The sequence below is a fragment of the Mesoplodon densirostris genome, chromosome 8 (genome assembly GCF_025265405.1).
Source record: "Mesoplodon densirostris isolate mMesDen1 chromosome 8, mMesDen1 primary haplotype, whole genome shotgun sequence".
NCBI lineage: Eukaryota > Metazoa > Chordata > Mammalia > Artiodactyla > Ziphiidae > Mesoplodon > Mesoplodon densirostris.
This window is the reverse complement of record NC_082668.1, coordinates 59,771,444-59,915,622: the sequence shown is the minus strand read 5'-3', so window position 1 is coordinate 59,915,622 and position 144,179 is coordinate 59,771,444. Positions and strand designations below refer to the sequence as shown.

The 144,179-nt window shown below is 38.2% G+C and overlaps 1 protein-coding gene across 7 annotated transcripts; it reads right to left on the bottom strand.

The window, feature by feature from the left end:
* Nucleotides 1–25,244: 25,244 nt before the first annotated feature.
* Nucleotides 25,245–91,410, bottom strand: SPOPL (speckle type BTB/POZ protein like). 7 transcript variants are annotated; one of them, XM_060107049.1, is made up of 13 exons: nt 91,201–91,410; nt 71,112–71,260; nt 47,192–47,328; nt 46,670–46,791; nt 46,246–46,397; nt 44,206–44,333; nt 42,339–42,434; nt 38,850–39,027; nt 38,714–38,769; nt 37,222–37,344; nt 33,570–33,712; nt 33,427–33,480; nt 25,245–29,673 (listed from the first exon to the last, which is right to left on the bottom strand). In XM_060107049.1, the coding sequence occupies exons 3-13, from the start codon at nt 47,267–47,269 to the stop codon at nt 29,529–29,531; spliced, it is 1,275 nt and encodes a 424-aa protein (XP_059963032.1). In that variant the 5' UTR covers nt 47,270–47,328; nt 71,112–71,260; nt 91,201–91,410; the 3' UTR covers nt 25,245–29,528. The 7 variants fall into 7 exon arrangements, with proteins under 7 accessions (XP_059963032.1, XP_059963035.1, XP_059963031.1 ...); XM_060107052.1 differs by lacking the exon at nt 71,112–71,260 and having other exon boundaries at nt 47,192–47,323; XM_060107048.1 differs by lacking the exon at nt 71,112–71,260 and having other exon boundaries at nt 91,201–91,409.
* Between the last annotated feature and the right edge of the window lie 52,769 nt (nt 91,411–144,179).

Genomic DNA, 144,179 nt, shown 5'->3' with positions numbered 1-144,179 from the left:
TGGAGGTTCCACAAAATATTAAAAATAGAACTAACCTATGATACACCAATCCCACTTCTGGGTATATATCCAAAGGAAATGAAATCAGATCTTGAAGAGATATCTGTACTTCTATCTTCATTGAAGCATTATTCACAATAGGCAAGATATGGAATCAGCCCAAGTGTCCATCAACGGATGAATGGATAAAGAAAATGTGATACACACACACACACACACACACACACACACACAATGGGATATTATTTAACCACCACAAAGAAGGAAATCCTGCCATTTGGGACAACATAGATAAAACTGGGGGACATTATGCTAAGTGAAATTAGCCAGACACAGAAAGACAGATACTGCATCATCTCACTTGTCTGTGTTTTTTTTATCTTCAAACTACTTTCATATATCTCATTTCCTTCATGAAGTCATAGAGTTTTAAACATTAAAATAATCTTATAAAGTTTTATTGGATTTGGCTGTGTATGTAGCTAGAGCTTCCTCTAGGCTGAACTATAACCTCAAGAGTAGGGACGTTAAGCATTTTACTCATCACAGTCTGCCTTTAGTATTAGACATTTAGGAGGCAAATAGATAAAATAAAAGAGCCCAGTTCAAGTTTTTCTTTGTTAGGCTAGGACCTCTGGGGACTAGGAGTCCTGCAGCAAAACTACTGACTAAAATAAAGTGCCAATAATACCCATTAATCCAGAAATTCCACTTTCCATTTTCTACATGGAGAATACACGAAGAGGCAATATGTACATGATATCCATTGTTTATAGCATAGAAAAGTTCAAGAAATCAAATGTATGTTTTATCATTCCTTTACTGACAAGCTGCAGTAGAGCCATATTATAGAATTCATCAAGGCAATTGAAAAAGGATGAAGTAGATATATGTACATTCACAATGAAAGATTTTCAATACATGCATTACATAAAATAAAAAGCAAATTGAAATACAATTGATTTTGATTTCAAAGTTGATGTTTGGGTTATTTTACAATTAAATTTTTTGTCTAGGGTATCTGTACTTCCTGTTCCTCTACCACTTCCTGGACAGTTCAATTCTGAAGTCATTAAGTGGAAGGGAACAAGGTAGGTGCCCACACCAGAGAAAGGGGGAGCTGTAGTGGCCCAGAGTGGGATGTCAGGGTCCAAACCGGGTGGGGAGATGCCCACGTGAACTTGGGGGGTGGAGATAGGAGATCGAGTACACTCAAGAAAACCAATCACATAACTAAGTATATTAAAGATAATGGGAGATAGGTTTATCATTAGCTGGAAAAGGGTCTACAACTATGAAAGGGAGAACATTAAAATGAATCCTACTACTGGATTTAGAAGTATCAATGTGACCTTGTGGTTTTCAAAATACACAGATGGACATATAATAAACATAGGAAAAAGGACATAAATATATATGCATATGATATATGTACACATATACATGTACACATACATGAACATGTACATATACATATATTCCCTTGCTCTAGCCCTTAAAAGGATCTGAGAACAGGGATACTCCAGTAGCAATAATCATGCCAAGTGCTCATATCCTGGCTTCTACATACCATTCTCCACTAAAAGCAACTGGGGTTACTTGAAAAAAATACCTGATTCTAGGGCTGAGGCAGAAGTATATGTCTGAAACATCTTGCTGTTTCAGGAAGCAAGGAAGTGCTTAAAGAATGTCGAGACATGACGAAAGCACACAGAACTCAGCTTGATGAAGCCCTCATTGGCCAAATCAGGGACAATTTGACCATTAAAAGAAATAATGATAGTAAAGGACTGTAACCCATTGAATAAAATAGAAAATCATGTTCATACAGATATAAATAAATACATAACCAAATAAGCAAAAAAGTTTCATGAAGCTTGGGATACTTACATGGTTTCAAAGTAACTCCTCACAAAAGGCTTATTAATTTCAAAAAGATTAAAAAGTTACATTCTAGTGGGAAAGCCCGGCTGACAGAAACTTAATAACCAAGGTGAATATAATGGGACAAATGGGAGTCAAGTGCCACCAGATATGCTACAATGAGAAGAACACAGACTTACTTCTATGATATTTCTCCCAGTGTATTCCTGCAAGTAACCTGAATTTAATCATGAGAAAAAAAAATCCAAACCAACTCAAATTGAGGGACATTATACAAAATAACTGGCCAGGAATCTTCAAAACTGCAAAGGTCATGGAACTCAAGGAAAGACTGAAGGAGACTCAAGAGCCATTATTACAAGTAAATGCAACATGCAAAGCTGTACAGGATCCTTTTGTCATAAAGAACATGATTGCAACAACTGGCAAAATGAGAATGCAGTATCAGTTCAGACGGGTTTAATGTACTGATGTTGATTACCTGATTTCAATGGTTCTATCTGGATAACATCCCTGATGTAGGAAATTCACCCAAAAGTATTGAGGGTTATGGATTATCAGGTCAGTAACTTCCTCAAAATGATTCAGGAGAATAAATTCTTTGTTCTGTACTGACAACTTCTAATTTTGCAATTGTTTCAAAAATATTTTCTTGAAGACAACTATACAGAATAATAGTACATAAAGTCTATTCCAAATATGAAAATAGAAAAAATTATGTATAACTTTACATACAGACCTATGGAAATATACAGAAAGAGCTTTAGATGAACAATGGTTAGATTTGGGAAAGATAGTTGGTGGGGCAAGTTAGGAAGGATTCTTGTTTGTGATTCAAAATATTTCTGTATTGTTTAAATTTTTATTCAGTGATAATATATTCATATATTGCTTGTGTAAAATGAGGAGAAGATAAAACTAGCATTATTTGCAGATGATACGATTATATACTTGCAAAATAAAATTGACTTTGAAAACTACTTCATGCATGCAGTAAGAAAATTCAATAAGGCAGCAGAGTAGAAAATTGATGTACACAAATCACTGGATTTCATATATACCAGAAACCAGTTACAAAATGTAGGAGAAGAAAAAAATCCCATTTCTAATTGCAACCAAGAAAGATATAATTTCTAGGGGGAAAAAATAACAAGATGTCGGTTCTCAACTACATTAATATAGAAATGTAATACAATCTCAAAAGTGCCAACAGTATACTTTAAAGAAAACTTCAAAAGGTGATTCTAAAGTTTATATGGAAAAATAAATAAGAAAATAATGTGTGAAGACAAGATGGGTTTTTCAGTAGGTGATGCTGGAAAAACTAGATAATTGCGTAAAAAAAAGTTCACTTAAATCTTATATTTTATGATAAAGTCCATATGAATCAAATAATTCAATGTTAAAAAAACATATAAAGTTACTAGAGGAAAACTTCAGGAAAATCCTTTGCAAACTTGCAGTGTCCTTTCTACCTGATTCAAAATCTAGAATCTATTAAAGAAAAGATGGATAAATGGGTAATTCATCTCCATAAAAATAAAAACTTCTACTCAGTGAAACACAAAAATACAAGCAATTGGGAGAATGGGATTGACATATATACACTAATATGTATAAAATGGATAACTAATAAGAACCTGCTGTTTAAAAAAATCAATAAAATAAAATTCAAAAATTCAAAAAAATACAAGCAAAGTCAAAATATAAGTGATTAACTGGGAAAAGTATTTATTTACAATTTATATTAGAAGTATAGTGCTAATTTTCCTAATATATAAAGAGCTTCTATACAAATGATGAGATTAAGATCGACAACATTAAAGGGAAAAAGAGATAAATAGGCTAAATGGGCTCTCTATAGGAAAAAATGTTCCTTAAATGAAAAACATTCTCAGATTTATTCATGTATATATAGAAATACAAAATAAGACCATACTAAAATATGACTTTCCTCATGGCAAAAATTCCAACCATTTAACAATGTATCATGTTGGTGAAACTGTAGGCAAATAGCACTTTCATTCATTGGCAGGAGCACAAATTGCCCCTGTGGAGGTAACCTGGCAGTGAACTATCATACGTGCAAATACATTTACCATTTGACTCAGGAACTTCATTTCTGAGAATGTATCTTAACCATATATCTGCACACATAGGACACATGGCAGTGTTATCCATTGTAACATTGTTTATAATAGCAAAAGACTTGCCTGATCATATCAATAGTGATCTTAAAAATATCATCAACCTGAAAAATCCATCAATCGGGGCTGATGAAACAAGTCATGTTACATTCTTACAGTAAGATACTTACATACTTGTTTTAAAAAAGGAGGGGCGAGGGGGATTTGAAGCTACTGACACTTAAAATATATTTTTTAAAAAAGCAAGACCCATAGTGAATATGGTATACTTTTTTTTTGCAAGAATAGAAAAAAATACATATTTTTATTTGCTTATATTGATATAAAGATATTCTTCAATGAGACACAAAAATCATTAAAAGGAGCATTCAGTTTGGATGGAGGTAGAAGTGAGAGCAATTTTTCCCTCTATTACTAATCTTAACCCCACAAGGTATGGGGTTATCTCATAAGAAATTGGTAATATTTAACTATTTTGACCTACAAAAATGGCAATTTCTAATAGTTACTATTACTGTTGCCATGTTACAGATTTTGAATATATGTGAGAGTACAGAAGAACATGGGAGGTGCTAATATTATTGGAAAGTTGTAATCTTATCAATTGCATGAAGAAGTCAAAATTCAGAAAGATGTCATCTGAGGAACGAGTATGTTGTCTTCTATGGGATAATGTTAATTTACCAGCTTTTTCTTTGTGCCTTGACCAACTGGAATCTCAAAAATGTTTTGACATTTAATGGTTGTCATGCTTTCTCTTGCTTTTTTTCTTCTTAATTTTTGTGTATGATTTTGAAAAATGAAGTATTTTTTTTTAAAAGGTACAGTATAAAAATAATTGTAGCTGGTAAAACTGGTGATGTTTCCTGTCTAGGGAAAATGGAAGACCTAAATAGTGGTGGGATATACCCTAATAAGTTAAGCCTTGAGTTCACATAGTCACCTAAGAGGTACTGGAGATCACTGAGTATACTGTAATCAAAGAGTCAATAAACACAACATTTTTGCTGTCATTTGGAGCTCTGAAGATGTTACAGTGGTTGCAGGAAAAACAGGAAGATGTACCAGATAAGCTATTAAGGAGAAACCTGGGTGGGGAATTCCCTCGTGGTCCAGTGGTTAGGACTTGGCACTGCCATGGGCCCTGGTTCAATCCCTGGTCAGGGAACTAAGATTCCACAAGACGCGTAGCATGGCCAGGAAAAAAAAAGTACGGAATGTGAATTAAACCCAAATAAAAATGCAGGTTGGACCTCAGGTTCGGGGGCTGGAGAGACATATGATCTAATCCAGGGTTTTTCAAGGTTTTCTGTACCATGAGTATTTTCTCAAAATGACTTCTTATGCAGGATGGGGGTGCTAGCTCTCCTAGAAGCAGAGAGATAAATCTTCTTTTCACAATTCTGAGAAATATTTCCCTCTCTAAGCTGACCATCACTCACTGTGTATTGGAGTATTGTTCTGATTTCACCACTGGTTACAATTCAGTATAAGATCCAAGCGGTCTCTACGCAGAAGCTGTCTTCTGCCTGATGTCGTTCATAGTCACCTTGTCCAGGTGGACTAAGTCCCTTCAGGTCCCAGCAGAGAGGATGAGAGCCAGTGAGTAATTTCTCGCTTTCCCAGTCTTCCCTGAATGACAATGAAATCAAGGGGAAGGGGCCAGGGAGAAGAAAGGATGGAGGAATGGAGAGAAAAGGAGTAGGAGAGAGTCAGCTAAAAAAATATAGGTCTGAAGACTCTAAGCAGAAGGTCGCCTCACTTGAGACAATTTGGGGAAGAAATTCTCAGCCTCCTTTTCACAAAACAAACTCAAAACCCTAAGAGGTACACACATTGACCAAGAAGATAGGAAATCACTAAACTTAAATGTAGATGAGAGAGATACATTTTATTACACCAAGAGCTACAAAAGGAATAAATATAGCTATCACTTAAAGGTCTTTCCAAAAACCTGAAAATCAAGAAACATTTTGGAGGGCTTCCCTTCTGGTGCAGTGGTTGAGAGTCCATCTGCCGATGCAGGGGACACGGGTTCATGCCCTGGTCTGGGAAGATCCCACATGCTGCGGAGCGGCTAGGCCCGTGAGCCACGGCTGCTGAGCCTGCACGTCTGGAGCCTGTGCTCCGCAACGGGAGAGGCCACAACAATGAGAGGCCCACATATCACACACACAAAAAAGAAACGTTTTGGAGAGAAAGGGAAGGGATGAAATGCTGCCCGACTGGAAAACACAAATAAGCAGATGTCTGATCCAGGAGGAAGGAATACGACCATGGGAGGAACGTTGAATTTACGGATTAACAAAACACTCAGCTTCATCTGTTTGCTCTGCTGGCTTTTCGTTCCTATGGCTTCTAGCTCAGGAAGTTGGTTCAACATGCTTTTTAAGAGTTAAGAAACCAAAGTGTAGGTCTTCTTATTTAAAAGATCCATTGGTTCAGCCTCAATAAAGATAAAAGTCAAGTTTAAAATAAGCAGATCTTGGGCCTCCCTGGTGGCGCAGTGGTTAAGAGTCCGCCTGCCGATGCAGGGGATACGGGTTCGTGCCCCAGTCTGGGAGGATCCCATATGCCGCGGAGCGGCTGGGCCCATGAGCCATGGCCACTGGGCCTGCGCATCCGGAGCCTGTGCTCCGCAACGGGAGAGGCCACAACAGTGAGAGGCCCACATACCGCAAAAAGAAAAAAATAAATAAATAAATAAAAAATAAAATAAAATAAGCAGATCTTGGGACTTCCCTGGTGGTCCAGTGGTTAAGAATCGGTCTTGCAATGCAGCAGACACTGGTCAATCCCTGGTTGGGGAACTAAGATCCCACATGCCGTGGGGCAACTAAGCCTGTGTGCCACAACTACTGAGCCCCTGCGCTCTGGAGCCTGTGAGCCACAACTAGAGAGAAGCCCGTGCACCGCAGCGAAGAGCCCACGCGCCACAAGAAAGATCCTGCATGCCACAAATAAGACCCGACACAGCCAAAATAAATAAATAAAAGAAAATAAAATAAGCAGGTCTTCCTTAAATTGATCTGATCCTCTCCATCTCCTTTTTCTATACTATATAGGGTACTGGAAGTCATTTTTCTCCTAGGGAAATGCCAAGGGATTTGCTCCTAGGACATCAGAGATTATAACTGCAAAACTGTGAACGAAGGAGAAGATTACAGGAAACTACGCAAGGTAGGATGACAACTGTCCCTTAAGTGAGAACTGATCCTACTGTAAATCAGTCTGTTGGGCTGTCTTGCTCTTTACAATTCTATGAGAAAAAAAGATCACAGTGGAAACAGTTTGCTTCCTACTTTCAATTTTCAATGTGTAATTAATGACAAGGTCTATAGAAGTTTACAGAGACATTTGAAGGTTAGTAACACAGAATGAGTTGAACAAATTCTTAATAGCAGTTTACATTTGACTTACATTGTGAATATCCTCCATATCAATATTTCATTTGTAATCACTGCAACAAAGAGCACCTGGTTTTATCTCAGAAACAATTCAAGCCCAATTTTGGGTCTAAAACATAAAGAGGATTTCCTAGGTTTGTACTCCATTGAAAAAAAAAAAGGAAGAGAGAAATTAGGATAAATTCTTTACTTACAGTACTAACAAAGAGAACATCACATTTCTTTTGGTATCTCAAGGTCCTGTGTCCTGGATGGCCCATTTTGCTGGGAGGAAACAAGAAAGATTGAGAGGTCTCATGCTAATTCGAAAGGCAAAGCACAAGGGTACCCGAAGGTTTTGGCCAACATCTGCTCTAGGATGCAGCTGACCCATTATGGAGAATTAAGAGTCCGTAGCAAGGTACTAAAAGAAAAGTCAATTTCTGAGACTAGCCCAGTCTGTGGAATCACTCATTTGAGTTTAGTGATTAACTGGAAACTCTCAGTGGTGTCGAGTGAACTAATGTCCTTTTCTAGAAAGACTGTTCTATTATGTACTATCTAACTTGTCCAGGGTGGTGTCAGGTTTTGTGAGGCTGAAGTTTATACCACTTTGGGGGGGTGCTCTTTAAGAAAAAAAAAACTAAATTATTGCAAAATTTGTTAGAAAAGTGAATATTTTGAATGAGAAAAGAAATCACAATAAATTACACACTTTTAAAAGCTGATACAGAATCACAAAATCAATATAACAATATTTCTATTAATTAATGGTCTGACATACACTATACTTCTCTTTTTCCCTAAAATTTGCATAACCTTTGAACACTTCTTCATATTGACAATTTTGTAATATATTATCTCTAAAGAAGTAACAGAAACATAAATCAGCATGAAACATGGCGGATGAAATCTGTGTTATAATACTGATAGTTTGTGTTTTTTTTTTGCGATACGCGGGCCTCTCACTGTTGTGGCCTCTCCCATTGCAGAGCACAGGCTCCAGACGCGCAGGCTCAGCGGCCACGGCTCACGGGCCCAGCCACTCCGTGGCATGTGGGATCTTCCCGGACCGGGGCACAAACCCGTGTCCCCTGCATCGGCAGGTGGACTCTCAACCACTGCGCCACCAGGGAAGCCCAATACTGATAGCTTTTTAAAAAAGTTCAGTTTCACAACTTGCTGTTGGTAATGAGATGCTGTACGTTGGGATGTATAAAACATGACTTCACACTCAGTCGTACTGCGTCTGTAATACTGCTACCGGTTTTGTGCCCTACACACATAGAAATTTTGATAAATTTTACACAAATTCCATCAAGAAAGAAAAAATGTGCTTTGATAATTATAGATGGTGCATTATAAGGTACTATATTCTCACAGGACACAACTTCCATCTTTCCTAGATATTAATGAGAACTCACCTCTTGCAGATTTGTACATCTGAGGGTTGGAAGACTTTCCCACAGGCCACGTGGCTCCATACATTTCAAATATTGTTTCTCCTTTATTACCCATATACATAATGCCAGGTGCAGTAGGACACGTTTATATCATGATATAACATCTGGCCCTGAACCTTTTTTTACACTGTTTCAGGAAGTTGGCATGATAGGCAGAAGGATTATTCCTGGAAGTCATTCCTTCACCAGAACAGCTAGCAATAATTAACTGTACATGGATGCTTGTGATCCACATCCATAGATCCCACAAAACTCAAACTAAATGTGTTCCCAACTCAATCTTTCCCTGGTCGTAGCCTCAAAATGCCTAGGGCCACTCCAATACAATACCACACCACCCAATACAAGAGGAAGAGTGTCAGAGAGAAAGATGAAGTGAAAACAGGCAACAGTCTTAATCAATTGCAGTCCAAACATCTTATTTTGCAAATTTTATGAAAATGCAAGAATATGCAATCACATTACCAGAATCTGTCCCAGAGCCTTGGAAGGAGCCCATGTGTACAAGTGAGGGGCTTTGAAGCAGAAGCTTTATTCATTTCATGGGAAACTCACATTCACACATTGGCCACATAAGCACAGTTTGGAAATATTGGGTCTTCCCCTACGTTCATGCTCATGGCCATCAACCCCAGTTAAGACCTAGGCATCTTTGTTCTGCAATTGCTCTCATACTCTTCTTTTGGTCTCCAACCCCAATCTTTCACTTTTCCTAACTTTCCAGATTACTCTCATCTTTCTCCATTTTGTTTTCCCACTTCCCACATCAGAATCTTAAACTAATTGCCAACTGCCTCATTGAAACGTGAAAACTCTTGATCCTCTAAAAAGTAAGTTTCCTCAAATTTCGAAGAGTTAGTGTTCTGTTTAGCTACTGATTGATCCTGCAGTGGTGATGAGAGCTACTTTCTCCTGTAGCCAAGTATGTGCCTGTATGTATGTCAGTGTGAGAGTTGCATTCACATCCACTCTTGTCATTCAATCCTCACAACATTCCTATAAGGTAACAAAGCCGTTAACATTTTAAAAAATGGAGCATTAAGCTCAGCGTTTAAGTCATTTGCCCAAGAACATACAGCTGGTAAGCTGTGGAGGATTCCATTGCAGTGATACTGACTCCCAGTGGCTTAATTCAATCTGTGTGTACCGAGGGCAGGAAACCACAGCTGGTTGGTGGACCCAAGTTCTAACCATTCGGCTTAGATTGAGTGTCCCTTCAATGTCTATGAAGCTTTCTCCAGTCACTATTATCAGGTTTACTAAATCCTTCCCCTAGGTCCAAAGCACATCTATCTGGCTCTTTAAGACAGAAAGTTACACACAGGAGACTTTGGGCTATATTCGATTTTCAGCTTCCTTAGCCTCTTGACAATATAATTTCCAAAGCATAGTAGTTAAGAAATTACAGGGATGACATGGACATTTATAATTTTCTTCAGATGCTAACAGCCCTCAAATATTCATAAATAAAGCTTATTTTGCATATTTAAAGAACAGAAAAAGAACATGTCTTCAAAGGACTACAAATGTCTTTCAGGGGAGTAAACCTGAGACCAAGCGGATGAAAAACTATGAAAGGAAATACATATAAAATAAACTAGGAAGTAAAGTATCAGGCTACAAGGATGAACATGACAACAAAAATACACCCCCAAAATTAATGGAAAAATTTTAAATGACTAACAAAATCCCCTCATCTTCATCACTGCTAGGCCTCAGGGAAAAGCAGCTGACACTTCAAAGAAGCTTTTTTTTTTTTTTTTTTTTTTGCGGTATGCGGGCCTCTCACTGTTGTGGCCTCTCCCGTTGAGCAGCACAGGCTCCAGACGTGCAGGCTCAGCGGCCATGGCTCACGGGCCCAGCCGCTCCGCGACATGTGGGATCTTCCCGGACTGGGGCACGAACCCGTGTCCCCTGCATCGGCAGGCGGACTCTCAACCACTGTGCCACCAGGGAAGCCCCCAGGTGACACTTCATACTTCCATTTTACTCTCCTGCCATCTTTTTATAGCAAATAGAACCAGGATGCCCTTCAGCTGGCCAAACACACAGATTTACCATCATCTGCTTTAATCCTATTTCCTCCCCTCTTGTTAACAGACCAGAACAATTGTCTTTTCTTCTGTTTAAGGCCACTTATGTTACTGAACATCATCCCAATGTGTGTATTCAGAAATCTTACATAGTCCATTATTAGCCTGTTTCTTATATACTCATATTTTCCCTCTCGCTGCGATAGTCCCATTAGCTTAACGATTGTTTTTGTTATCAGAGTAGTACAGGTACATAATACAAAAAGACAAACAGTAAAACTAAACCTGTTATGAGAGAGAGCAGCCCCTAGTTTACTGCCACTCCTGCTTTTCCCAGAGGAAAACTCAGCCAACTCTCAACTCTTCCCTCTTTCCAAACTCCAAACTTGCTGTTATGGCTATTTATTGTTTCTTTCTTTTTCTTTTTTCTTTTGGCTATGTCACAGCAAGTGGGATCTTAGTTCCCCAACCAGGGATCGAACCCATGCCCCCTGCAGTGGAAGCGCAGAGCCCTGACCACTGGACTGCCAGGGAATTCCCCTATTATTTCTTATTTATTTATTTAATTTTACTTTGACATTATCTATCGATTTCCCACTAAGATAGATTAAGAGCATAGACTCCCAGTTTGTGGTTACGGCAATACTCAGTGTTTACATTATTGTGCTAGTATAAAAACACTGTTCCCAGTTGAGCCCAATAGTATGATCTGACTGCATTTCCTCTCTGTAGGACTATTTTAGTTCCCTGGAGTTAACAAATGTTTTTGTCTGTATATGTGCTTAGTTTTCTAGTTATCAATCACTAACTTAATTCACAAACTCTCTCCAGAATTCTCTAAATAAGTGCAAAAACAACAGATGAAAATTCAGATCTACAGGAATAAGTAAAGAACACTGAAATACTAAATATGTGGGTAAATAGAAAATATTTTCTTTCTTTTAATTTCTTTATAAGATATTGGCTGTTTAGAGCGATAACTATAACATGATGACTGCATGTAGAAATAAAGCACATGACAAGAGAGGTACAAGAGATGGAGGAGGCAATAAATGAAATTAAATAGTTGTGCTTTTTTATAACTTACATGAAATGATGCAACATTAAGTATAAGTAGACTGTGATAAGTTAAGGATATACATTATAAGTCTAACACTACTAAAAATGCAAAAAGGTATAGCTTAAAAAGTAAACAGAGGAAATGAAATAGGATTAAAAACATTAAAAAACACACAAGAAGAGCAGGAAAGGAGCAACAGAGGAACAACAACAAGAACAAAAAAAAGGAAGAAAAATACGGAAAAGAAATACGAAGATAGTAGATGTAAATTCCAACATTATCAGTAATTACATAATGTAATTTATGTAATTTTTTAAAATTGACAAACACCAATTAAAAGGCAGAACTTATTAGACTAAATTAAAAATAAGATAAAACTATATATTGGCTACAAAAGACTCACTTTAGATATAAAAACACAAATAGGATGACAGTGATGGGGGGAAATATATGTACCATGTTAATATAAGCTTTAAAAAACTGGTGTAGCTATATTAAAATTACTAAAGTAGAGTTCAAGACAAAGTATCATCAGAGATAAAGAGGACTTTTATTATGATAAAAAGATTATCATTAGAAAAACATAAAAATCCTAAGTGTGTGTGTATCTACTAAAAAGAAACTTCAAATACAGTAAGTAAACATCAACGGGACTGAAAGGAGAAATAAACAGATATACAATTATAGTTGGCAAGATTGAGATGAACACCCCTCTCTCAGGATCTTTACCTATTGATAAAAATAGAATACAAAAAACTAGTAAAGTTATAGAAGATTTGAATAGCATTTTCAACCAGTTTGATCTAACAGACATTTATATAGACTGCTACACAACTGAAGAATACATATTCTTTCCCATGCAAGTGAAACATTTACCAAGACAGATTACATGCTGGGTGATAACACAAGTATCAATAAATATCAAAGGCCAGAGCATATCGTCTGGCCACAACAGAATTAAATTAAAATTAAAAAATAAGATATCTAGAAAAATTCCTAACTATTTGGAAATCAAGATAAAACACTTCTAAATAACTCATTGGTCAAAGAAAAAAATCAGAGGGAAATCAGAAAATGGTCAAATGGAACAATAAAGAAACATATGAAAAAGCAATTTTTAAGATCAGTTTCAAGATTTTTTTAGAGGAAAAGTTATGGCTTTAAATGCTTATGATAGGAAAAAATAAAGGTGTAAAATCCATGATCTAAGATTCTACCTTAAAAAACTAGAAAAAGGGAGGGTCAAAATAGGGGCATGGAATTAAGAGACACAAACTACTATGTATAAAATAAATAATTGACAAGGATGTATTTTACAGCAGAGGCAAATATAGCCATTATTTTGTAATAACTTTAAATGGAGTATAATCTATAAAGACATTGAATCACTATGTTGTACATCTGAAACTAATATAATATTGTAAGTCAACTGTACTTTAATAAAAAATACATAAAATAAAAAAATAAAAAACTAGAAAAAGATGAGGAAATGTAACTTAGAGCAACTAAAAAGAAGGAAGGGCTTCCCTAGTGGCGCAATGGTTGAGAGTCCGCCTGCCGATGCAGGGGACATGGGTTCGTGTCCTGGTCTGGGAAGATCCCACATGCTGCGGAGCAGCTGGGCCATGGCTGCTGAGCCTGCGCGTCTGGAGCCTGTGCTCTGCAACGGGAGAGGCAACAACAGCGAGAGGCCCACGTACCGCAAAAAAAAAAAATAAAAAAATAAAATAAAAAGAAGGAAATAATTAGACAAGTTGGAAATCAATAAAATAGAAATAACCAACAATAAAAAAAGAAAATTCGGGGCTTCCCTGGTGGCGCGGTGGTTGAGAGTCTGCCTGCCAATGCAGAGGACACAGTTTGTGCCCCGGTCCGGGAAGATCCCACATGCTGCGGAGCGGCTAGGCCCATGAGCCATGGCCGCTGAGCCTGAGCCTGCATGTCCGGAGCCTATGCTCCATAACAGGAGAGGCCACAACAGTGAGAGGACCATGTACTGCAAAAAAAAAAAAAAAAAAAAGAAAAGAAAGGGAAAAAAATACCAATATTAGGAATGAAAAATAGGTATCACTACAGATCCACAAACATCAAAAGGATAAAAAAGGGAAATAGTATGAGCAAATAATTCATGCCAATTAAGTTTGACAACATATAAAAAATGGTCATAAGTGAAAAACACAACTTACCAAAATGTACATGAGAAGAAGTACAAAATCTAAACAGCTTTACATTATTAAATAAATTGCAAAAAAAAATCCCTATAGAGAACATTTCTGGTCTAGATAACTTCACTGGTGAATTATTTCGAACATTTAAGAAGGCAATAATGCCGTATTATACAATCTCTTTCAGAAAATAGAGGACAAAGGAACATTACACAACCCATTTTAGAATAAGTTAGCAAGAATAATTGTAACACCAAAACCTAATACAGCTACTACAAGAAAAAACGAAAGCACACACACACACACACACAGAGAGACCAAAATCCTTCACAAACATATACACAAAAATTCCTTAAACATATATTAGCAAATTTAATCAGTAATATAGAAAAAGAGTACCTCACAGCCAATTTGGGCTTATTCCAGAAATTCAAGATTGTTTTAAAATTTTTTAATCACTCAATGTAATTTCACCACATTAAAATAAAAGAGAAAAATAAGTAATCATCTCCATAGATTAAAAAAAGTGTATTTGACTAAATTTAACACCTATTCATGAGAAAACTTGCAAAGCTGGGATAGAAGGAAGCTTTCTCAGTCTGTTAAAGGCATCTGTGATAAACTGCAGGTAACACCATATTTAATGGAAAAGTACTAAACTTTTCCTCCTTACTTCAGCAACCTGGGAATGATGCTCATTCTCATCACTTCTATTCAACATTGCACTGGAGGTCCTAGATAATGAAATAAGCCCCCTCCTCAAAACAAAAGAGAAAGTATAAAGAATAAGTAAAACTTTCTTTTGTTGCAGAGGATAAAAATTTATGTAGAAAATCAGAAGGAATATATAAAAAAACAAAACAATAACATACAAAAACCCCTAGTAGAGTTAATAAGTGAATGTAGAAGGCCATACAAGATAATATAAAAATTGCATATTTATACCTTAGAAACAAACAATGGAAAATAAAATTTAAAAAATACCAGTATTTCTACTTCCAGTTAGTATTTAGATGGTTGCAAGAGGTTATCACTTTCACCCTAACAACAAAAATAAACCAGACAAGGCTTAATTTTTCTAAACCCATCAGAGAACTGAGGATGCAAAAAACAAACAAACAAAACAAAACAAAAAACCAAAAACCTTAAGAGAACTCCAGAAAGTGACTAGTTCTTTATAAGGTGGAAGAAATCCATGGCTATCCTCATCTCTGGTGAAACAGCAGGGTAAAGCAAATCCTACCCCAGATGTAAGGTGAAACTAATCAAAAAAAATTTAAACCACTTAATGGCTGTCTGTGGACTGGCATGACAAATTATAATTCTGAAATTCTGAAAAGCCACAGTCACAGAGGAAGTCAGGCACCAACCTGCCAAATCTTTCCTATGGGACTTTAGAGTGCTTTACAGAGTACGAGGCACAGTACACCACAACTGAGGGCAGAGTAGGGCAGGAAAGACACTCCTGTGCCAGAGGAGCCTCTCCCAAATATAAGGCAACCATCCACTGACTTGGATGGGCAAAGGGAATGAGGGAAATCAATTTAAGGTACTCAGGACTTTTACCAGTGAAATACTGAGGGCCAAGCTAAAACGTAGAGAGCCCTTCTCCCCTTTCCCCATACTAGGCATTGTAGGCTCTCAGCTTCTAAGGTATGGGGGTGAAGTTGGAGATACCTCTCCAAGGCAGAAAGAGATCTCCCAGGGAACTGAAAGCCTGGAACCAGACTGAAGAGCAAATGACATTTCTCAGCTGGCAGCTTGGCTATTAAACACAAAATACATCTGGAATATTGCCAGTGCTCAGAAGGAAAAATCTTCATTTTGTTTCAAAGTATTTGAAGCCAGTGGTAAAATGAATTAATACAAAGTCGTGACAAAACCCAGAACAGAATCACTACAGATATTGATTCAGCCTCACTTTAGTGGTGTGACTCAAAAAATAGCATGCACTTTTTGGGAAGTACATATTATTTACTTTAGTTTTTATTGTTTTTTTTCATGTGTGGCATAAAATCAAACATTACCAGCAAAATTAAGAAGAAAATGTGATTCATCGTCAAGAAAAGAAATAGTCAATAAAAGCAGATCCAGCTATAGCCCGGAAGTTGGAATTAACAGAGAGGGACTTGAAACTATACTAAAAATGCTAAAGGAAATGGAAAGCTAAACAACATACATGAAAAGAATAAGAAACTTCAGAAGAGACACTAAAACATTGAAAGAATCAAATGGAAAGTCTCTAAGTGAAAATTACATCATTAGGTGAGATTAATATCAGAGTGGATTCCATTTAAGAAAGAATCTGTGCACTTGAAAATGGGTCAATAGATAGTACCCAAACTCAAAAACAAGTAGGATACAGAATGAATAAAAAAGAAAAAAAGAAAACCAAAACAGAGCATCTGAACTATGTGAGGCAATATAAAATGATCTAACATACTCAATTGGAGTCACAGAAAGAGCAGAGAGAGAATGGGAAAGGAAAAATATCTAAAGAAATAATGACTGAGAATTTTTCAAAATTGATGAACTCCACCAACCTATATATCAAAAAGCTCAAGAAACCCCAAAGAGGAGCAATTCAGAGAAAAACATACCTAGACATTTTACAGCAAACTGCTGGAAACCGAAGACAAAGAATGAATTTTAAAAGCAACCAGAGGGAAAAAAGATATATTATATTTAACAATACAAATCACCAAAAACAAGAGAGGCCAGAACATATTGCAATAACATCTTTCAAGTGTTGAAAGAAAACAGCTGACTTAGCATTCTATATCCAGTGAAATCATAATTTAGAAACAAAGGAGAAATAGATACCAGTTTCAGGCAGACAAAAGTTGAAAGAATTAGTCTTCATCATAACTATACTAGAAGAAATGCTAATAGAAGCTCTTCAGAATAAATAGAAATGATGAAAATAGAGATATGAAGGAAGGGGAAAAAGAGTACTAAAAAAGGATAAATACCTGGGTAAATGATAATAACTTTTTGTAAATAATATCCATATACACAGATATGTAATATTTTAAATGTATTTAAAAAACTATTACTGCCTTTTTAAAATAAAAAATAACAATGGATTCCGGATTGGTAGCATGTGTAGACATAAAATATAAGCAGAGAAAAGCACAAAAAGTGGAACTGAACTGTACTTCTGTATGTGAAGTATTATAATACTAGTTGAAGGCAGACTGTGATAAAGATGCATATTGTCATCTCCAGAGCAATCACTCGAAAACAGATTGAAGGAACTGCAAGAATTTCAATATAGAAGGTAAAATAAAATATTAAACAAAAACATGTGATTCCTTCACCAGAAAGCAGGAAAGGAGGAAGAGAGAAACAAATGGACAAGATAAATACCAGATATCAAGATGGGAGAGTTAAATCCAAACACATCAATTATCACATTAATTGGAAATGGACTAAACACTGAAAGTAAATTGCAGAGATTTTCACACTGGAACAAAAGCAAGATCCAACTATACCCTATTTATAAGAAACACACTTTAAATATAAAGACAGAGGCAGTCTGAAAGTAAAAAAATGGGAAAAGATATATCTTGAAAACAGTGTAAGAAAGCTGATGTGATGATATTAATCATCAAAGGGACCTCAAAAGGAAGCGTATCACTAGAGGTAAAGATCTTTTATGAAGATAAAAGGATCAACTTATCAAGAACATGTAACTCTAAATATATGTGCCCTTAAAAACAAAGTTTCAAAATATACAAAAAATTAACAGATAAGGGAGCAGACCAATTCACTGATAAAGTTGAAGATTTTAATACTCATTGTTCAGTAATTACTAAAAAAAAAGTAGACAAATATTAGTGAACATATAGATGTGAACAGCACTATAAATCAGCCTGAACTTACTGTCATATATAGCATACAGTACTCAACAATTGCAGAAAATACATTCTTTTCAAGTGCATACAGAACCTTCAAAATAGATCATATTCTGTGCCATGAAACAAGTATCAATAAATTTCAACTTATTGACAATATATGGGGTCTATTCTCTGACCACCATAGATTTAAATGAGAAATCAGTAAAAATATAATACCTAGAAAAATCCTCCCAAATATAGGAAGTAAGCCCATGGACCAAAGAATAAATCACAAGGGATATTAGAAAATATTTTGAACTGGTGATAACGAACATACAACATACAAAAAATTGTAAGATGTAATTAAGGCAGTGCTTAGAGAAAAATCAATAGCTTTACATGATTAGAAAAGAATATGTAAAAATTAACAATCTGAGCTTTCCATCTTAAGAAACCAAGAAACTATGAAGAAGTAATAAAGTGGGGACATCAATGAAGTAGGAAATGGACTAACAACAGAGAAAATTAAGTCAAAAGTTTGTTTTTTATATTCATGAAGCAAAACCGATCATTAATTTTTTATGGATATTTAAACAACTTTTATTTTAAACTAATTTTAAACTTACAGATTTATAGATTGTTTTTAAAGGCCTGCTCTTAAATGGTCCTTCTATGATGCTGAGCATGGTGAAGTGGTAATATAAATGTGTGGTAGAAACACGAGGACTGAGCTCCCTGTTTGCTTCTTGCTTACCTTGTAAAACAACTTGCCCACATATATTTATATAGGCTTTACATATTTTAATTTAGAAAATTGCCACCATTTACTGATATACAGTGTACACTTTTTTTGTATGCTTCAAAATATGATGCCAGTCAGCTTAGTTGGTGGAGGGACCATGCCATATTCACAGTATTTAAATTAAGCCCTAAAACTATACAATTTTAGAACACACTCTGAATATTTACTGATAAATTTTCCATTAAAACAACTGTTTATAAGGACGGATCATTATTGATCCATGACTGTTCCTCTACTAATCTGTGAGAAGGTGCATGAGAGTAAGGGGTCTGTCTTTGAATTTGTTTTGTTTTGCTTTACCATCACTGCATCTTGTATAGAATAAGGGCTCAACTGTATAATTGAGGAAATACTCCTCCATTCAGCCCCAAACCTGAAAGGCCCAAGATGAATGCATCAGATCAAGACTCCAATGGGCTAGATTCTCCTAAGTTTGAGTGTTACCAGTTCTCATTAAAATAAACAAAAACCAAACAGCATTTAATTATCATTTATTTTATGGAAAAAAAACCCCAATCCTCATTTCATGGAAAATGTTATGTTTTGAAAATAAGAATTTACATTATTCTAGCAATTGCATGCCACTTTATTTCCATATGATTACCTAATGATGGTCTGCCTAAGAGTTAAGTACAAACTAGCAAATCAGCTTACATGACCATGATTATCTTCCCCAAGCAGAAGCTATATCACTAACTTCTGTTCTCAGTGTTACCAAATTTACCATTCTGGATAGCTTTAAAAAAAAAATCAATTTATTGATTTTCCCAGAATGTACATTTTTAAATGTTTAATCTTTTTTCTCATTAGTAATATAAACATGTATTTGTTTTATGGAAATTTTGGAAAATGCAGTTCATTGGAACAAATGATTCCCAGTACATAATTCAAAGACAAATGCTCTTATTCTTATATTTCCCTCAAGTGTATTTTTATTAAATATTGGTATATAATAGTATGGTTTATCTAAACAAGATAAAAAAACCAACAGGTTTTTTTTTCTTTTTTCCTACTTCACAATTTATTTCTTTCCCTTTCTCAGTATAATAGGATAGGTTCATTTTCCCCATTGTAGTGCTTTTACATCTCAACCTAAGGTCGTTCCTAGGCCTTTTCCATTTTATTTGCTGCTACTGTAATTGGGATCTTATTTCTCATAAATGGTTTCTGCCAGGATATATTATCTTGCAGATTATCTCTAGATTTTCCTAGCCAGTTTACTATGAATTTGGGTCTTCTAGGAAAACAACTGTATATAACTTTCAAATACAGGCTTCCTTTCCCATACTTATATTGCTTATTTATTTCATACATATTTCACTAAAATTTCTAGAATTTTAAATAATAAACATATTATCAAACTACCTGTGTTTTGGTTGACTCTAATGGGTCATCATTATGATGTTTTTGGCTAATGGTGTGAGGGTGGTAGTCTCAATGGTGCTGAAGAATTATCTCCCATACTAGGTTGGTAAGGATATCCTGTGAAAAAAATAAATGTGCAATTTTGCTGAATTCCACTAGATGATCATGGCTTTTACTTTATCTTTTGATGTGGTACAAAACTGATACCCTAATACCGAACCATCTTCAGAGTCCTAGGTCAACCTTAGATGACTTGGTTTTTCTTTTTATTACTAAATTCTAGCTATTAGGACTATCACTCATATTTATAATAGAGATGGGTCTATAAGCCTCCCTTTTTGGGTATTCTCTTAGGAAAATGGGGAAAGGGATTAGGAACCAGCATTTACTAGGCTACTGCTACCTCTAGGACAATGTATTAATGTCTTACATATATTTCATTTTTTTTTGCAATTTTCTAAGGTTATCTTGTTTCACACTAGTTTGATTAAAAGTATTGCTTAAATTCATTTTTTGGTATTTTCTTCAATGCACATATTGTGGGAATTATCAGTTCCTAGAATGTTTGAAGAAAGTCAACCTAGTTCCAAGCCTTTTCTGGTTGGTAATTATTTTATAATTGTTTCCATTTTTTCCTTGATTGTGAATTTGGGCAATTAAGAGCTTAAAAGGCCTTTCCTGACTTAGTCCTATGTACTCACATATTCAGAGTTCTCTCACTTGGACTCATTCTTACTCCCATCAAAAAAAAAAAAAAAAAAAAAAGACCTGCACACACAGAGGCACTACACATCAACAAAAAGCACTACTTTTCAGCTCTACTGAATTTCAGTAAAATCACCAACTCCTCTGACCCCTGAGCCTCCATACTTATTCCCTTATATAAACACTCTCCTCTATGCCTGGCTAGCAGTAATTTACTCTTGAGATGTGCTACACAATACCCTCTATTCCCCTTTCACAGGCTTATATTTTATTGTTACTGATTTTATTAAATTCCATCAGAACAGGGCATGTCTATTACATACCCACAAAAGAGATCATTACTGAAAAGGTTTTTCTGATAGTACACGTTTAACCTATTCTGCTTGTCATACTAGTTCTGCTATATCTCTGTAATGTTATCTTTGCCTTCTCCCTTTTTGTATCCTAGAATGATTCTTTCCCCTGACTTTGCCACACACACAGTATTTTCTGCTTTGGAGGATATATAGTCTATTTTAAACTCTACCAGTGGATAGTTAGAGCCTCTTAATTATTTTAAAAAAATGCTTATAATTCAAAGTTTAAAATCAGTGAGAAAAGATTTTAAATTCTCATTTTATGGAAGAGGAAGAATTTTGCACTTTTATTTTCCAGTGCCAGTTCCCCCCTTTCTCTTGTCTAATTTCCTTTTTACTTACAATAGATGATCACTTTCACATTTTACATTTTACAGTTGTGAACCAGCCAGGGTTCATCAGTGAGGGAAGGGAAGGAGGACTTTCTTCCAGGAGGATGACAGCTCTCTCTGAGTGTAATCCTGAGGTGGGAGGAGGGGCAGGCAGGTGGGAGTGTGGAAGGTTGGGGAGAGGGGTTGCATTCAAGTTTACAACGTTACAATTAGTCAGTCTTCCCTCTAACAGTTTAATACTTATTGCCAGTCCTTTTAAGCCTCAGCTTCCTATGCTTGGATTACTTTTGATCAATGTTCCCTATGCTTTGGGTACTATGTTAATATACTGCCTCTATAAAATTTGTGTTAACTTTAGAAATGAATCGCTAAACAGCTAAGAGTTTTTGGGTCAAATTTTTTTTCACTTAAAAGTATTGCCAGAGAAACAAGACTTAAAAATTTTTTTTTATTGCTTGGATTCTCACACTACTTATCTTTCCAATTTACAAGTCACCCAGTATGTCTAGGTTTGGACTTCTGTTCATGAATTCCACCTGGAGCACTATGAATTTTCTTATTTCTAAAACTCTTAATTCTTTTTAAGAAAAAAGATTACTATCTTTAATCACTGCTTCTATTCCAATTATTATTATTATTATTTGCACCAATTATGCAAACACTGAGTCTCCTTACCTCATCCTCTGTAAAGTCATGGCCTCCAATTGCAACTGGGCCATCATGTTTTTTCTTCACATCTGCTATTCCAAAACTCCTCTGCTCTTCTCAAATCTCTGAAATCAGCAAACTATGGCACCAAAGTTAAATCCAGCCCACTGCCAGCTTTTGTGAATAGTTCTAATGGAAACAGCCACCTCGTGAGCTTACATATTGTCTATGGATGCTTTCACATTACAATGGCATAGCCGAGTGGGTAAAATGGTTACTACCTAGTCCTTTACAAAGTACGTTTGCTGACCCCTGATCTAAACCCATCATCCACCCCCTTTACTCTGAATAGATGACTTCACAAGGAATAAAAGACATAAAACGAGTATACCAACTTTCAGGCAAAAAAAAAAAAAGTATTAAATCTGACTCTGCATCCTATGCATGTCCCCTTCACATGCGTTAGGGGCAGTCCCTGTCTGGCATCTGATTCCACTCCTCTTCTCTTCAGACTAGGACATCAGTAATCCCTTTTGTATTCTATTTTTCTGACTCCTTCTTATGACATCCTAATATACTGACATTTCTCCCACCATAAAGGAAAACAAATCAAAGTAAGAAACTGAACCTAAACCCCATCTTACAGCTACGGTTTCTGCCTTGCCATCTTCGCTGGACACCCCACGGTCTATACTCAGAGCATATATTTCCTTACTCTAATCCTACTGCTTTCCCCACTCCAAGACTCCTTTCATTTGCTCCCTCACAAATTGAATTTATATTTTAGCTGCCTATTTGACTGCTCAGTAGCACTTGACACTGTCAACCACCCCTTTTCTTGAAGCATTCTCTTCTCCAACTGCTAGGATGGACAGTCTTCTGGTTCTGACCTTGTGATCACTCATCTTCTTTTGCAAGTTGCTCTTTCACTGTTCGTCCCGGTCTCTGCCCTGTGCTGCCTTCTCACCTCAGCCTGCATACACTGGTTACCATCTGTAGAATACTAAGGATTCCTGACTTGATAACTGAGATCACTCTCATGTTTAAGATTCACATATCCAACCAGAATGCCCCATAAGGACCTTAATATCAACAGGCTCCAAATCAAAATAACCTTTTTTTGTTTTTCTCCACAAACTGCTGCTACTCTTGTGATTACTGTATCAGTGAATGTATCAGTACCACCCTCCACCCAGTTGCTCAAATACCAAACCTGGGAGTCACTCATGACTCCTCCATCTTCCTTCTACCATATGAATTTCCAAGCCCTCTCAGAATTTCCCCTCAAATTTCTCCATCCCAGGTCTCCTAGCCTAGCACAAAGCACTAGTATTGCTCACCTCTTAAGAGGGTCTCCTTACCCTCTCTCCTTTAGCCCCCTCCAACCCATCTGAAGATTGACAGATTGTTGATGACATACTCAACACTCATAGGTTAAGTTCAACTCTTCTAAAAAGATCTTTAAACAATCGTGATCTTCGCTAACTGGTTTACAACATGAGATTTCTCTTCTCTTTATACAATGGGATATAGCCACACCCGTTTTTACTCCCATAAATGTTCCATATGAACCTTGCCAACACGCAATCGGTTGGATGATACCACCACTGAACTGCCTAACTCCCACTCAATTTAAGATGAGCATCACCTCCTCAGGAAGGTTTATCAAGTTTAATGCATCTAATTTCACTACTCTTTTTCAACTGCATGCCACTTTCACTTTTCCTCATTTTTGCCCAATTTTCATAATGACCTGCACATTTTGGGGGCATTTATAAAGTATACATTCTAAAAACCTTCTGCTGTGGCAGTTATATCAGAGTCCTCAGGACACTGGTTGCCTTTGTGTGTGTGCGTGCTGCAACTGTCATTCCTAAATCTCACAATTTTTCTTTGCACTTATCCTGGTTTGAATTTGGACGAAAGGCCTGGTTTGAATTTGGACAAAGGGGTAGGATTAGATACCATAGGAATTGTTTGGCTCTGATGTCACAGACTGAAGTAGGACTACACTTGAATCCTTTACAAAGGAATTTAGGGTGGAGGGCAAGAGATGAGGGAGAGGTGGAAAGGAAGCACTCCTAACAGGAATGACAAATTTTTTTGCCACTAATCACTGCACACATCTGCATGCAAACCTCCCTGGTACAAAAAATAAGAAGGTAGCAACAATGTAAACATCTCTATCAATGTCTTCTATTTAAAAACAGTGATCAAAAAGCAAATGCCAGTCTTGGCCTTCTCTTAGAAACAAATGATTCTGAGGTGATAGAATGGAGGAAACACAACATTCCAATTTTCTAAAATAAAGTATGAAGGGTGCTGGCTTCTGCAGAGTAAGGGAAAAGGTTATTTAAAGGTTATTTAAAGTTTAGAATATGACCACTTGTCCTATCTTACTATAGTTGTATAGGTAATATTTTTAAAGTGTTTCAACCCTTCTTTTATTCTTTTAAGGGTAATTCAGTGTGTGTGGACATGTGTATGTGTGTGTTGAGTATATGGAAGGTTTTTCACTGTGCATTTCTGTGACTTTGGCCGTAATTTTTAAGCACTAATTATGTTGCTAAGCTGGTGTAGGAATACAATGCCCCAAATTTGCTCTTTTTGAGAGCAGCAAATAATTAGCTGAAATTAAGAAGGGGTAGGAGGACCAGGAAAAGGTGATTTAAATTATATAACATTAGCATAAGTCATGCAATATTGATGGTATGCATATGTTAAAGTACATATATATGTAACATCTCAGAGTCAAGGAATAAGTCTTTAGTAGGTTCCAAAAAAACACTAGCTTTCCTATGTAGAAAAGACAATTACTAAGCATAATTCTAAAAGTTACCATATCAAATACATGGCTCTTTTTTGTAAAGCATCACAGTAATCTGAAAAAGAATTATTCATATTTTTCAAATAAACACAAAATAAACCAATTAATTCTGAATAAGTAGTAACAACTTTATTTTAACTCAATGTGCTGAAATGCAAAAAATATTTTCAGCAACAAGATACAAAAAGTATGTATCTCATCATTGACATCAGCTGATTAAAAATGAGGCTGAAAAGTTCAAAATGTCTTTATACATTTGAATCTTGAAAATCAATTTGCCCCAGAACTGATTTTTAAATAATTTCAGCAGAATTTTATTTTCAAAAATGGGACTCACTTAAGTTATATCTTCATTCTAAAAAACTGAATGCAAAAATTAACTGGGTTACAGTATACAAGGATAAACCCTTAACAACAGAAAAAGATTTAAATATAAGAATTCTTTTTCAAATGTAAAGTCCACATACTGCAAACAGAAGACACAGTGTGGTGATTTCATTCCTAGTGAAGAAGTCTCGCATGGTAGGCACTCAATATTTGTTCAACTGGACCTAAAATTTACATCATTCCATTTAACACTTAAATAAACCAGAGCTCATAATCTGTATAAAAGAGGTTTGCAAAATACTCTTATGTGTGTTGAAAGTGCTGTCTTTATAATCTGAAAAACACTAAAACCCAACCACCCACGTTGTTTTGCAAGAATACATTGAATATTTTCATTTTATCCATCAAAGAGCATGAACATCCAACTCAGAACAATTCACCTCTTCAAGTAGACTTGGTTTTGAGAAAAGCTTGAGCTGGATTTTAACAAAACAACTTACCAAAGTCCCTAGTGTTCTATTTTAGTAACACTGGGTAGCATCTATGATCCACAATTTTATAAACAGTTCTGCTTAGGTTTTAAATTTATGCACAAAACAAATGGGTAAATAAATTAATAACTATACTTTTGGCAATTTAAGCTCTAACTTAGGTCTCGTTTAAAAATAAACCAATAATGTTCATGACAACTTTTTAAGAGATTTTTGTTAATATTTTAAAACTTAATTTTAAAATTGATGTCCTTAAAAGGCACTGTTTTCACATTTCATCATGCAGTAAATTGGTCACATTTTTGAATTATAATTTCCTCTCAATTGTCCCCTCAAATAAAGCACATTTAAATGGAATACATTTCAACTAACCTAAACTTTCAACATTTAACTGAGTCCTATTTTCAGAAATTCACTCTTTTGAACATACCACACACAAGTCCAAGCAAATACAAGTACATGTACACACACACGCGCGCACGCACGCACACACACATGCCCAAATGACCACGGAATACATGCAAGAATCTCCAATTACTATTTCAAGACAATGACACATGAGTATTCAAGGAGGTAACAATGGCAGGCCATAATGTTATGGCACCTTCATATTTGTGCTCCAAATACCGATACACATTAATATTAAAAAATGAAAAAGGCACAAATACAGTGTTTCTGTATCTCAATCTAAACAACAGTTCTCCAATGGTTACTTTTATAATATGGAACATTTAAGACCAGTTACTACTTTTCTAAGAAAAAGCTCTGTTTAGGTGACCAAAGGGAAACAGGAGCAGGCTTTAGTTCAAAAGGCAACACTGCTCAGGACAAAATCTGTGCCTACCGAAAACAATGTCTGTAGTTTAAAAATTAAAAAAAAAAAAAGCTATTAGAGCACTCACGTTAGAATACATTAACAGTTTTGTATCATTGTCTCAAGAACCCACAATACCAAAAATATACATAATAAATAAAAAAAAATAAATCAACTACCATATGATCCTGTTAGTATAATGGTAGGAATATACTATCTGAAAAGTGGACATTTCTTCAAATGTGGATATTCTTACAGCACAGTGTTGGACGTTTTTGGTACAAAATGTGCTACCAAACTAAAAAAAAAAAATTTTATAATAAAACCCTTCAGATCTGCAACAAACACTAAAGTAAGTATGTAAGTAAGGGTAAGCTGAAATGTTCATTATAATAGGTGTTATCACTGAAGTCACTATGGTTAGAAATGTAGATCCAAGCAGTGAATTAATTCAGAATGCACCTGTGTGCATCTGACATAAATGAATACACCAGTATTTTTTTAATATAAGACAACAAAATTCTAGGGCCTGAGGGATAAATTTTTGTTTTCTTCTAAGACCCTGGCAAAATCTCAAATTCTTTAAGTGTATATGTATGTGTGTGTGGTTTCTTTTTTAAATTGCACATTTTAAATTTAAAGGGCTCAATCTTATGGTGAAGTTAAGGAAGTGAATTTCTGCTCCCTATAATACTCTTACATAGGATGGAATCCATTCATATGTAAGAATCTTTCTTCTATCCGAAGGCAGTCTTCCAATTTCAACTTTAGGTTAACACAACAAAGACTCAAGCTACACAGGAAGAAATGAAGATATCTGAAAATATGATCTTTTTGAAACCCAGTTTGATGTGGATAACAAATGATTATTTGACAGTGTTTGTTCAATGTAAATATGAATCACCCTTGGTATATTAGGATTGCTTCGGTAAATACCTAACAGACAGATAACAAAAATAAAATATATTTTAAAACTTCATGCTTCATCTTTTTCCTTTTGTCCTAAATTCAAAAATGAAATAAACGAATTATACAAATTTTAATCTGGAGAATAAAGTTATATATGTAAATATATAGGTATATGCATTTTTTTTCCAGTGAAAAAAAATTTTCCCTTGTGGTCAAATGTAAATCTTGCCTAAGAAGCATACTGCCACTGTCACAGGAAATCAGATGCAGTGACTTGACACTGATTGCTCCTGCTTCACCAGGACAATGCACCAGAACAGACTTCTGTTGTAAACAGAGCTATCAAAAACTGAAGATGTGTATGTGTTTAAAGCTAAAATTCATTTATAATAAAGAACTGGCCCGTGAAAAGCAGTTTATAAATAGTTTATCCTGTTCACATTATGCAGAATTTCACTATCATCCACAATGTTGGTACAGTAACTGAGACAGAAAGGAGAAAGCTAGGGAGGAAAAAAGGTTTCAGAGTGTAGCCTGACATATTTCTAAGGGTTCTCTCCTTTAGTCTGCAAATAATAGCAGTTCATTGCTTTTAGAAGGAGAGTAGGCTGTCCAGGATTCATTTACTGTCAGGTGCCTTCTCCAAAGCATGATAAACAGGCGTGAATTCAATAATGAATATGTGGAAGTCAAATTAACTATAATCGAGAATATCTTCCTTATCTATTATCACAAACATCCCAGTTGCCTCCATCTGTCTTAAAAATTCTTTCAAAAGCTAAGACAATTAATTATACCTTATCAACTCTCTCAAAAGCAAAAAAAAAAAGTACCATTCAGTATAAAAAAGTTACACATTAAAAGTGCATATATATCTTCTTAATTGGCCCACTCATTAAATTTACATTTGGTCATCCTTACTTTTTTTTTTTTTTTTTTTCTTTTTGTGGTATGCGGGCCTCTCACTGTTGTGGCCTCTCCCGTTGCGGAGCACAGGCTCCGGATGCGCAGGCCCAGCGGCCATGGCTCACGGGCCCAGCCGCTCCGCGGCATATGGGATCCTCCCAGACCGGGGCACGAACCCGTATCCCCTGCATCGGCAGGCGGACTCTTAACCACTGCGCCACCAGGGAGGCCCCATCCTTACTTTTAACATGTACAGAATTCTTCATATAAATGTAGGTCACTATAAATTAAAAAAAAAATTAATTCAGCACAAAACATGCTTTCTTCTTATCGAAATCTTAACCTCAATGAGTTCTCAATCATTATAAACTTGGATAAACTCACAAAGAAACACAAGCAAAGGTTTGTTATGCTTCTCTTAGTTTGTTGGACAGATAACATACAAACACTACAAATTTCACTAAAAATTTGGGCCAACTCATTGCATATTTGCCCCCTGAAATAAAAAATAAATTAGAATTGAAGCAGTGTATTGCCATAACTTACCTTGAAGGTAAGCAGGTTCTCCTGTATTTATAGAACTTAGACTGGAGACATTACCAGTAATCTCCAATACAAGTGCTTTTTTAAGGAAAACCTAGTTTTAAACTTTGATAGCATAGGACAAACCCTATAATATCCATTTGCCTTTCTCAAACTAATGGAAGATCCTTTTGAAACTTATTATCTTCAGTTATCAATATTACTGCATTATGGAGCTAGTGCAATCCTGCATAGCCTTGGTCACAATGACAAGGCACAATAAAAAAATTAAAGTATATATATGAACAAGAGAAGTCACTGAAGATAATTTAAGGCCTTGAAGTGAATTAGAGTATAATCAGTCTAATTTAAAGCTGAAGAATAAACCATAAACTATCCACCTGAAATTCAAGCAGTATGCTTTCTCAGCTTCTGTTCTGTGGACAAGACAACAGAAACAACTCTTGCTTATGGTTTGTGTATTAGAATCCTTCTGGACCTGGAGGAGTAAAAGTCAATTCCATTTTTCTATAGTTCATGGAAGATTTCAAGACTGTTTTAGCCGTTTTCGTGGAATACCAAACTGTGGACACTGTGCAGATGCTAGTGCTCGGAAGGCTTCTGCTACCAAATGTGGGTGAGACTGAATCATGGACTTCCACCCAGATGTTTCCATTATGTCTGCTGCTTGGCTGAAAAATAAAATTAAGAGATGTTTACTAAAGAGTACTTTTCAAAATGCACTGATGCACTGTCAATTTTTTTTTTTTAATTTACAGATTTCAAAATGTTCTGGAACATTTTGTTTGCCTCTCTATGTATTCAAACCATTTGAATTCATTAAAATATCATCTTTACCTTACTGGTATTTTCTTTTATAAATGAAACTATTCAATTTTTCTGGAAATTCTACTCTTGGAAGTGTGTGACACTTGTCTGCACAGTTCTACTCCCACTGTTACCATTCCTATGCCCGCTCTTTCAAGAGCTCTTTTCCCTGGCTCTTACATGCAGGTTTTCTCTAGAGTTCCAAGTTGTGCCCTCGACTCTTCTCCCTTAACATTCTTTATCTTATCTCATCCACTATTCACAATTTTAACTATCATATTCAGTGATGATAAATGATGATTTGCTAAGTCCTAGGCCTCCCCACAAAGGTGGGTCCCAACCACTTGTTCTCTTTACTTGGATGTGCCTGCAGACCCGTAAATTTGGGACTGTCGGAAGGGAACTCGACACGTTTCTCCCAAGGCCCAAATTCTTCCTCTCTCATTTCCAATCAGCTAATGCTTCCACCATCACCCAGTGATTCAAGTCAGAAACCTGGAAGTCACCCTAGACGCCATCCTTTCCAATCAGTCATCAAAGCCCTATTTTAATTCCCAAAGGTATCCTGAATCCCTAGTTAAGGCCCACATCACCTCACATTTGAATTATTACGGGAGTCTCCTAATTTGTCTTCTACTCTCCTACCTTGCTCCTCTCAAACCAGCTTCCATGCTGCCTTAGTAACATAAACACTAACATGAACACATCGTCTTCTACTCTTCTCCATTGCCAGTACACAAGTTCTTTAGAAAGAGAAATAAAGTCTCCTAGTTCTTCCCCCTAGTTTTCTACCTCCCACTTCCATGCTCTGGCACTTTGAATAATAATACTGAACTGTTTATTGTACCTGATGTACAACATGCTCTGAGTAAATACAATTACCCAAGCAAAAAAATCTAGTTATCCTTCCTTGTCTCCTGTCTTCTCTCCTTTGTACCTACCCTCCATCCAAATAATATCCAAGTATTATAGATTGTCCATTCAAAATATTATATCCTTTTATTTCCCTCGGGCTGCACTGTCGCCAGTCAAGTCTAATTTTGCTCTCATCTTTTGCCTGAAACACTCCAATAACTTTCCAACTGGCCTACCTATATATAACCTTGCTCCTCAACTACCACCACAAACTCAACCTCCCCACAACCATGCATGTGGAGGAGACATTGCTAAAAACACACACCTGATCACATCCTACTCTAGGTTAAAACCTTTTACTGTATGCCCATTCCTGTTCGAATAATGTCTAAAAGGCCTTCCATGATCTGATCTTTGCCTTCTTCCTCCAGCTTCTCATGCCCCACCCTCCATACTGTTCTTTCTTATCACCAAAACTTTGCACACTGGAATGTCTTTTTCGGGATATACTTTCCCACCTCTTTGCTCTTCTTCATGAGGTCTTTATTTATACAACAATTCTTCAAAAGGGCTTTCTCTGACCCCTAGATTAAGTTTGGTCCCTTTGCTATATGCTCAGATGGGTATGCTCTACATTACCTATTATTACACTTAACTTCAACTACTTGTTTAATTCTTATACATCTCCTGCTAAAACATGAACTCCATGAAGGCAGGGAAAATATCTGTCATGTTCGCCATTATATTCTTTGTACTAAGTAAGCATAGTGCCCTGAGAATTTACTGGATAATAAACATAAATATCTATCAAACGATTGATCAACTATTGCTTCATGCGTCTATACTTTGATTCAAGCTATGCTGTCTGCAATGCTTGTTATTTCCTTCTTAGTCTGCTAATTCCTATTCCTGTTTTAAGACAAGCCTCAGTCATCTTCATCCCTAAACCTCCAGCCTTAGTCAAGTGTCCTGCACATAACCTTCTTTATCACATTACTTACCATATTATAATAAAATGATATATTCATGGATGTGTTCCTGTCATTAGATCAATTTCTCAAGGACAGGATTTTTCCACATAATTGTTTTTATATGCAGGACCCCAGCATGGTGCTTGAGACATGATAGATGCTACACAAATGTTTGCTTCACTAAATAGCAGCTAATAACAATTAAAAAAATTTGCCTAATATCCAATTACCAGTGTGTCGTCATGTTTATAATTTCAACTTGTTTAGAATCACACAGATACTTCTTAATTTACCTGACATTTTCATTTATTTAATTCAACAAATAGCTATTGAAGGCCTCTATGTACAATACAGCTTCTACACGAGATATAAAATAAGCTTATATTTTTTGACATTGAAAAAGCTATACAAGGCAAAATATTTTCTTAACAGAATAAAACTAGAGCTTGAAAGTGGCAAAGTACAAAGAATCACAAAACAGTCATTTGATTTTTTCTAGGATCACATACCATGATAATGTATTATCACACACTGACCAATATATAGAATAATCAATATCTTAAAAATAGCCACTAATTTTTACTTTCATAAAACAGAATTCAAAAACTGTTAAGAATTCAGTTAACCAACTTCAAATCTATCAAAACAGATGAAAGCAAGGGGCCATAAATCAAACATTCATTTTCTTGTCTCTAATGCTGTCTTTTTTTACTTTCTTGTATCAACTTTTGATAAATTGCAAAAATGGAGTTTAAGGGTTTACAGGCAAAAACTAATCAAAAGCAGATGCAAATTCTTCAACCTCCTGACTCCTGATACTGAATAATTGCAAAGAGTAAAAATGTCACTCTACAAATGAGTGAAGGGCTTCCCTGGTGGCACAGTGGTTAAGAATTCGCCTGCCAATGCAGGAGACACGGGTTCGAGCCCTTGTCCGGGAAGATCCCACATGCCGCGGAGCAACTAAGCCCGTGTGCCACAACTACTGAGCCTGTGCTCTAGGGACCACGAGCCACAACTACTGAAGCCCGCGCACCTAGAGCCCGTGCTCCTCAACAAGAGAGGCCACTGCAATGAGAAGCCCGTGCACTGCAACGAAGAGTAGCCCCCGCTCGCCGCAACTAGAGAAAGCCCGCGCACAGCAGCAGCAACAAAGACCCAACTCAGCCATAAATAAATAAATAAAATGAGTGAAGAAGAAAAAAGAAGGGAATAATAAATTCTAATAGTTACATCACATTCCGAAGATCCAGGCTTAGAAAGATGTCACAACTACCCTGCTCATTATAATCTACCAGGGAAAGGAAAGATCAAATTGCTACTATTTCTGGAATGGTAGGCAGTTAGCCTAATATAGCATGTGATGCAAGTTATCTGGCTACCTTAAGAAGCAGTGGGTTAGCATTCAAATGTCAAGTTTCTAGGCAAATATGGAGGGTACATTTCCTCATAGGATAAAATAAATATTTCCCACATTTTTAGAAATGCTTTCTGAAGGGGCAAGGGCAGGATCTCCAGCCACTGAAATACCTGGACTCAGCTATATACTACATGAACATACGTGCTTAAGACATTAGAGTGTCCATCCCAATTCACATTAGAAGCTGATCTACAACAGAGCATAGCCTCAAGAACCCACTAAGTAGTCAAATTATTATTTTTTAAACTGGCAGTTTGCTTCATATAACTAATATCTGGATTCATACTTATTGTAGATGAACAAAAGGCTATGCAAACACTTAATTTCATGTATGCAGATCAACTTTAAGTCAGAAACTGATGTCATCTTACTTGCTGTTCCAGTTTTTCCCATCTTTACACCCAAGCTGTCGAAGTACACTGCACCTGCATTGAAGATTTAAACACACTTAAGAAAAAGGCCAGTGAAGAACTGTTGAAGGTGTCATGTCCACTGAAATACAAGCATAGCTTACCTATTAATAAAGTCTATGGCTTGTGCTTTCAACTGTTCCGCACTGTGCAAATCTGCAAGGACAAGGGTATCAGCAACATTTTCTACTGAGAGGTTACTACACAAAGCTTCTTCACACATGACCTTCAGCCGTTCCAGTGCATACTATCCAAAAGGAAAACATAACATTAAACATTTACTCAAACTAGCAAGTTTTTAAATACACGATATTTGTACTTAGAAAATGAAGTTTAAGCCCATTACACATTGAACTGAGGGTACTTTAAAAGTCTTTAAATTACTTTAAATATAAAGAAAGTATGAATTAATGCATTCAAGAGAAAGACTAATGTTTCTTAAGAAATTTCTATTTGCATAAGTGCAAGGATATTTTAAAAATAGGGTTTTATTCTTTAAAAACCCCTTATTACTCAATACTCTTAATGAGTATATTTCTCTTTTCTACTATTTTAAACACCAGTCAGTACACTGCATGTTGTCACTACTTAATTCTGAAAAATAAATTATAAAGCTAAACAAATCATATTCATAACCATTAAAAACTTAGTATATGTTATCAGAACATCCTTGGCAATTTATTGAGGTAAAATTGACATACAATAAATAGCAGATATTTAAAGTATATACTTTGATAAGTTTATACAGCCATATAACCATCATTAAATCAAGAGAGTGGACATATTCATTACTCCCCAAAGTTTCCTTCTATCTATCTGTAACCCTTCTTCCTCACCCCACCCCAGGCAATACCTCTGATGTGTTTTCTACTGCTACAGTCTGCATTTTCTGAAATCTTCTATAAATGGAATCATACAAGTTGCATTTGTTTTTGTCTGGCTTCCATGCATTATAATTATTTTGAGATTCATGCATGCTGTTGTCTATGTATCAATAGTTCTATGCTTTTTATTGCTCAATAGTATTCCACTGATCTATCGACAAACATTTGGGTCTTTCCAGTTTTTAGCCATTACAAATAAAGCTGCTATAAACATTCATATACAAGTCACTGTATGGGCATATGCTTTCATATGCTTTCTTTTCTCTTGAGCAGAAACCTGTAAGTAAACTTGCTGAAGAGTATGGTAAGTGTAAAACTTTAAAAAAATTGCCAAATGGTCTTTCAAAGTGGTTGTATCATTTTACATTCCCATTAGCAGTATATGAGAGTCCTAATTTTTCCATATCCTTGACCATACTTTGTATGGTCTTTGTAATTTTAGTTATTATAATATAGTTACAGAAGTATCTCACAGTGGTTTTAATTTATACTATGCTAATGTGGTTGAGCATCTTTTGATATACTTGACTGACACTATTTTAGGAAGTGTCTGTTCAAATATTTTTATTTTTAGAAATAACTTTGTTTACTTATAATTGAGTTCTGAGAGGTCTTTATACAGTCTGAATACAAAAGTCCTTAATCATTTATATTCTGGACAAAAGTTGTTCATCATCAAAACAAAAAACAGGGGCTTCCCTGGTGGCACAGTCGTTGAGAATCTGCCTGCCAATGAAGGGGACACGGGTTCGAGCCCTGGTCTGGGAAGGTCCCACATGCCGTGGAGCAACTAGGCCCGTGAGCCACACTACTGAGCCTGCGCGTCTGGAGCTTGTGCTCCGCAACAAGAGAGGCCGCGACAGTGAGAGGCCCGTGCACCGCGATGAAGAGTGGCCCCCACTCACTGCAACTAGAGAAAGCCCTCACATAGAAACGAAGACCCAACGCAGCCAAAAATAAATAAATAAATAAATGAATAAATAAATAATACAATTTGCTAAAAAACAAAACAAAACAAAACAAAAAACAGAAACAAACCCCAAAGTTGTTCATCAGATATATGCTTTGCAAATATGTTCTCCCAGTCTGCGGCTAGTCTTTATTTTCCTATGTCTTTTGAAGAAAAGAAGTTTTAAATTTCATTGAAGTCCAATTTATCATTTTTCCTTTTATGTATTATGTTTTTGGTGTCATAGCTAAGAAGTCTTTGCCTAATGTAAGATCATGAAGACTTTCTCCTATGTTTTCTTTTAGAAGTTTAAGATTTTTAGGTTTATAATCTATTTTGCGTTACTTTTTGTATATGACGTGAAGTTCGCGTACAAAGTTTTTTCAAATGAGTTCAACCACAGTTCATCTGTTTGGACATAGGCTATCCAACTCCTATAGCACCATTTATTGAAAAGACTATCCTTTCTCCACTGAACTATCTTTGCACTTTTATCAAAAATTAAGTAGTCACGGGCTTCCCTGGTGGCGCAGTGGTTGAGAGTCCGCCTGCCGATGTAGGGGACACAGGTTCGTGCCCCGGTCCGGGAAGATCCCACATGCCGCAGAGAGCTAGGCCCGTGAGGCATGGCCGCTGAGCCTGCGCGTCCAGAGCCTGTGCTCCGCAACGGGAGAGGCCACAACAGTGATAGGCCCGCGTACCGCAAAAAAAAAAAAAAAAAATTAAGTAGTCATACATGTGAGTCTATTTCTGTACTCTATATTCTGCTTCAATGAGTTATTTGTCTATCTTGTCACCAATACAATGCTGTCCTAAATACTGAACCGTTATGACTCCTCCACTTTGATCTTCTTTTTCAAAGTTATCTGACTATTCTAGGTCCTTGCACTTGCATATAAATTTTTAAATCAGCATGTCAATTTTTCCCCTGCAAAAGCATGCTAGGATTTTGATAGTGACATGTTGGCTCTACTAATCAAAGGAGAATTGACATTTTAACAATGTTAAGATTTCTAGTCCATGAACAAGATTTTTCTCTCCATTGACTGAGGTCTACCTTAATTTCAATTAGCAGTATATTACAATTTTCAGCATACAGGTCTTGAACATATTTTGTCAGATTTATGTCTACGTATTTCATATTTTTGACTCTATTATAATGGCATTTTTACATTTAAATTTTTATTGAGATAGTAATATACACTTGGCCCAGTTTCTCCCAATGGTAACATTTTTCAAAATGAGTATAATTATCACTATATATACATATACATACATACATACACACACACACTTACATACACACACAGACAGACAGAAGTGGCATGGACATTAATACTTTTGGAGAAAGCTCCCAAGGTGCTTTAGTGCTTTGAGGATTGAGAACTACTGGCTTTGAGATTTCCTGAAATTTTTGTAGTTTCCCTACCTTCAGGATATCACCATTATAAAAGAACATTATAAAATTAACATTTTTTTTCTCTATACTCATATTAAAAAAGAAATCTATGAATATAAGATTAAATTAGAAAAAATACCCAATATTTTTTTCCTTTTTTTAGACAAAGGTCATGCACTGTAGCTTAACACTAAGAATATCTTAAAACTGCCATAGATTATATATGCTATTGTGTGTGTGTTCTCATAAAACAGGGTAATGATACACTCAAAACTATTGAGTCTACAGTTAATCTGCCATTTCTGTAAATTGGCTCAAGATATTTTTATGTCTTATTGATTTAAAAAAATTTCATTTCTATATTATCCCATTGTGTGTTATTTCACAATACTCTCAAGAGCCACCCACAAACAGTATAAATTAGTTCAATATTTCAAGTTATTGGGGGTTCTCATTTGATGATAGTTTTCTAGATACATCAACCTTGAGGACATTTTTCAGCCCTTTAAGACCGAATTACTTACTTTGTCTGCAGCTGCCAACAAGTTGTCAGCCATTTTGTCAAGATTTGGCGCTTTCCCTGTGTAAATGAATCTCATCATTTCTTTAAAAACCTCAGGGTCTACATCATTTATTTCCACTCGATTCTGGTATTGAAAACAACAAAAAAAAGTTATATTTCAAGAACACACACATACACAAATGAACCAAAGCAAAACTGACAGCAACTTAAAAGCCCCAAAGTATAGTTTAAAATTGAGGTAAGTAAATCTTCAGTAAGCTAAGTAAGCAGGCAAAGTGAAGCAGGCAGGTCTAAGAGAAGTACACCAAGTCAAGCACTACGATGTAGGAATATAAACCCCAATTTCTCAGTTAAAAAGAGTTCAAACAAAACCAAAAAAATCTGTAAGGCCAAACTAAATACATCTGAATTCAGTTTCTGACCTCTATCTTAGAAGAAGATGGTTATTAACTTTTTTTGTTGTTGAAAAGAATTAGGTGGTAATACAATGCCTAAGACCCAATAACCACTGGTTCTAGTCCCAGCTTTAAGCAAAGGTAAGGTCAGGTATTAGAGAACATACCAGAGCCCACTACCTCAGAACTCTCCTACAAAAATGGCACGTAATATTATCTACGGGCACCTCACCTCTTTACTTGAGACATACTCAGGTCCAAAGAGGACTAGTTGCTTTTTTACTCCTGTATCTTTGTACTTGGTTTCTCTCCTGAGATCAATGAAGCTAAATACTTAACACTAAACAATACCAAACTTTTCTGACCCTTTGATGACAATAATATTTCACATCATTGATCAGAAGGCTGATCATACTACCTGCCCAGACCAATAATCAAAAGAAAAAAAGAAGCTACTTTGTTGCAGCTTCTAGTTCTGCAGGGAGAATAAAGCTGAGCCATATAAATAAACTCAGGAGTTGCCTAGTTGGAGCAAAAAGGCTCACATGTAATGCAACCTGCAAAAATCAACCTCTGGTCTTTAATCTGACTACATTTCAAGATGACAGGTGAAAGAGAAATATCTGAGAAAACCAAATAAGTAATATCTTGATTACAATTCATGCATACTAATAATGACATAATTTATGTTCTTTATTAAATCCAATAAATATCCTCTTATTATAGTGGTAAAAAGAATGTAGGAATTGTCTTTGTTCTAGAAAACAAGTTCCAAAGTCAACTCAAAGTCTAGAAAGAAGGAATATACATCTTAACTGGAGAACTCTCAAATAGTTATGGACCAGTACAGTCCTTTTGGACAGCTATCCTTTTGGATAACAACTACCCACTTATTTTGCTCCCAGAAGGGTGCTGAAATAGCTGTTATGTGGAATATTCACCCACATTAAGCTACATCTATTTTTCTATGATAGAACATATTAACCCCCATCCTTCTATTTCTTTCTAAAATCAATAAGAAAATGCACCTTTACTTTTAAAATATACATTCCACTATTCTACATTTGTACAAATATTAGCCCTTTAAACCATGTTTACCTTTTTGCTTTCTTCCATTTCATGTTCAAACATTGCATTAAAAACTGGGGATCGAGCTGTAACAAGATTAAGCATCATTATTTAATGCACAAATTTATGAAAGAAAGGTACTATATTACCCAAAAGTAGAAAGTACCTGCAAGTACAGATTTATGAGCTTTAAATTCTTGTCCTCTCACGAAAAAACTGCAATCTGTAAATCTTGTGTTTTCCCAGAGATTACCTAAATCATCTGCTAGTCGACATTCAGGCACCTTTAAAGTATTTGTATTAGTATGTCCTGATATATTTACTGAATCTTGGACCACACTCACCTAATAAAAAAGGGACAGCAAGAAAAAACACTTTTATAAATTAATATCAATAATAAGCTACTAACTCTAAACTTAAACTTCTTATCATTAAAATCATGTAGAAAATTCAATGTACTCCTGATCAAAAATGGTAATACTTGGGAACTGAATTTAAGGACGCAATTTAAAGGAGAGAAATAATATAGAAAAAACATTGAAATGAACTAGATCATTTTAAAGTGACATTTTATGTAAATAAATGGCTTAATGATTCCTTGGAATGCTTGGCTATTAATCACAAAAAGTATTTCTCAACAAGAAAAAGGTCGTAATATGATTCCAAATTCAAACAAGGAGAAGGTATTTTTGTGAGGAGAAAGAAATTTCTTTAATTTTTATTTCCTCACACTACAGACCTATCAACATTTAAAGTTTGTTATACATTCAATAAACACAGCATCACATTTATGACTTTTTAGAGTATTTTAAAATGTTTTTTAAAACTACAGACTACAATATGCAATTTGGGAAGTATTTTAAGTGTTGTCCCTATATGTTTCAACTCTAAACAAATTGATTTAAATATCTAGTAATATTGATTTAAATTTTAAAGTATAAGAATTCTCACAAAACCAATGTAGTTATTAATGTTCATGGAAATCTTTTATTTAAAAAAATCAACAGTAAGAACACTATAAATATAATTTAATTTGATTTGCAGACCTTTTATTTACCTGTGAAATAATCAATAAATAAAACTTGGTATGACTGTAATATTGCTCTTATATGGAGTCCAATATATATGGATTAAATTATCTCTCAGATGACTACATACTGAATAAAGTCTTAAAACACTACTAAGCTTGGCACACTAATTTTTTAAGAAAAGGAATATACTATTACTAGGAATTTCATATTACATTTAATAAATTGAATAAAATACTATCTCAACTAGTAAATCAAATGTGTCAAGAGTAAATGAACCATCTTTCACAAAAAGTGCTATATTAGTTATCTACTGTTTCAAGCTACTAAGTTTTATGGTTGTTTGTTATGCAGCAATAGATGACTGTGTTCATTTAAGAACATATCTCATAAGGCTTTTGTTAATTAAAAGTAGGTATAAGTAAGGACAAATACAGTAAACTATGTAAAAATTGTAAATTGGAAATGGATAAATTGGATCAAACTACTAACATGATAAGAAAGTATAATGGTCCAATATAAAATGTATGGAGAACATCACCCAGATGTAATAACATCTATCTCATATGAATGAATAGACACCTTCTAAAGAAAATTATTTTCTGAGGATATTTTTATTAACCATTTTGTGTGTCTGCTCTTATTAACCTTTTGGAATCACATATCATAGAAATCATCTAATCCAATCACCTCATTTTTAAAAAAAAATTTGAAAAAGTGAGATCCAGAGAAGGTAACTAAAGTGTCCTAAATCCACTGCTAGTCAGTATCAGAGGAAGGATAGACCTACATCCCTTTTTATAGCATTCTCTGTACTAGACAGTATTTCTTTGGATTTTAAAAAAAATTAGTAGTACGTTAATGCAATTATGGTTCTGAAGGGATTTATCACAACAATCTTCTGAGATATTCTTCTAAATATAGGAGCCAAGACATTGTGCACATAAATAAGTTCATGAATAAAGATTCTTCTATTAAGTTTTTAATTATTCAAATTGTTTCTAAAATTTTACAAAAAAAAGCTTCACTAATCCTTACCTTATTGCTCTGTTACACCATACATTATAACTTAATGATACATAAATCAAAAGTGTTGGTATTAATATTCAGGGTTTAGTTAGGATCACAAAGACAGTGTTCACTTGTTCATATCTGCACTGCTCTTGAAATTTCTAGAGAGCAGAAACTGGATTAAACTGAACAGTTCAATTACTTGCATAAAGTATGCAGTGGAGTCATGAAAATGTGACCATATTTAAATTTAGGAAAGGATTTCTTAAATTCTACTTATTGTCTAATTATCTTAACTCAAAACAATATATTTAATGGAAAAAGTTTACAAAAATCAGGTGATAGAAGGAAAAAGGGATAAAAAAAAGCCATTATTATCGGGCATAGATACTGATGATGATATATTTGTACTCTATATATAATCACAATTCAGAAGAATTTATATTATTGGCATACATATGTACATACTATTATCACAGCAACCACAAATTTTAAGACATAATTAACATTTCATATTCTGAAGAGTATTCAAGGGACTATTTATAGAGCAGAAATTAATGATCTAATTAAAACTGATATGCAATGAATTCTGATGATTATTTTCTTTGATACCTATAATTAAGAAATTGGTAAAATTTTCATTTTTTCTAGTACATATTCAAATATAGGTAATGAACATTCTTACTGAATGGAACCTAGAGTAAAAAATTCAGAAGAAAGGCTGAGATTCTTTCCTGAGGTTAAACTGTTGTTCTTTCAAAATAAAACAGCAAATGCACAATACTCAAAACTGACAATGTAAAACCTCGAACTCATTTGACAGCTCTTTTTAAAATTTGCTTTTGGATCAACTCTGAGAATATAATTTAGACTAAAGATGAACATGTGCAGGCTCTAATCAGCTGTGACTTCCCTGGAAATCTGGGACTACTGGTTCCCATTTTTAAAACTCTCAATTCTCTCAACTAATTCTGAAGGCTAGCTAGGAATATCCAAAGGTGCATAGTACTACAAATTTTGCCACTCTAATCAACTACCTAACCATCCCTTACACTGGCTCCAAAGTGAGAAACTTCTAGTAGTCCACTTTCATATCATCTTCTAGAATACTAGGTCTTAGACTTTCTGGCTTTCATAGACAGGTATCCTTTTTTAGAATGCAGATGACAGAAATCGGGTTGTCAATTTTCCATTTTGTCATTTTTAGAGAATAAAACCCAACTTCCATCCACTATCAAAAGTATTTTAAAATAGAAAGATTAACTTAGCAACAGAAAAACAGGAGGGGAAAAAAAGTCCTTCTAAATGAATTAATTTAATTTTATGAACAATTCATTACGTATATTCTACCTGTGTATATAGTCTTCTGTATACCATAGAATAGCATGGGTCTTTGGACCATGAGATTATTTAAAATCTGCTGGATTCCAAAAGATAAAGCAATTTAACCAATTTTCTATTTTTCCTCAATTCCTGTTTTCTGCATCACTTTGGGACAGAAGGGGCAGAACTGTTTACATTGCCAGAAATTTCTACCTCTGACTATTTGACTCATAGTATGGAACTTGCAAGTTTATTTATGTCTTGCACCAAAGGGTAGCACCAGACTGCCTTACCTGTCTACAGCACCACTTGCAGGGGAGGGGAGGAGGCAGTTCTTTAGGCAGGCCAGTGCAATGCTTCCTCCTCTTCTGCAAGCAGTGCTGGAGATGCTGTAGAAGGAAGGGCATCAGTGAGAGGTACGGAAGAAAGAGGGAAAGGGCACAAGGAATGTTTGTTCAAAGCACTTTTTGCCCACCTATGTTAAATACAGTGCCCAGGGTATAAAGGTCTACATCAGTAAAGGTATGTATTACAGTATCCAAAACTGAATTTGATGTCAACTTAAAATATATGTCATGGTGGGTTCGATTTTTAGGAGGTCACTAGCTTGTATAATTTAGCATGTGAGTAAAAAGTATACTTCAAAAACATGTATCAGAAAAAGATCTTAATTTCAGCCTTCATTCTGAACTTTTTGGTTGTCTAGGTTCCAATAAAATATACTTAGGGAAATATACTTAGTAAACAATATTTCAATTCTAAAAAAAGAAATATTTTCTTAAAATGTTTATTCACAAAAAGACTTTTAGCTGCAGTAGCTTTTTTTCTTAACTGGATTACACAGCCTTTAAGATCCTTTAAATTCTAAGATTATGTGATTAAAAAAAACTAACATGCTGAAATTTAAGATAACTGCTAAAATTCTGAAAAGATTCTACGTTAAGAATGCGTAAATAACATAACCTATAATTATTTAGAATACTACTTAGAGCATCTTATCTATTGGCAACAAATGCTTTAGTATATATTTTTATCAAATTATTTAATGATAAGCTCTGCTCAAAACACTTGTGGTATGCGTTTTATCAACCAAATAATTGTATTCATAACAAATTCATCATACAGTTCATTTAACTTGTCTAAGTGAAAATAAGATGCACTATATTTGCACTATGTAGTCTCTGGGGCCATATTTCAATTATTCTTCTGACACAGCATAATATATAATTAGTTTGTAAATCTTGCCAAGAAATTTTACATATTTTCTATAAACAGAGTAAAGCTACCTTAGTAGCAGTTAAGGAAGTTATTGTGCTTCCATGACACTCATCTGTCTACAATAACCTACTGAAATATATTTAATATTTATTTAATTTATTTATTTAATATTTATTTATTTATAAATATATTTATATATTTAATAAATATATTAAATATATAAATATATTTAATGCTGAGGTTACCTGATCTCAACAATTCATATAGATAAAGCTACGTAATAACAGTGACAGAACCAAGTTTAAGCCTCAAATTAAGACAAATCGTAAGTGTAAATTATTAGAAGGGGCAATGCTGGTAACTTTCAAAAGATGACATTTCATGTATATGATTATATCTTATAAGTCTGTCAACAGACATAGGTATATCTTAAAATTTTTCAGATGCTTTTGGTTATAATGCTAACATCTATTTGAATAAATGAACCCAACTGCTTGAATGAACAAAAAGCTTCCCAGCCTTTTTTCAGGCACTTTCACTACCGTTCAAGTACGGATTCAAACTGATAAACTAGTAATAATGTTTAATATCATCAATCTGAATATGACAGAAAATACTGACCATCTATTTAGAATTATTCAGAATGAAGAAGATATTCAGAAATCTTGATATGAAGCTATACACATCCATAGTCTTCCTATGAGGAAGAAGTATTTAGTATGTGGTAGTATAACTGTATATACAATTTATAGCTTAAAGATATGACAGAATTTTTTCAGACTGGGCTACTACATTGATTTCTAAGAAAATCCAGTCAGCTTTTATGTGGTTAAATATTTACATATAAAATATTACCAATTATACCAGTTACTTAGTGTATATTTTTGTTTTATCACTAAATATAGCCAAACACTGAGTTCCTTGAATAAAAAATGTACCCACCTCACAAAATAATGTAAGCTTGTCATCTGGTAAAAGACCATTAGCTTCATCAAGCAAAAAATCCCTTCGAATGAATTTTTTAAAACCCCAGTCTTTCCCTTGTACAAATCGATATGCTCTTTGGCTTTCTGGTAGAAAACAGAATAAAAGTTTAAATAAACAAGTAGCCAAGAAACATTCTGTTAATGATAACACAGTTAAATGAATGTGCAAAAATAGGACTGGGCCAATACATCCATCATAAAAATTACAGATATGTGTGTTCATAGGTAAAATGTCAAAAAAGTTACATTAGGTAGAACCAGATCATTTCACAGCCTACCAAAGATTCTGGCCATTATCAATGAGCTCACTTTCAGATTCCTAGATACCTAAGTAGAAGAAAAGCCAGATCAAATCTCAAGGAGAAGGAAGAGATCTTTCAAACAATCTAAGCCCTTTAACAATGAAGTAGGATTAAAATACATTGGCACAGGCACACTATTCATCATCTAATATCAGAACCAACTTAGAAACATACCTCTCATTTCTTGTTTCTCCCTTTAAAAATGGATGCTCTATATCACCAGGGCATCCTGTAAGCTTTCCTGGGATAACCATCCCACTGATTTAAGTTGCACTGAACTAGAGAAAAATCCATTAACTGGTAAAAAAGCTAAATAAAGTCCCCTATCATTTCTAAGTCTTCAGACATAGTCCCATTACCTCTAAAAACAATTTTCATAAAAGTCCAGGAGACGGTCTTAGTATGATTAGTAAAAGATTTAATAAATGTCTGAAGTAAATGTTTCAAATGCCTAACATACTGATTAACAATTGTATACTATGAAATAAACAAGGTCCTTTACAGAAAGTATTCATTATCTGTTATACAAGCTGGAGGTAGAAAACCAGTATTAAATCTAACTGAGATACTCCATGTTAAGGACTGAACGTTTGTATCCCCTCAAAAGTTTCATGTTGAAACCCTATCCCCAAAGTGATGGTATTAAGAGGCCTGTGAGTGGGATTAGATGAGGTCATGAGGGTAGATACCCTCATGAATGTAAGGATTAGTGCTTCCTAGCCCTTTCCATCATGTGAAGACACAGTGAAACACTGGCAGTCTATAAGTAGAACAGTCAGATTAGAATCTGACTATGCTGGCACCCTGATCTTGGATTCCCAACCTCCAGATTTGTGAGAAATAAATGTCCGTTGTTTATAGGCCACCCAGTCTATGTTACTTTGTTATAGCAGCCTGAACTAGAGCACTCGCCTGTCTTAAATGTCAGACAATGTGAAAACACATGTGAAACTATGTATTACCTTAGCAACAAAATATATTATTAAAGTGTGTATTTGGAGGGTTTTTTGTAGTGAGGTTAGTACTTGATTTTTGTTATTCACTTCCAGAAATCACTTCAAATTTAATGCAGCAGTTCATGATATATTTTCTTACTATGCACACTGTACATTTCCTACAATGATCTTCTGTTATGAAGTGCCAGGCTACATGGTTTCAGCTGGCTATAATTCAGAAGCTTGAACTGAATTTAACAGGTCCTGAGACTAAGAAAAATTGATTTCCTTTCAGTCAGTGTTCAGCCCACTGCTCAAAAAAATTCTAGTGACAAAATATCAGGACATTCAAACTCCTTTCACATTGTTCTTCAGATTTTATTACCTGGCAAAAATGGCAAAGAAGAAAAAGAAATGTTTCCTGAACACTTATTATATATGCCAGGCATTGAACCAGGCATCTTGCCCTGACAGTAGCTGTTTCTACAAGTGAAAAGTGAATGTCATTTTAGGGCATAAAAAATTTAAATTTTAATATGATTTAAAAATAATTTTACATGTCTTAGGAAGTCTAAGACTTAGTAAAACAACTGTAACTCTACACTGGCCTTTAAAATTAATAGCCAAAATGAACTGTTTTGGGTTAAGTAGATTTTAGATTTTAGGGAAAAAAATCCTAAGTTTTTCTAAGTAAAAGTGCAGAAGTCACAGTACATAGTTACACAGAGACTTCTTCAAGTCAGTTTGAAAATCACTTACCCATTGCTTTTGTTTCTTCCCTTTTAGCGTTCAGAAGGGAAAATTTGAATTTTGCTCGAACTTCACTTTTTGGACAGCTGACTAAAAGCAAATATAAGGACAAGTAGTCTTTACTTTCATCATCTAATCCCTTTGGATTTACCCTCAGGCACCTAAAATAAAACAATAGGCTCACAAGGAGGAAAATAATACTTTAAACATTCAAGAGAGAGGCAATACTGAAATCATTTGTTAAATCTTAATAATAGAACAGCACTCCTGTCAATATCCTCACAGTTCTTTACAATTCTCTATACTATTAGGAACTTATTATAAATCTAATATAAAATTAGACAAATATCCATTCAGAAACAGTAACAACAAAATTTTAAAGTAGCTGATGATCATATCAAAAACAAATACCCAAAACAAACAAACATCTTACCATTTCATTTTGTCACTGGGGCTAGATGAGAATGTTGAACTTTTTAACACTTCACCCATTTCCTCTCGACAAAAACTGAAGTTATTAATGGTCCACATGTAGGAAAATTTTACAACTTTAACCTAAAACATTCAGAAAAGCACTTTTACAATGATGACTTTTACACTCTTGACCTGTCACATGTTAAACATTCTTTGACCCACTCTTCTAACACTTCTAGTAACAGTGCCAAAGTGCTTCACAATATTCTCAAAATACTACACAACTTGTAAGTGACATAAAGGAAGGCTTTTTTTTTTTTTTGCGGTATGTGGGCCTCTCACTGTTGTGGCCTCTCCCGTTGCGGAGCACAGGCTCCGGACGTGCAGGCTCAATGGCCACGGCTCACGGGCCCAGCCGCTCCACGGCATGTGGGATCTTCCCAGACCGGGGCACGAACCCGTGTCCCCTGCATCGGCAGGCGGACTCTCAACCGCTGCGCCACCAGGGAAGCCCAAGGAAGGCATTTTTAACAGCATGTACCTGTGTGTAACACCAGCTTTCTGCTATAGGACCAGCAGACATATCTCCAGAGAGAGGTGGGGTGGGTTCCCGAGACATTGCCACTTTATTGCAGTCTTCTAAGATTTATGCAATATCCCACACAGTTGAGTGCTTTACTACAAAGAAAAGAAGTTTCATTTACTAATCAAAAAGTTTAACTGAATCAAGAGGGAAGAAGTATTTAAACAGTCATAAGACAATTACTTTCTCAAATTACATTATGAGGAAACGTGAGGATTTCATTTAAATTAATGAAAATTATTTTTTTAAGAAATAAAACCATAAAACTTTATGCCATATAACACTAGAAACCTGAATGAAGTTAATACTTACAGATTTTATTATACAAAGGTATACTTTCCAAAACTGTCACAAATCAAAAAATAACATATAGCTTAATAGTAAGATCGAAAACATAGTATCACAAAATAACGTGGAAACTTATAATAATTAATATCTGATTCACCTTCCTTCACCTTTCCATTGACATATTTATGAAAATCCAAAGGGCTACAAAGTTAGAACAGCCCTGGAAACTACGAATATTACTCATCTCTCAGACCCCCAAGTTCTGACCAACTAAAAACACAGAATGAGACTTAACAGGCAATGCTGAAGAATTATATTCCACAGAAATCTACCTCTATCTCAGACACACAGGTTCTCAGATAAGACTTTGTCCCTATCAGAGTGTTCCCTACCAGATAATATGTACCGTCTCATAAAGTTTCCTCCCAATTGGCTGTTCTTGAACTACATCTATTTGGACACATAATGAATCATCATAACCTGGCCAGGACATTAGTGACTAGATGGTGCTTTGCAACTTGGAAAAGTCTATAAAAGAAAAGAGGCAAAATCCAGAAGAGCTACGTAAGTATTGCACTTTGCAGGGGTATGGGTGGCGGTGTTGAGATTACATTCCAGTACAAGGAATCAAGTCTGGAGAACACTGTTTTCATTTAAGAATAATTAATGAGTGAAGAAAAGCACAAGAGTCCTATAAAAAGAAACTACTAAGGGAAAAAAAGGAAGGACTTCATTCAAAATGCAGAAGAAAATATCTGCTCTGTGTCTACAACCAATGAAACAATAGTATGAAATAAGAAAACAAAGACTGAAGAAAGCTACCTGAAAGATACATAAAAACAAAAAGAGGGCTTCCCTGGTGGCGCAGTGGTTGAGAGTCCACCTGCTGATGCAGGGGACACGGGTTCGTGCCCCGGTCCGGGAAGATCCCACATGCCACGGAGCGGCTGGGCCCGTGAGCCATGGTTGCTGAGCCTGCGCGTCCGGAGCCTGTGCTCCGCAACGGGAGAGGCCACAACAGTGAGAGGCCCGCATACCGCAAAAAAAAAAAAAAAAAAAAAAAAAGAATCCATACCATTTTTCACCTATAGTATTTATTTTCAAAGATTATTTTAAAGTGTTGTCAATTCCTATAGCCAGGAAAACTGCAGAGAAGCAGATATTACTTTACTGGCAAATCTTTTCTGTAGGACAATCTTACAATTAGTATCAAAAGAAATTTTTTTCTCAGATTCATCCTAGAAATTCATCTTGGGACAAATATCACAACTGTGGGAAAAGATAAATAAGTATAAGCGTAGTATGTTTTTGTGATATATTTATATGCACAGAACTATGCAACCATTAAGAATGTACTTAATTTTCTTTTTTTTTTTTTTTTTTTTTTTTTTGCAGTATGTGGGCCTCTCACTGTTGTGGCCTCTCCCGTTGCGGAGGACAGGCTCCGGACGCGCAGGCTCAACGGCCATGGCTCACGGGCCCAACCGCTCTACGGCATGTGGGATCTTCCCAGACCGGGGCACGAACCCATGTCCCCTGTATCGGCAGGCAGACTCTCAACCACTGCGCCACCAGGGAAGCCCTTAATTTTCTTAATGACAGGTAAAGTATTCAAAATATGTTTAAAGTAAAACATTAAACAGAGTATGCCTTAAAGGACCTCACTTTAAATAGCACATACAGGCATAGCTCAAGATACTGAGGGTTCGGTTCCAGACCACCACAGTAAAGCGACTATCACAAAGTGAGTCACGTGAAATTTTTGGTTTCCCAATGCATATAAAAGTTATGTTGACACCATGCTGTAGTCTACTAAGTGTTTAATAGCATTACGCCTAAAAAATGTACAGACCTTAATTAAAAGATACTTTATTGCTTAAAAATGTAACCATCACCTGAGCTTACAGAGAATCATAATCTTTTTGCAATAGTAACATCAAATATCACTGATCAGATCACCATAACAAATGAAAAAGTTGGAAATATTTTAAGAATTACCAAAATGTGACACAGAGACATGACATTAGTAAATGCTGTTGAAAAAATGGCACTAATAGACTTGTTTGATGCAGGGTTGCCATAAACCCTCAATTTGTACAAAGTGCAGTATCTGTGAAGCGCAAAAAAGTGAAGCACAATAAAACGAAGTATGCTTGTAGAATTATTACAAGTATGGGTGCATAAAGAAAAACAGACAGGCACATAGACACACTGAGTTGAACTTTGGCACTGATAATGCTTCTAAGATATATATCTAAGTATTAACAGAGGCTACCTCTGGGTGGTGAGATTTTTGCTTATTTTTACTTGTTTGTATTTTCTAAGTATGTTATTATGTTTTAATTAACAGAGATACAAGTCATTATTTTTAAAAGAAGTAGAAAATCAGTTATTTGCATGCTTAATTAGCCCACAGAAAATGTGTGTGTGTGTGTGTGTGTGTGTGTGTGTGTGTGTGTGAGAGAGAGAGAGAGAGAGAGAGAGAGAGAGAGAGAGAGAGAGAGAGACTTTCCAAGTAGTAGACATTGAGAGACATTAGGTCAAAGAAGATGGTAAGTCAAAGAAAATTTTAATCATAATCCTTAATACTTAACTTTCTATAAGAAGATGCTAATTTAATACTAATAAAGTAAATAAAACATAAGTTTAAAGAATCTAGAGTAAAAAACAAAAGTTCTTTAATGCCTCTACAAAAGTTTTTACCTTGCTCAAGTGTAACTCACAACATAATCCATATATATATATATATGTATATATATATATATATATATATATATATATAAGAACCAAGTAAAAGGTTACGAAGATTTTTGTCTTTTTTCCAACTACTTCAAATGATGTAGTTATGTGATGGGGGTATGAAGAATGCTGGTGAGCAGACTGCATTTGTGCATACTTACAAGACATTATGTACCTTGTTTATTCCTCCACAACTCTATGAGATGGATGTTAATAACCCCACCTTAACCATGAGAAAATGACTAGACAAGTTAGAAAGCTTACTTTAGACTTTATTAACCAGAAAGTGGCTGAACACAAATTTGCCTGGCTCCAAAGTCTATACTCTTTCCATAGAATAATGCTGCTGCTCCTGATATAACAGAGCTGAAACAGCCCTTAACCTGTCTGGTCCAACTCTTATTTTACAGTTGAGGACCAAGATGAGAGAAATGGACTAGACTAGAAAAATAAACTGCCCACGTTTACATTGCAGGATAAATATCAGAAGAAGGACAAAGACAAAGATCTCCTAATGTCCATTTCAGTGCTATTGCCAGTATTCTATTTTCTTTTTCTTCGCTTCAAACGTTTTAAAAAAAAAAAAAAGATAGTAGACCATCAACTACATTCAAGACCTTCAGGACTTCCTATTCTTGTTCTTGCAGAAAGAGCATAACTAATATAAAATCTAGAGAATAACTGTAGACAATCTACATAAATTAACAAATAAAGGTTTCATCCATATTCTAAATATGTTTCTTTTAAAAATTTTAAGTTTGATGTTTTATAGCTTTATTTTAAAAAGCAAGACTTATTAGAATAAACACATATGTAATTTTCTACTTAAAAAAATGTTTGAGTGCCAGACTTAACGTTCTATTATAGTGGTCCCCAAGCTTTTTGGCACCAGGGACTGCTTTCATGGAAGACAATTTTCCCACGGACGGGGGTGGGGGGTGGTGATATGGCTCAGGCGTTAATGCGAGTGATGGGGAACGGCAGATGAAGCTTCGCTTGCTTGCCTGCTGCTCACCTCCTGCTGTGTGGCCCAGTTCCTAACAGGCCATGGACCGGTACTGGTCCACAGCTCCGGGGTTGAGGACCCCTGTTCTATTAGGCATACGTAACAGACACACACTCAGCTACATAAATTCACCATAAAGAATGTCAAATATCCAGAATATATATAAAGAACCGTATGTCAAACAACCATCTTCCTACCACCAAACCTCTTCTTCCTACCAGAAGTTATCTGCATCTTAAAGTTCTAGCATAGCAAAGAATTTCTTCACATTCTTGTGTATCTGTGAATCCCTAAACTATATAGATAGAAATTTACAGATGTAGTAAAGTATATGCATATAGACCTCACTGAAAATGGCAAAGCGGGGTGTGCTTTGTACAGGCTGGTAACCTTCCTGAAGGATCAGCTTAAGGGCTTGCCTTTGTCTCACGTGCCTTGGAGCTTCTGCAGGGTAGAAGCAGCATTCTGGGTGGCAGCATTTTTCAAAACCATTTAAAAGCAAATGTATTACTGTACCTGTCTGGAACAGGATAAGTGTTGGGGCCATCATCAGCCAGATAGGAAAGCCTGGGGAGAAAGAAACTGAGAAAGATACTTGGGAGAAAAGGGCTTTTAAAAGCTCTCACACATACAGGGGAAGTTAGAAGGTCATGTGCGTAACTGAGTCCAAACACATCCTTGGAAAAAATGTGAGACGACCCTAAGCTATCAACTCTGGCTGACCTTTAGGTATCACGCAAGCAGAAAGTGAAGACTAAGGCAGAGCTGTAAATGGTGAAGCGTTGAAGAAGTGCTCAAAAGAAAAAGCCAATTTCTACAAAACTAGAAAAGTATGTTTTTGGCTCCGTGTATTTATGGAAATCAAAAATAAGTTGTAAGTAAAAAGATGAAAAAAGATATTCCATGTGAAGAACCAAAAGAGAGCTGGGTAGCTATAGTAATAAGACAAATGGACTTTAGTCAAAAGTTATCACAGGAGACAAAGTAGCATAGAACATATTGATAAAAAGGTGAAACATGAAGAAGACATATAACAACTATAAACATATATGCAAACAGAGCTCCAAACTATATCAAGCAAGAACTAATGAAACTGGAAACAGACAATTCCTCAGTAATAGTTGGAAATATCAATACGTGACTTTCAATAATATATAGAACACCCAGGAAGATGATCAATAAAGAAACTGAGGACTTGAACAACATCATAAAACAACTAAACCTAACAGACATTCACATGTCGACAACAGAATACAAATACACATTATTTTCAAATGCACATGGAATATTCTCCACTTAGACTGTATGCTATGCCACAAAACAAGTCTCTGACAAATTTTAAAATACTGAAAAAGTATCTTCTCTGATTGCGCTCCCTCTTCCCCCTTGGGGCTCAGGTATCCATCTTACTGGGAAGAGCAGGATGTCGACACTTCCCATTCTATTGCTGAAGCTAAGGTCCCAAGTGAATGTGGCCAAGAGATGGTGGGGGTGGGGGGGGCGGGGGTGGGATGTAGGATCTACCTTGGGTGTGGTGCTGCTGTAGCACTGACTGCTACTGTTGCAGCCTGTAAGGTGGGAGTCCCATACTGGGAGGACCAAGCCAGGAAGACCTGAGGGTGCCATTTCCCTCCTCTACCCCCATTCCACCAAGTGCTTAGCTCCTAGAGCAGAGATATCACTGGGAGAGAAATACATCACTGTACTCACTCCAGACTCCAGAGACCTGACCTGGAGATACTGCCTGTGGGGCACGGAGGCCATAAAACTGATAGTTTCAAATCTTTCCCTAGAGAAATAGCAATTCATTTGCAAAGGAATGAGTAAGGGTGCTCTGAAAAACAGTAGAGGTCCTGGTGAAAGGCAATTGAGAGGAGATTAGAGGAATCCTGGGACGTAGGTCGGTTTGTTTGCCAGAGAGCAATGGAAACAACTAGGAGGAGCCTTCCTGGGGTCAGAAGATATCTCAAGCACTGATTTAGGAAACCTTTCCTCCAAAGGAACTTAAATTTGATTAGTACGTGCAGCAATTAATGTCTCAGGCCATTGCTAAAATTATAGCGCAATTAGCCTTAGATTAGTGGACCGTAACAGTTCTAAGTTGTCAGGGAAAGAGACAGTTAAGAACCCTGCCAATACCATTGTCATCCCAGCATTAACTGTTGGAAACGTAGGGCTATAACCCTAGAGAAGTAACATCAGAGGCTGTGTGTGTGCATGCACATGTGTGCGTGTGTGTATGTACGTGTCAGGGGGTGTGGTGGGGGAGTGGGGTGGATGGAAGGAGAGGAAAACAAATTCCACTAAAATAACCCTGCAAGTCACTGAACAAATAAACAAGCAAGTAACAATAATATGCACTGGAAGGGAGAAACCAGCTCCAAGAATTTCTAACATTATATAAAATGTCCAGTTTCCAACATAAAATTATGCAGATTTTCTTTGCAAAAAACATGCAAAGAAACAAGAAAGCATGACTCATATAATGGGGAAAAAGTAGGTAATAGAAACTGTCTATGTAGGAGATGTTGTATACACATGTGAAGAACTAAAGGAAACCGTGATTAAATAAGTATGTTGACAATGTCACAAAAAATAGAGCATATCAATGTAGAGGTAAAAATTATGAGTTTTTTAAAGGAAACTCTGGACTTGAAAAGTACAATAACTGAAATGGAAGAATGACATAAGGGGCCATGTTCATATACAGCAGATATGAACTGGTAGAAGAATTACTGAACCTGCTGAGAGATCAATAGAGATTATGCAATCCATAGATGAAAGAATAAAGAAAAATAAACAGAGCCTAAGAGAAGTGTGGGACCCTATTAAGTACACTGACATACATATAATGGGGAAAAAAAGACAAAATGGAGCAGAAGAAAAAATATTCTAAGAAATGCTGAAAACTTCCCAAATTTATTGAAAAACAACAATATATACACATTTAGGGAGCTCAACTAACTCCATGTAGGATACACACAAAGAGATCCATAGACACATCACAGTAAAAATGATGAAAGCCAAAGAGAAGGAAAAAATAGTCACTAGGATGGTTACACTACAATTAAAAAATGGAAAATTACCAGCATTGGTGAGAATGTGGAGGAATTAGAAACCTTGCATATTGCTGGTGGAAACAAAATGGTTCATTTCAGCTGCTGTGGTATATTTGGCAGTTCCTCAAAAAGTAATTCCATTCCTAATTATACATCCAAAATAACTGAAGACAGGTGTTCGAACAAAAACTTGTACATCGATGTTCACAGCAGCACTATTCAAAATAGCCAAAAGTTTATTGGCTAATAATCCAAATCATCAACTGATGAACTGATAAAACAAAATGTATATCCATGCAATGGAATATCATATAGCCAGAAAAAGTAATGAAGTATGTGCTATAACATGGATGAACCTCAAAATATCATGCTAAATGAAAAAAGCCAAACACAAAAGGCCACACACTGTATGATTTCGTTTACATGAAATATCCAGAATATGATATGACATATGGACAGAAAGCAGATTAGTGGTTGCCAGGGGCTAGAGGGAGGGTGAGACATGGAGAGTGACTGCTCAGTGGGTATGGGGTTTCCTTTTGGAGTAATAAAAATGTTCTGGAACTAGATAGTGGTGCTGGTTACACAATACTGTGAATGTACTATAACCACCAATGAACTGTATACTTTAAAACTGTTAAGGGACTTCCCTGGTGTGGACCTGGGAAGAATCCACACTCCCAAAGCAGGGGACCCGAGTTCAGTCCCTGGTCGGGGAACTAGATCCCACATGCATGCCACAACTAAGAAGTCTGCATGCTGCGACTAAGAGCCCACATGCTGTAATGAAGATCCTGCGTGCCACAAATAAGATCCGGCACAGCCATACATACATACATACATAAATACACACATAAATAAATAAATAAATAAATAAATAAATATTTTGGGACTTCCCTGGGGGCACAGCGGATAAGACTCCACGCTCCCAATGCAGGGGACCCAGGTTCGATCTCTGGTCAGGGAACTAGATCCCACATGCAGGCTGCAACTAAGAGTTCACATGCTGCAAGTAAAGAGCCTGTGTGCTGCAACTAAGGAGCTGGCGAGCCACACCTAAGGAGCCCACTTGCCGCAACTAAGGACACTGCAAGCCACAACTAAGACCTGGTGCAACCAAATAAATAAATATTAAAAAAACACAACTGAGTTTTATGTTATATGAATTTTACCTCATTTAAAAAATATATGCACATACATGTCCATATCTACATATACACACATATTTCTTTTGTCATTAAAAATAATGGAATTATAAAGTCTCTTCTGTAACTGTTGAGACTAAATTAGCTACTATTAGCAAATAAAGTACTAAAGAGATTATTTTTAATAACTCTGAAGAGAGACATTTTCAACAGCTGTGTAGTATTCCTAGTCTGTTAGCTATCAAGCTTCCAGACTAATGGAATATATGAATTATCCAGCAAAGTTCAGGTTTTTTTTTTTTTTAAAGCCATACTGTCTGAAGAATATTATCGAAATTTTATCCAGTTATAAAATGTGACTAGCGGGGCTTCCCTGGTGGCACAGTGGTTGAGAATCTGCCTGCTAATGCAGGAGACACGGGTTCGAGCCCTGGTCTGGGAGGATCCCACATGCCATGGAGCAACTAGGCCCATGAGCCACAACTACTGAGCCTGCGCGTCTGGAGCCTGTGCTCCGCAACAAGAGAGGCCGTGATAGTGAGAGGCCCGCGCACCGCGATGAAGAGTGGCCCCCGCTTGCCACAACTAGAGAAAGCCCTCACACAGAAACGAAGACCCAACACAGCAAAAATAAATTAATTAATTAATAAACTCCTACCCCCAACATCTAAAAAAAAAAAAAAAAAATGTGACTAGCGTATTTACGAGGTACCTCTTTTGTACTGTCATCTGTAATCAGCGCAAGTCTTCTAGGAGCTTTCTTAACCAAATGTGATGTTAATCATAACATTTTTGTGTATTAATTCTTCAACTAACAAAATGTAAATCACGCTGCAACTGTGAAATACTACCATATTTATCCTAAAAGTTATAGAACTGCTTCATGAAGTTATAACTGAAAATACTGTCTGAGGTCAAGGCAATTTTATATATATCAACTATAATTACATAATGAAATAAGTTAGTATGAAACTTAGTATATAATAATATATAATGCTCAACAGTTTTGTTAAGACTTAACAGGAAGAATAAAGATAATAAAATAATACCAATACATGTATCATAAGCTTCTTAAATCTCTTTAAATTAAGCATATGGGGACTTCCCTGGTTGCACAGTGGTAAAGAATCCATCTGCCAACGCAGGGGACATGGGTTCGAGCCCTGGTCTGGGAAGATCCCACATGCTGCAGAGCAACTAAGCCCATGCGCTACAACTACTAAGCCAGTGCATATACAAGTTATGTTTACACTATACTATAGTTTACTAAGTGTGCAGTAGCATTATGTCTAAAAAAAAGTACATATATTAATTAAAAAATATCTTCTTGCTAAAAATGCTGACCATCGTCTGACAACACAGCGTTGCCACAAACCTTCAATTTGTAAAGACACATTATCTGTGAAGCACAATAAAGCAAAATGCAATAAAAGTTGTACCTGTATAAGGGTAAAGAAAGGTTTAGGTTAAAAATAATGAGAATAAATATATAACTAACAAATCCTATCCAAAACAAAGCAGGTACAGCTACATTAGCTAAATTTAAAATTTAAAAGAAATTTTAAAGCAAGAAGCATTCAGAGACATAAAAAGGAAAATAATAAAATGAGAAAAAAGGTCAATCATAAAAACATAATACTAAACGTGTCTGTATGCAATAGGATGATTCCAAAAATCACAGTGGGAGACTTTAATTCACTTCTCTCAGTAAGTGAAAGAACAATCTTAATGACATATATAGGTAAATATACATACACATATTCATATATATATATGAGGGGCCAGAGGGAGGGAGAGAGGCAGGAGTTGAGGGGAGAGATATGGCACCCAACAACAAAAGAATGCAAATTATTTTCAATGGCACAGGAATCATTTGCCAAAACTAACCATATTACTGCAAGATAAAGAAAGCCTTACAAACAGATACTGGTCACTGAAATCATTCAAAGTATAAACCTTAATCACAGTGGGATTAAGTTAAAAATCAATAAGCAAAAAGATAACTAGAAAATACCTAATCTCCAAAAATTAAATAATAGCTTTCTAAATCTATGGGTGAAAAAAGAAATCACAATGAGAATTAGAAAACATTTTGAATTGAATATTAAAGATAAGAAATTTCCAAACTTGTAAGATGTAGTTATATCACTGCTTAGGAAATTTATACCTTTCATGCATATATCAGATAAGGAAGGCTGAAAATCAATGACAAGCTTCTATCTAAGGAAGCTAGAAAAGAGTATGTCAAACCCAAAGAAAGTAGAAGAAATAATAAAAGTATGAGCAGAAAGCAATGACTAGGGAAAAAGATGTACAACAGACAACAGAAAAAAATGCAAAGCCAAATGCTTTGTATTATTTTTGAAAAAAATAATAAAATCGATAACTTTAAACTAATCAAGGGAAACGAGAGAGGACACAAATTTACAACACGTAAAATGATGCTCTGAAGGACAATGAGGCTATCATGAAAATGTCACACCAACTCAATTGATAATTTAAGTAAAATGAGAAAATTACCTGAAAAAATCACTTTCCAAAACTGACATACAATATGAAAGAGAAAATTATAAAGTCCTATTTTTATTAAACTTTAATTATTAAAAACCCTCTCACAAGGAAAACTTATAGGAATGGCTTCACTGCACAAGCTCTTCCACAAAATGGAAAACAAAAACAAACTGTGCAGCTTGTCTGATGAAACCAGTGTAACTTTTATACCAAAACCTGTCCAGCACATTACAAGAAGGAAAAATATAGGAAAGTCTGTCTCGTGAACATACATATAAAAATCCGAAGCAAACTAATAGCAAGTCAAACCTAGGATTGCATAAAAAGTATATTTCATGACTAATGAAGTTTTATTTGAGTAATGCAAGGGTGATTAACATCAGAATCTATTAGTTTTTTCTATTAACCAAAAAAGGAGGAAAACAGATCACCCTGACAGATGCAGAAAAAGCATTTGATAAAATTTAATACCCATTTGGGATAAAAACTCTTTACAGAACTGCGAATAAAAGATAACTTCCAAAAAAAAAAGAACTTCTTTAATTTTACAAAAAGTGTCTTAAAACACATACCCACACCCCTATAGTAAGAGTTCCAGGTGAGATGAGACAAGAAAGACCACTATCAGCACTTTCACTCAACACTGCACTTGAAGTCCCAGGCAGTACCTTAAAGCAGGAAAAAAATAAAGGCATAAGAATTGGAAAAGAAAAAAGAAAATCATCATCATTCCCAGATAACACACATGATTGTGTACAAACTAACAGAATTAACAAGGAATTTTGTACAAGTTGCTGTGTAACATATAAAAATCTATTGTATATCTATGTTAGCAACAATTAAAAAACAGAAAATTTAAAAGATACCATTTATAATATAATTTAAAAATCCACTTTTCCTAGAAGTAAATCTAATGAAAGATGCTCACAAACTCTATACTGAAAACTACAAAATGGTACTGAGAGAAAAGTAAAAAGAAATATGCCATGGTTCATGAAATGTAAAATAAATTTTATAAAGAATTCTCCCCAGATTGACATACAAATTCAGTGCAATCACTATCAAAATCCCAATTTTGCTTCTTGTGGAAACTGACAGATGAATTCTAAAATTTATATGAATATGCAAAAGCATTCTTGAAGAACAACAAAGATAAAGGACTATAAGTACGTCAAGTGTATGACATCAAGACTTAAGTATAAAAAATAAGTATAAAATTTCAAGACTTAAAATATAGCTATTGAAATTAAGACAGAGTGGTACTGGTGAAAAGAATTAGAGAAACTGATCAATGGAAGAAAACAGAATCCGGAAACAGATGTACACATATTTAGCATATTTATGACAAATAATGAAATGCAGTACAGAAATGATGGTCTTTATGGTCCTGGGTCAAATGGACGGTCATATAGAAAAATAAAATCTTGACTCCTACTTCATGTCATATACAATGATCAATTCCAGATTTAGGTCAGATATAAATATGAAAGTAAAGCAATAAAACTTGGAGGGGGCGGGGAATGGGAGAATATCTTTACAACTCTGGGGTAGGCAAATATTTCTTAAGCAGGACACAGGGTAGAAAAAGATATTTGCAATACAGGGATCTGATACAGGGCTTATATCCAGAGTATACAGAGAATTCCTACAAATTATTATAAAAAGTGCAGGGAATTGAACAGAAAAATTGGACAAAGACTTAAATACTTCATAAAAAGTAAAAAAAAAAAAAAAAGATATCCAAAAGGTCAGTCAACATATGAAAAGGTGTTCAACTTCATTAGTCATCAGACAAATATATTACGACAACAGTGTGATAACCACTACTCACACAACAGGATGGCTAAAATTAAAATTTAAAAAGATAATACATGTTGCCAGAGAGGGAGAAATGAATCTCTAAAATTACACTGATGGTGAAAGTATAAATTAGTCTAGCCACTTTGGAAAATTGTTTGCAATATCTATTAAAGCCAAACAATTGAATACCTTGAAACCCATCAATTCCACTCCTGGGTATACAGCCAGAAGCATACATTCATATGTTCTTCAAAATATGTGTACAAGATTGCTCATTGATGGGTTCTACATATAAATATAAAAACAAAGCAGTAAAGCTCTTGTGATTGTCAAAAACTGAAAACTACCCAATTATTCCTAAGTAATAGAATGGTTAAACTATGGTACATTCATATTGTGAAATATTATACAACAATGAGAATGAAGTCAGAAGAGCAGAGGTATAAGTGACAAGGTTTTGAGGAATTATGGATATCAAGGTTTGTAGTTTAGAAAACAGACAAGTCAATGATAAAGGTGATTCATGTAAGAGACAATAAGGAGCTGCGTTTTTGGACAATTTAAGAGTTTGGGGGTAGAAGAGGAAGTGGAATTATCATCACATTCAAGAAGACCATAAAATATACATATTTATTATAACTTTACAGAAGTACACACACAGAAAAATGATACAATGAGATGAGTGTTATTTATTAGCTTCTTGTGAGTCCAATCATGCAAAGAACCCTATTACTATTCCAGCAGGTACTTACTAAAAGTGAACAAAAATCTCTAGCAGTTACTGCAAGTATGTTTGCTACTGAGTCCAGCAAGTCACCAACAGACTTCTTCATCCAAGGTTTTCAACTCATGGAATTGAGGAAGTTTTCTCTGCAAATGCATCTTCAGTATTATACGAACAATCATTGTGAAAATTTATTTTATAATAATCAACTTCATAGCCAACCTTAGAGAAATTATCTGTTCTATAAGGAAAGAGTTATCTAAAATATGTAACTTTTTCCTGAATAGAAGCAATCTAACAATATCAAGAATAAATATTTTGTAAAGGCTTTCTATATGCCAGGCCTAAGTATTTGTCTAATTTGATTACCAAAATAACTCTACGAGGAGAGTAATCAAGCTTCTGCCAATGTTATAGGGGAGTAAACTAGAGTGCAAAAAGGCTACATAATCTACCCAGGATTATAATGCTAAAATTTGGCAATGTCTGCCTGCCTGCCTGGATTCAGCCTAAACTTATAATTCTTAAAGACGACCTTTCTAGCATGTTAGTAACAGAAAAAAACAACAAAAACCAAAACAAACAAACAAAGGGGTTTCATACTCTCTTCCAAACTCATGTGACAGATTATATGGCCTTCCATCAACTTTCTAATTTCTAGATGTCTGGTTCAGATATAGTACCCAAGATGGAACTTTGAAAGCAGTACATAGTTCAAGGCAGTCAAGTGAGCACATTTATCTGTCTTTTTTATTTCTCAACATACCAATGAGATGAAAACAAATTTTTGCAAAAGAATGAAGTCATAACTGGGCTGGAAAATACAAAAGGATGATATTGGTGGATCAGATATTTTAAGAAATTTAAGGCAGATAAATGGGAACAAATTAGCAGAGAAATCAATTAGATAGGAACAAGTTAGCAGAGAAACTTAAAGGAGAAAATCACAACAGACAATTGGGAAAAGGTCCAAAACTGTAAAATAAAACAAAATAACCCTGGTAGAAATGGAGACAATTTAGGGGACAGAATGGTACACTTAAATAAAACAGGAATAAGCTGCTTTGAACAAGTGGTCAGAAAACAAGAATTCTTGTTAATTAAAAATATAAATGGGGGACTTCCCTGGTGGTCCAGTGGTTAAGAATCCACCTTCCAACGCAGGGGATGCTGGTTCAATCCCTGGTCAGGGAACTAAGATCCCACATGCTGGGGGGCAACTAAGCCCACGTGTCACAACTAGAGAGCCCAAGCGTCGCAACTACTGAGCCCACACACTGTGGAGCCCGCGTGCCACAACTAGAGAGAAGCCTGCACTCCACAACTAGAGAAAAGCCTGCACACTGCAACGAAGAGCCCGTGTGCCGCAACTAAGACCTGACGCAGCCAAAAATAATATTATAAAAAATATATATATTTAAATGATAATTCCAATGGGTAAGATAAACAATAAAATGTTTATAATTAACAGAGAATAAAAGATAAAGACTACTTTTGAAGACACAAACTAAATACACAAAGAATATAGTAAATAAGAGAAGTTAGGAACACAGAGGTCAGACAGAAGAGATCCAGTATTCCAACAGGAGGGCCATTAAATGCTCCTGAAGGGGATTAAGACAGAAATAACAGAGATATATCAAGAGAAAAAACCAGAAGACTATTTCCACGATCTGAAGGAAGACACAAGTTCCCAGTCAGGCCTCACCAACTACCAAGAATGCTTACTGAAAAAAGATCTATACCTAGACACATCCTGGCAAAATTTCAAAGTTCCACCGAAAAAGAGAAAATCCTAAAACTTCTCATGTTATCTACAAAGGAACCAGTCACACTGAAATCTAAATGCTGTTAAGATATAAGGAGAAAAAAAAAAGATATAAGGAGAAATGCTTTTAAGGTTTTTAAGAAAAATTTTGAATTTAGAATTTCATACTCAAAATTCTTCAGGAATGCAAGCTGAAGAAAGGACATTTTCAGATAGCAAATACTTGAAAAGTTTGTCATTCTATATTGAAAATTACTCAATGAACCCAATGAACTCCAAACTTTTTTGTATGACATGCCTTTATGAGTAAAAAACAATTTGCTCTCAGCATGCATGTCTATTTATAAATTAACATATTATTATACTAATATATTTATGCATATTATAAAACATATCAAAATTAAAATTTAAAATAATCAGATAAAAATTAAATAATTTAATTTTTAATATATTCTGACACCCCCCAAATTACCTTGTGTAACCCGTTTATGTGGATGCTTTGTTTTGAAGACCACAGTTCTAACCAAATGAAAACGAACCCTAAAGAAAGAAACCATGGGCTTGAAAAAACAACAGAATTGAACAGGTCTCAGTAGAGAAGGAAACTAAAAAAGAACTAGGAGAATTCACTACGATTTGACACTTAGAAAATTTTCCACTCGTAAAGTTTTTATGTACATAGGATTACATTTCATTATCTGTGAGGCCACCCTACTTTATTCTATAGTAAGTATTTATATAATCACATTATAAATATTTCCAGGTTTAAAATTTTTAGAATTTGTCTGCAAATAAAGCAAAAAAGAAATTAAAATGCAAGCACATTGATGATGTAGCCTTTAACAACGAATAATAATTGGGAGATTGACGGAGTGAGGAGAGAAACAAGACTATCATTCACAGAGGTAGGCAATACTGTCTAGAGCTAAAAGCAGGCACAATTTACAGTGGGAAGTGGAACTGGGGGTGGGAAGGTGACTTCCTATTCTTTTCACTCTTATGTAATATGAATCGCAATATAATTACGACTTCTATTTTTTTTTTATTAGTTTCTGCTTTATAACAAAGTGAATCAGTCATACATATACATCTGTTCCCACATCCCCTCCCTCATGCATCTCCCTCCCTCCCACCCTCCCCATCCCTCCCCTCCAGGCAGTCACAAAGCACCGAGCTGATCTCCCTGTGCTCTGCGGCTGCTTCCCACTATCTATCTACCCTACGTTTGGTAGTGTATATATGTCCATGCCTCTCTTTCGCTTTGTCACAGCTTACCCTTCCCCCTCCCCATATCCTCAAGTCCATTCTCAAGTAGGTCTGTGTCTTTATTCCCGTTTTACCCCTAGGTTCTTCATGACATTTTTTTTTTCTTATATTCCATATATATGTGTTAGCATACGGTATTTGTCTTTCTCTTTCTGACTTACTTCACTATGTATGACAGACTCTAGGTCTATCCACCTCCTTACAAATAGCTCAGTTTCGTTTCTTTTTATGGCTGAGTAATATTCCATTGTATATATGTGCCACATCTTCTTTATCCATTCATCCGATGATGGACACTTAGGTTGTTTCCAGCTCCGGGCTATTGTGAATAGAGCTGCAATGAACATTTTGGTACATGTCTCTTTTTGAATTATGGTTTTCTCAGGGTATATGCCTAGTAGTGGGATTGCTGGATCATATGGTAGTTCTATTTTTAGTTTTTTAAGGAACCTCCATACTGTTCTCCATAGTGGCTGTACCAATTCACATTCCCACCAGCAGTGCAAGAGTGTTCCCTTTTCTACACACCCTCTCCAGCATTTATTGTTTCTAGATTTCTTGATGGTGGCCATTCTAACTGGTGTGAGATGATATCTCATTGTAGTTTTGATTTGCATTTCTCTAATGATTAATGATGTTGAGCATTCTTTCATGTGTTTGTTGGCAGTCTGTATATCTTCTTTGGAGAAATGCCTATTTAAGTCTTCTGCCCATTTTTGGATTGGGTTGTTTGTTTTTTTGCTATTGAGCTGCATGAGCTGTTTATAAATTTTGGAGATTAATCCTTTGTCAGTTGCTTCATTTGCAAATATTTTCTCCCATTCTGAGGGTTGTCTTTTGGTCTTGTTTATGGTTTCCTTTGCTGTGCAAAAGCTTTGAAGTTTCATTAGGTCCCATGTGTTTATCTTTGTTTTTATTTCCATTTCTCTAGGAGGTGGGTCCAAAAGGATCTTGCTGTGATTTATGTCATAGAGTGTTCTACCTATGTTTTCCTCTAAGAGTTTGATAGTTTCTGGCCTTACATTTAAGTCTTTAATCCATTTTGAGCTTATTTTTGTGTATGGTGTTAGGGAATGATCTAATCTCATACTTTTACATGTCCCTGTCCAGTTTTCCCAGCACCACTTATTGAAGAGGCTGTCCTTTCTCCACTGTACATTCCTGCCTCCTTTATCAAAGATAAGTTGGCCATATGTGCGTGGGTTTATCTCTGGGCTTTCTATCCTGATCCACTGATCTATCATTCTGTTTTTATGCCAGTACCACACTGTCTTAATTACTGTAGCTTTGTAGTATAGTCTGAAGTCAGGGAGCCTGATTCCTCCAGCTCCTTTTTTCGTTCTCAAGATTGCTTTGGCTATTCGGGGTCTTTTGTTTTTCCATACAAATTGTGAAATTTTTGGTTCTAGTTCTGTGAAAAATGCCAGTGGTAGTTTGATAGGGATTGCATTGAATCTGTAGATTGCTTTGGGTAGTAGAGTCATTTTCACAATATTGATTCTTCCAATCCAGGAGCATGGTATATCTCTCCATCTGTTTGTATCATCTTTAATTTCTTTCATCAGTGTCTTATAATTTTCTCCATACAGGTCTTTTGTCTCCTTAGGTAGGTTTATTCCTAGATATTTTATTCTTTTTGTTGCAATGGTAAATGGGAGTGTTTCCTTGATTTCATTTTCAGATTTTTCATCATTAGTGTACAGGAATGCCAGAGATTTCTGTACATTAATTTTGTAACCTGCTACTTTACCAAATTCATTGATTAGCTCTAGTAGTTTTTCAGTAGCATCTTTAGGATTCTCTATGTATAGTATCATGTCATCTGCAAACAATGACAGCTTTACTTCTTCTTTTCCGATTTGGATTCCTTTTATTTCCTTTTCTTCTCTGATTGCTGTGGCTAAAACTTCCAAAACTAGGTTGAATAAGAGTGGTGAGAGTGGGCAGCCTTGTCTTGTTCCTGATCTTAGTGGAAATGGTTTCAGTTTCTCACCATTGAGGACAATGTTGGCTGTGGGTTTGTCATATATGGCCCTTATTATGTTGAGGAAAGATCCCTCTATGCCTACTTTCTGCAGGGTTTTTATCATAAATGGGTGTTGAATTTTGTCGAAAGCTTTCTCTGCATCTATTGAGATGATCATATGGTTTTTCTCCTTCAACTTGTTAATATGGTGTATCACATTGATTGATTTGCGTATATTGAAGAATCCTTGCATTCCTGGAATAAACCCCACTTGATCATGGTGTATGATCCTTTTAATGTGCTGTTGGATTCTGTTTGCTAGTATTTTGTTGAGGATTTTTGCATCTATGTTCATCAGTGATATTGGCCTGTAGTTTTCTTTCTTTGTGACATCCTTGCCTGGTTTTGGTATCAAGGTGATGGTGGCCTCGTAGAATGAGTTTGGGAGTGTTCCTTCCTCTGAAATTGTTTGGAAGAGTTTGAGAAGGATAGGTGTTAGCTCTTCTCTAAATGTTTGATAGAATTCGCCTGTGAAGCCATCTGGTCCTGGGCTTTTGTTTGATGGAAGATTTTTAATCACAGTTTCAATTTCAGTGCTTGTGATTGGACTATTCATATTTTCTATTTCTTCCTGAGTCAGTCTTGGCAGGTTGTGCATTTCTAAGAATTTGTCCATTTCTTCCAGGTTTTCCATTTTATTGGCACAGAGTTGCTTGTAGTAATCTCTCATGATCTTTTGTATTTCTGCAGTGTCAGTTGTTACTTCTCCTTTTTCATTTCTAATTCTATTGATTTGAGTCTTCTCCCTTCTTTTCTTGATGAGTTTGGCTAATGGTTTGTCAATTTTGTTTATCTTCTCAAAGAACCAGCTTTTAGTTTGGTTGATCTTTGCTATCGTTTCCTTCATTTCTTTTTCATTTATTTCTGATCTGATCTTTATGATTTCTTTCCTTCTGCTAGCTTTGGGGGTTTTTTGTTCTTCTTTCTCTAATTGCTTTAGGTGCAGGGTCAGGTTGTTTACTCGAAATGTTTCCTGTTTCTTAAGGTGGGATTGTATTGCTATAAACTTCCCTCTTAGAACTGCTTTTGCTGCATCCCATAGGTTTTGGGTTGTCGTGTCTCCATTTTCATTTGTTTCTAGGTATTTTTTAATTTCCTCTCTGATTTCTTCAGTGATCACTTCGTTATTGAGTAGTGTATTGTTTAGCCTCCATGTGTTTGTATTTTTTACAGATCTTTTCCTGTAATTGATGTCTAGTCTCATAGCATTGTGGTCAGAAAAGATACTTGATACAATTTCAATTTTCTTAAATTTACCAAGGCTTGATTTGTGACCCAAGATATGATCTATCCTGGAGAATGTTCCATGAGCACTTGAGAAAAATGTGTATTCTGTTGTTTTTGGATGGAATGTCCTATAAATATCAACTAAGTCCATCTTGTTTAATGTATCATTTAAAGCTTGTGTTTCCTTATTTATTTTCATTTTGGACGATCTGTACATTGGTGAAAGTGGGGTGTTAAAGTCCCCTACTATGATTGTGTTACTGTCGATTTCCCCTTTTATGGCTGTTAGTATTTGCCTTATGTATTGAGGTGCTCCTATGTTGGGTGCATAAATATTTACAATTGTTTTATCTTCTTCTTGGATCGATCCCTTGATCATTATGTAGTGTCCTTCTTTGTCTCTTCTAATAGTCTTTATTTTAAAGTCTATTTTGTCTGATATAAGAATTGCTACTCCAGCTTTCTTTTGATTTCCATTTGCATGGAATATCTTTTTCCATCCCCTTACTTTCAATCTGTATGTGTCTTTAGGTCTGAAGTGGGTCTCTTGTAGACAGCATATATATGGGTCTTGTTTTTGTATCCATTCAGCCACTCTGTGTCTTTTGGTGGGAGCATTTAGTCCATTTACATTTAAGGTAATTATTATTATTATTATTATTATTTTTGCTGTACGCGGGCCTCTCACTGCTGTGGCCTCTCCCGTTGCGGAGCACAGGCTCCGGACACACAGGCTCCGCGGCCATGGCTCGCGGGCCCAGCCGCTCCGCGGCATGTGGGATCTTCCGGGATCGGGGCACGAACCCGTGTCCCCTGCATCGGCAGGCGGACTCTCAACCACTGCGCCACCAGGGAAGCCCTAAGGTAATTATTGATATGTATGTTCCTATTCCCATTTCCTTAATTGCTTTGGGTTCGTTATTGTAGGTATATTCCTTCTGTTGTGTTTCTTGCCTAGAGAAGTTCCTTTAGCATTTGTTGTAAAGCTGGTTTGGTGGTGCTGAACTCTCTCAGCTTTTGCTTGTCTGTAAAGGTTTTAATTTCTCCATCAAATCTGAATGAGATCCTTGCTGGGTAGAGTAATCTTGGCTGCAGGTTTCTCTCCTTCATCACTTTAATTTTGTCCTGCCACTCCCTTCTGGCTTGTAGAGTTTCTGCTGAGAGATCAGCTGTTAACCTGATGGGGATTCCCTTGTGTGTTATTTGTTGTTTTTCCCTTGCTGCTTTTAATATGATTTCTTTGTGCTTCATTTTTGACAGTTTGATTAATATGTGTCTTGGTGTATTTCTCCTTGGATTTATTCTGTATGGGACTCTCTGTGCCTCCTGGACTTGATTAACTATTTCCTTTCCCATATTGGGGAAGTTTTCAACTATAATCTCTTCAAATATTTTCTCAGTCCCTTTCTTTTTCTCTTCTTCTTCTGGAACCCCTATAATTCGAATGTTGGTGCGTTTAATGTCCCAGAGGTCTCTGAGACTGTCCTCTGTTCTTTTCATTCTTTTTTCTTTATTTTGCTCTGCATCAGTTATTTCCACTATTTTATCTTCCACCTCACTTATCCGTTCTTCTGCCTCAGTTATTCTGCTATTGATCCCATCTAGAGTATTTTTTATTTCATGTATTGTGTTTTTAATCGATGCTTGATTCATCTTTAGTTCTTCTAGGTCCTTGTTAACTGTTTCTTGCATTTTGTCTATTCTATTTCCAAGATTTTGGATCTGGGAAATAGAATCGTGGATCATCTTTACCATCATTATTCTGAATTCTTTTTCAGGTAGACTGCCTATTACCTCTTCATTTGTTAGGTCTGGTGGGTTTTTATCTTGCTCCTTCTCCTGCTGTGTGTTTTTCTTTCTTCTCATTTTGCTTATGTTACTGTGTTTGGGGTCTCCTTTTTGCAGGCTGCAGATTCGTAGTTCCCGTTGTTTTTCGTGTCTGACCCCAGTGGCTAAGGTTGTTTCAGTAGGTTGTATAGGCTTCCTAGTTGGGGGGACTAATGCCTGTGTTCTGGTGGTTGAGGCTCGATCTTGTCTTTCTGGTGGACAGGTCCACGTCTGGTGGTGTGTTTTGGGGTGCCTATGGCCTTATTATGTTTTTAGGTAGCTTCTCTGCTAATGGGTGGGGTTGTGTTCCTGCCTTGCTAGTTGCTTGGCATAGGGTGACCAGCACTGTAGCTTGCTGGTCATTGACTGAAGCTGGGTGCTGGTGTTGGGATGGAGATCTCTGGGAGATTTTCGCTGCTTGATATTATGTGGAGCTGGGAGGTCTCTTGTGGACCCGTGTCCTGAAGTTGGCTCTCCCACTTCAGAGGCACAGCACTGGCTCCTGGCTGCAGCACCAAGAGCCTTTCATCCACCCAGCTCAGAATAACAGGGAGAAAAAGCAGAAAGAAAGAATTAGTAGAAGAAAGAAAGAGAGAGGGAAAGAAAGGAAGAAGGGAAGAAAGGAAGGAAGGAAGGAAGAAAGAAAGAAAGGAGGGAGGGAGTGAGGAAGGATGGAAAGAAAGAAGGAAAGAAAGGAGGGAGGGAGGGAGCAATGAAAGCAAAAGGAAGAGTGAATGGAAGAAGGGAGGGAGGGAGGGAGGAAGGAAAGAAAGAAAGAAAGACAGGAGGGAGGGAGGGAGGAAGGAAAGAAAAAGAAAGTGGAAAGAAGAAGGGTGGGAGGGAGGGAGGAAAGAAAAAGAAGGAAAGGAAGAGCGGAGGGAGGGAGGGAGGAAGGGAAGGTAGGAAAAAAAGAAAGAGCAGGTAAAGTAAAATAGAATAAAGTATGAAATATAGTAGCGTTATTAAAATTTGAAAGTAATTATTAAAACAAACAAACAAACAAACAAAAAAACAAAACAAAACAAAAAAAAACGGACCGATAGAACCCTGGGACATATGGTGGAAGCAAAGCTATACAGAGAGAATCTTACACAGAAGATTACACATACACATTCACAAAAAGAGAGCAGGGGGAAAAATCAAAAATCTTGGTCTCCAAGCCCACCTCCTCAATTTGGGATAATTCGTTGTAAAAAGAGGAAAAGGGCAAGAAGTCTGAAATCTTGCTCTCTAAGTCCACCTCCTTACTTTGGGATAATTCATTGTAAAAAGAGGAAAAGGGGGGAAAGTCTTAAATCTTGTCCTCAAAGTCCACTTCCTCAATTTGGGATGATTCGCTGTCCATTCATGCACTCCACAGACGCAGGGCACATCAAATGGACCGTGGAGCTTTAATCCGCTGCCTCCGAGGCTGCACAGAGAGATTTCCCTGACTCTGCTCTCACAGCTCCCGGGTCTCAGCCTTGGACCTGGCCCCGCCTCTGTGCGTAGGTCGCCGGAGGGCGTCCGTTCTTCTATCAGACAGGACGGGTTTAAAGGAGCCGCTGATTCGGGGGCTCTGGCTCACTCATGCAGAGGGGAGGGAGGGGCGCGCAGTGTGGGGCGGGCCTGCGGCGGCAGAGGCCGGCGTGACGTTGCAGCAGCCTGTGGCGCTCCGTGCGCTTTCCCGGGAAAGCCGTCCCCGGGTCTCGGGACCCCGGCAGTGGCGGGGTGCACAGGTCCCCCGGAAGGCGGGGCGGACAGTGACCCGCGCTCGCACACAGGCCCCGCGGCTGCGGTGGCGGCGGGCGGCGGCAGGCGGCGGCGGTGGCGGGCCGCGGCGGCGGTGGCGGCGGGCGGCGGCAGGCGGCGGCGGCGGCGGGCCGCGGGGGCGGCGTCGGGCGGTGGGCGGCGGCGGCGGCGGCGGCGGCCCACGCCCGTCTCCGAGGTCCACGCCTTACCCGCGGCTCGCGCCTGTCTCCGGCGCTTCCCTAAGCAGCCCTTTTAATGCCCTCTCTTCGCACACCAGGAAACGAAAGTGAAAGTGAAAAAAGACTCTTGCCTCTTCAGCAACTCCAGACCCTTTCCCCGGACTCCCTCCGGGCTAGCCGTGGTGCACTAACCCCTTCAGGCTCTCTTCCTGCCGCCAGCCCCAGTCCTCTCCCTGCGCTCCGACTGAAAGCCGATACCCAAGCCTCAGCTCCCAGCCCCGCCCGCCACGGCGGCCGAGCAGACAAGCCTCTCGGGCTGGTGTGTGCCTGAGGGCACCGATCCTCTGTGCCGGAATCTCTCCGCTTTGCCTTCCACACCCCTGTTGCTGTGCTCTCCTCCGCTACTCCGAAGCTTTCCCCCTCCGCCACCTGCAGTCTCCGCCCGCGAAGGGGCTTGCAGTGTGTAGAAACCTTCCCTCCTTCACGGCTCCCTCCCACTGGTGCAGGTCCCGTCCCTATCCTATTGTCTCTGTTTATTCTTTTTTTCTTTTGCCCTACCCAGGTATGTGGGGAGTTTCTTGCCTTTTAGGGGGTCTGAGGTCTTCTGTCAGCGTTCAGTAGGTGTTCTGTAGGAGTTGTTCCACGTGTAGATGAATTTCTGATGTACCTGTGGGGAGGAAGGTGATCTCCGCGTCTTACTCTTCCGCCATCTTCCTCCGGGCTCACGTCTTCTATTTTTAAGAAGCATTATAAGCAGGAGGGAAAGCAGTACATAACACAGTATGCCCATTTAGAAAACTGAAATTGGTTACTGATTGCCATAGTCAGCTCCCATTAAATACACCTACCACCTCCATCACCCTCCGTTCATTTACTGCCTTTTACTACTGAGTTTTACGTGCACAGAACAGCTGTGTTTTTACCTAAACTATGATCTTCTTGAAGGTTTTTCTGTTTTATTCATTTCTGCAATGCAAAGCCTAGCACAATGCTCAGTGTTTATTTTTTAAAAAGAGGGAGGGGACTAATTAAATGGTCTGAGGAAAAGAATGGAGAAAAGCCATCTTGTAGTTCCAATCACTTAAAACCAGTTTATCTCAAGTTTACTAAAGTTCACTAAAATGCATATAAACACGGAGAGAAAGTCTCCTCTTTGAAAAAGAAACAGCTGTGACTCTCAGGAGAGTGATTCAACTCAGTGGCAGCACATCTAGGTCCTAGTAAAAATCTTAGGGGGCAGGAACAGGGGCTGATGAAGGATGTAACAACGGAAACATTCTGAACCCTCAGGAAAAAAAATGGCTGGGGGTGGGAAGACCATTCCTGCTTCCTGACTATATATACTCCTATAGAAGAGGAAAGCTAATAGAGCTGGGGGGGAGTGGATGGCACACAGGAGTCACGGCTTATGATGAAATTACCCAGGGCATGCGCGTGAGCACCTGCACACACACACACACACACACACACACACACACGTTGCGCAAATACTTCCATTTACGTTATAGTCTCTTACTGGGGCCCTTAATTTTTTCCTACTTTGGTTATTGAGAGGCCTAAGTGAAATAGCAGTTTTACAGTTTGAACTCTCTGCCCAAAATAAAAGGTGACTTTTCCTTAAAACTTGGTAATTTGAAATTTTGGTAAATCAAAAGCAGGAGACTATGGGTAATTTGATATGGTCCAACCAAGTAGTGCCAGCCTCTAAGTGATTACAAATGGTAGACTCACAAGTTTATATTTTTCTAGGGCAGTGATTCTCAAATTTAACTGTGCATTAGAATCACCTGGAAGCCTTGTGAAACCAGAACACTGAACCCCAACCCTAGGATTAATGATTCAGTGGGTCTGGGTCAGGCCCCAGAATTTGCATTTCTAACAAGCCTCAGATGGTGCTGATGCTGCTCGTCTAGGGATCTCACACTGAGAATCACATTTCTAGTGTGAGGATTAGATCAGAAAGCTATTATTACCAATAATACAAAAATCTCATCATCCCTGCTGCAGCTATCCATCTGTCCTCTACTTATGACTAAGTCTTCCATTTTACCTGAGTATTATCCTGAGAGGTAGACCTCTTGGGCTAGTTTTCAACTTCTTTGTTTCAGGGTCTTATTCCAGTGTTATGGAGCCTGTTTTGAAATCTACAACATCCTCTAACACCGACAGTAAGGAGGTAGTTCTAATAACATATATATGGAAACTTTATTAGTACAGGCAAAATACAGACATTTTAAGATGAACTTTCTCTATTTGATAAATCCTAAAAGCCATTAATACATGTTGGTGAAGGTTTGTACACAAGCAGGGATTTAAAGCCTCTGCTTACTGTTGCCTTGTCATTCAATGCCAAGGTTCTCCCTTAAAAAAAAGAACAAAAAACTAAAAGTCAACTCCCGTGTACACACACTGTAACCCCCAAAAATCACTCCATTTCTGTCGCTTTAATGTATTTTTTTAAAAAAAGATTAAAACTAAAAGTTATCCATTTCTTGACATGGATGCAATGTCATTTTCCTTAACAAAGGTAAAAATGGAAAAAAGCCCTGGGGTCCATATGTTGAGAGACCTGGATTCTATCCCTGGCCGTTTTTGGTTTCAGAACACATGCCCTTTTGCACATCACTGAGCTGTTGGCTAAACAAAGCACTCAGGGCAAGAATCACTAAATCCTATCCAGTTCTAACACAAGCTTATACAGTAAGACTCATACACTGTAGACTAAGATGTACTCGATATCACTACATGATTTCCTCACAGTGCCATGAACTTCCTGGGGGAAAAAAAAATCGACTACAGATCACTTCAGAACCTGATTGCGTTTCCTGTAGCATTACATATTAAGGACAGTCTGGCTCTTTGGCAACCATTTAAAAAAAATCATCATTTAAAAACAACTAAATTTATATGTCATGCTAGTAGCTACAAGTTCAATTGTTTTTATATTACTTGTGCAATAACATATACAAGGCACAATAAGAAAATTATAAGCCTATCTGCATCTATATTAATAGTCATATCCCCTTAAAATGTATGAAGCAAATATTTCACTTTTTAAAAGGAGGCTATTTCCAGAGGAGGGTGAAGGAAAAAATATAAGTAAAAGGAGGCTATTTCCAGAAATCTTATAAAGACAGTATTGGGATTTAAAAAAATCAGCCTTATTTAAATACTTAGCATGGCAGTTTATGACTATGGTCATTAAACTTCATGAGGTAAGATTCTAAATTATAGTGATATATAAACTGTGGTGAACCAAAACAGGGCAAGACTAGCAGTCAGGAGATTACTCACTATGGCCAAGCTGCAAGACCCCACCCCACCCCCATTCCTTTGGGTTTTTTTTACTCATTCATTTGTTCCTTTATAGTCTCTCTCTCTCTTATTCACTGACCTGTTTGAGTATCTTGGGAGGTTCTAGGCTGAGCTAAGCCCCATGGAGACAAGGAAGGATGGCATTATTTGAACTAGATCACAGGGGTCCCTTCAGGTAGAATCTTTATTCAAGATCTAATTTATAAATTATAGCAACACACTCTTTATCAAACACAAGGGGAGTAAGTTATCTCAATCAACAAACAATAGATAACCTCATTCCTTCTTTAAGCACCAACAGTGGTTTTTTTTGTTTGTTTGTTTGTTTTTTGCAGTGGGCCTCTCACTGTTGTGGCTTCTCCCGCTGCAGAGCACAGGCTCCGGATGCGCAGGCTCAGTGGCCATGGCTCACGGGCCCAGCTGCTCCGCGGCATGTGGGATCTTCCCGGACCGGGGCACAAACCCGTGTCCCCTACATCGGCAGGCAGACTCTCAACCACTGCGCCACCAGGGAAGCCCCACCAACAGTGTTTTAATCTGTTGAACTTGATTGCTACTTCTTCTGTAAAATGTTTACTAACCAACCGTTTGTTTACTCCCATACCATTTTCTTCAGTAAAATGAATTACTCCTTAGCTACCCAAGCACTTTCATAACCAATGCCTCTCATATAGAATTAATCAAATTTATTGTAATTATTAGTACAATAATCTGTAAGATTTTACTTCACACTTTAGAATTTTACTCCTATACATATTATCTCATTTGATCCTCTAAACAACCCTGTGAAGTAGTTCTATTTTACAGACAGGGAAACTGAAACAGAAGCAATATGATCTAAGGTCATAGTTTAAAAAAAAAACAAAAAGACAAAAAAAAATTCGGAAATCGAATCCAGGATTTTTTTTTTTTTTTTTCACTTTTTGGCCATGCCCCACAGCGTGTGGGATCTTAATGCCCTGACCAGGGATTGAACCTGCGCCCCCTACATTGGAAGCACGGAGTCTTAACCATGGGACCACCAGGGAAGTCCCTGAATCCAGGATTTTTAACTGAAAATACTATGGTTTTTTTCAATTCATCAAATATGCTGAACTCCTTGAGATTATATTTTCACCTTTATGTAACAACTGCCTAGTGTATACGATGGCAGATACTAAGCAAATACATATTGACTAGATTTGAAGTCAACTACTGGAAAGGTATTACATATTTACTAGACAGTACATAACTTATTGCCTCCTAAAAAAACAAAGTACCAGATATAATTTAGTATTACAGAATTATCCATGGAACACCATCAGGGTTGAGAATTTGGTTTCTGAATTTAGAGTTAGGTGCAGATCCTGAAGCTGTGTAAGCTCTCTGGGCCTCAATTTTGCTTGTAAAATGGGAATAATAAATGGTAATTATCTCAAATGACTGGTGTACTGAATGGGAATTTATAGAAGACACCTAGTATAGTGTCTGGTACATAGTAAGCACTCAATAAATTAGTTTAATGTGTATGAGTATTAATATGAAACTAAAAAGTAGAACTAATTTACAAAACAGTAATAATCTCATGAACTATGAAGAACAGAGTTAAATTTGCCTACGTATATTTTTGAGGTTTTGTTTTTACTTTTTCAACCTTTATCACTTGGCTCTCCATGAGCTATTTACATGAGCTATGAACACTGCTCTCACGCTGCTGCTCTCATACTGCTTATCTCTAACAACTTCCATCTCCCTTTTTTTTTTTTTTGCGGTACGAGGGCCTCCCACTGCCGTGGCCTCTCCCGTTGCGGAGCACAGGCTCCGGACGCGCAGGCCCAGAGGCCATGGCCCACGGGCCCAGCCGCTCCGCGGCATGTGGTATACTCCCGGACCGGGGCACGAACCCGTGTCCCCTGCATTGGCAGGCGGACTCTCAACCACTGCACCACCAGGGAAGCCCCCATCTCCCTTTTAATGCAAGTAATGTGGAGGTGTAGTTGGAAAAAGATAGACTAACATCCAAAGTGTCTCTCAGGAATTGTGTAACCTTCTAGAGAACTTCCTGGAGTAATGGAAATGATCTGTCTCTTGACTGGGCTGTTGTTACACAGGTGAACGTATCTGTCAAAACTCACTGAAATGTACACATAAGAAAAGATGTGTATATGAAACAATTTAAGTTAAAAAAAAGTTTTTTTAGGTTTTATAACCCTTGAACAAGTTACTTTCCCTTTTTGGCCCTTAGCTTTCTCATCTTCAGAAAGGGAATAATTTCTCATACAGAAAGAATATAGTGAGTGTTAAAGGAGATCAGGTCTATAAAGTACTTAGTTTCTTCACAGTTAGTTGCCTATTCTGCCTATTCCACTTAACATTAACCCTAGGCATTTTTCAGATTTGAGTCCTAAAACATTCCTCCAAAATAAAACCTAACCTATATTCTCTCCCTCTCCCTTCTCCTACTCTTCCCCTCATCTCTTTTATTTTAAAAAATATGAGTAAACATTTGATTAAAGCTTTTGCCTCCATAGTTTTTTTTTTTAACAAATCATAATACAGTCTTTTGCCTTCATATTTCTCTTCCTTCTCATTTAATTATAGTCAAAAAAGTGAGAATTCCCTGGGGGTCTAGTGATTAAGACTCCATGCTTTCACTGCCGAGGGCCTGGGGTCAGATCCCTGGTCAGGGAACTAAGATCCCGCAAACGACCCGGTGTTGCCAAAAACAAAACAAAGTAACAATTCCTGTTATTAGTTTTCAAATCACTTTTTAAAAGTGTCTCAGCAATGGAACAATTTCACATTCATCTAGCATTTACTGAGCAAACATTTATTAAGAACCTAAATCGGTCAGGCACTGGAGAAGCAAAGATAAGGTCAGAGAGGCAAATACCTAACTAAAGCAGATCAAATAGAACTGCTAAAATCATATCCTTTTCTTACACCTGTGAAGGATCTATTGGGTTGGCCAAAAAGTTCCTTTGGTTTTTAAGTAAAAATAAAAGACACATTTTTCATTTTCACTAAGAACTTTACTGAACTTAACGTATTCACCATTTTGTTCCACTACTTTCTGCCATTTTTCAGGCAACTTCATAATTCCATCTTCGCAAAACTTTTTATCTTTTTGAGCAAAGAACTGTTCCAGGTGCCTTTTGCAGTCTTCAGGGAATTGAAATTTTTTCCATTAAGAGGATTTTGTAAAGACCAAAATAAATGGAAATCCGAAGGTGTAATGTCTGGTGAATACAGAGGATGATCAGAACTTCCCAGTGAAGCTGAAACAGTTTTTGCCTGGTCATCAAAGAAACATGCGGTCTTGCATTACCCTGACGGAAGATTATGTGTTTTCTGTTGACCAATTCTGGAAACTTTTCGTTGAGTGATGCTTTCAGTTGGTCTAATTGGGGTTCAGTGGAACTTACTACCTAGGATAGCTTGACCAACTATGAAAATAAACTTGAATGTATTATTTTAATAACAGAACTTGTTGGAATTAATCATTTAGTTTTCTGGAAGGAGCTCATAATAGAGGACTCCCTTCCAATCCCACCATATACACAACATCATCTTCTTTGGATAAAGACCGGCCTTTGGTGTGGTTGGTGATGGTTCATTTCACTTGCCCCATGACCGTTCCACATTATTGTACAGTATCCACTTTTCATTGCCTGTCACAATTTGTTTTAAAAACAGAACATTTTTGTTATGTTTAAATAAAGAACTGAATGCGGAAATATGGTCAAGAAGGTTTTTTTTCACTTATGTGGAACCCAAACGTTAAAGCAATTCACATATCCAAGTTGGTGCCAATTAAGTTTCAATGCTTGATTTGGTTATTTTGAGTATGTCAGCTATCTCCCGTGGTATAATGTTGACTGTTCTCAATTAATGTCTCAATTTGATTGTTATCAACTTCAACTGGTCTACCCAACCACGGAGCATCATCCACAAGAAATCTTCAGCATGAAACTTCGCAAACCACTTTTGACACGTTTGATCAGTCTTGGCACCTTTTCCATACACTGCACAAATCTTTTTTTGCCTTTCAGTTGTGTTTTTACCTTTCTTGAAATAATAAAGCATACTATGCTGAATATGTTGTTTTTCTTCCATCTTCAATATTAAAATGGATACACAAAAATTCACCAATTTGATAAATTTTTTTTAATGCGTGCTGATATGACAGCTGTCACAATACAATCTAACAAAATTGTTTCGAATGAAGTTAAAGACAACTAAGCACCACTAGAGTCATCTTATGGAAAAAACCAAATGAACTTTTTGGCAAACCCCATAGTAAAAGGAGTTGGAAGTAGTTAAAGAGTTCTGCTGACTCACCACTGTTGCTTCCAGACTACTTTTCCAACCTAACAAAACTGTATGGCAACTGCATGAGTCCATTCTTACAAAATTCTCTTACATTCTTCTCTCTTGCAATCACCTACTCACCTCTCTGAGTTAGACTCCTTTATGGAGGACTTCAACCACTGTATCCATTGTCTTCTTCACTATTCCTGCCACCATCCTGGATGACTGCACTCCAGTGGACTTCTTCTCTACCAGCATCAAAGTTCTTTTACCTTACTGAATGATCTCACCCACTTAAAATTTTAGCAATCTTTTTCAGAGATTCTGACTTGGAACTTACTACCTAGGATAGCTTGACCAACCATGGAAATAAACTTGAATATATCATTTTAATAACAGAACTTATTCCTATTCTGTCATCAATTTAATCCACCAACAGCTCTTATTACCAACACTTCACTGAGTCCATACCATTCTTCTTAAGTCATTACCCACTTATGGCTTCCCTTCCTTCCTTATCAAACTCAAAACCCACAGTGCATCACTTCAAAAACTCTCTAGTAAGCATGCTTAACATTTCACTCCTCTGTTCTTTTATCACAACAATTCTGTAAACCCTCCATTCTGTATCAGTCTAACCACCCACTGTACGCTGTTATTTGGGTTGCTGAGCAATGGTGTAGAAAATCTTTAAAAAAAGCAGAATAACAGCTTCTGAAGTGTACGCTTTCATTAAATATGTACTTCTGTTTTTAACTAATTGATTTCAAGAGGATTTGTTGCCAAATAAAAGTCTTACCAAATGATGAAATAATTAAACTAGAAATTCAGCTCCTTAGTTGTACTAGACTCATTTTCAGTGCTCAACATACACAGTGGCGAATGGCTACCATAATGGAAAGTGGGAATCACAGAACATTTCTATCATCACACAAAGCTTTACTAAACAGTGCTGCTTACTCATTCTATGGCAGAACTGCTCAACTACTATTTCAGCTTACAATAACCTACAATTTCTCACTGACACCACTTATTGCTATCCTTGTGACTTCATGAATCTTGCAAGCTGCATGAACATGGAACAGGCTGGTACCCAAAGCAGTCAATGAAGGCGGAGGCATCAAATCTCTTACCATCACCTGAGACCAAGAGGAGTTAGTTACCCCTAATCATTTATGTCCCAGCCCACTTCTAATCATGGAGATCCCCACCTTGATACTGTCACTGGTTACACTGTATCTGAGATGGGTTAGGGAAAGAGAGGTGTACTTAAGATTCCTTTCAGATTTTACCACCTGTTAAAGGCAGAACTCATTATTACACATGTCTCTAACCTATCACTAGACTAGACCACGGCAGCAGCTGGAAATAAAAATTCTACCAAACCCACTAAGGCTTATTTAAATGCAACTATTAATAATAGTATTTCATTAAAAATTAAAGTCATTACAAATGTTAAATTGGACAAGATGCTGGGACAAAAGACATAAACTAGTACTATCCTAGACAAAAGCAGGAAAAACCACCATCCTTGAAAAAGATAAGAGGAACTACCACTTTGGGGAACTCTAAATTATAAAATCTAGGGGAAAGAAATGGGCAAAACAGCATGCCTTAGGATACAGGGTTGTAGGGATCTATATGTCTCTATCATTACACTCTGCATGTCTATAACCATTAAAATGGCTTAATCCTCCTTAAGGAATCACACTTCCTTAAAGAAAAACATTTCATATAGTTGCTTAGTTTACAGGGGAAGAAAAGAGGAAAAAAAAGGAAAGAAAGAGAGAGAAGTTGAAAGAGAAAGAAATGAAGCAAAATGATCCATGAAGAGCAATGTGTTAGGAGACCCTGGATTTTAATCCAGTCTTTTCTGAAATAATGTAACACATGGTCAAGCTAGACTAAATAAAAGGAGGCTATTGCCATCCACCTACCAGCCCTGCCTCTCAAGGAATGCTTTGCAAAAAAAATAAACTGAGTTGTTCTTATACCTCAAGAAAACACTTTTAAGTACATGAATGCCATCTCAGCTCTTCTGATGATAAGCTAATAATTCCAAGATTCTTATGACTAGCAATAATCAGTAACTACTTATGAATATGTAGAGCACAAGTATTTATCAAACAGCTGTGCTACCCACGAACAGTACTTTGCAGCAGTAAGAAATAAAGTCAGATATTAAAATATTAGCTCTAAAAAGGCATAAGACAACATTAAAAGGGAACTATGAACTTATCTGCAGTTATGAGTCTGTATGTGTGACTTAACAGAAGAAATCAACAACTAATTATGATTCACAAAAGGTACAGGAATGGTGCATCCCTACATATGATTCTAACATGATCTACATTGACTGGGGAATGAGAAGAGACTAACCACAATCCTAACCCTGAAAAAGATACACAGGCAAAAGTATTTTTCACATCCTTGGTATGCACTACACAATTCTATAATTTAAAAAAAAATTAGTAGCAACACTGTCTTCTGTGACACAAGAAAAACTCCATAAATAACAAGAAATTAAGTCTAAAACAATATGTAGCATGCTGTGGGCATTTGGTAAAATTTGCTCAACTTTCAAATTCTGAAAATTGAGTCAACTCTGCTGGGTAGACAGCACTTCCCTTATTTAAGGGGTAGCAAAACCTCACAAAATAATGAGTGAACATAACCTACAATCTGGGTAGATAATCAAGTAAGAGCAAGTGCATTCCAGTATTGTGTAATTAGAGCTTTGGGGAAATGTTGCAAACTCACTCAATAAGAGGGCCTACAAAACTCTTCACCAGCTTGCAAAATCTTAAAACCTGTCCCATGTTTAGCAATAGTTAGGCAGAAATGCACCATTTGTAAGAAAGTCAGTAAACTATACAGTGAAGTTGTAATTTTCATGACAGTCTCATTTTCTTTAAATTATACTTACATTTGTTTTATATTCTGCATCTTATCAACTGACAAGGCAACCAGAATCATTTGATGGGTTTTATGAAAATATACATGTCTCTATTCCACTTGCCCTTGGTGTGCACATGGGAGGGGTACGTGGGTATGAGTGAAGAAAGGAATCGTGTATATTTTGAAAAACTAGCCATACCACTTTACACCCACCAGAATAGCTAAATAAATGAAACAATATCAAGCAAACGTTGCAGAGTATGTGGGACAAATAAAACTCTCATTCACCACTGAAAAGACACTTTGGAAAACACTGGGTAACGTATACTAAAACTGAACAAAAGCACACATGGTCCAAAAAATTCTACTACAGCAATATGTGCAGATGTGCAGCAAAAGATATGTATTGATAAATGACTATTCTATAAGGGGCACTATTTATTGTGACTCAAAACTGGAAACAACCTATATGTTCATCAACAATAAAATGGATAAATTACAGTACATATACATAGTCATACAATGGGATGGAATACAATAGAATGAGAATGAAGGAGCTACCCTACACACTACATGGATGGATCACATAAAAACTGATGTAAGAAGCCATACACAAGGGTGTTGATGCTGTATGATGTTACATGCTTGTCTCTGAATGTATGTTATACTCCATAAAAGTTTATGTAAAATAAAAAGCAAATAAATATTCAATAAATAAGCAACCTTGATGCCTAAATGTTTATAATACAATTCTATTCCCAGCGCCATGTTCCCTCCACCCCAAAATTGGGAGAGAACACTTTAAAAAATCTTGCCTCATGCTAATCTAATACATTTTTATATTAAAACAAAGAAGGCTATATTAGGGTACCCTATATTAGGGTAACAGAATTCAAGAGTCATATCCTTTTTAGGAGAGAAAACACTAATATGAAAAAAATTTTAACACCAAAGCTCTCCCTCTCCACATTACCTTGACCACACTCAGATCTTCACCACCCTTCCATCTACCAAGAGTTCACTCTTCTCTGCCATTTATTTAGTGGAAATATTTTTAAAGTAATGAACTACCCTAGAAAGGTAGTTATGAGGATTGAAACAAAAAGAGCAGATATATGAAGTCTTCAGCACTGTGCCTACGCACTCAGTGACTAAACAGTATTAAAAAATCCCAAATAGTGAGTCTTATAGGCCAAAGGCTATTTCCAATTCATCACTGTAAACACACAACCCAGCATTTAACACTTGGTCAATTTATGGAGTAAATGAATGATATGAGCTCTATACAAAAAGAATAAAATAGAAACAAGGCAAAAGTGTGAAAAAGGGAAATATCAAGAAGTTCAAAGGAAGGCCTTATTTTTATATCAGGGTAAATGACAAGATTTTAAATCTCAAATGAAGCAACAGAATCAGGTACATATTAAAACTATTAAAATAAATAAAAACTGCCTCAGTATTACTTTTCCTCCATATACTTCAAAATGAAGAAGTCAGATGTCTTAACTAAAATTTAAACATGGTTCTTTAATATTGAAATCCTTTAAAAATATTTCTGAATGAATTTCCTATGAGTTTGACAGGAATCATAAGTATATAACAGGTTATTTTTAAGACATCTATCATAGCACGTCAATATTCTGACTAAATATGTCGTAACAGAAATGAAAGGAAAGCGGATCTCAGTTGAACATTTATACAGTGGTATTACTTTTATGAATTTAGATATCAAAATCATCAAGACTACAATCTTATATTAGACTTAAAAGAAATTAGTAAGATACTTTAATCTCCATCGTGTGCACAAAACACCAATGAACCATTAGATACGGTTCTAATGGTTCCCTTTTTCCCTTCCTTTTAAGCACATTGTCTACTTATATATCTTAGATCAGAAACAGCATCACCGTTTTAATTAACCGACATTTACACAAAGCAACTTATGTGGAAAGCACTATTCTAAATGTAAATATAACTCATTTGGTTCTTGTAACAACTCTTACAAGGGAGGTAGTTATCCTTTCCATTTTACAGATGAGAACACTGAGGCAGAGATGCTAAGTAATTTACCTAAAGTCACAAAGCTACTAAAAAGCAGACTGGATGCACTCTATTAACCTCTATGCTATACTGCCCAGAGATCTCTGAAGTTAAGCAAAACTAAATTTATCCTGACTGCACTTGATGTTGGGAGGTTAGTTATTTTGAAGACCTTGGGTGATAACCATAAAATGAAGCAGCACAAATGGCACAGTTAATAAATTCTAAGAAACCCATTTTTTTCATACCTAAAATTGATGGCATTTTACAATTTTAACTGACAGTGCTGTCTCTCTGTGGAGTACATAAAGCAGTGGTGCATCTGGTAATTGCAGGCAAGTACGATTCAAAAACTTATGGTATGACCCTCATGGGTTAGTGATAAGTAAATGAGATAAAATATCTAAAGTACTTGACAACTCTGGTACAAATGCTTTAAAAAAGGGCATTTTTTCCCTTTAAACCAAAATGATCTATGAGGATATTCCATTTACACTGTAGTAAGTTGTCAGCTTCTCAGGCCCATGTTCAACTAAACCTGGTTATATTCTACTAGGGAAAAATAACTGGTTTCATTATACAATTTGATGAACAAATAAAGGACTTTGGCTGCGAAGAAGGCAGGCAGACAAAACAACAGTGAAAATGAGACACCTGAGAAAACAGAAATTATCAACAGTAAAGCATAACTCAAGATACCTCCCAAGTACCGCTTGATTGAAGCCAGTTCTCAAATGCCACTGATAAAATGCTGACATGAAAAAGTATCTTCACTTTTTAAAAAATACACTTCGAATGCAAATAACTAAATATGCTTGGTGTGTGCCCATGCCCTACTTGAGCTTTTCTAACAAAACTGGACATATTGAACTTAACCACCATGTTAAATAACTGGTTAACAAAGGTTTAAACTGATCCTAAGAGTGGCCACCAAAAAAATTTAATTAAATAAAATTCAATTCATTTAAATATTCCTGTGTCAATACTTGCCTTGGTAATTTCAGGATGACTTAATTAATATTCAAAAAAAATTTTTTTTTGGTTTGCCTTTGTCTTACTGGATGAAAACTACCTTTCAGGGTAATTTCCCACTAAAACACCAAAAATTGCATCCAAATTACAACAACAAAAAAACCACCTTGAGCACGCTTTACCTTAAAAATCACTTAATTTTGATGGGGCAGAAGGGAGGGGACTAAAATGCATTTTCACAAGGAAAAACTGAAATTTGCTTCAGAAAACATACCCAAACAGGAAACAACAGTATCTTCTTTTAACATATCTTAAATAATATTTTAAAAGCCTCATACTACTTTTCAGTTACACTACAACCTTTGAGACCTTGCATTACCTAATATCAGAGTGAAACCTCTTTCTTTTGTATTTGTTACTCCTAATTATTTTTATTACTATATTACTTTCCCTTCAAGTGTATAAACAATGTACCGCAACCAAAGTCTGAGGTAATGCAATTTTATATTTGTAGGTCAAATTTTTTAAAAACTGCTACTTTTTATGTATGTAAAGTTCTGTTTCACAGAGTTATATAATTCAGAATTTAATGCTAATAATTATTCTGTCCTTTAGAACATGTAGGCAAGTCTGAAGAATATCAGAAGAATTCTACTTATGCATATAAACAAAAGGCCTGCGAAAGTATACCTATAAGAACCATAATATATGAAAAATATATACTTGTCATACAAGAATTTATTAAGATTTAAAAAAAAAACCAGGGAGAAGACAAGAGCAAAAGCCAGTAGGAACTAATAAAAACAAAAATTTTAAGTTACAACTTTCTTAATATAAAATATAAGGAAGACTGCCTTAGCAGATCAGAATAGTACAACGATGTTTCTACAAAAACTCAAGAAGGTATTTCAGAAGCAAAAATTTTGATTGACCCTATCTTCCTGTTATTTTAAAGCAGATGTCTTCTAGAACCTTTATTTGTTTTTAAAATCCATTTTAACATCATTTACCCTTCTAATACACTATTTTCTTGTCAATTAAGGTTTTGCCAACTACAGTATTCTTCATAAAGTAATTCCTGAAGATGAACTGTGTTCTACTATGATGTAAGACTTAAGTCTAGGGACATTTAGACAACTATCTAAAATAGCATTTAAGGTATCAGGGGAGTGTTATTATACCACTGAGCCCAAAAGCACCATCATTGACCATATTACTGATGTTTAGCAGTAAACTCTTAGCAATCCTTACCAAGGCTTTCATTTTAATTCTCTAAATCTGAGAAAAAGTTGTATGTATAAAATTTCTCCTATTCAGAAAAAAAAATCATTAAAGCATAACCAAAATATTTACATTCTAGGGCTTCCCTGGTGGCGCAGTGGTTGAGAGTCCGCCTGCCGATGCAGGGGACACGGGTTCGTGCCCCGATCCCGGAAGATCCCACATGCCGCGGAGCGGCTGGGCCCGCGAGCCATGGCCGCGGAGCCTGTGTGTCCGGAGCCTGTGCTCCGCAACGGGAGAGGCCACAGCAGTGAGAGGCCCGCGTACAGCAAAAAAAAAAAAAAAAAAAAAAAAAAAAAAAAAAAAAAAAAAAATTTACATTCTACTATTACTTAATGATTCCGTAAGTATAGACATAATAAATAAAATATAAAGCTAACCAGCAAAAACAAAACACCACCTTGGACAATAACAAAGAAAATCTTTAAATCTTGAAGACAGTCTGAAGATATCTCCATGTTTGGTGACTAAATGGGTAGTGATGACATTAATCAAAACAGCAAACTTGCATGCTTTCAAATTAAACTCCTCTACCATTGCATTGCCCTTTCCATCTCTCCACTTGTCCTTCGGAAACACTCTGCCCAACACTCTTCTTTCCTTAGAAAGCCTTCCTTAAGGCTCCTTTTCTGTGCTTACAAGGCAACCTGAATAAACTGCTATGACAGCTGTAATCACATTGAACGATATTTAATTGTCCATTGCCCCTAGACTCTGAGGTCTAATTGCATTCCTAAAAGTCTAATAGTTACTGCCTGATAAACAGTACCTAAAAAACATATTCTAGGGCTTCCCTGGTGGCGCAGTGGTTGAGAGTCCGCCTGCCGATGCAGGGGACACAGGTTCGTGCCCCGGTCCGGGAAGATCCCACATGCTGCGGAGCGGCTGGGCCTGTGAGCCATGGCCGCTGAGCCTGCGCGTCCGGAGCCTGTGCTCCGCAACGGGAGAGGCCACAACAGAGGCCCGCATACCGCAAAAAAACAAAAAAAACAAAAAAAAACATATTCTATTTGAGTATGTTCTGAATGAACCAGTTGTAGAGTCTGAGATGCTTATAGAACACCCAGATGGTGATAAATAGAAACATGGGTCTGAGCTCAGGAAGGAAGACATGGTTCATGTTACAGATAAAATTCTACCCTAAATTTAGAATTGTTGCTTTGGCAGATTAAAACAAAAATTATCAAATAGTTTATGGATGGACTGACGACTGAGACATAAAATTTTCTCCGTGTCACTAAATGCAATGTGTACTCTTTAGTTCCCAACTTAATTGATTTCTCAGCTTCAATCAACATAGCAGATTAGCCACGCCCTCCTTTTTCAGTCTATTGCCTTGACTTCAGTGATGCTAAGGAAATTTTCCTCCAACCTCTGGCTATATCTTCTCAGTCTCCTTTGCTCCATTTCTTTTCCTCAGTGTTAAATGTTGAAGGATCAGAGGGGACCACGTCCCTTTATCTTCTCTCTCTATACTCTCTCCTTAGGCAATCTCATCCCCCACCTTCCATACTAAAACATCCATTATCAGCTATGTACTGATTATTCCCAACTGAATTATGATCAATACTCCCCCCATTTCCATAAACTAACAAAAAACTGCTCCTCCCCCAATATTCCCCTAGATTAAGCACAAGAACCACTAACCCTGGAAATCGGCCTTCTCCTCTCCCTAGACCCTCAAATCAAATCCATCACCAAATCCTAAACTTTACTTCCCAAATATTTGTCAAATCCAGCTGCTTTATCTCTATCACCACCAGTCTGGACCGAGATTCTATCATCTCTTGCCTAAATGACTACAATAGGTGAATTCAATTCTACTCAAAGTGTGACCTGTGGACCAATACTGACCCATGAACTACTGTTATTGGCGTGAGACAAGGTAAATACAGAAACTGAGAGGCAGCATTTAGAAATTTTTATAGCAATTTGACAGACACTGCCACAACATCCATTTTACTGTGTATTACTAAAGTACCAGTACAAACTGGAAAGTAAAACAAAGCAAAACATGTCCTTCGCCACAGGTAAGTTTGAGGAGCCCTGGCCTAACTCGTCTCCCTGCTTTTACACTTGCCTCTCCAATCTGTCCTCCACAGAGCAGCCAAGTGATGCTTTTAAAACAAAAATTTAAGTAACTTACTCAGCTGTTTCATGTTCTCCAGTGGCTTCCCACTGCTCTTAGGATTAAGTACAAAGAGCTTAGCAATAACTGACCACTGTGATCTGCTCCTGTCTCATTTCATATCACCCGGCCTCATGTGCTAAGGTCCAGTCTCCACAGGACTTTTCAGTCCTAGAAAGCTGAAATCGCCAGCATCGCTTGGGTAACTCCAGTTCATCCTTCAGACTTCGGCCTGAAAGTCATTTTTTCAGACAAACATTCTCTGATACATTAGTGAGCTTTTGTTGTTTACAATAATTTTCCTTTGTGGCAGTTATCGTAACTGTAATTATTATTTTTGTAATAATTTGCTTAGTTTCTCTATTCCCCAACAGAGTTTTGCCATAATGAATACAGGTACACTCTTTCCATAACGTGTGTCGCCACAGCCTATCAAGTGCCTGGCACAGATCAGATGTTCAATAAACTTTTGCTAAGTGAATAAATCTAAGTCAGGAAACAAAATGGTGACCAGGACCACCGAAATGCAAATGCCTGCGGTATCTAGTCATATATAAGACTTGGGATACATCTGTATACCAGGTGCTTTACAAAGTTAAATCTTCTTTACTCCCCTAAACAACCTAAAAGACAGGGAAATCTCACTGTTGAGATTTAAAAAAAAAGATTTTTCAGAAAGGTGAAGAATCTTGTCTAAAGTAACCAACAAAAAATTGGAAGGTTGGAAGGTCTGAGAGGCAAAAAAGGGTAACAGTCTCTACAACCATATTGTCTGGCTCCATTGCTTACTTAGCTGTGTGATTTTGTGGAAGTTAAGCAATCTGATTCTCAGGTTCCTCATTTGTGAAATGGAGATATAATAAAGTCTTCTTCAGTGGATTGTTGAGAGGTTTAAACAAGTTAATATATATAAATCATTTGAAAGAGTGGCTGGCATAGTGCCTTATAAGTATTAGTGATTATCATTGTTTTTAACATTATCAGTGCTCTTATAAGATAATTTTATCTTCTTACTTGCTTATTGTCTGCCAGTGCTACACTGATATAAATTACAAAAAAAGCAGATTCTGTGCTATTATTCTCTGGTGGAGCTTTTCTCAAAGACTTAAACCCTACAGAAACTGAGTTAAGTAACTATTTCCTCAGTTCTCTCTCTCAAGGATGGGACATACGACCATTTTAGGTGCACAGGAGAGTAGTTATTACATATCTTGGATACTTTAGAACATTAGGGCTTGATATTCACTGGAACCCCAGTTGGGAAGGGCTGCTCTTGTGTATCCCCAATGCCTGGCATGAAGTAGGTGCTCATTAAATATTTTTGAAAGAATGAATATTTACAAAACCAAAGGAATAGTGCTCAGCACAGAGCAGATACTAATTATCAATTTTATTACACCCCTTCAAAGTTTCTACAAACTTTAAAAGTATGATTCTATGGGAGTCATTTTTCTTGAACTGGGGCAGTCTGCATTATTCAAAGTCAAATGCAGAATACAGACAGTAGGAAAGCCAAGGAATAGAAACCAATGTTGGCAAGAACTATGAAAATAGTAAGAGGTGAAAGATAAGTAGAATTTGGATATGCAGGGGAAAGAGCAAAGGTTATTCTAGGCCAGGGAATAGCATAAGCAAAGGCAATGTTACCCAAAGTTTAATGAACATTCCATTGGTGACACACAAAAAAAGATTTTAAGCTATACACAGGCAAACAACTTTATTTTTATAGTTCCATATGCACACATTTTTATGTGTAATTGGGACAGCAAATTGTGATTTCAAACTTTTACTACTTATAACAACATTGAGTTAACAGTACCTATTTGGATTTTTTTTTGTGAGTTGTTTAAAAAATGTATCAAGAAAATAATAATGCACAGGAGGTAAGCAAATATGACAGAAATTGTCAAGGTTTTAAAGAGTAAACTTTTGGACACATCAAGGCATGGTCATGTGAATAAAACATAACATGTTAGTAAGAGAAAAGCCACCAGTCTTTGGAATGAAGCCAAAGCTCTATCCTGAGTAGCAATTCAACATAAAGGACAGGTAGGTGTGAAGTATCCAACCAGGTTTGAGTATTTAATTGTAGTACTAAAATTCTCATCGGTAAAATCTTCATTTTTCCCTATGATAAATCTGCTACATAATTCAACTTCAATTATTCCCAAAACAAATACAAAAATTTAAAATTTCCAAACAGGTACCTGAAAATGGGACTGCATGTAGCCTGGTAACTTACTTGAAAATAGGGAGCTAAAACTGTACTTTTCACACCAGAAGAAACTAATTTATAGAGTAACAAAATATGAATCATAGCTACCTCAAAAAAGGTGTTAAATAAGAAAGAGCAAAAAGACAGTTTTCCATTCCCCCCTTCCTCTCTCAAAATTATCCTACCAATAGCCAAACCAAGTCAAGCTAAGAGATGATGATAAAGAACATTTACTGAACTCTTACCAGGCACTGTTGTATTTTACCTGCATTAAGTTATGCAATTATCACCACCATCTTATGAAGTACATCACTAACCCCATTCTACAGCTGTAAGAATACTGAGGCACAGGGAGATTAAATAACTTGCCCAAGGCCAGACCTGGTAGACAGAAAGGCAGGGATTTAGATCCTGGCAGTTCAGCTACAGAGTCTGAGCTCTTAACCACTAGGCACCATTTCTCTCAAGAATAATAGAATGATAATTTGAAATATTCCACCTTTCCCATTATGGCAGGAGAGATGTAATTTTCCAAGGTATGAACCTTTTATTACTTAAGTTTCCAGTCTAAGAAACAGGAGGTTCAGCTATATGGAAAAACTGGGAAGATGAGTACTATAATAAAACAATCTAGGCCCAGGAGTATTCAAATACAGACAAATCATCAGAAGCCTCAAAAGTATGGCTGAATGGCACTGTTCACCGAGAAAGATGCCAAAAGTTGGGCTAAGCAGAAGGTGAATCCTATTTCTACTGGATCTACTGCTTTGAGAGAGAAAATCCCACCCATCTCCTCCCCTTTCTGTGATTCAGTACACAAATGCATCAATTCAAGAACTGTAAGGGGAAAGGACAACAGAAGGGAGCAGAAAGGGGTAAGTCAGGACTTGGACCCTGAACTGCAGAGTGAGCTTGATGTACCTGGGGAGAGAGAACGGATGAGAGGGCAATGTGTGCCTGGAGGTAGGCAGGTTGAGGGCATGACCACTGGGGTGGAGGCACCGAGTGGCCTGGCTGGAGAGCTGAGAATTCACCCTAAAATGGGCTAATGGGGACAGTTTCGGGCGTATACGTTTGGGATATGGAGGGATGGACGTGAACGCGGGGGTGGCGTGCAGTTTCTCGCTTTGGGCAGTACTCAAGGTGGGAAGAAGGGACAAGGTATCAAGGTGCGGGCGAGGAGGTCTACAGGTACAAAGGGGGGAGAATGGAAAAGAAAAAAGGCGCAAGCCTTGTGGAGGAAAGTCGGGGGGATCCTGGTAGACGGAAGCTGGGAGATCAATGGGGGAGGGGTAATTCCCAGGGGAAGTAGAGACGCGCGAGGTTAGGGAGGTCCGGGGGGCGGAGGTGGGGCTGAAGGGCGGGGGCGGAAGGCACGCCTCAGGAGCGGGGGTCCCGGACCGAGAGCAATGGGGGCGCCGAAATGGCGGAGGAGGAGGTCGCTGGGTTTCAGTGCAGGTGAGTCCCGGGAAAGAGGGGGCAGCCAGCGGCCAAGGCTGCGGCCGGGACCCCGGAGGAGGAGGGGCACCTACCCGGACGTGCGGGGCTGCGGCGGGCAGCCCCGGCGGCGGCTCCTCTCCGGCTGAGGCGGCTGAGGTGATGGCGGCGAGTCCCTGTGGCGGCCGCCTCCGCCGAACCGCATCCCTCCTCCCCGGCCCGCCCTCCTTCCCTATCTCCGGCTCCTAAACTTCTTCCCCGGGATAAACAAACCCGCCGCCAGGGGCGGCCGTCTCCGCCGCTCCCGCCCCCGCGCAGGTTCTCCGCCCCCCCGCCCCGGGCCCGTCTGGGCTCCGGCTTCCGAGTTGCGACTCCAGCCCCCAGCCCGCGAGGGCGCGTGCGCGCGGCGGCGTCTGCTCGCAAGGCCCTTCCTCCCTCCGGCGCCGGGCACTTCCGGGCCGGGCCGGATCAGCGGCTGGGGGTTGAATGTAGCCGCGGCCGTTTGCGCCGGGCCCTGAGCTAGCAGCCCGGCGGGCTCCGCATCCCGGGCCGAACCTCGTCTGGGGGGGGACTACCCCCCCCGCCTCCTCGGCCCAGCGTCAAACTTTCCTTAACTAAAAAGCCCGCTGAATAGCTCCTCCTAACTGGGCTGACTGATCACGTCGGGTGAGAGGCGACTGCCGTTTCTGTGCACGGTTTCTTTAGGGCTGTACCAGGCTAGAAAGCCAAGGTACAACTTGTACCGAGCTCCTGTTGCGAGCCAAGAGCCATATGAACTGCCCAAACAAAACAGCAGTATACAGTCTCCAAAGAGGGATAAAGATAAAGACAGCAGTGTGGTAGACAAAATGAAGTGCCACGGTGGAGCGGTTTTCGGTTGGAGATGAACCTGAAATCTCAGGCTTAGGAGGGGAGGGGTCTGCCGAGGGGCTGCTGAGGATGCTTGTGAAGCACAGAATAGCAGGCTCCCGAGACTGGACGTTGGTGGTAAATAGGGCTATGTCTAAGCAGATGTCTTAAGAGATGAGGGGACTGCCTCACGGAGTTCAGAGAAAGGTGACCACGATACTACATTGGCAATCTTATTCACGTGTTTTAACACAGAAAAACGTGCGTGGAATATAAGCAGCTCCAGCCGGATTTTCAGGAAGGAGATAGGATCCGCATAATCAAAGTTGCCTTAGGCCAAGAATTAAAAAAACAGAAGTGGAAGTGAGCATTGATGTGTTGGGGCCTGTGGGGAGAGGAAATTATTAGTGCAGAATTTCTCGTTCTCCAAACATGAACAAAAACCAGTTAATATTAGTTGCTGTACTCATTGTGGGCCTGTGTTAACTTTATGATATGTGACAGAGAGTGAAAATTACATGTAATTTTTGCCCAGGCCTTTTAGCTATGTCAACCCCTTAGCACTCAGGCCCTTTCTTTTGCTAATCAACCATTATTAGGCACTAATGAATGTAATAGGCTCAAGGAATCAAACTGCAATAAATCCTTCAAGTAGATTTCCAATTGGGAGTTAAGAAATGAGTGGTACTTGGTGACTCTTGATACTTGACTGAGTTCTAGTTGGGGAGTGGTTCAATAAACTTCCACCACAAGGATGTCAGACTGCTCGTCAAGGTATTATCAGAGTCTTTCCCCTAGGCTTGATCTCTTTGCAGTATTAGGATATATCATTCTTTTCCTTGAAGTATTTGGTGACTTTATCCACTGATAAAATAATAGTAAATAGTAAGAGTAAATATGGCTTGTAAATAATGCTAACAAAAATGTGATCGTTTGGCAAAGTAAAAGATGGCTCTATGGTCAATAAACCTGGATTAAAGCTTGGTGCTATATTGTCAATCCCCTAAAGAACTCCCTTTCTTGATTTGATTTCCTACTTGCTGGATACCTGTTGGAAAACTAGATTATTAAAATAGGTTTTAGTTGGGAATTCCCTGGCAGTCCAGTGATTAGGACACTGCAGGGGGCGCAGGTTTGATCCCTGTTCAGGGAACTAAGATCCCACGTGCCATGTGGCCAAAAAAAAAAAAAAGAAAGAAAAAGAAAAAATAGGTTTTAGTTTATTGCAGCCATAAGTGACTTTTATAAATAGAGAAATAAGTAACAGCTTTATCAATGATGTAGAGCATAGTGTGCTTCCACTCATATTTGCATTGCTAAGGCATTAGCCATTATGACCATGCAACTCCTTAGATGCCAAGAAACTTCATGATACTCATTTTGGTGCTCATTGTCAGTTTTCTATAGGAAACCATTCAGATTCCTCAATGGATGTGGCTGACTTGGAAGTTCTACTTATTGTAGATAATAGGTCAGCAGCTAGTAAAGATCAGAAGAGCCATTTATTCTCTGACCTTAATGCATGCAGATGAGGACCAGATTTTGAATCTTCTTGACTCAGCCCTATGAGGCTCTGTCTGAGGAGCTATCCAAGCACTCCACTTTGATATTTTAGTGACCGCAGCATCTTTTTTTTTTTTTGCGGTACGCGGGCCTCTCACTGTTGTGGCCTCTCCCGTTGCGGGGCACAGGCTCTGGACGCGCAGGCTCAGCGGCCATGGCTCACGGGCCCAGCCGCTCCGCGGCATGTGGGATCCTCCCGGACCGGGGCACGAACCCACGTCCCCTGCATCGGCAGGCGGACTCTCAACCACTGCGCCACCAGGGAAGCCCGACCGCAGCATCTTATTCCTCTTTTCTCAATTAAGCATCACAGTTCCTTCCATTTCATGGCACAACGGACTTGCCACTGCCTTGCATGCCACTACCCTGTTTTGTATGATCATTTTCCAATTCTAACTGTCAAAACCTAAAACATACAGTGGCAAACAATGAACAAATCCATTATTATCTTCTGTTTAGAGAGCAAAAAAAGGTAATAATGTGCTTGTTAGCAAACATTGTACTCTTCATGAATCCTAAGTGGTGTGCTCTCTGAGCTTCCCTGAACATTTTGCTCATACCCCTACCCTTGTTAATGTGGCCCACCAAGCTCTTCTCTCATAGTGAGCTGGCTTCCCCATATTTTTCTAACCATTATCCCTTCCTGTGTTAAATTTTCTTCAAGGGAACCAAACTCAGGTCTTACTTCCCACAAGCTAACACTTGTGATCAGACACTTAACATTTAGTTTTTGGAATTTAGGTGGAAAGAAGAGAACAACTCATTTGTTAATTTTTCATTGTTATAAATATTAGGCCTTTTATTTGGAAGAAAACACTAAAACCCTTGTTGAATAACCTGTAAGTTACATGTAATTTCATTTTCTGTTCCCTTGTCTCCATTTCTTCTATCTCTGGCTTTTCATCTTGCGTATGAATTTCCTACTTTTGTAGTACTTTTGCATTATATAATATTCACTTTTTAAGGATCTAAAAACTTCAGAACACTAGCATTATACCTACAACTCTTGTGTAGTGATGCCTATAGCAAAAAAAAGGGCCAGTAAACTTGATGTACTTATCACTCAAAAACCATTCTCAGAAAACTGAGAATAGGACCTTCCCAGAACTCTGAGAACAGGATCTTATGTCTTTTAAGTCTTTTAAGTCTTAACCCTTATTTTCATGTCCTCGGCCACATTATGTCAAATATTTCGAGTTGCTCCCTTGTTTCAAACACATTCATATCTTTAATGCTTTGGTCCTTTGCATAATCCATCGGGTCTGCTATAGGAGGGAGGACTTTTGTTGTTCTTCTATCACCACGTGAAGAGTAAGGGTTGAGTTGCAGCAGTTCACTAGTTGGCATACTGTTACATTTTCTAGACATTTAATTAAATACTAAATTTAACCAAGTCTGAAACACTTTGAGGCCCTTAAACCATCAGCAATCCTAGATTCTGGATCAATAATGCCCAGTTAATGAGAAATAATGATACCTCTACCTACACAATATATCGTCTTGGAAAAATCTTGGTCACCCAACTTGCAAGTCCTCTATTCACAGTGTAATAGGAGAAAAACATCAAAAATGTTCTCTTCTACAAGATTACCCAAATCCCTTACAGCATCGCTCCAGATATGCCCTGAGAACTCTCATCCAAGGTCACTTACGGTTGCTGGAAATATTTTTACTGTGCCAGGATCCAGGCGGTCGCTGCTGCCATGATCTAGCAGTCCCTGATGACCTCTCCCTTCTTCAGCTTGGCCAGCTAAGTTCTCTCTCCTCTGCTAGTGCACCGGCCTTGCCCCTTCTCTGCTTCTCAGGTAACCCAAGAAGTTGCGGTTGATTCCGGACCCTGGAGACAGTCCCAGGGGAAGGCTGGAGCTCTCCACTGTGCTCTCCAGCCAGGGTCACCAGCCTCTGCAGCAGCCCCAAATGGCTCTAGAGGTGCAGCAGCTCTGTCTCCTCCTCTTTTACCTCTGCTCAGTCATCACAATGTCTCCGGGTCAGGGTCTTCAGTCCCCTCCCAGAGAGACCCACCCTAATGCCTATCAGGGCACTTTCTGGCTAGAGGAGTTTATTTAAACATCTGTCCCTGTAACGCCCATGCATCCCTGCCTCTCTGGCCTTCTTCTCCCCGAAAATTGGGGTCACTTCACTCCACTTGCTTCTGACCCTGACTCAAGAAATGGCAGCTGCATGGCGTTTTCTCTGGACCTATTAAGGGGCCCTGCCTCCAGTGGAATCTCGGAAGGGCTTCTGTTTCCCTCAGACTAAGCACTCCTCCTCCAAGGGGAAGCATGTAGAATTGGGCCCTGCTCCCAGACCAGCAATCTAGAAGCCCTATAGGGCCCATTGGGTGAGCCGCAGCGGTGTTCCTGGGACTGTCCTGCGGCCAGTCAGACGCTAGGTGAACCCGAGAGCCTTGGAACCTCAGTGCCTCAGTGTTCCTTGACTTGCTGCTTTTCCCCTGCTCTGCAGCCTCAGAAGGACTGAGTTCTTCCACTCTCTTCCCTCCCCTTCTGCCGTCTCCCTGCTTTAGAAACTAAGCCCTGCTGTCTAGCTGTTGCCAAATCTGCATCATACCCCTACACAACACTGAATGGCCACCTGCCTCCAGATGGTTCTCTCTGCTATTCAGAGCCCTTCGCTGCCAGCCTGGCTGCCAAATTGGAAATCCTGGTATGGCCGTTTCCAAAATTAGAAACCAGACCGCGCCATCTCCGGGGACACTGCGCCTTCACCTCCCAGCATCCAGTCAAGCCCAACCTCTGCAGGGGTGCCAAACACCCTCCCCCAGAGCCTTCCTCCCCGCCCCCCTGCATTTCTAGCCTAGGTGGTTTGGTTTTTTGCCTTCCCCTCCCTGCCTGTCCGACCTTCCCGAAGTTTTAGCACCCTTGACCTTCTCTGCCTGAACTATGCCAGGCTGGAGAAGGGCCAACTCAAGGGCTATATAACCCCTGGATTATATAGGCCTCTTAGAGGCCTCATCCCACATCTTGTCAAACACGGAAAAAAATGCAGCCATGTCTCACATGAAAAATACAATGTTTTGTTATGCAAAATGAAAGAGATTCTAATTTTCCTTTTGAAATATTTAATAATTTCATTTTGCAGTTTTCTTTGTATTTTAGAGCCAAAAACCGTTTCTTTTCCAGCTCTCAAACCATTTGATAAAACCTGGAAAAGCTTATGGGCCCTGGGCACTTGCCTGTAGTGAGAACCTGAGCCTTAAAAGGATTTAAAAAAATGGCTCTGGGAGGGAGGGAGGGAGGTAAGCCCTTCCACACTTGACTCCGTCTCAAGGCTTCTCCCCCCAACCTCATCATCACTGAAATCTTTCTCTTCTCCAGTTTTTAATAACTGGGCTTCTCTGTTTGATCCCTGCCTTGGTCACTCACCTTTTACCCATGCTGCTCACATGTGACATTCCCCTTATTCCCAATGCTGGCTGGCCAGTCTGGATTTCACAGCATCACCAGCCCCTAGATTCCCTTTCACAGCGCTCCTTCCACCACTGAGGGCCCTGGGTATTGTCTTGAAGCCCCTTCGCCCTCTGAGGCTGCAGCTTTCAAATATGGCGTTTGTTCACTTGACCCTGTAGATACAACGATGTTCTCAGACTGGACCTCTGTAAGTCTACAGCTCCATCCAGCTCTCTGGCGCTCCACCCGCCACCCCCTGCTGTATGAGACAGTTCCCGCCCACCCGTACTGCATTTTGGATGCTTCAGTCTTACCCTGTCTGCTAGGACTGACCAACAAAGCCCACTTGTGTCTGAAGCAGAATAGCTATCAGAAACCACACTTTCTACTTAAGTACCTGCTCACATTTCTCTCTGTTTTGAGTGTCTCCTTCCCTGAAGCACTATGTACGCCTCTGTTACATATGGCATCACTGCTACACTTTTCTGGAAGTTTTCCTGGTTACTCATTCTTGCAGATTGAGCTTATATATAAGAAACCAAGGGACTTCCCTAGTGGCGCAGTGGATAGGACTCTGTGCTCCCAATGCAGGGGGCACGGGTTCGATCCCTGGTCAGGGAACTAGACCCCACATGCATGCCACAACTAAGGAGCCCGCCTGCCACGACTAAGACCCGGTGCAACCAAATAAGCAAATAAATAAATATTAAAAAAAGAAAAAAAAAAAAGAAAAAGAAACCAAAATGTCCCCAGCAATTACCCCAGATTACATCTCTTCTAAGTATTAACTGTTAATAAGCTGAAATAGCCATTAGTAGTTTGGCTTTTACTTTCTAGGATTTCTGGATTTTATACTAGTGATTCTATAATTTCAATATACTTCTTAAAATTGAATTATGCATATTCAGTGCATAGAGTGAACCAGTTAAGAGAGAGAGCCTGCAGCAATATATTATTGCCTCTTTAGTCGTCTTTTCTTAATGTTTTTTTCCCCAGAAAGAAAATTAAGCTAGCCTTTTAAAAATTGTGTTCTGCTATAGTCTACAATTTTGAGAGGAAAAGTGATGAATGTTTTTATTTTCATGTCAAGAGCTCAGCAAGAATTTGCTTCTATTTTGAATGTGGAGCCTACTGTGTGCAAAACAGGTGTGACAAAAGCCCAGCTTCCTTTCTGAACACCTGTTAGAGCTGTTTTCTTTCTTTTGTTCTGTTTTTTATTTTTCTCAGTTGTAATCACTTAACCATAAAAAGTCTGGATATTTATACAGACTATTGTGCTTCATTTGTCACGTTCCTTTTCTGAGTTTGATTTTTATTTTACTTGTTTGGTCCAGGATAGATTCAAGATATGTTTTCCTTGACTTGAAGGAAAACATGATTTAGCTCCTGGAATATTCACCTGATGCCTTGCGCTAATTAGTCGTGGTGTCCTTATTTTGGCATAAAGCCTGCAGGACATGCTATGGTTCTGAACCGCTTTGCCATCCCAGCCATCCCTTGCCCTTTCCCTTCTCTGCTCCACATCTCAGCCAGCTCCTGCAGGCTGTTTCCCAGGCTCCTGTGTCAGCTGTCTTCCTGCCGGCTTCGGCCCATAGGAGGCACTGTTGGGATCCTGGAGGGAGGGAGGGATGGAGAAGCCAGTGTATTCCCCCTCTTTTTCTGCCTTAGGCACCCTCCCCGGCAGCAACTGTGTTTTCTCCCAGGCTCCAACTCCTGCTGCACAAGCCTACCACCAAATCAGCCCTGGCAATACCGCCTCCTCCCTCAGGCCTGTTTAAAAGTGTAATGGCTTCCTGTGGTTGTTAATCCCTGAATTCTTCTCAGTTTTTCCGTCCTCTGTACAATGGATGTATCAAATCCTCTGTTGGAAGTAATGAGTGTGGTTTCCTTTTTTCTGGTTGGACTCAGCACATTTGTCCATTTTATGTTTTCATAAGGGTCTTATCCTATTTCTAGGGGAAGGAATGATTTTTACAGAGAAGTAGTCATTTTCTTTTCTTTTCTGCAATGCTGTGTGCCTTGTGAGATCTTTGTTCCCTGGCCAGAGATCAAACCCGTGCCCCCTGCAGTGGAAGCACAGAGTCTTACCTCCAGGGAAGTCCCAAGAAGTCGCCTTTTTAAACTTAGGGATCTATCTGTTCTCCTCCATGTGGCTTGGCTAATGTCATCATTCTTTTAGCTCCTTACCTTCCATACTTGCTTCCCACCTCTGATAATACCCAACCGAGGCCCAGTCCTTCTCCCATTCTCCATCCTTAAAGCATATGACATCTGTCTTCTGTCTTCTGTGCACATATATGCACAACAATTTGCCTTTAAATTATTATTATTATTATTATTATTATTTTTGCGGTATGCGGGCCTCTCACTGTTGTGGCCTCTCCCGTTGCGGAGCACAGGCTCCGGACGCGCAGGCTCAGCGGCCATGGCTCACGGGCCCAGCCGCTCCGCGGCATGTGGGATCTTCCCGGACCGGGGCACGAACCTGTGTCCCCTGCATCGGCAGGCAGACTCTCAACCACTGCGCCACCAGGGAAGCCCTGCTTTTAAATTTTTTAAATCCTTTTTTATATAGTGTTCTTAACAAGAGTGTCACGGCTATAGGATAGCAAAAAGGGCACTAGATTACCCACCCAGAATTTGAGTCTTGTGATCTTGCTTGAATCCCTCAGCCTCTTCCTGCACAACAGTGCCCTCAGTAGTAAAACAGGGGAAAAGATGACTTCTTCATCAGAGCTATGAAGAGCAAATGAGATTAATGAAAGGATTTTGTAAATGATAAAATGTAAGAAGTTATTATTTAAAAACAGTGAATAATAAGACTATCTTTTCTTGAAACAGGTGTAATTTTATTTTATTTTTCAATATTTATTTATTTGGCTGTGTTGGGTCTTTGAGGCACGAGGGATCTTCGTTGCCGTGTGCGAGATCTTCACTGTGGCATGTGGGACCTTTAGTTGATCCATGCGGAATCTTTAGTTGTATCATGTGGACTCTTAGTTGTGGTGTGTGGGATCTAGTTCCCTGGCCTGGGATCAAACACATGCCCCTTGCATTGGGAGTGCGGAGTCTTAGCCACTGGACCATGAAGGAAGTCTGTGAAACAAACGTAATTTTAAAAGTTAGCACAAAGGTGTTTCTCAATTCGAATTTATAGTGAAGTTTAATAGCATCACACAGCCTTCATCTAACATGGGGTTTCTCAGTCATGGTTCTATTGACGTTTGGGACTGGATAATTCTTTGTTGTAGGAACTTGCTCTGTACATTGTAAAATGTTTAGTGGAATCCCTGCCTCTAGCTGCTAGATGCCAGTAACACCTTCCTCCTCATTTTTGACAATCAAAACATTTCTAAACATTGCCAGATTTCCCTAGGAGAAAGGGTGGAGCAAAAAAACCAAAAACCAAACAAACAAACAAAAAACCCAGGTTGAGAACCACTGATCTAACCAAACCTACTTGGGAAATGTGTCACCTCCTTTTAATTTAAGCTGTTAAAAAAAAAAAGAGTTTGACTTTCAAAGAAGATTTTGGAAAAGAACTTTTAAAAATGCAGTTCAGGGACTTCCTTGGAGGTGCAGTGGTTAGGAATCCACCTGCCAGTGCAGGGGACATAGGTTCGAGCCCTGGGAAGATGCTACATGCCGAGGAGCAACTAAGCCCATGCACCACAACTACTGAGCCTGCCCTCTAGAGCCCGTGTGCCACAACTACTGAAGCCCACGTGCCTGGAGCCCGTGCTCTGCAACAAGAGAAGCCACTGCAATGAGAAGCCTGCTCCCCGCAGCTAGAGAAAAACCCATGCCCAGCAACGAAGACCCAACACAGCCAAAAATAAATAAATAAAATAAAAGTTAAAATGCAGTTCGGTCATGAAACATACCCTGTTTTAGAGATGCATAAGCCCTGCAGTGAAGGTCAGTGATCACTATCATAGCAGTCATGTGTCTTACTAAAGTATTTATGTTGGAGAGACTCATCTTCCTGCTGAATATGTGATTGGACTGCCTAATTAAGTGGGTTTCTTCATACAATTAATACCTTTTGTTATTTTTACTAGGTATTAAAAAACCACACTAATACTTTATATCTGACTATCATATGTTGATATCTTTTGATGTCCTTTAAGGCAAGGGAACTCGAATATTAGTAGGAACGTATATTTCAGTCATAATATGACTCAGATATTCTGGATCTGTACTTATACAGGCTACCTTGAGTAGCAGCAGGAGTTAGAATTTTATGAGAATCACTGCTAGGTCATAATCAGTACAACTTTTCATATTCTTGATTCCTAATGAGAAACTCTCTTTGTTATTGGATTTCTAGGACGCTGGAAACCCACCTGTAGCTATTTAAAATCCAGAAATTATTGGGAGTTCCCTGGTGGTCCAGCGGTTAGGACCTGGTACTTTCACTGCCGTGGCCGCGGGTTCAATCCCTGGTTGGGAAACTAAGATCCCACGAGCCTCCCACAAGCTGTACAGTGTGGAAAAAAAAAAAAAAGTCCAGAATTTATTATTTTAAAAATATTGGTATCAGGTCTCTAAAACTGTCTCTTCTAGCTTATATTGTCAACAGGTTTCTAAAACCAGTTTCCCATCTCAGCTGTGTCAGTTAGCTTTCTTACTAGCTTAAGAAAATATTGACCAAAGTAGATTGTAAAACAGGAGAAACAGGTTGTAGCAATAGGGCTACTTTTGCTGGGAAGACAGAAAAGCTATATTATCCTTAACATGAATATACTGCTAAGCTTTGTGGACACACAATATTTCCAAGATAGGTAAAAAAGAATACTGCATCAGGAGAATTAAATTCATTTCCTCATCTATGATTTTTTTTTTGCATTCTCCTGGTTAATCTTCTTTGGGGGACTATGGACCCTCTTTGAAGGACTTATCAGCATCAACAATAATATCAGTAAAATGATTAATACTGTAATAGGAGTGGAGCGGGCACGCGGCCGTTAGCGCCTGATTGTTATCGCGAGACCTGGAGCTCGGTGGTTAGTGGTCCGGCTCAGGAACAGTGAGCCTCGTGGTGTTGCTTTCGGCAGCGAGTGCGGTGAGAGGCGGATCGTGGCTTTCTCCCTGGAGGCCCTCCAGGCCCTGTGGCCTCGTGCTGGCGGGTGAGCCGGGGGGCCTGGGGACAAGCTGAGAGCTGTGTTCCGCAGAGCTCCAGAGCCCTCGCCACGGCGGCCCACTGGCGGCGCCCAGGCCTTGAGGCAGCAGTGAACCTCTCCCCAGTCCCTACTTCCTCGACCTAATGGCGGCGGCAGTCTCTGTGGGTCGCGGTCCATGGAGACCTCAGCAACTGGAGTATATGGACACTGCCATTAAGGTAACAGTTTCAACCAAACTTCAGTCTCTCCAAGTTTTAAAAATTGGTCCCCCTTAGATCTGTTGTCTACCGCTAGGAGGTGGCCAGAGGCCAGGGTTAAGTTGCAAGGAGATTGCGCAGCATTGCTTCAGGTCCACCTGTGTGATTGGGGCTGTTCTCAGAGAAGGGCAGTTGTTGTGAGCTGGGAATTCACCTGATTGGTGTTTGCTACAACATGTATTTGATCCTCTATAAATGATTCTCTCCAGTTTAAATGAAAAGCCTAAGGGCTGGTTGGGTCCTGGGCGCGTCGCTTGCTCAGCCATGACGGCTGAGCAGGGTCTGCGGACCTGGCCCTCAGGGCGCCGCCAGCTGAGATCTAACTCTTCAGCCGGGCCTGGGCTAAAGTTGAGCCTTGGGACCTTGCCCTTTCTTGTCAGAACAAAGATTAACATTTGTTTTGGTGGAGGTTTATAGTAACATTGTGACCTGACCATGACCTAACCTCAAGAACAAAGGATCTGACACCAAGAAGTTTGTAACAACTACCTACGTCCCTCCCTCACCTTTTCTATAAAAGGGCTTTGCTAAAAGCTTTTGGGGAGTTTGGGGTTTTTAAGGCATGAGCCACCTGTCTCCTTGTATGACCCTGCAATAAACCTTTCTCCTCTCCATACTGCTACGTTTTGGTATTGTTTGGCCTCACTGTGCCTCGGGCACACAGACTTGTGTTTGCTATCAGTATTATATATTGCTCTTAAAGGTTTTTTTCATAAAGTACTTTTAAAAAAACAATCTTATGATTGAGGTAGGTGGTAGGAGTTTAGGATGTAGACAGTGCTATTAAGTTGGTTCAGAAGGTTAGGGTCCTCTTATTTGCTATCCTACTATTGAATTTAGATGACTTTGGACCAGGCCTACCTCTACATTCACTGCCATTTTCCCAGTTTATCACATATTACTTCTGGCCTGCAACTTCTCATCTATCAGACCGCTGTGGACATGTTTGGATCTGCAAACTCTGCCAGAACAAAGCTTTGGCTAGCATCCCACACTATAAATCAGTATTCCCCAGTGGAAGTCTCTTGTTTCTGGAGAAGGAATCCATTTGAAGTATCAGTGTTTGCCTCATCTGTTTTTTGAGATCTGAGAAATGAAAAACTGTAAATATGTATAGAAATGATCTGAGCCAAATTTCCCATTCTCATCATAAACAAGGAACGAAAGATGTTAATGGTGGGCCATTTCAGATTCCTCCCTGCTATCTCTGATTAAGAAAAGCTATATGGCCAAGGTGGAATTAAATTACAGGGATTAGATTTACCTTCCCACTTGTAACAACCAAAACAAAACTCAAAACAAAAAGAAAACAAAACAAAAACAGAATACATGAAACAGTGGTTTTCAAGATACTGGCTATTAGGCAGTGAATGACAGTTATTCTTGAAAGAAAGGAAACATGAGAGATGAGACCAACTATTGCCCAGGTGTATTCACTTAAGAGACTTTTCAGGCCATGACATATGGAACAGGAACCGAGGTGAAGCCCAGTTAGGACCATGAATTGAAGAGACAGAAGTGAGAGTCCAGGGAGATCAAGACAGAGTTGATAGGATGAGTGATAAAGAGGACAGAGCTGCACAGAGAGAACATTGGCAGTCTGCAGAGGGACCCCTGTCAAATATTCAGCAGAGTCCTGATCAACATGTACCAATGAGGAAACTACATGAAGCCCAGGAAAGAATCATCTGGAAGCAATAGAGAGAACCCATGCCGTTGCCAGTTCTCACCAGCCAGGCTGGAAAAACTCATAATTCATAAGGTACTGGGTAGATTATTCAAGAAGGTCCTGCTTCATTAGTGGAGAATAATTAGCCTTAGACTGAGAACTGCTCCCAAGCTGTCAAACCATAAAAGCAAAAACTGAAGGGATCAAACTGTTTCCAAGTGACTTACCATCATTCCTGAGCGAAGCACAAGAAAATGTATGAGAATTCAAAAGTATCCAGCACCCAACAAAATAAAATCCACAAAGTATGCATGCAACCAAAGACTACCAGGCATGCGAAGAGATAGGAAAATGCAACCATAATGAGGAGAATAACCAATAAGTCAAAGTTGACACAAATTGACACAGTTGATATCATTAGCAGAAAAGAACATTAAAACAATTAGTGTAACTATACTATACATACTCAGAAAGTTAAGCAGAGATTTTAAAAGCAGATCCCAATCATATATCTAGAGATGAAAAGTACAATGTCCAAGATGAGAAATACACTGGATGGGATTAACAGCAAATTACATATAGCAGGAGATAAAGATTCGTGAATTTGAAGGCATAGCAATGGAAACCATACAAAATGAAACACAGAGAGAAAAAAAGAATCCAAAAAAATTAAAGAGCATCAGTGAGTTGTGGGGCAACTTTAAGCAACCTAAGGTATGAGTAGTTAGAGTCTCCACAGAAGAAAAGAAGGTAGGGAAAAAAAATATCTGGGAAAATATGTCCCCAAATTTTCCAAATGATAAAAACTATAAGCCCATAAATCCAAGAGGCTCAATGAAACCCCATCACAAGAAACATGAAGAAAATTACATCTAGGTCTCTTATCACAAAATTGTCAAAAAAATGGCAATAAGGAAGAAGAACCTAAAAGTATCCAGGATAAAAGACATGTTACATACAGAGCAATAAAAGTAAGAGTGACATGAGATTTTTCTTTTATTGGAAACAATCCAAGTGAAAACACAGTGGAGCAACATCTTTAAAGTAAAGAAATGAAAAAACTTGTCAGCCTAGAATTGTATGTCCCTCTAAAACATCTTTCAAAAACAATGGTGAGGTAAAGATATTTTCAGACATACAAAACCTGAAAGAATTCATTAGCAGCAGATCCTACAAGACAAGTTACAAGCCATTCCTCAGGCAGAAGGAAATTAAGAATGAAATTAATAAAAGAATTGTGTGCATAACAGTATCAAAATAATAGTCACATAACATATACAAAAATTAGCTCAAAATAGATCAAAGACAAAACGTAAGAGCTATAAAACTGTTGAAAGAAAACATGATTGTAAATCTTCATTACCTCTGATTAGGCAACAATTTTTTAGATATGACACCAAAAGCACAAAACAACCAAAGAAAATCTAGATACATTTGACTTCAAAGTTAAAAACTCATGTATTAAAGGACACTATCAAGAAAGTGAAAAGACAACCAAAATAATGGGAGAAAACATTTGCAAATTATATATCAGATAAGGAACTTGTATACAGAATATATAAAGAAGTTTTACAACTCAAAAATAAGATGAATAATTCAATTTAAAGTTTATGGTTAATTATATCACAATAAATATGTTTCAAGAATGATTATAATCAGAAGGGAACCAACTTACCTTCCCACTCTCAAATTAGTTATATAAACTCTCCTCCATTTAACTCCTCTCATTCTCTCCTTAATCCATCCCACAACTCCACTGACACAATCTTCCCAAGGTCATCAATGACCTGCATTTGTCTAATTCATTGTCAACATCTGTCCTAGTTATATTCACTCTTAGCAACATCAAAAATAGTTTACCACTGCATCCTTTTCAAAATAGCATTTTACTTTGTATTGTTCCATGAAATCACACCTAGTTTTCCTTTATCAAATTTGTATAACCAGCTGCATATGCATAATCTTCACTTAGATGTCTAATAGGTCGCTAAAACCCAAAATGTACATGACAATTCTTATCTATTCATTGTAACCCCATCCCATATGCACATATCAGACCCATTCTACTACTCTTCCCTTGTCTTTCTTATGAGAGTTAACACACAGTCATTTACCCAGATGCTCAGGCCCCAAACTAAGGAGTCATTTGCCATGTTTGATTGCTCTCTTTCCCTAATCTTACCACATCTAACCCATTGGCAGGTCTTAATAGTTCTAACCCCAAAATATATGCTGAATCTGCCCCACTCTGCAGTTGTGGGCCATTGTAAGGACTTTCACCTTTACTCCAAATGAAATGCAGGAGTTTGAGCAAAGTACTCACATGATCTAACAAGTCTTTAAAGGTCACACTGATTTTTGTGTTGAAATTGGCCTGGGGAGGGTGGCATAAATGAGCATAGGAAACTCAGAAAGCTATTACAATTTTTAAAAAGTGATAGTTTGGACTAGTGCATTGGTAATGGAGATGTAAGTGGTGGTTGAATTCTATTCTAATAAAGTAGATGTAGATCATGAGAGAAAAAGAAAAATTGAGTGATACCAGGAGTATGGCCTGAGCAACTGGAAGGATGGGTATGCCATTCCCCAAGTTGGAGAAGACCGTTGAAGGAGCATGTTTGGGTAGGAAGAGATAAGAAGTTTGACTTGAACATTTCCATTTAAAACCATTTATCAGGTATCTAGATAGAGATATCAAGTAGAGTTGTGTATATGAGTTTGGAATTCAGAGGAGAGGGCTGGAGAAGTAAATCCTGGAGTTGTTCATGTGTATATGGAATTTAAAGCCATGAAACTGGATAAAATCTCTAATGTAGGCAGCATGGATAGAGAAGAGACCATGAACTTAACCTTGGGGCCCTTCCATCGTTAGAAGTCAGGAGAATAAGGCAGAACCAGCAAGGAAGGCTATGACGAAGCAGCCAGTAAAGTAGGACAAAAACCAGGTGAGTGTATTAATATTTTAAGATGGGCAGAATTACAGTGTACTTGAATGCTGAAAGTAGTAACCCAGTGGAAAGGGAAAAATTGGTGATGCAGATGGAGAGATGTGATTTCCTGGAATCATGTCCTTGAGTAGGCAAGAAAGTACGCGGTTAGGATACTAAAGAACATGTTGGTCCAGATAGGGGAAGGGACAGGTCATTTGTAGTAACAGAAAGGAAGGCTGTATGTGGTATAGATGCAGAGAAGTAGATAGATGTCGTAGTGGGAAGTTCTGGAGGTTCTCTTTTGAAGGACAGATACAGTCACTGGAAAAGATAAGAGAGAAGGTCAAGGAACTGAGAGGCCATGGTAAATATTACAGTCACCAAGAATTATTGTAGGAGTAGTGTTGGATAAAATGACAATGAACTAGGGGCTAAAATCTTCAAGGAGTAAGGAGGAGTCTTCAGGGGGTACCCCTGTGATGAGGGATAACAGTACATATTATGGTGGGAAGGAATGGGATTCAAAGCCGGAGTTGGAGGGGAAGAGTAAGAGAAAATGATCTGGAAGCAGTAAAAAACAGTAAGGAGGATGCCTAGCCCACCACCAGGCCCAGTGGTAACAGGAACATGAGGGAAGACATTGGTACTGCTTGTGAAGGCTGTGGAGAAGCTTTGTTCCCAGGGAAGAGACAGGGGCATGTGGAAATGTAGAAATTCATGGATTAAGTTTTTCATTAAGTAGCTGGAGTGCTATCGAAGTTTAGTGTCCGGGGAAGAGGGATACTAAAAGTCCTCAAAGGTAGGGGCAGGCCTGCACAACATAGACTTACCCTGCCCACATGCCAGGAGCACCTCCACTGGGAATCTAACCAGAGAAGAGGTTGAGGATTCTCTTATTTGGGTTCCTCCAGAAAGCAACATTGATTATAAGTAGTTTGTTTAGAGGTGCTAGGAAGACTAGTAAAGGAAGGGAAAGTGATCCAGGGAAAAGGAGGCAACCAGTGGTGCACGGTTAAGCCAGGTACCTCAGTGGCTAACTGGAGCTTAACCTCACAGGAAGTTAAAAATGGGGAAATCCAAGAAAGGAGCAAAAGACGTCCCTTCCAAGTACTCAGTCTCTAGAGTGAGAGAGAGGAGGTAAATACACACCAACATCTGAGAGTCATTGACTGAGGGCGCAGATCTGAGGGATATGGGCAGAGCACTGACAACATCTGTTACAAGGATGTAGAATAAAGGTTTATATGAGGATAAATTACAATAAGCAGAATTGTAGGGTCAAAGGACAAGTATGTTTGTAATTTTAATAGACATCTCCAAATTGTCTGTTACACAGAGTATGCTAATTTACATTCATACCAGAAATGTATGAGAGTGTCTATTTCTTCATACCCTTCCTAAATCTGTGTTCTTTTTTTTTTTTTAATATCTTTATTGGAGCATAATTCCTTTACAATGGTGTGTTAGTTTCTGCTTTATAACAAAGTGAATCAGTTATACATATACATATGTTCAAATATCTCTTCCCTCTTGCGTCAGCCTCCCTCCCACCCTCCCTATCCCACCCCTCTAGGTGGTCACAAAGCACCGAGCTGATCTCCCTATGCTATGCGGCTGCTTCCCACTAGCTATCTATTTTACATTTGGTACTGTATATATGTCCATGCCACTCTCTCACTTTGTCACAGCTTACCCTTCCCACTCCCCATATCCTAAAGTCCATGCTCTAGTAGGTCTGTGTCTTTATTCCCATCTTACCCCTAGGTTCTTCATGACCTTTTTTTTTTTTTTCTTGGATTCCATATATATCTGTTAGCATACGGTATTTGTTTTTCTGACTTACTTCACTCTGTATGACAGACTCTAGGTCCATCCACCTCACTACAAATATCTCAATTTCGTTTCTTTTTCTGGCTGAGTAATATTCCATTGTATATATGTGCCACATCTTCTTTATCCATTCATCTGTTGATGGACACTTAGGTTGCTTCCATGTCCTGGCTATTGTAAATAGAACTGCAATGAACATTTTGGTACATGACTCTTTTTGAATTATGGTTTTCTCAGGGTATATGCCCAGTAGTGGGATTGCTGGGTCTTATGGTAGTTCTATTTTTAGTTTTTTAAGGAACCTCCATACTGTTCTCCGTAGTGGCTGAATCAGTTTACATTCCCACCAACACTGCAAGAGGGTTCCCTTTTCTCCACACCCTCTCCAACATTTATTGTTTGTAGATATTTTGATAATGGCCATTCTGACTGATGTGAGGTGATACCTCACTGTAGTTTTGATTTGCATTTCTCTAATGATTAATGATGTTGAGCATTCTTTCATATGTTTGTTGGCAATCTATATATCTTCCTTGGAGAAATGTCTATTTAGGTCTTCTGCCCATTTTTGGATTGAGTTCTTTGTTTTTTTTGTTATTGAGCTGCATGAGCTGCTTGTAAATTTTGGAGATTAATCCTTTGTCAGTTGCTTCATTTGCAAATATTTTCTCCCATTCTGAGGGTTGTCTTTTCGTCTTGTTTATGGTTTCCTTTGCTGTGCAAAAGCTTTGAAGTTTCATTAGGTCCCATTTGTTTATTTTTGTTTTTATTTCCATTACTCTAGGAGGTGGGTCAAAAAGGATATTGCTGTGATTTATGTCATAGAGGGTTCTGCCTATGTTTTCCTCTAAGAGTTCGATAGTTTCTGGCCTTACATTTAGGTCTTTAATCCATTTTGAGTTTATTTTTCTGTATGGTGTTAGGGAGTGTTCTAATTTCATACTTTTACATGTAGCTGTCCAGTTTTCCCAGCACCACTTATTGAAGAGGCTGTCTTTTCTCCACTGTATACTCTTGCCTCCTTTATCAAAGATAAGGTGACCATATTTGTGTGGGTTTATCTCTGGGCTTTCTATCCTGTTCCATTGATCTATATTTCTGTTTGTGTGCCAGTACCATACTGTCTTGATTACTGTAGCTTTGTAGTATAGTCTGAAGTCAGGGAACCTGATTCCTCCAGCTCCATTTTTCGTTCTCAAGATTGCTTTGGCTATTCGGGGTCTTTTGTGTTGCCATACATATTGTGAATTTTTTTGTTCTAGTTCTGTGAAAAATGCCAGTGATAGTTTGATAGGGATTGCATTGAATCTGTAGATTGCTTTGGGTAGTAGAGTCATTTTCACAATGTTTATTCTTCCAATCCAAGAACATGGTATATCTCTCCATCTATTTGTGTCATCTTTAATTTCTTTCATCAGTGTCTTATAAATTTCTGCATACAGGTCTTTTGTCTCCTTAGGTAGGTTTATTGCTAGATATTTTATTCTTTTTGTTGCAATGGTAAATGGGAGTATTTTCTTAATTTCACTTTCAGATTTCTCATCACTAGTGTATAAGAATGCCAGAGATATCTGTGCATTAATTTTGTATCCTGCAATTTTACCAAATTCATTGATTAGCTCTAGTAGTTTTCTGGTAGCATCTTTAGGATTCTCTACGTATAGTATCATGTCATCTGCAAACAGTGACAGCTTTACTTCTTCTGTTCTGATTTGGATTCCTTTTATTTCCTTTTCTTCTCTTATTGCTGTGGCTAAAACTTCCACAACTATGTTGAATAAGAGTGCTGAGAGTGGGAAACCTTGTCTTGTTCCTGATCTTAGTGGAAAGGGTTTCAGTTTTTCACCATTGAGGATGATGTTGGCTGTGGGTTTGTCATATATGGCCTTTATTATGTTGAGGAAAGTTCCCTCTATGCATACTGTCTGCAGGGCTTTTATCATAAATGGGTGTTGAATTTTGTCGAAAGCGTTCTCTGCATCTATTGAGATGATCATATGGTTTTTCTCCTTCAATTTGTTAATATGGTGTACCACATTGATTGATTTGTGTATATTGAAGAATCCTTGCATTCCTGGAATAAACCCCACTTGATCATGGTGTATGATCCTTTTAATGTGCTGTTGGATTCTGTTTGCTAGTATTTTGTTGCGGATTTTTGCATCTATGTTCATCAGTGATATTGACCTGTAGTTTTCTTTCTTTGTGACATCTTTGTCTGGTTTTGGTATCAGGGTGATGATGGCCTCATAGAATGAGTTTGGGAGTGTTCCTCCCTCTGCTATATTTTGGAAAAGTTTGAGACGGATAGGTGTTAGCTCTTTTCTAAATGTTTAATAGAATTTGTCTGTGAAGGCATCTGGTCCTGGGCTTTTGTTTGTTGGAAGATTTTTAATCGCAGTTTCAATTTCAGTGCTTGTGATTGGACTGTTCATATTTTCTATTTCTTCCTTGTTCAGTCTCAACAGGTTGTGCATTTCTAAGAATTTGTCCATTTATTCCAGGTTGTGCAGTTTATTGGCATAGAGTTGCTTGTAGTAATCTCTCAGGATCCTTTTTATTTCTGCAGTGTCAGTTGTTACTTCTTCTTTTTCATTTTGAATTCTGTTGATTTGCGACTTCTCCCTTTTTTTCTTGATGAGTCTGGCTAATGGTTTATCAATTTTGTTTATCTTCTCAAAGAACCAGCTTTTAGTTTTATTGATCTTTGCTATCGTTTCCTTCATTTCTTTTTCATTTACTGATCTGATCTTTATGATTTCTTTCCTTCTGCTAACTTTGGGGTTTTTTTTTTGGTTCTTCTTTCTCTAATTGCTTTAGGTGCAAGGTTAGGTTGTTTATTTGAAATATTTCCTGTTTCTTAAGGTAGGATTGAATTGCTATAAACTTCCCTCTTAGAACTGCTTTTGCTGCATCCCATAGGTTTTGGGTCGTCGTGTCTCCATTGTCATTTGTTTCTAGGTATTTTTCGATTTTCTCTTTGATTTCTTCAGTGGTCTCTTGGTTATTAAGTAGTGTATTGTTTAGCCTCCATGTGTTTGTATTTTTTACAGATCATTTCCTGTAATTGATATCTAGTCTCATAGCGTTGTGGTCGGAAAAGATACTTGATACGATTTCAATTTTCTTAAATTTACCAAGGCTAGATTTGTGACCCAAGATATGATCTATCCTGGAGAATGTTCCATGAGCACTTGATAAAAATGTGTATTCAGTTGTTTTTGGATGGAATATCCTATAAATATCAATTAAGTCCATCTTGTTTAATGTATCATTTAAAGTTTGTGTTTCCCTATTTATTTTCATTTTGCATGATCTGTCCATTGGTGAAAGTGGGGTGTTAAAGTCCCCTACTATGATTGTGTTACCGTCCATTTCCCCTTTTATGGCTGTTAGTATTTGCCTATGTATTGAGGTGCTCCTATGTTGGGTGCATAAATATTTACAATTGTTATATCTTCTTCTTGGATCGATCCCTTGATCATTATGTAGTGTCCTTCTTTGTCTCTTGTAATAGTCTTTATTTTAAAGTCTATTTTGTCTGATATGAGAATTGCTACTCCAGCTTTCTTCTGATTTCCATTTGCATGGAATATCTTTTTCTGTCTCTTCACTTTCAGCCTGTATGTGTCCCTAGGTCTGAAGTGGGTCTCTTTTAGATAGCCTATATACGGGTCTTGTTTTTGTAACCATTCAGCCAGTCTGTGTCTTTTGGTGGGAGCATTTAATCCATTTACATTTAAGGTAATTATTGATATGTATGTTCCTATTACCATTTTCTTAAATGTTTTGGGTTTGTTATTGTAGGTCTTTTCCTTCTCTTGTGTTTCTTGCCTAGAGAAGTTCCTTTAGCATTTGTTGTAAAGCTGGTTTGATGGTGCTGAACTCTCTCAGCTTTTGCTTGTCTGTAAAGGTTTTAATTTCTCCATCAAATCTGAATGAGATCCTTGCTGGGTATAGTAATCTTGGTTGTAGGTTTTTCTCCTTCATCACTTTAAATATGTCCTGCCAATCCTTTCTGGCTTGCAGAGTTTCTGCTGAAAGATCAGCTGTTAACCTTGGGGCTTCCCTTGTATGTTATTTGTTGTTTTTCCCTTGCTGCTTTTAATATGTTTGTCTTTGTATTTAATTTTTGATAGTTTGATTAATATGTGTCTTGGCATGTTTGTCCTTGGATTTATCCTGTATTGGACTCTCTGTGCCTCCTGGACTTGATTAACTATTTCCTTTCCCATATTAGGACAGTTTTCAACTATAATCTCTTCAAATATTTTCTCAGTCTCTTTCTTTTTCTCTTCTTCTTCTGGGACCCCTATAATTCGAATGTTGGTGCATTTAATGTTGTCCCAGAGGTCTCTGAGACTGTCCTCAGTTCTTTTCGTTCTTTATTTTTATTCTGCTCGACAGTAGCTGTTTCCACTATTTTATCTTCCAGGTAACTTATCCGTTTTTCTGCCTCAGTTATTCTGCTATTGATCCCTTCTAGAGTATTTTTAATTTCATTTATTGTGTTGTTCATCATTGCTTGTTTCCTCTTTAGTACTTCTAGGTCCTTGTTAACTGTTTCTTGCATTTTGTCTATTCTATTTCCACAATTTTGGCTCATCTTTACTATCATTATTCTGAATGCTTTTTCAGGTAGACTACCTATTTCCTCTTCATTTGTTAGGTCTGGTGGGTTTTTACCTTGCTCCTTCATCTGCTGTGTGTTTTTCTGTCTTCTCATTTTGTTTATCTTATTGTGTTTGGTGTCTCCTTTTCGCACGCTGCAGGTTCGTATTTCCCGTTGTTTTGGTGTCTGTCCCCAGTGGCTAAGGTTGGCTCAGTGGGTTGTGTAGGTTTCCTTGTGGAGGGAACTAGTGCCTGTGTTCTGGTGGATGAGGCTGGATCTTGTCTTTCTGGTGTGCAGGTCCACATCTGGTGGTGTGTTTTGGGGTGTCTATGTCCCTATTATGATTTTAGGCAGCCTCTCTGCTAACGGATGGGTCTGTATTCCTGTCGTGCTAGTTGTTTGGCATAAGGTATCCAGCACTGTAGCTTGCTGGTCATTGAGTGAAGCTGGGTGTTGGTGTTGAGATGGAGATTTCTGGGAGATTTTTGCCATTTGATATTACGTGTAGCTGGGAGGCCTCTTGTGGACCAGTGTCCTGAAGTTGGCTCTCCCATCTCAGTGGCACAGCCCTGACGCCTGGCTGGAGCACGGAGAGAGTGTCCTCCACACAGCTCAGAATAAAAGGGAGAAAAAATAGAAAGAGAGAAAGAGGATAAAATAAAATAAAATAAAGTTATTAAAATAAAAAATAATTAAGAAAAAAATGTAAAAATAAAAAACAAAACAAAAAAAAATGGATGGACAGAACCGTAGGACAAATGGTGAAAGCAAAGCTGTACAGACAAAATCTCATACAGAAGCATACACATACACACTCACAAAAAGAGGAAAAGGGGAAAAAATAATCTATCTTGCTCCCAAAGTCCACCCCCTCAATTTGGGATGATTCGTTGTCTATTCAGGTATTCCACAGATGCAGGGTACATCAAGTTGATTGTGGAGATTTAATCCGGTGCTCCTGAGGCTGCTGGGAGAAATTTCTGTTTCTCTTCTTTGTTCGCATAGCTCCCGGGGTTCAGCTTTGGATTTGGCCCCGCCTCTGCGCGTAGGTTGCCGGAGGGTGTCTGTTCTTCGTTCAGACAGGGCGATGTTAAAGGAGCAGCTGATTCGGGGGCTCTGGCTCACTCAGGCCGGGAGGAGGGAGGGGAATGGATGTGAGGGGAGCCTGCGGCAGCAGAGACCGGCGTGACGTTGCACCAGCCTGAGGCACGCCATGCGTTCTCCCGGGGAAGTTGTCCCTGGATCACGGGACCCTGGCCGTGGCGGGCTGCACAGGCTCCCAGGAGAGGAGGTGTGGAGAGTGACCTGTGCTTGAACACAGGCTTCTTGGTGGCTGCAGCAGCAGCCTTAGCGGCTCATACCCGTCTCTGGGATTCGCACTGATAGCCACGACTGGCGCCCGTCTCTGGAGCTCCTTTAAGCAGCACTCTTAATCCCCTCTCCTTGCGCACCAGGAAACAAAGAGGGAAGAAAAAGTCTCTTGCCTCTTGGGCAGCTCCAGACATTTTTCCGGACTCCCTCCCGGTTAGCTGTGGCGCACTAGCCCCCTTCAGGCTGTGTTCATGCCGCCAACCCCAGTCCTCTCCCTGGGATCTAAGCTCCGAAGCCCGAGCCTCAGCTCCCAGCCCCTGCCCGCCCCGGCTGGTGAGCAGACAAGCCTCTTGGGCTGGTGAGTGCCAGTCGGCACTGATCCTCTGTGCAGGAATCTGTCCGCTTTGCCCTCCGCACCCCTGTAGCTGCACTCTCCTTCCTGGCCCCGAAGCTCCCCCCTCCGCCACATGCAGTCTCCGCCCGCGAAGGGGCTTCCTAGTGTGTGGAAACCTTTCCTCCTTCACAGCTCCCTCCCACTGGTGCAGGTTCCGTCCCTATTCTTTTGTCTCTGTTTTTTCTTTTTCCTTACCCAGGTACGTGGGGAGTTTCTTGCCTTTTGGGAGGTCTGAGGTATTCTGCCAGTGTTCAGTAGGTGTTCTCTAGGAGCAGTTCCACGTGTAGATGTATTTCTGATGTATCTGTGGGGAGGAAGGTGATCTCTGCGTCCTACTCTACCGCCATCTTCTCCTGTCTTTCCTGTGTTATTTTAAACTCTGCTTTTTGCCAATCTTCTAGTTAAACAAATATTTCAGTGTCATTTTAATTTTCATTTATCTTATTAGGAGTGAGGTTGAGCAGCTTAACATATATTTAGAAGCCTTTTTTAAATTTCCCTTTTTTAACATGCAAACTGCATGTTAATATTCTTTGTTCATTTTTCTTTCAGGTTATCTGTCTTCTTCTTATTGATCTGTAGAAAAACAGCCTTTTGTGATATGAAGTGCAAATATTTCTCCAGTTCATTGTGTGTCTTTGGAATTTCCTTACGGAATTCTGTTTCTCTCCTCCACTGCTGGTCCAGGCCTCCATCAGCTCCCACCTGTACTGGAGACTCAGCCTTCTACCAAGTCTCTGCTTCCACTTCTCCCTCCTGGATCCAATTCTCTGTGCAAGACAGAGTGGCCTTTGTCAAATAGTAATGAGATCATACTACATCCTAAAAATACCCCAAGGGCTACTTCTGAGCACACTTAAATCTAAACTCCACTCCAGGGCCAGTATGACTCTGCATGAGTCACACCTTACCTACTTCTCTCAACTAATCTTCTACAGCTCTCTGTCCAGAGAATGACCTTCTTTCACTTGCAGACTCTTGAACAAACGGAGCTTGTTCATACCTTACGGCTTTTGTGTTTTGTGCTTAATACTCCTTCTGGCAGGAATGACCTTCCCCCAGACTTCACATGGTTCACTGTCTACCTCACTTGGCCTTCAGCATGCTTATCACCCCTGAGAGGAGCCTACCCTCCCTATCAGAGTCAAAATGGCACATGCACCCGTGCCTGCACCCCCAGTTCTCAGGTCCGTCCCTGCCTCTGTGCATTATCTTTGTTTTAGGACTTAGCATAATGCTAAGAATTTAATAGACTTTTAATATTTTACCCAAAAGTATGCCTCAGAATAAAAGGATACTGTCTTACATTCGGTGTCTTGTAAGTCTTTCATATTTTAGGGCATTTTCTAAATTTATTTTAAACAAATACTGTTTGGGGAAAACAATTAAACTGATATGGCCAAAATCAATGCTAGTTTTAAATGCTTATATAAGTCACTTGACTGAAATGTTTTAAAGGGGGAGAAAAAAAGGAGGCACAATAATGTAAACTGCTTTAGTTTTTCTGGCAGGGGTGGGAGGTGATTATGGTATGTGTGACCTTACAAAGATAATCATGTAAGCATGCTTTTCAACTGTCATTTAAAAAGCAGTGTAGCAAGTATAAATATTGTGAAGATAGATGAAAAAAAAAAAACCTATGCTAGCATTATATTTATAGAAGATACTATAGCTTAGAATAAAAAGTACAGTTGATAGCATCATACAGCACTTAAAGAATGCCCTCACTTAAATAATTTTGATAAAAGTAAAAATGAGGGCTTCCCTGGTGGCGCAGTGGTTGAGAGTCCGCCTGCCGATGCAGGGGACACGGGTTTGTGCCCCGGTCCGGGAAGATCCCACATGCCGTGGAGCGGCTGGGCCCGTGAGCCATGGCCGCTGAGCCTGCGCGTCCGGAGCCTGTGCTCCACAACGGGAGAGGTCACAACAGTGAGAGGCCTGCGTACCGCAAAAAAAAAAAAAAAAAAAAAAGTAAAAATGATATCACCATTAGAAGATGGTGAAAGCAGCCTCAACCTCTTGAGTCTCCTAATGAAGGATATTTGCCTGAAGAGCTACCTTGACTCACAACAGACATATAGTAAACAAATTTTTTATTTTATTAAGCTGCTAAGATTTGGGGTTGTGTGTTTTTTTTTTTTAACCAAAGCAAGCTGTGACAAAGTGAAAGAGCGGCATGGACATATATACACTACCAAACGTAAGGTAGATAGCTAGTGGGAAGCAGCCGCAGAGCACAGGGAGATCAGCTCGCTGCTTTGTGACCGCCTGGAGGGGTGGGATAGGGAGGGTGGGAGGGAGACGCAAAAGGGAGGGGATATGGGAACATATGTATATGTATAACTGATTAAATTTGTTATAAAGCAAAAAATAAAAAAAATTAAAAAAAGCACAGTCTAGCCTATACTAACAAATCAACTGTTTACTCTACAATATAACCTTGAATTAATCTAATCATCTAAAGTTATTTCCTCTACATTCTTTCAGAGACAGAGCAATGTATAAAGTGATATATAAACAAGTAAATCTAGATATCCTGCCTAGAAATACTCTCACCCATAAATATAAAATTCTAAAAATATTGCTTTTAAAAATAATAATTTCATCAATCATATAGAGTTTACACGAGTTTGTTAAAAAATATAACCACAATGCTTGAGAAAGAAATTTGTGGATCTTGGTTTTTTTCTTTTTTGCTGCGTTGGGTCTTCACTGCTGCACGCGGGCTTTCTCCAGTTGTGGCGAGTGAGGGCTACTCTTCGTTGTGGTGCAAGGACTTCTCATTGCTGTGGCTTCTCTTGTTGTGGAGCATGGGCTCTAGGCACGTGGGCTTCAGTGTTGCAGCACGTGGGCTCAGTAGCTGTGGTGCTCAGGCTTACTTGCTCTGCGGCATATGGGAATCTCCCAGACCAGGGATTGAACCCATGTCCCCTGCATTGGCAGGCAGATTCTTAACCACTGTGCCACCAGGGAAGTCCCTGTGGATCTTGTTCTTAAAATGTCTGTATTTTTATGGTAAATATAAAAACCTAAAATTTTTATCTAAATAAAAAATAAGAATACACGTGGTCACATGCACTTGGGGTTAGGAGTGTTAATTTACCAGATAGAAGTCTTTGTTCTCACTGTTAATGTCAAGAATCAAATCTCCAGTTTCATAAAATATGTTGAAACCATGTCATAGAAATACCTGTTTTAATTACTTTAATAACATTTTATAACAAGATGTATTCTTAATAGTAAACTGTATTTTCCATATCCCTGTTTTTCATTGGACATGAGGATTTCCCAAAGACTGGCTTGAGACACCACCCAAGCTTCTTGAGACTATCTGTGGAAATACCACTTCCCTCTTTTTGGTGCACATTGCATGGTAATCTGCTTCCTTGGAAAACCAGGGTTTTGAGAGAGCTATACTTAGTGGGGAGTGAGGGCATTCTCTGGAGTAAGGGTGGAAGAGTGTAAATAAAGCTCATCATTCCCATTTGGAAATGTCTAATCCTAGGTTTCCCGTATCCTTTTTTTTTTTTTTTTTCCAGTACGTGGGCCTCTCACTGTTGTGGCCACTCCCGTTGCGGAGCACAGGCTCTGGCTGCGCAGGCTCAGCGGCCATGGATCACAGGCCCAGCCATTTTGCGGCATGTGGGATCTTCCCCGACTGGGGCACGAACCCGCATCCCCTGCATCGGCAGGTGGACTCTCAACCACTGCGCCACCAGGGAAGCCCCCCTTATCCCTTTTTTTTAACCCCTTCTAGATCCATCTACTAAAGGAGACATGGGATCACAGCAAATTTCTTACCATATTTTACCAGCATGTGCTACCATATCTTTCTGTAAAGCAATTTTTTGGTTTCTTTCTCTGATTGTAATTCTTGACTCTAGAATCATATCTCAGACAGGAATACATTCACTATGATATGTAGGAATTCTATAATTATATGCATTCATATGGGAATCAAAATAATTAACAATAATGCCTCCTATTATTATTTACCACTTTATTAAAAAGAAATATATTTTATTGCCCACAATATTCTACAAAACCATTTCTTTTAATTATGAAATTTTTATTGTGAAGACACTCTTGAGTTGTATTCTAGCTTGGAAATTTCACAGGGCTCAGTTACTAAGTTAATGTCTATGGCCTGGTTTATAATAATATAGGTTAAATCAGCCACTGGTCTAGGAGAGAAACAGCATGGTATAGTGGTAGATCAAGGCCCTCCACAAGAGGCAGTTGTCCTGGATTCTCATGCTCTCTGAGTTGCAGTGAAACCCCAACATAACATTGAACTTCACTCCATAAAATGAGGACAGGGACATAATTACATCTTGGTGGTTAGAACACAGCGGGTGAGGCAAGGTGATCTCTTCAGGCCTCTTCTGAACCTAAAACGATGTGGCTAACTTAGAATTAGCACCATATTAAGAATCGAAACTTGTAGAAATTAGGTTACTCTTTTGGGTGGAATTCCATTTATCCTGAAATACTATCTGTCTATCTAAAACCCCTAGCTATATAGAAAACGATTATGTGTCCTTTTTTTAATTTTTAAAAATCTTTATTGGAGTATAATTGCTTTACAGTGTTGTGTTAGATTCTGCTGTATAGCAAAGAGAATCAGCTATATGTATACATATATCCCTGTATCCCCTCCCTCTTGTATCTCCCTCCCTCCCTCCCTATAACACCTCTCTACGTGATCACAAAGCATGGAGCTGATCTCCCTGTGCTACGTAGCTGCTTCCCACTAGCTATCTATTTTACATTTGGTAGTGTATATATGTCAATGCTACTCTCTCACTTTGTCCCAGCTTACCCTTCCCCCTCCCCGTGTCCTCAAGTGCATTCTCTACATCTACGTCCTTATTCCTGTCCTGCCCCAGGTTCTTCAGAAATTTTGTTTTTTAAGTTCCATATATATGTGTTAGCATACGGTATTTGTTTTTCTCTTTCTGACTTACTTCACTCTGTATGACAGTCTCTAGGTCCATCCACCTCACTACAAATAACTCAGTTTCATTTCTTTTTATGGCTGAGTAATATTCCATTGTATATATGTGCCACATCTTCTTTATCCATTCATCCGATGATGGACACTTAGGTTGCTTCCATGTCCTGGCTATTGTAAATAGTGCTGCAATGAACATTGTGGTACATGACTCTTTTTTTTTTTTTTTTTTTTTGCGGTATGCGGGCCTCTCACTGCCGTGGCCTCCCCTGTTGCGGAGCACAGGCTCCGGACGCACAGACTCCGGACGCGCAGGCTCAGCGGCCATGGCTCACGGGCCCAGCCGCTCCGCGGCATATGGGATCCTCCCAGACCGGGGCACGAACCCGTATCCCCTGCATCGGCAGGCGGACTCCCAACCACTTGCACCACCAGGGAGGCCCACATGACTCTTTTTGAATTATGGTTTTCTCAGGGTATATGCCCAGTAGTGGGATTGCTGGGTCTTATGGTAGTTCTATTTTTAGTTTTTTAAGGAACCTCCATACTGTTCTCCATAGTGGCTGAATCAGTTTACATTCCCACCAACACTGCAAGAGGGTTCCCTTTTCTCCACACCCTCTCCAACATTTATTGTTTGTAGATATTTTGATAATGGCCATTCTGACTGATGTGAGGTGATACCTCATTGTAGTTTTTTTTTTTTTTTTTTTTTTTTTTTTTTTTGCTGTACGCGGGCCTCTCACTGCTGTGGCCTCTCCCGTTGCGGAGCACAGGCTCCGGACACACAGGCTCCGCGGCCATGGCTCGCGGGCCCAGCCGCTCCGCGGCATGTGGGATCTTCCGGGATTGGGGCACGAACCCGTGTCCCCTGCATCGGCAGGCGGACTCTCAACCACTGCGCCACCAGGGAAGCCCCCTCATTGTAGTTTTGATTTGCATTTCTCTAATGATTAGTGATGTTCAGCATCCTTTCATGTGTTTGTTGGCAATCTGTATATCTTCTTTGGAGAAATGTCTATTTAGATCTTCTGCCCATTTTTGGATTGTGTTGTTTGTTTTTTGGATATTGAGCTGCATGAGCTGCTTGTAAATTTTGGAGATGAATCCTTTGTCAGTTGCTTCATTTGCAAATATTTTCTCCCATTCTGAGGGTTGTCTTTTCGTCTTGTTTATGGTTTCCTTTGCTGTGCAAAAGCTTTGAAGTTTCATTAGGTCCCATTTGTTTATTTTTGTTTTTATTTCCATTTCTCTAGGAGGTGGGTCAAAAAGGATCTTGCTGTGATTTATGTCATAGAGGGTTCTGCCTATATTTTCCTCTAAGAGTTTTATAGTGTCTGGCCTTACATTTAGGTCTTTAATCCATTTTGAGTTTATTTTTCTGTATGGTGTTAGGGAGTGTTCTAATTTCATACTTTTACATGTAGCTGTCCAGTTTTCCCAGCACCACTTATTGAAGAGGCTGTCTTTTCTCCACTGTATACTCTTGCCTCCTTTATCAAAGATAAGGTGACCATATGTGCATGGGTTTATCTCTGGGCTTTTTATCCTGTTCCATTGATCTGTATTTCTGTCTTTGTGCCAGTACCATGAGTCTTGATAACTGTAGCTTTGTAGTATAGTCTGAAGTCCGGGAGCCTGAGTCCTCCAGCTCCATTTTTCTTTCTCAAGATTGCTTTGGCTATTTGGGGTCTTTTGTGTTTCCATACAAATTGTGAAATTTTTTGTTCTAGTTCCATAAAATAATGCCATTGGTTGTTTGATAGGGATTGCATTGAATCTGTAGATTGCTTTGGGTAGTATAGTCATTTGCACAGTGTTGGTTCTTCCAATCCAGGAACATGGTATATCTCTCCATCTATTTGTGTCATCTTTAATTTCTTTCATCAGTGTCTCATGGTTTTCTGCATACAGGTCTTTTGTCTCCTTAGGTAGGTTTATTCCTAGGTATTTTATTCTTTTTGTTGCAGTGGTAAATGCGAGTGTTTCCGTAATTTCTCCTTCAGATTTTTCATCATTAGTGTATAGGAAGGAAAGTGATTTCTCTGCATTAACTTTGTATCCTGCTACTTTACCAAATTCATTGATGAGCTCCAGTAGTTTTCTGGTAGCATCTTTGGGATTCTCTATGTATAGTATCATGTCATCTGCAAATAGTGACAATTTAACTTCTTCTTTTCTGATTTGGATTCCTTTTATTCTTCTTCATCTCTGATTGCTGTGGATAAAACTTCCAAAACTATGTTGAAAGACAGTGGTGAGAGTGGGCAACCTTGTCTTGTTCCTGATCTTAGTGGAAATGGTTTCAGTTTTCCCCCGTAAGAACAATGTTGGCTGTGGGTTTGTCATATATGGCCTTTATTTTGTTGAAGTAAGTTCCCTGTATGCCTACTTTCTGGAGAGTTTTTATCATAAATTGGTGTTGAATTTTGTCAAAAGCTTTTTCTGCATCTATTGAGATGATCATATGGTTTTTACCTTTCAATTTGTTAATATGGTGTATCACATTGATTGATTTGCATGTATTGTAGAATCCTTGTATTCCTAGGATAAATCCCACTTGATCATGGTGTATGATCCTTTTAATTTGCTGTTGGATGCTGTTTGCTAGTATTTTGTTGAGGATTTTTGCATCTGTGTTTATCAGTGATATTAGTCTGTAGTTTTCTTTTTCTGTGACATCATCCTCTGGTTTTGGCCTCGTAGAATGAGTTTGGGAGTGTTACTCCCTCTGCTATATTGTAGAAGAATTTGAGAAGGATGGGTGTTAGCTCTTCTCAAATGTTTGATAGAATTTGCATGTGAAGCCATCTGGTCCTGGGCTTTTGTTTGTGGGAAGATTTTTAATCACAGTTTCAATTTCAGTGCTTGTGATTGGTCTGCTTATATTTTCTATTTCTTCTTGGTTCAGTCTTGGAAGGTTGTGCTTTTCTAAGAATTTGTCCCATTTCTTCCACGTTGTCCATTTTATTAACATATAGTTGCTTGTAGTAATGTTTCAGGATCCTTTGTATTTCTGCAGGTTTAGTTGTTACTTGTGCTTTTTCATTTCTAATTCTGTGGATTTGTGTCCTCTCCCCTTTTTTCTTGATGAGGCTTTCTAGTGGTTTATCAATTTTGTTTTATCTTCTCAAAGAACCAGCTTTTAGTTTTATTGATCTTTGCTATTGTTTCCTTCATTTCTTTTTCATTTATTTCTGATCTGATCTTTATGATTTCTTTCCTTGTGCTAACTTTGGGGTTTTTTGGTTCTTCTTTCTCTAATTGCTTTAGGTGTAGTTACGTTGTTTATTAGAGATTTTTCTTGTGTCTTGAGGTACGATTGTATTGCTGTAAACTTCCCTCTTAGAACTGCTTTTGCTGCATCCCATAGATTTTGTGCTATCGTGTTTTCATTGTCATTCGTTTCTAAGTATTTTTTGAAATCGTCTTTGCTTTCTTCAGTGACCTCTTGGTTATTTAGTAGCGTAGTGTTTAGCCTCCAGGTGTTTGCATTTTTTACAGTTTTTTTCCTCTGATATCTAGTCTCATAGCGTTGTGGTCAGAAAAGATACTTGATATGATTTCAATTTTCTTAAATTTACCCATGCTTGATTTCTGACCCAAGATATGATCTATCCTGGAGAATGTTCCATGAGCACTTGAGAGGAAAGTGTATCCTGTTGCTTTTGGATGGAATGTCCTGTAAATATCAATTAACTCCATCCTGTTTAATGTATCATTTAAAGTTTGTGTTTCCCTATTTATTTTCATTTTGGATAATCTGTCCATTGGTGAAAGTGGGGTGTTAAAGTCCCCTACTATGATTGTGTTACTGTCCATTTCCCCTTTTATGGCTGTTAGCATTTGCCTTCTGTATTGAGGTGCTCCTATGTTGGGTGCATAAATATTTACAATTGTTATATCTTCTTCTTGGATTCATCCCTTGATCATTATGTAGTGTCCATCTTTGTGTCTTGTAATAGTCTTTCTTTTAAAGTCTTTTTTTGTGTGTGATATGAGAATTGCTACTCCAGCTTTCTTTTGATTTCCATTTGCATGGAATATCTTTTTCCATCCCCTCACTTTCAGTCTGTTTATGTCCCGAGGTCTGAAATGGGTCTCTTGTAGACAGCATGTATTCAGTTCTCGTTTTTGTATCCATTCAGCCAGTCTATGTCTTTTGCTTGGAGCATTTAATCCATTTACATTTAAGGTAATTATCGATATGTATGTTCTTATTACCATTTTCTTAACTGTTTTGGGTTTGTTATTGTAGGTCTTTTCCTTCTCTTGTGTTTCCTGCCTAGAGTAGTTCCTGTAGCATTTGTTTTAAAGCTGGTTTGGTGCTGCTGAATTCTCTTTACTTTTGCTTGTCTGTTAAGGTTTTAATTTCTCTGTTGAATCTGAGTGAGGTCCTTGCTGGGTAGAGTAATCTTGGTTGTAGGGTTTTCCCTTTCATCCTGCCATTCCCTTCTGTCAGAGTTTCTGCTGAAAGAGCAGCTGTTAATAACCTTATGGGGATTCCCTTGTATGATATTTGTTGCTTTTCCCTTGCTGCTTTTAATATTTTGTCTTTGTATTTAATTTTTGATAGTTTGATTAATATGTGTTTCACTGTGTGTCTCCTTGGATTTATCCTGTGTGGGCCTCTCTGTGATTCTTGGACTTGACTATCTCCTTTCCTATGTTAGGGAAGTTTTCAACTATAATCTCTTCAAATATTTTCTAAGTCCCTTTCTTTTTCTCCTCTTCTTCTGGAACCCCGATAATTCGAATGTTGGTGTTGTTAATGTTGTCCCAGAAATCTCTGAGACTGTCCTCAATTCTTTTCATTCTTTTTACTTTATTCTCCTCTGTGACAGTTATTTCTACTAATTTATCTTCCAGGTCACCTATCTGTTCTTCTGCCTCAGTTATTCTGCTATTGATTCCTTCTAGAGAGTTTTTAATTTCATTGATTGTGTTGTTCATCATTATTTGTTTGCTCTTTAGTTCTTCTAGGTCCTTGTTAAACGTTTCTTGTATTTTCTCTATTCTATTTCCAAGATTTTGGATCATCTTTACTATCATTACTTTGAATTCTTTTTCAGGTAGACTGCCTATTTCCTTTTCATTTGTTTGGTCTGGTGAGTTTTTACCTTGCTCCTTCATCTGCTACATATTTCTCTGTCTTCCCATTTTGCTTAAATTACTGTGTTTGGACTCTCCTTTTCCCAGGCCGCTGGTTTGTAGTTCCCGTTGCTTTTGGTGTCTGCCCCAGTGGGTAAGGTTGGTTCAGTGGGTTGTGTAGGCTTCCTGGTGGAGGGAACTGGTGCCTGTGTTCTGGTGGTTGGGGCTGCATCTTGTGTTTCTGGTGGGCAGGGCTACGTCCAGTGGTGTGTTTTGGGGTGTCTGTGAACTTAGTATGATTTTAGGTAGCCTCTCTGCTTATGGGTGGGGTTGTGTTCCTCTCTTGCTAGTTGTTTGGCATGGCACGTTCAGCACTGGGGCTTGCTGACTGTTGGGTGGAGCTGGGTTTTACTGTTTATATGCGAGATCTCTGGGACAGCTCTCGCTGATTGATATTACGTGGGGCTGGGAGGTCTCTGGTGGTCCAATGTCCTGAACTTTGCTCTCCCACCTCTCAGGCACAGGCTTGACACCAGGCCCGTGCACCAAGACCCTGTCAGCCATACAGCTCAGAAAAAAAGGCAGAAAAATAGAAAGAAAAAAAATTTTTTTAATAAAATAAAATAACTAGATTGGAACCAAGATGGCGGAGTAGAAGGACGTGCTCTCACTCCCTCTTGCAAGAACATCAGAATCACAACTAGCTGCTGGACAATCATCGACAGGAAGACACTGGAACTCACCAAAAAAGATACCCCACATCCAAAGACAAAGGAGAAGCCACAATGAGACGGTAGGAGGAGCGCAATCATAGTAAAATCAAATCCCATAATTGCTGCGTTGGTGACTCACAGACTGGAGAAAACTTATATCACAGAAGTCCACCCACTGGAGTGAAGGTTCTGAGCCCCACGTCAGGCTTCCAACCTGGGGGTCCGGCAACGGGAGGAGGAATTTATAGAGAATCAGAGTTTGAAGGCTAGTGGGATTTGATTGCAGGACTTCGACAGGACTGGGGGAAACAGAGACTCCACTCTTGGAGGGCACACACAAAGTAGTGTGCACATCAAGACCCAGGGGAAGGAGCAGTGACCCCATAGGAGACTGAAGCAGACCTACCTGCTAGTGTTGGAGGGTCTCCTGCAGAGGCGGGGGTGGCTGCAGATCACCATGGGGACAAGGACACTGGCAGCAGAAGTTCTGGGAAGTACTCCTTGGCGTGAGCCCTCCCAGAGTCTGCCATTAGTCCCACCACAGAACCCATGTAGGCTTCAGTGTTGCCTCAGGCCAAACAACCAACTGCGAGGAAGGGTACCCAGCCCCACCCATCAGCAGTCAAAGGGATTAAAGTTTTACTGAGCTCTGCCCACCCGAGCAACAGTCATCTCTACCCAGCACCATTGCCTCCCATCAGGAAACTTGCACAAGCCTCTTAGATAGCCTCATCCAGCAGAGGGCAGACAGCAGAAGCAAGAAGAACTACAACCCTGCAGCCTGTGGAACAAAAACCACGTTCACAGAAAGAGAGACAAGATGAAAAGGCAGAGGGCTATGTACCAGATGAAGGAACGAGATAAAACCCCAGAAAAACAGCTAAATGGAGTGGAGGTAGGCAACCTTTCAGAAAAAGAATTAGAATAATGATAGTGAAGATGATCCAGGACCTCGGATAAAGAATGGAGGCAAAGATCGAGAAGATGCAAGAAATGTTTAAAAAACACTTAGAAGAATTAAAGAACAAACAGACAGAGATGAACAATACAATAACTGAAATGAAAACTACACTAGAAGGAATCAATAGCAGAATAACTGAGGCAGAAGAACAGAGAGATGACCTGGAAGACAGAATGGTGGAATTCACGGCTGCAGAACCAAATAAAGACAAAAGAATGGAAAGAAATGAAGACAGCTTAACAAACCTCTGTGACAACATTAAATGCAACAACATTCGCATTTTAGGGGTACCAGAAGGAGAAGAGAGAGAGAAAGGACCAGAGAAAATATTTGAAGAGATTATAATCGAAAACTTCCCTAACATGGGAAAGGAAACAGCCACCCAAGTCCAGGAAGCACAGAGAATCCCATACAGGATAAACCGAAGGAGAAACACGCCGAGACACATAGTAATGAAACTGGCAAAAATTAAAGACAAAGAAAAATTATTGAAAGCATCAAGGAAAAAACTACAGATAACATACAAGGGAACTCCCATAAGGTTAACAGCTGACTTCTCAACAGAAACTCTACAAGCCAGAAGGGAGTGGCATGATATACTTAAAGTGATGAAAGGGAAGAACCTAAAACCAAGATTACTCTACCCAGCAAGAATCTGATTTAATTTGATGGAGAAATGAAAAGCTTTAGAGAGAAGCAAAAGCTAAGAGAATTCAGCACCACAAAACCAGCTCTACAACAAATGCTAAAGGAACTTCTGTAAGTGGGAAACACAAGAGAAGAAAAGGACCTACAAAAACAAACCCCAAACAATTAAGAAAATGGTCATAGGAACATACATATCAATAATTACCTTAAACGTGAATGGATTAAATGCTCCAACCAAAAAAACCAGGCTTGCTGAATAGATAGAAAAACAAGACCCATATATATGCTGTCAACAAGAGACCCACTTCAGACCTAGGGACACATACAGACTGAAAGTGAGGGGATGGAAAAAGATATTGCATGCAAATGGAAATCAAAAGAAAGCTGGAGTAGCAATACTCATATCAGCAATACTCATATCATTCTTTACAATAAAGAATGTTACAAGAGACAACGAAGGAAACTACGTAATGATCAAGGGATCAATCCAAGAAGAAGATGTATCAATTATAAATGTATATGCACCCAACATAGGAGCACCTCAATACATAAGGCAAATGCTAACAGCTATAAAACAGGAAATCGACAGTAACACAATAATAGTGGGGGACTTTAACCCCTCACTTACACCAATGGACAGATCATCCAAAATGAAAATAAATAAGGAAACAGTAGCTTTAAATGACACAATAGACCAGATATTTTAACTGATATTTATAGGACATTCCATCCAAAAAGAGCGGATTACAATTTCTTCTCAAGTGTGCACAGAACATTCTCTAGGGTAGATCACATCCTGGGTCACAAATCAAGCCTCAGTAAATTTAAGAAAATTGAAATCATATAAAGCATCTTTTCTGACTACAACACTATGAGATTAGAAATGAATTACAGGGGAAAAAATGTAAAAAACACTAACACATGGAGGCTAATCACTATGTTACTAAATAAGCAAGAGATCACTGAAGAAATCAAAGAGGAAATGAAAAATTACCTAGAGACAAATGACAATGAAAACACAATGATCCAATACCTATGGGATGCAGCAAAAGCAGTTCTAAGAGGGAAGTTTATAGCTATACAAGCCTACCTCAAGAAACAAGAAAAATCTCAAGTAAACAATCTAACCTTACACCTAAAGGAACTAGAGAAAGAAGAACAAAGAAAATCCAATGTTAGCAGAAGGAAAGAAATCATAAAGATCAGAGCAGAAATAAATGAAATAGAAACAAATAAAACAATAGCAAAGATTAATAAAACTAAAAGCTGGTTCTTTGAGAAGGTAAACAAAATTGATAAACCATTAGCCAGACTCATCAAGAAAAAGAAGGAGAGGACTCAAGTCAATAAAATTAGAAATGGAAAAGGAGAAGTTACAACAGACACCTCAGAAATACAAAGCGTCCTAAGAGACTACTACAAGCAGATCTATGCCAATAAAATGGAGAACCTGGAAGAAATGGACAAATTCTTAGAAAGGTATAAACTTCCAACATTGAACCAGGAAGAAATAGAATATATGAACAGACCAATCACAAGTAATGAAATTGAAACTGTGATTAAAAATCTTCCAACAAGTAAAAGTCCAGGACCAGATGGCTTCACAGGTGAATTCTATCAAACATGTAGAAAAGAGCTAACACCCATTCTTCTCAAACTCTTCCAAAAAATTGCAGAGGAAGGAACAGTCCCAAACTCATTCTATGAGGCCACCATCACCCTGATACCAAAACCAGACAAAGATACTACAAAAAAAGAAAAGTACAGACCAATATCACTGATGAATATAGATGCAAAGATCCTCAACAAAATACTAGCAAACAGGGCTTCCCTGGTGGCGCAGTGGTTGAGAGTCCGCCTGCCAATGCAGGGAACACGGGTTCGTGCCCCGGTCCGGGAGGATCCCACATGCCGCGGAGCGGCTGGGCCCTTGAGCCATGGCCGCTGGGCCTGCGCGTCCGGAGCCTGTGCTCCGCAACGGGAGAGGCCACAACAGTGAGAGGCCCGCGTACCGAAAAAAAAAAAAAATACTAGCAAACAGAATCCAACAACACATTAAAAGGATCAGTCACCGTGATCAAGTGGGATTTATCCCAGGGATGCAAGGATTCTTCAATATACGCAAAGCAAGCAATGTAATACACAATATTAACAAACTGAAGAATAAAAACCATATGATCATCTCAATAGATGCAGAAAAATCTTTTGACAAAATTCAACACCCGTTTATGATAAAAACTCTCCAGAAAGTGAGCATAGAGGGAACCTACCTCAACATAATAAAGGCCATATACGACAAACCGACAGCAAACATCATTCTCAATGGTGAAAAAGTGACAGCATTTTCTCTAAGATCAGGTATAAGACAAGGATGTCCACTGTCACTGCTGTTATTCAACATAGTTTTGGAAGTCATAGCCACAGCAATCGGAGAAGAAAAAGAAATAAAAGGAGTACAAATTGGAAAAGAAGAAGTAAAACTGTCACTCTTTGCAGATGACATGATACTATACATAGAGAACTGTAAAGATGCCACCAGAAAAACTAATAGAGCTAATCAATGAATTTGGTAATGTTGCAGGATACAAAATTAATGCACAGAAATCCCTGGCATTCCTATACACTAATGATGAAAAATCTGAAAGAGAAATTAAGGAAACCCTCCCATTTATCACTGAAACAAAAAGAATAAAAAACCTAGGAATAAACCTACCTAGGGAGACATAAGACCTGTATGCAGAAAACTATAAGACACTGATGAACGAAATTAAAGATGATACCAGCAAATGGAGAAGTATACCATGTTCTTGGATTGGAAGAATCAATATTTTGCAAATGACTATATTACCCAAAGCAATCTACAGATTCAATGCAATCTCTGTCAAATTACCAATGGCATTTTTTACGGAACTAGAACAAAAAATCTTAAAATTTTTATGGAGATACAAAAGACCCCATATATCCAAAGCAGTCCTGAGGGAAAAAAACGGAGCTGGAGGCATCAGACTCCCTGACTTCAGACTATACTACAAAGCTACAGTAATGAAGACAATATGGTACTGGCACTAAAACAGAAACATAGATCAATCGAACAAGATAGAAAGCCCAGAGATAAACCCATGCACCTATGGTCAACTAATCTATGACAAAGGAGGCAAGGACACACAATGGAGAAAAGACAGTCTCTTCAATAAGTGGTGCTGGGAAAACTGGACAGCTACATATAAAGAAATGAAATTAGAACACTCCCTAACACCATACACAGAAATAAACTCAAAATGGATTAGAGACCTAAATCTAAGACCGGACACTATAAAATTCTTAGAGGAAAACATAGGAAGAACACTCTTTGACTTAAGTCACAGCAAGATCTTTTTTAATCCACCTCCTATAGTAATGGAAATAAAAACAAAAATAAACAAATGAGACCTAATGAAACTTCAAAGCTTTTGCGCAGCAAAGGAAACCATAAACAAGACGAAAAGACAACCCTCAGAATGGGACAAAATATATGCAAACGAATCAATGGACAAAGGATTAATCTCCAAAATATAGAAATAGCTCATGTAGCTGAATATTAAAAAAACAAACAACCCAATCCAAAAATGGGCAGAAGGCCTAAATAGACATTTCTCCAGAGAACACATACAGATGGCCAAAAAGCATGTGAAAAGCTGCTCAACATCACTAATTATTAGAGAAATGCAAGTCAAAACTACAGTGAGGTATCACCTGACACCAGTTATAATGGGCATCATTAGAAAATCTACATACAACCAATGCTGGAGAGGGTGTGGAGAAAAGGGAACCCTCTTGCACTGTTGGTGGGAATGTAAATTGATACAGCCACTATGGCAAACAGTATGGAATTTCCTTTAAAAATAAAAAATAGAATTATCATATGATCCAGCAATCCCACTACTTGGCATATTCCCAGAGAAACCCATAGTTCAAAAAGACACATGCACCCCAATGTTCATTACAGCACTCTTTAGAATAGCCAGGTCATGGAAGCAACCTAAATGCCCATCGACCGACGAATGGATAAAGAAGATGTGGTACATATATACAATGGAATATTACTCAGCCATAAAAAGGAATGATATTGGGTCAATTGTTGTGATGTGGATCGATCTAGAGACTGTCATACAGAGTGAAGTAAGTTTGAAAGAGAAAGAGAAATATCATATATTAACGCATGTATGTGGAACCTAGAATATTACTCAGCCAGAGAAAGGAATGATATTGGGTCAATTGTTGAGACGTGGATGGATCTAGATACTTTAATACAGACTGAAGTAAGTTAGAAAGAGAAAAAGAAATATCGTATATTAACGCATGTATGTGGAACCTAGAAAAATGGTACAGATAAACTGGTTTGCAGGGCAGAAATTGAGACACAGATGTAGAGAACAAACGTATGGACACCAAGGGTGGAAAGCCGTGGTGGGGTGGTGGTGGTGGTGGTGTGATGAATTGGGCGATTGGGATTGACGTGTATACAGTGATATGTATAAAATTAATGACTAATAAGATTTTGTTGTATAGAAAAACAAAATAAAATTTTTAAAAACCCAAAAAGATAAAATAAGTAAAATTAAAAAATTTTGTAATTATTAAAATAAAAACAAATAATAAAATAAAAAAGAAGAGAGCAACCAAACCAATAAACAAATCCAGCAATGATAACAAGCACTAAAAACTATACTAAGATAAACATAAATCTTAGAAACTAGTCAGTCGCAGACAGCAAACCCACAGTCTACAGTTGCTCCCAAAATCCACCGCCTCAATTTTGGGTTGATTCGTTGTCTATTCAGGTATTCCTCAGATGCAGGGTACCTCAAGTTGATTGTGGGAATTTTATCCACTGCTCTTGAGGCTGCATGGAGAAATTTCCCTTTTCTTCTTTGTTCACACAGCTCCTGGGGTTCAGCTTTGGTTTTGGCCACACCTCTGTGTGTAGGTTGCTCTCAGGCTTCCATTCCTTTTGGGAAGTCTGAGGTCTTCTGCCAGCATTCAGTAGGTGTTCTGTAGGAGTTGTTCCACATGTAGATGTATTTTTTTTTTTTTTTTTTTTTTGCGGTACGCGGGCCTCTCACTGTTGTGGCCTCTCCCGTCGCGGAGCACAGGCTCCGGATGCACAGGCTCAGCGGCCATGGCTCACGGGCCCAGCCGCTCCACAGCATATGGGATCCTCCCAGACGGGGGCACGAACCCGTATCCCCTGCATCGACAGGCGGACTCTCAACCACTGCGCCACCAGGGAGGCCCTGTAGATGTATTTTTGATGTATTTGTGGGGAGCAAGTTGATCCCCACCTTTTACTCTGCCACCATCTTAAAGGTTTCCCTATCTGTCCTTTTAAAAAGAAAAAATAAAGAAGTACCCAAACTACCAAAAGATTTTTAAATTTTGTTGTTAAATACTATGACTCTGGGAAAGAAAGGAAAAAAACAAATGCCAATGAATGAATGAATGAATGAATGAATGTTCTGTGAATCAAGACAGCTCTCATAAGAAGGGACATCATATGTTTCCCTTGCAAGTATAACAGAAGGACAGACAAGGAATTACTCGAAGTTTTCCAGGTCCAGTTTGCTTTACCTGTGGATTAAAAGGACTGGATTGCAGAAGAAAGTTCTTTTGATACTCTAAGGCATACTTTCATCCACTTTCTTTTTTTTTTAATTTGCCTTAATGTAATTTATTTATTTATTTAATATATTTATTTACTTATGGCTGAGTTAGGTCTTTGTTGCTGCACGTGGGCTTTCTCTAGTTGCGGCGAGCAGGGGCTACTCTTCATTGTGGTGCACAGGCTTCTCACTGTGGTGGCTTCTCTTGTTGCGGAGCACAGGCTCTAGTCATGTGGGCTTCAGTAGTTGTGGCTCGTGGGCTCTAGAACACAGGCTCAGTAGTTGTGGCACATGGGCCTTGTTGCTCTGCGGCACGTGGGATCCTCCTGGACCAGGGCTTGAACCCATGTCTCCTACACCGGCAGACAGATTCTCAAACACTGCGCCACCAGGGAAGCCCCTCATCTACTATCTTAAGTCTTCTCTTACCAAAGAGAAGTAAAATGACAGCACATTTGGATTTGAAAAAGTGTTCATTGCTAGAACACTCAGCCACCAACACTCTGGGATCAGTTGGGATGGAACAGGGGCCAAAAAAACCCCAAACCTTCAGCCAGATCATTTAAAACATACCTGTTTGAAATCTCTTTGCTTTGTGTCTTTTCTTGATGACTTCTCCAGACATCTGCTTTTATTCCCGTACAAGTTATTTCAAAAGATAATGAAAGGTGGGTAAAAGGATTTTTCAGGCTCTATGGGAAAAAGAAAGTATAGGTTATTTTTGTCTTTGCTTTGATCATTCTTTCCATGACTCTCCAGTTGGCTTCATAAACTGTTACTGAGATCAAAACAATAATTCCTCTTATCACTCTGAACGGGTGTCTGTCTGAGTAAATGTGCAGAAGTTTCTTTTCATTGGCCTGCTCAGAGCAGAGTTCTTAGAAATATACAGCATAGAACTCCTATAACTCTATTCATTAAAAACTGATTCGTCACTGACAAGGTTTCCTTGGACTCTCAGCAGATACAACAGCTTTGAAATGAGACTCAAGTGTCATTTCATCTTATGTAGCTACAGATATGTACCTGTTATCCTTAATAATCTCATTTTTTCTACTTTTGTTGTCTCCAGTTCTGCCCAGCTGGAGACAATATTGTCCTTCTCATGCTGGACCAATCTGACCCCAGTTCCCTAGCAGATCATGACCAGGTCAGGAAGTTAAAGCAGTTTTGTTAGCACCACCTATAGATAGAACCTAGAACTATTCTTCCTGGTTTATAATTGACTGCAGGAAGCACTTGAATTGGAGCCCATTTTGTTGCAGGATTTTTTCCCCCTTTTACTCACCATATTAATTCGGATCATGAATTTGCTTTGCTTTCCTTGCTGGACTGGCTATACTCCCTGAGCTGGAGCTCACTTGGTTATGACTCTAACTCCCTATTTGGCTTGCACCAAGCCTCTTTCCTGTGGACTGTAGCTCCTGGCAAGAGCCTTGCTGTGAAGAGAGTTATAATCAACATCAGATGGATTCCTGATGCTGTTCTCTGCCCAACTGAGAGGGGCCCGTAGTTACTCAGTCTTGAGGCTGCCATGTCCTTTGGCTTATGGGCTTTTGATTTCCTGGCTACTACAGAAGTTAGGTGCTCAAGACTCATTGGTATCCTCATGCCCAGTTTTTCACAGTCTCACCTTCTTCGCCTTTCCTCGTTATACATGTTGCTGAGGTACTAGCATGTGTCATGTCTCAGTCTGCCTAATTATTTTTTAATTGAAGTATAGTTGATTTACAGTGTTGTGTAGGTTCTGGTATACAGCAAAATGATTCAGTTATACATATATATATATACATTCTTTTTCATTATGGTTTATTACAGGATATCGAATATAGTTCCCTGTGTTATGCAAGAGGACCTTGTTGTTTATCCATTCTATATATAATAGTTTGCATCTGCTCATCCCAAACTCTCAATCCAACCTTCCCCCAACCCCCTCCCCCTTGGCAACCACAAGTGTGTCCTCTATGTTTGTGAATCTGTTTCTGTTTCGTAGATAAGTTCATTCCTGTCATATTTTAGATTCCACATATAGGTGATATGTTATGGTATTTGTCTGTCTCTTTCTAACTTACTTCACTTAGTATGATAATCTCTAGATCCATCCATGTTGCTGCAAATGGCATTATTTTATTCTTTTTTATGGCTGAGTAATATTCCATTGAATATATATACTACATCTCCTTTATCCATTCATCTGTTGATGGACATTTAGGTTATTTTCATGTCTTGGCTATGGTAAATAGTGCTGCTACGAACATAGGGGTTCATGTATCTTTTCAAATTATAGTTTTGTCCAGATATGTGCCCAGGAGTGGGATTGCTGGATCATATGGCAACTCTATTTTTAGTTTTTTGAGGAGCCTCCATAGCGTTTTCCATAGTAGCTACACCAATTTACATTCTCACCAAAAGTGTAGGAGGTTTCCCTTTTCTCCACACCCTCTCCAGCATTTATTACCTGCAGAATTTTTAATGCTGGCCATTCTGACCAGTGTGAGGTGTTACCTCATTAGTGTTTTGATTTGCATTTCTCTAATAATTAGCAATGTTGCGCATCTTTTCATATGCCTATTGGCCATCTGTGTGTCTTCTTTGGAGAAATGTCTATTTAGGTCTTCTGCACTTTCTTTGACTGGGTTTTTTATTTTCTTGATATTGAGCTGTATGAGCTGTTTGTATATTTTGGAAATTAAGCCCTTGTTGGTAACATTATTTACAAATATTTTCTCCCAGTCTGTATGTTGTCTTTTTGTTTTGCTTATGGTTTCCTTTGCTGTGCAAAAGCTTATAAGTTTGATTAGGCCCCATTTGTTTATTTTTGCTTTTATTTCTATTGCCTTGGTAGACTGACCTAAGAAAACATTGGTACAATTTATGTCAGAGTATGTTTTGCCTATGTTTTCTTCTAGGAGTTTTATGGTTTCATGTCTTATATTTAAGTCTTTAAGCAATCTTGAGTTTATTTTTGTGTATGGTGTGAGGGTGTGTTCTAACTTCATTGATTTACATACGGCAGTCCAACTTTCCCAACACCACTTGCTGAAGTCAGTCTGCCTAATTTATGATACTATGGTATTTATCCCTATATGTATATATGAATGCATTTGTTTTCATTATTTTAAGATAAACTCACTAAAGATTAAGGCATTGTATCTTCAACTTTCCCTAGAATCCTCAGATGCTGATGTAGAAGAAAGAATTCTTAAAGCCCTTTGATGCCCTTGAAGCCACTACCCAATTGACCCTAGAGCATTGTACTTACTATTTATAACCTGTCCAACCACTTCAGATCTATGACATACCTGAATGACACTTCACTTATCCACCTGAGCCTAATAGAAATCACTGCTCATAATTCCATTACTTGTTAGTTATTGGACTCTCCAGAACTTCAGAAGGCATTCCTTCACCTAACAATCCAATTTATGCCTAAATTTGCTTTAAATTTCGCTTTTGACACAGTTTAGCATAAAACATGATGCTGATATCTAAATAATGTGATTTTATTTTATAGTCTCTGGCAGCTGAAAGATATCAAAGCTGTTACTCTGAAACTGGAGTTTTATTCCCCACACCATGACCTTAGTAGTACTGAGTTTCTTCCCATCTACTAAAAACATTCTTCTATCAACACAACTTTTTAGTTCTCCTTTTCCTCCTAGAAATCTTTTCCTTCCTGGCATCTTTCCCAGATCATTTCTTCAACCCTATTCAGAAAACTTCATTTTATTTTATTTATTTTTAAAAATATTTATTTATTTATTTGGCTGCTCTGGGTCTTAGTTGCAGCATGAGGGATCTTTTAGTTGAGGCATGTGGGATCTAGTTCCCTGACCAGGGATCGAACCTGGGCCCCCTGCATTGGGAGTACAGAGTCTTAACCACTGGGTCGCCCGGGAAGTCCCCAGAAAATTTCATTTTAAGTATTCATTGCTGAGACATTTTTCTTCAGAACACAAAATTGATAATAATCTCAGTCAAAACATAATTATGGGGCTTCCCTGGTGGCGCAGTGGTTGAGAGTCTGCCTGCCAATGCAGGGGACACGGCTTCGTGCCCTGGTTCAGGAAAATCCCACATGCCGCGGAGCGGCTGGGCCCGTGAGCCATGACCGCTGAGCCTGCGCGTCCGGAGCCTGTTCTCCACAACGGTAGAGGCCACAACAGTGAGAAGCCCGTGTACCGAAAAAAAACCAAAAAAACAAAAAACATAATTATGGCACATCTAGGGCACTGGAAGAGTTTCACTGCTGTCCCTGCTTCCTATGCTCAGTGAATTGCAAACTTCTGTGGTTCCACCAATAAATGGGCAGGCAAGGCAACATGTACATTTTTGTCTTAGTCACTAAGAACTCCTGTCAGTATTGTTTTAAAATATGTCTGGCTTTTGTCTTCTCAGCTACTAACCTGTTAATCTGATATGTGTTACTAATTTTCACTTTATGAGTATAGTAGTCCCCTCTTATCTGAGGAGGATACATTCCAAGACCCTCAGTGGATGCCTGAAACTTTGGATAGTTCTGAACCCTATATGCAGTTGATCCTTGAACAACAGGGGTTAGGGCTGCAGACTCTCAAGCAGTAAAAAATCCAAGTATTAGAGTCTACCCTCCATATCCACAGTTTCTCCATATCTGAAGTTTCTCCATATTTTTACTTCCTCTGTATCCATGGTTTCTCTGTATCAGAGGTTCTGAACCTGTGGATTGAAACAACCTCAGATTGTGTAGTACTACTGTAGTACTACTGTATGATTTACTACTGAAAAAAATTCATGTATAAGTGGACCATGCAGTTCAAACTCCTGTTGTTAAGGGGTCAACTATATGCTGTGTTTTTTCCTATACATACATACCTAAGATAAAACTCCATTTATAAATTAAGCACAATGAGATTAACAACAATAACTAATAATAAAATAAAACAATTGTAACAATATACAGTAGTAAAAGGTTTGTGAATTTAGTCTCTCTCTTTAATGCCTTTTGCGTCTTAACTAAGCACATGTCACACACTGGCTGTAACTTTTGGAGTTTGCAAAACAAACACAAATTTCTTTTTCCTTCTTCACAATTTCATGGATAGAAGATTCGTTCTTACCATAGATCTTAGCAACCTCAGTATACATTTTTTCCCCATTTTCCTTATTGAGAACTTTCACCTTTTCCCTTAAAGGAAGCACTCTTTTGGTATATACAAATCACCACTCTTGTGCTTTGGGGCCATCATTAAGTAAAATAAGGGTGACTGGAACACAAGTACTGTGATACTGTAACAGTCATTCTGATAACTGAAATGGCTACTAAGTGACTAATGGGCAGGATGCTCTGGTCAGTAGGATGATTCGAGTCCTGGAAGGGAAGTTGTGAGATTTCATCACACTACTCAGAAAGGTGCGTGATTTAAAACTTTGTTTATTTCTGGAATTTTTCCATTTAATATTTTCAGACCACAGTGGACCATGGGTAACTGAAACCAGGGAAGTGAAACTGTAGATAAGAGGCAACTAGTGTATCCCTTTCTGTTTTCCTTAGGGATGTTAGACATCCTATCCAACATGGTCCACAGCTGTTTTCCTGGGAATGTTTAGTCACCATCATCCTGGGATTCCCTTTATCTTTCTTTTAAATTGAATTCCCTGTTTGCTTGATCCTTTTCTTCCTCTTTCTTTATTGATTCTTTCTTTTTGATGACGTATGTTCTCTGTTAGTTGCCTGAGAAAGGTTGTGCGGGAGGATGTCAGTCAGGGTTCAACCAGAAAAAAACAGAACCAATAGGAAAGATACAGTAAGGGATTTATTTCGAGGAACTGGCTTAAGTGATTGTAGGAGCTGGTTTGGCAAGTCTAAAATCCATAGGTCAGGCTGTGAGAAAAGGCAGGCCTGAAGTCTCAGACACAGACTGGAACTGCAGTCCATAGGAGAAATTCTTTTCTTCTTCCAGAAAACCTCAGATCTGCAATTAAAGCCTTTCAACTGATTGAATCAGGCCCATCCAGTATATCTAGAATAATCTCTTTTACTTATGGTCGTCTGATTATACACATCTATTTTCCCTATTCTTTCTTGAGATCCTAAAAGTTGCTTAAAGGCTATAAGAGGACTTCCCTGGTGGCACAGTGGTTAAGAATCCACCTGCCAATGCAGGGGACCACAGGTTCAAGCCCTGGTCCAGGAAGACACCACCTACTGTGGAGCAACTAAGCCTGTGCGCCACAACTACTGAGCCTGTGCTCTGGAGCCCGCGAGCCACGACTACTGAGCCCATGCGCTGCAACTGCTGAAGCCCGTGCCCCTAGAGCCTGTGCTCCACAGCAAGAGTAGCCACTGCAATGAGAAGCCCTTGCACCACAACGAAGAGTAGCCCCCGCTCACCGCAACTAGAGAAAGCCCGCACACAGCAACAAAGACCTAATGCAGCCAAAAATAAAAATAAATAAGTAAATAAATATATTTAAAAAAGGCTATAAGAAAAGCTTGCTAAACCATCCTTATTCAATGAGAGCTTACCTCAGATCACTTAGATATAGTATCTCTTCTTAGAGAATGTTATGAATTTTTATTTTTGGTTCCTCATTTCCCAGCCTCAGTTTGAAATACTGTGCTTCTATAAACACGTCCCACCCTGTCTAGAGATAATAAATGGATATAATTGATTGTTACTGCTTTTCTTATTTATGTTTTATTTCTTGCCTGGATTTGAATCTCCTCAGTAAGAAGAAAAGATCTCTTTTTTTTTTTTTTTTTTTTTTTTTTTTTTTTTTGCGGTACGCAGGCCTCTCACTGTTGTGGCCTCTCCCGTTGTGGAGCACAGGCTCCAGACATGCAGGCTCAGCGGCCATGGCTCACGGGCCCAGCCGCTCCGCAGCATGTGGGATCTTCCCGGACCGGGGCACGAACTCTTGTCCCCTGCATCAGCAGGCGGACTCTCAACCACTGCGCCACCAGGGAAACCCCAAAAAGATCTCTTGAATGTGGAACTTTTTCAGAAGACTATTTTCATATATTGTGTTTTAATTCTCATTACTTTCAGTCTCATATTTTGGCCTTTTTCTGATCTTGCCTAAGCTTCTGAGAGTTTCTCTTTATAACCATCCAGTTAATATAAGCCATATATAAATTTGAACTTCTAGTATGAAAATTCTAAGAAAATGGACATTCTGTTCTTTAATCATTAGAAAGCAAATTATAAAGTTTAGCATCCAGTTTCCTACTACTATGACACATTCCACCCTAAACAGCATGGGAAAAATTCATTCCAGCTTCATTTACATTAGCAATGAATTTCAATTCATAACCAGTTGGCTTTAGAAGTACTACCATTCCCTTTCCATATCCTTATCTATAGCTTCAGCCTCCAACCAAGTCCCTGAGACATATGGTTTTGTATTTCTTGGAAGGTTTACAGGAATTCGTTACTACATTCAAAATCCCTTGGGTCCAGCTGCAATGTGGGGTAATTACTCCAATGTGGAGAAGAGTCAAACTGCATGAGAACGTGCTTCTCCAATAATTTCTAATCCAAATATTCAAAGCAACAACACACATGTTTGCTTAGATTTTAGAATTGTAGGGTGGAAGCTCAGTTGAGTGGTGGGCATAATGATACTTTGGACAGTAAGCATTGGGAGTATATGGGCTTTATTAAGCAGTGAACCCTTGGTAAGGATTTAAAAATATTTCTACACCAAAAAAAAAGGACTTCTCAGCATCACTGCTACTTCCCAATAGTAGTTTTGTCAACAGGAAACTAGATCAACCAAAATGAAATATTCACAGTCAGTCAGTGGGTGGGGCAATACTGCTTATTGTCGAACTATTTTTATGCTATGAAATCCATTTTACAAACAACCTTATTCGGAATTCCAATATATAAAACAGATAAGGAAAGAACAGCTCAAGGTGAGGAATATGAGATGCACAGAGAGAAGTGAGTTTAGCTTTCTCTTCATATCACAGTGACCTGCAAAGCACATCTGTAAAAACCCAGAGCTCTGCAGATCATGCTAGGAAAACCTTAAATCTATATTATTTCCAAGAATATTTTGGTTATTTGCTGAATAATATATTGCTTATTTTTGCTGTGTAAGATGTAGCCAGTAAGCACCAGTCAGTGAGCCAACTTTTTGAAGGACTCATTGTACATAGCCTTAAAATAAACATCCAGGGGAAGAAATTGCCATGGAAAATAAAATATTTGAGCCTGGAGAGAATCTGAGATAAAAACATAAGAAGGAAAAACACTTGGAGCACGAATGAGTAGAATCATAAGCAAATATTTTACAACATGCTAAATAGAGCACACCTGATCTTGTTTTATCCAGGAAACTAAATAGAACTAATCTTGGTAAGTAAGTAGATAGAAAATGCTTAGGTTACTAAGAGCTATCTATATACCAAATAGTTCTGGAGTAAAGATGTAGTTGTGCTTACCAGGAATCTACTAAACATAATGTCTACTCACCAGCACTTTGGCACAGTTGTTTTGCTTGCTGAGAGCCCAGGTATAACTGAGACACACCAGGATCCTAAAGTGCTTTATGAGTCACTGAGAGAAGATTACACTACATCCAGCAGAGGTATAGTTATATGATTATGATATAGTATAATGTATTATAATAATAAATATATAATGTAATTATGTATTATTGCTGGATATCTGTTGGAAAACTTATATGGCATGTCAGAAGCTAATTTTCCAGCAACCAGCATATCTGTAAGGCCTGGATATTGCATTAGTTGACTATGTCATGTAAGAGGAGTTCCTATGTACAAGTGCTGAAAACAGCTAAAGTCATTGAGGGGACCAGAAACAAAGATATGAAACAGGAATGTTTTGAGGACCTTAAAGGTTGAAAGGTTTGTCAGAGAAAAGTAGAAGCGGGCATTAATTATAAGATGAATAAGTTCTGGGGATCTAATGTACAGCATGGTGACTGCAGTTAACAATACTGTATTGTATACTTAACATTTGCTAAAAGAGTGTATCTTAAATGTTCTCACCACATACACACACAGAATGGTAACTATGTGATGTGAAGGATGTGTCTAACTTACTGTGGTAATCTTCTCACAATATATATGTATATCAAATCATCACATTGCACACCTTGAATTTACACAAAGTTATTTGTCAATTATATCTCAATAAAGCTGAAAAAAGTAAAAATTAAATTAAAAAAGGAAGAATCTTCTCTTGCTCATATAGGCTTAAATTCACTTTGTTTTTCAACTGGTGTATTTATAAGGCATTTGTCTTCCAGAAGTAGATTTGTGTTTCAGTGACAATGGCAATAATGCTTCCTTTGTAGAACCTATCTGTGTGGCCTTGTCCAGATCAGACTGGGTAAAGCACAGAGCACCCATCTGCTTCTTCCGTTTGCTGCCTCAATTCGGTGGCTGTGCCACATGGATGGCATTCAGAAATAAGAGTTGTATGTCCGTAGAGTCATGAGCCGGTCCTGGTGATTTTAAAGGCTGAAGGTTTTGATTCTGAAACCAAATGAATACAATCATAGATGCTTAGCCTGTCCTGACTAGGCTTCCTTCCTTCCATTAATTAACATATGTAGTATTTTATAGGCACTTACTTAGGCACTGTATAGCTGTTATAGGGCATATAAAGTTTAATCCAATACGGCTCTCCCCTCTAAGGATCTTGTTATGGTTATTCTTATATCTTCCCTTCTGCCCATCTCTAAAAATTTCTCACTTTTCTTCTTGGAACACTGTACTAGGATTAGATTTGCTTCCAGGGACTGTCCATGACTTCGAAAAATGAATCTCTTACTTGCCAGGATCTCTGTACAGACTCTGCCGAGTCAAATTCAGTGCCAGAGAGAATGTGTGCTTTGTTTGATCAGCACTGATTTCTGAACTGGGCCCTGGAAAAAGAAAACATGGATTTTGTCACTATCTATGGAGCCAGAGAAAAGGGTCCTGATTTCAGTCTGTCCTGATTACAGCTGTGCTGCTACCAAGTGTGGCACTCAGAATGTCTACTGTGGTCTCATGGCAACCAAACTCAGCTTCTGCATGCAGCAAATGTGAGGGCCTGTTAAATAGATGAGCTGTACAACTTGTAAAGTATCCAATTCTTGACTTGGAAGTGACTTTGGCTTTGATAACTTCTCCTTCCTCAAGAAAATCATCTCCTACTACCCATCCAGAATGTCAAGTTCCTCCCGATCCCCATGATGATCCATAAATATCTACCCTGAACTCATGACGATGATTGGATTCAACATTGTAATTGCATATGCCTGACTTTTCCACTCTGTCAACAGCCTGTTCCCTGGAGTATCTCCCAGTGTGCATGTCATATCCTGTTAGGTAGATTTTGAGCCTATAGGACTGCATCTCAAAGCTTTATGAGCAAAGATCCCACTTAATTCTCTGTCATTTTTAGCACTTAACACATTGTTAGTGCTTTAAAAGGATGAAACAACTTCTTGACTGTGTAGGTGTAGAGTGTTTATAAATTTAAAAGATACTTCTACATCAGACTTCCCCGGTGGCACAATGGTTAAGAATCTGCCTGCCAATGCAGGGGGCATGGGTTTGAGACCTGGTCTGGGAAGATCCCACATGCTGCAGAGCAACTAAGCCCGTGCTCTGCAACAAGAGAGCCCACCACAATGAGAAGCCTGCGCACCACAAGGAAGAACAGCCCCCACTCACCACAACTAGAGAAACCCCGCCTGCAGCAATGAAACACCCAACGCAGCCAAAAAGAAAAGACAAAGCTCTACATCGATTATCTTCTGCAATTTCCACAATTACCCTGTGAGGGATGGCAAATCTCTTTGACAAATGAGGAAACCGAGGCATAAAGGGCTGAAGTCACAGATGGTGACAGTACTAGGTTTAGGATTAAATTCTCCCGACTAATGGTCTCAGACATTTCTGGTTAAATATTGTCTCATCACATCATTACCCTCTGAAAGCTATTCCCACCAGAAATCTAATTTTAATTAGATATTTCATCTCTTAAAACTCTATAGGGTGTCTAACATTTACAAAACCATGCTGGGTGGAGGCAGTGAACACTGCCTGGGTTGCCAAAAGCAGCTAAAAGGTATAAGGACAAAGCCATCAGACAGATTTTCTTTATGACTCTTTGAGA

Bases quoted from the DNA above. Each gene is read 5' to 3' on its own strand.
- SPOPL (XM_060107049.1), bottom strand. From the start codon at position 47,269: ATGTCTCGGGAACCCACCCCACCTCTCTCTGGAGATATGTCTGCTGGT. The intron at 42,435-44,205 runs GTGGGTACATTT...TTCCTTCTACAG, and splicing joins AGCTTACATTATTTTGTGAG to CATCTCCAGCACTGCTTGCA. The intron at 29,674-33,426 runs GTAAGATGACAT...TTTATTTTTCAG, and splicing joins GGGAAAAACTGGAACAGCAA to CCAAGCAGCAGACATAATGG.